This window comes from Neolamprologus brichardi, chromosome 16 (assembly GCF_056152115.1).
Source record: "Neolamprologus brichardi isolate AB-2024 chromosome 16, ASM5615211v1, whole genome shotgun sequence".
Lineage (NCBI taxonomy): Eukaryota > Metazoa > Chordata > Actinopteri > Cichliformes > Cichlidae > Neolamprologus > Neolamprologus brichardi.
The window spans coordinates 1,355,406-1,474,642 of record NC_142119.1 but is presented as its reverse complement, the minus strand read 5'-3'; the positions used below and the strand labels follow the sequence as shown (position 1 = coordinate 1,474,642).

At 41.1% G+C, this 119,237-nt stretch overlaps 6 protein-coding genes and 2 non-coding genes across 12 annotated transcripts; 6 read left to right on the top strand and 2 right to left on the bottom strand.

Moving 5' to 3' along the window:
* The first annotated feature begins 4,657 nt into the window (after nt 1-4,657).
* Nucleotides 4,658-11,544, top strand: LOC102795030 (uncharacterized). Its single transcript, XM_087853007.1, has 4 exons — nt 4,658-5,354; nt 5,495-5,719; nt 8,590-8,915; nt 10,488-11,544. The coding sequence occupies exons 1-4, from the start codon at nt 5,225-5,227 to the stop codon at nt 11,211-11,213; spliced, it is 1,407 nt and encodes a 468-aa protein (XP_087709133.1). The 5' UTR covers nt 4,658-5,224; the 3' UTR covers nt 11,214-11,544.
* Nucleotides 11,545-13,182: 1,638 nt separating this feature from the next.
* Nucleotides 13,183-19,087, top strand: ddx18 (DEAD (Asp-Glu-Ala-Asp) box polypeptide 18). Its single transcript, XM_087852921.1, has 14 exons — nt 13,183-13,381; nt 13,674-13,856; nt 13,940-14,095; nt 15,214-15,349; nt 15,431-15,531; nt 15,624-15,823; nt 15,913-16,027; nt 16,849-16,988; nt 17,186-17,347; nt 17,581-17,733; nt 17,864-17,977; nt 18,258-18,314; nt 18,398-18,575; nt 18,730-19,087. The coding sequence occupies exons 1-14, from the start codon at nt 13,249-13,251 to the stop codon at nt 18,873-18,875; spliced, it is 1,974 nt and encodes a 657-aa protein (XP_087709047.1). The 5' UTR covers nt 13,183-13,248; the 3' UTR covers nt 18,876-19,087.
* A 208-nt stretch (nt 19,088-19,295) lies between these two features.
* LOC102797987 (glycerol kinase-like) lies at nt 19,296-39,076 on the bottom strand. Of its 4 annotated transcripts, none has more exons than XM_087852923.1 (20): nt 38,891-39,076; nt 36,321-36,394; nt 34,437-34,543; nt 34,271-34,348; nt 32,290-32,369; nt 31,961-32,098; nt 31,770-31,879; nt 30,249-30,315; nt 28,708-28,743; nt 27,909-27,976; nt 26,123-26,165; nt 25,946-26,026; nt 25,769-25,847; nt 25,574-25,670; nt 24,774-24,858; nt 24,370-24,490; nt 22,178-22,321; nt 21,439-21,525; nt 21,277-21,351; nt 19,908-20,033 (listed from the first exon to the last, which is right to left on the bottom strand). In XM_087852923.1, exons 1-19 carry the CDS (start codon nt 38,942-38,944, stop codon nt 21,278-21,280), a joined length of 1,623 nt encoding a protein of 540 aa, XP_087709049.1. In that variant the 5' UTR covers nt 38,945-39,076; the 3' UTR covers nt 19,908-20,033; nt 21,277. The 4 variants fall into 4 exon arrangements, with proteins under 4 accessions (XP_087709051.1, XP_087709049.1, XP_087709050.1 ...); XM_087852924.1 differs by having other exon boundaries at nt 19,997-20,033; nt 21,262-21,351; XM_087852925.1 differs by lacking the exon at nt 21,277-21,351 and having other exon boundaries at nt 19,296-20,033.
* A 2,661-nt stretch (nt 39,077-41,737) lies between these two features.
* On the bottom strand, nt 41,738-50,274 carry LOC102795313 (high affinity cGMP-specific 3',5'-cyclic phosphodiesterase 9A). 2 transcript variants are annotated; one of them, XM_087829791.1, is made up of 14 exons: nt 50,187-50,274; nt 48,725-48,886; nt 48,586-48,637; nt 48,315-48,417; nt 47,901-48,043; nt 47,769-47,828; nt 46,085-46,262; nt 44,490-44,612; nt 43,863-43,955; nt 43,716-43,783; nt 43,099-43,201; nt 42,925-43,029; nt 42,299-42,460; nt 41,738-41,929 (listed from the first exon to the last, which is right to left on the bottom strand). In XM_087829791.1, exons 1-14 carry the CDS (start codon nt 50,272-50,274, stop codon nt 41,738-41,740), a joined length of 1,632 nt encoding a protein of 543 aa, XP_087685917.1. The 2 variants fall into 2 exon arrangements, with proteins under 2 accessions (XP_087685917.1, XP_006803821.2); XM_006803758.2 differs by having other exon boundaries at nt 42,314-42,460.
* Nucleotides 50,275-52,105: 1,831 nt separating this feature from the next.
* Nucleotides 52,106-58,124, top strand: nifk (nucleolar protein interacting with the FHA domain of MKI67). The gene is made up of 6 exons (XM_006803759.2): nt 52,106-52,322; nt 52,924-53,052; nt 53,791-53,899; nt 54,017-54,228; nt 54,990-55,052; nt 55,403-58,124. Exons 1-6 carry the CDS (start codon nt 52,200-52,202, stop codon nt 55,616-55,618), a joined length of 852 nt encoding a protein of 283 aa, XP_006803822.1. The 5' UTR covers nt 52,106-52,199; the 3' UTR covers nt 55,619-58,124.
* Nucleotides 53,585-53,715, top strand: LOC118455204 (small nucleolar RNA ACA64). The gene has a single exon (XR_004844062.1). It is a non-coding gene; the product is annotated as a small nucleolar RNA ACA64 (small nucleolar RNA).
* LOC118455205 (small nucleolar RNA ACA64) lies at nt 55,089-55,219 on the top strand. Its single transcript, XR_004844063.1, has one exon. It is a non-coding gene; the product is annotated as a small nucleolar RNA ACA64 (small nucleolar RNA).
* A 2,430-nt stretch (nt 58,125-60,554) lies between the features above and the next one.
* LOC148098088 (CD276 antigen homolog) lies at nt 60,555-62,967 on the top strand. Its single transcript, XM_087829937.1, has 5 exons — nt 60,555-60,648; nt 60,836-61,198; nt 62,151-62,444; nt 62,548-62,645; nt 62,851-62,967. The coding sequence occupies exons 1-4, from the start codon at nt 60,555-60,557 to the stop codon at nt 62,631-62,633; spliced, it is 837 nt and encodes a 278-aa protein (XP_087686063.1). The 3' UTR covers nt 62,634-62,645; nt 62,851-62,967.
* Nucleotides 62,968-119,237: the final 56,270 nt, after the last annotated feature.

The following is a 119,237-nucleotide window of genomic DNA, read 5'->3' as shown; positions in this document are numbered from 1 at the left end:
CCGTGACAAGTTCCTCCCATCCTCTCTCTCACCCCGAGTCAGGCTCTGGCTGACGAGAAGTTTAAAGTGTTGCATGAGAATCTTCCTCCAGGATATCCGCTAACCGCCCGCTCCCTCCATCACTCCAAGGACAAGGAGGCCGGGAGGCTTACGGACACTACGTCAGCGAGCTGTGGTGTCAGGTGGGCTTCTCTGTTCCTTTTTCACTTATAAAAACAAGAAAAATGAAGGAAACCAATGAACAGATGCCCAAGAAGCTGTTTAAAGTTATACATTCAGGCACAGTCGGTATAATCAAAGTCATGACTGTTTGCATAATCAGCAGGAAACACTTTGAGTCCATTCCAGCTCCTTTGGTGCAACTCAAAGTGACGACAGGTGACCTGGATACCTGCAGCTCATTCAGGTCGTCCAGCTGAAGGTTTCCTGTGTCTGACATAGTGCAGCAGATCTACTCCAGCCTGATTCTTTTTTCTACGTTATCTTTAAATTCCATCAAATACTTAGATGTTATTGTTTAAGTAAAACCAGTGAGCGTACTTGGAAAAAGCGTTTTACTTCTAATGTGTTTGTTACACACGTTCTGTTCCCGAACTCTTTCAATTTCTATTTCAAATGTAATAAAGCAAATAAAATGGCATAAATTGGCTTGTTTCCCCTCTCTCGGCTCCTCTGGCTTCCGGCTCTTTTTAGAGAGCCGGCTCTTTTGGCTCGGCTCACTAAAAAGAGCCGGATCTTTCGGCTCCTAACCGGCTCTTCAGGTTGTTTTGTTGCTTTAATTAATTTATTATCAATAAAAATATGAAATTATGCACAAAAGGAATTACTAATGTAAAAAACATTGTGGTTTTATTTATCTATGTTTACATATAAATATATACGGTGGCCCCTAGTAAAAAAAATGTGCGTCGATGCGTCATCACTTTCAAAACAGACATGGCGGCAGTGAGTAGCGGCAAAATGAGTGAGGCAGCCGCAGTCGACTTAAATCACTCCACCCGAACACCCAGTTCTACAGTATGGGGATATTTCAACAGAAAAGGAAGTGATTCAGTCGTTTGCCAGCTTTGTAAGGCGGAAATGGCCTATCGTAAAAGCACGACGGCTATGCACCAGCACCTCAAACGCATCCAGGAGCAGCTTCTGCAAAGGATTAAATGTTTTAAATGTTTTGTTAACTTTTCCTTAATTGTATATATGTTTGCACATTTCATTTCTTGTTAAATGCTATCTCTAATATAAGATTGTACTACTACTACAACTATATTTTGCAATTTTTTTATTAAAAGGTGTTCAAATGAAGAAATCTGTGTTTTTCATTGAGATATATAAATTAGTAAATGTGAAATTGCTATACAAGTCAAATAATGGGGAATTAATCGAATCAAATCAAAATAGAATTGGATTGAAAAATTAATCGTTAGATTCATCAATTAGGAAAATAATCGTTTTGCCCAGCCCTAACCCCTAGAGACAAATCACGTACAAAGCTCAACACTGCCCCTAGCATCCTGGAGTACTTCTGTTGTGTTTTGTACGTGTTTTGGAGTTTGTAGGTGTTTTGTCTCTAGGGGTCACCGTAAATATACTTTTATTTATTCACTCCACATAAAATGTAATAAATAAATCATATAATACAACTATTCACATTTTAACTTTTAACTATTTAAATTGTCAGCTTTTTCCTTTAAATAAATGTAAAGGGAAACAACACAAAATACTGCAAACCACAACAAACAAAAAGAAGATGCACATTCTCTGTCATATGGACCTGCATGAATAAACTTTCTGAATCCTTTATCATCTGCAACTGAAAATAGTTGTGGATTAACCTACTATACCTTTCTAATGTGACGTTGTTGTCCCTCGCTCTCTTTCTCTCTGGCTCTGTTCCTGTGCTACTGCGAGTGTAACTACCGCCCCTCCCCCCTGTGCAAGTGCAAGAGAGAGAGAGAGAGGGTGAGAGAAAGAAAAAAAAACCCACAAGGAGCCGGCTCGCATCATTCACTTCAAAGTTTCGTTTGCGACTGACACATCACTATTTGAAAAGACCAAAAATCAATATTTCCATACTGGGACAATATTAGGACATGGAGGGATTTCCATAAATTCTGGACAGTCACACACCCATAAAACATGTGCTCTGTTGTTTCCAAAGTTGTTTTACAAATATAACAGTTGTCTGACACAAATTTAAATCTTTCTCTTAAAAATTCATTGGAGGGGTAAATATTTTTTGTATTTTTTTGAGAAATCCTGACTGTGTTGGGCTAATTATTTCAGAAATACCCGTTTTTAGTCTGGTTGCTAAAACTTTTGTAAAACTTTTGTAGTCCCTATTTAAGAGTGTTATAGGTCTTAGATTACTTAGTTTTTTCTTATCTTTTCCCGGTTTTGGAATTAATGTTATAACTCCTTCTTTCATTGTTGGCATAAGCTCCTTTTGATTAATACGCACTGAATAATAGTAATTTTAGATCTTCCCAAAAGTGCTTATAGAAATTAGTTGTTATTCCATCTGGTCCCGGTGAGCGATCAGATGCCATGCTCTTGATAGCAAAATCAAATTCTTCTATAGTTAGGTCTTCATCACAAATTTCATCAATTACTGGAATCCAAATACTGATTTTGTCAAAAAGGAGGTGATAATTTGTTCTGAGTATGAAGACTTATAAAGGTTACTGTAAAAAGTAAATACTTCATTTGAAATGCGTTTAGGGTCTGCACATTCCTCTCCATTGATTATTAGGTTACATACTGAATTATATTCTTGTCTACGTTTTTCTAGATTGCAAAAATAGGCAGTGTTCTTTTCACCCTCTTCTATCCACTTGGCTTTGGATCGCAAATAATTGCCGTTGGCTCTATGAAGGTACATTTTGTCCAATTTAGATTGTAAGTTGTTAATTTTTCCTTTTTTTTCTCCTCAGTCCAGCTCAATTTGCCATAAAGATTCATAAGTTCTTTTATTACGTTTGATTCCCCTTCTTTCCTTTGTCTGTTTAACTTTTTACTGAATGTGACTGAAGTTTTTCTGATTCTAAATTTAAGATATTCCCATTTGAGTATCGTGTATTGATGGCTTCGTCATTCTGGATATATAAAATTATTATTTTTAATAGAATGACAATACTCCTCATTTCTCAGCATCTGAGAGTTAAATTTCCAATAATCCTTAAATGTGTTGCTTTGGTCTTTGCTTTGTAGTCTTAGAATAATGGTCCAATGGTCACTTAAGGGACCATTAGAGATGACTGTTTCCTTAACCTATTGTAAAATTGAGTTGGATACCAACCAATAATCAATACGTGACCTGCTTTGACCATTAGGTTTGTGCCAGGTGAATTGTTTGACATCTTTGTTTAAGAATCTCCATACATCTATTAATTTAGTATCATTAGCGAAAATTTTAAATATTGGGTTTTCATGTTCTTTTGAAAATTTTGAAGGCCAACCATTCATTCAGGAGTCACATTGAAATCACCTCCAACTACTATATAATCAGTGGGGAATTTGGTATTAAGTTCCTTTATAACTGTAGAAATTTGATACAAAAGGTTCTTATTCTCTTGATCATTGTTGAATCCATAAACATTGATCAAAATAATCAGAGTATTATCAGTATTTAACACACAGGCAACCCAATGTCCATCTTTGTCTGCCATATTGCACAAAAACCTACCAGGACATCTGTTGAAACAACCCCAGCTGACCTGTTTGTAACCATGATTAAAAAATTTTTATCTCCCCATTGTTGTGACCAAAACTTCACATCAGATTCCTCAGAATGAGTTTCCTGGAGGAAAAAAAAAACAATTTGCCCCTTGCAGAACAGAAAACAGCTTTATGCTTAATTGAGTCTTTAAGTCCCCTTGTGTTAAAGGGAAAAAAAGAAATGTTAGTTTTCAATTGGAACACATGAACAGCTTTAAAGAACAGGTTTAGGAGGTGGAGTAGGAAAGTCTTGAGGTAAAAGTCCCATCATCCGAAATGTTCCACTGTGTATTCCTTTTTTAGTCAGATGTCAGCCCGTACCTGGGTTTCTACAGTGATTGGTTCAGACAGATGCGACTGCTCAGTCCGCCATCTCACGAGCCTCCGTCAAGAAGACGAAGAAGAGCTGGTTTACATGTAAAGTCAACTGAGGACACTCCACACCAGATGGTGGCGGTAATGCACCGTTTTGCTGTTTGGCAACCGCCAATAAACCCTATACAGAAAAAGAAGAAGTCAATGGAGGAGCGCGAGTGGGGGTCCGGCTAAACTTCAGAAGCAGATTTGCGTCGCGAAAACGCTTTCTGCCTGATTCGCGCGACCAAGTATCGCGACTGACACGAAATAAAATACACGCTGCATTTTATGCATTCGCGCTTATCGCATCTGCCGCTCAAGTTGGAAAAATCTGAACTCCAGCTTCAAGTCGAGCCAGGACAACCAATCAGGAGCCTGGTGACGTGACGCTCTGGCCTAGTTCAAAGGGGCAGGTCCAGCCAAAGGCTATATCAAAATTTAGGGTCTGCAGCCTTAAAGTACGCAGCCTCAACGATCCTCAAGGGCCGCGTACTTAAAGACCGCTAAGGCCGGAAGTGCGAGGCTTGTGAAATGGGACGGTCTAGCCTCCGTTGCGCTGCCCAGGTTGCCTAGCAACCATGATACTAACAGCTGGAAACGTTTCGTACAGCATTGTTTGACAGAAATGAAGGAGAAAATCTTTTGTTCATTTGTTTGTTTGTTTCTACATGAGCTTTGATCATTTTCTGATTAAGATCAGCTATTGAATGGCGTATATTTTAAAGTAAAGGCTTTAAAACCAAGTTAGTACAAACGTCACTAATGTCACATAACTTTGCCGACATGTGGCCAACAGTAATATTTTAATGTTCTTCGTTATTAAACATTTGCACATAAATAAGTGACATAATATTCAGTACTTAGTTTACTAAGTTACTCTTCCAGCGCCCCTCATCCACCGTTTTTTCAGCAAAATTATCCACACCCACTGCTGCGCTATGCATTCTGGGATATGTTGGGCCACGAAGTCAACACCGCCACATCCTTAAAATTTAGGGAAATGAAGGACGCATTTGAGGGCCGCATTTCGAGCAGCCTTCGAATTGGGACAGCCTTCGTCGCGTCGCTGTGACGTAATCGGCCTTAAAATGCAGCTTTAAGGCTGCAGACCCTGAATTGGAATACAGCCAAAGTCATTTGTTCTTCATTCAATATGGGGGAAAGGCTCATCAAGGCAGTAGCCAGCCGCCCAGAGCTGTATGACATCAACTGCTCTTTCTACCGAGACAGGAATAAAAAGGACCTAGCTTGGAGAAAGATATGCAAAGATATAGGGCAACCTGGTAAGTTCATTAATTTATCTTTTGAAATGTTTGACTGACCCGGGGAAGCCGCGCCAAAGCTAGCAAGCCCGCCTACTGTCCCACTATTTCCCACTGATGTACAAATACCTTTCCGCTAACAAGAGAATGTGTTTATTCAGAGGACATCTGCAGGAGAAAGTGGAAGAGCCTCAGGGACACATACTCCAAGGAGAAGAGGATGGATAAGGAGAAGAGGAAATGGAAGTTCTACGCGGCCATGGGGTTTCTGGACCCCTTCCTCACCCCGCGGGAGACTAGCTGCAATATGGTGCGGACCCTGGAGAACATCCTTCCCGAGGACCAGGGACAGCCCGAAGAGGCAGCAGCGAAGTCCCAGTCAGAAGGTATGTTTACAATGAATTAATGTAGGCAGTTAATGTATGCATGTTCTCATATAGGTATATATGCTTCTGTCGCGTTCGGTGTGTGTGCTCTAGTGATGTGCGAATCATGAACGAATCGTTCAATACTCGAGAATCACTTTACTGACTCGCGAATCATGATTCACAAACCCAACTGGCTCACTGACTCATCCCTGTTGCGGTTAGCAAACTAATTTCATTAGTACAAATATATGTAGCTTACAATTAAAATTGCGGGGGGGGGGGGGGGGGGCAACTGCCAGTTTCTTAACAGAAACATTTCTGCTCTGAACTGGAAGAACAAACTCTGAGTTGAAGCTCACATCAAGACAATAGCTCCTCAGTTCACAGTAGCATCGCTCTGCTAACATGCTAACAGCACATTTGAGTCACTCAACCCCTCCCCCCCACCTACCTCCCCCCCCCCCCACCTACCTTTCCTGTGCTGAATCTTAGCATGAACAAATTGATGGCTGTGTCCCAATTACGGGTCTGCATGCTTGAAGTATGCACTGCATACTACCTGTGTGTACTTTAAGTGTGAAAGTGAGAGGCTTGTGAAATGGGACGGTCTAGCCGTTGTCGCGCTGCTCAGGTTGCCTAGCAACCATGATACTAACCGAGAGAAACGTTACATACAGCTTTGTTTGACATAAATGAAGGAGAAAAAATGTTTTGTTGGTCATTCATTTTTGTCATGACATCACTTTGATTAGTTGAATATCTGAGGCTGAGACCACAGGACTGTAAAACATGATTGTTGGGCTTCATTTCTGTACTGAACAGTCATTTAGAGATTAGTTAGGAAATAACAATTAGCTAATGTTGGTCATGAGACTAAAATCATCTCACTGTGGTAATGTAAATATAATATACAGGATATATTACAGCAGTGAGCTTGAACTCTGGGTCAAAGATTAAAGTTGCAGTTATTTATATTTCCTATCACCTTAAATCTTCACTCAAAAACAAGTATCTTTGACAGTGTATATATAGATGTGTTATACATAAGAGACAAATATTGTTCATTTAATATGTTGGCATTATTACATTTGGCTCAATGCTTATATATGTGTAAAAAGGAAAATGTACGAGCTGTGATAACTGTGTCTGATAGAATGAAGAGTAGACTGATATATGAAATATTCCTTTATTGGGTGAGAAAATCAGACCATGTCATAACTGCTTTAAGTCATACAGAATAGATATCAGAGCCTTAAACAGGCTGACTTCTGCTAAATGGGTCAAACTGGGCAGAAAGTCTACAAACACATAACATCCTTATAGAATATGATGTAACACTATAGATCAACTTACCTCAGAATATATAAAGCATATAAACAATTACAGCGATATGATGCAACAAACACAGCAGTGCTACTAATCCAAAAATACTCAAAGCTTCATAGAACTGAAACAAACATTTATTTTTAGCTCCATTCTGCTGCTGATACATACTTTAGGTTTCTGAACATTAAACTTGTTTCAGTCTGTCTATTCTCTATATCTGTCAGCTGCTGCTGGCTCTTCCTCCTCCTCTTCCTCACACACTGCTGCGTTTGTCCTGGTGGATCATCAGGGGTGCAAAGCCTCACAGATGATGTGCTTAACGAGTGAACCGTCAGCTCGTTCAAACACACGTTAAAGTCCGTTTGGCTCGACACCACCGAGCAGAGGCAGCAATATAACATAGCTAACATTAACAGTGCAGTGAATCCTGCTTGTGCTGTGATATTCAGGACTGCAAACCGAGCAGCATCACTGACTTTCAGCTTGTTGTGTTTGTGGATATATGACTGACTTTAATTATCCACAAAATCATCACATTCTCTGTAAGATTAAGGTCAACTATATATATGTGTAAAGGCTTTAAAACCAAGTTAACGCTGAAAGTACAAACATCACTAATGTCACATAACTTTGCCGACATGTGGCCAACAGCAATGTTTTAATGTTCTTCATTATTAAACATTTGCACATATATAAGTGACATGATATTCAGTACTTACTTTTGACAGTTCACTCTTGGCCGCTCCCTTCTGCCGTATTTTGCGGCAAAATTATCCACACCCACCACCGCGCTATGAATTGTGGGATATATGGGACCACGAAGTGTGCACCGGACCACGCTTGATATTTGGGGAAATTGACGACGCATTTGGAGTATGCATTTGGAGTACACTTCGAATTGGGACAGCCGTCGTCGCGTGGCGGTGACGTAATCGCACTCAAAATGCGTGCTTCAAGCGTGCGGTCTCTTAATTGGGACACAGCCATTCACTCACCCTCTCCCTCCTGGCTCACGTCTTCTTCCTCTTGGTTGGCCACCGATGTTAAAGCGCATTACCGCTCACAGCTCTGTGGACATTTAGATGAGAAAATATATATTTGACACATTTGAGTAAAATACTAATAAAATAAAAATACATGTTCCCTTTAGAAATCTTATTTTTTTTTGCTCTATAAACATAGTTGCTTAGGATAGGATATATATATGAAAAGAGAAACAAATTAAGTTTGAGTGTAAATGGAAAAATATTTTGCACTCTCTGGGCAACTGACTCAATGACTCAAATGACTCAAAAAACCAGATTCATCTTGGTGACTCATTTAAACTTGATTCAGTAAGAAGAATCGCATTTATTGCATTTGCACTATCCTACTACTGTATATTACTGTCTACTATTCTTATTGTATATCTTATTTATCTGTTCCTCTGTCTCTCCTGCTGCTTTGAGCATGTACATGACAAAAGAATTTCCCTCGGGATAAATAAAGTTATTCTTATTTACCATAACAAGTATGCACCGTTAGGCACTCTCACGACTGCATGTGTCTCGTGTTTTCTCCAGTGTCTGATGTGAAGAGGAGAACCAGGTCTCTGCTGACACAGTACAGGAGGGTGCTGTACCACCCGGAGAAGCTGAGCCCTGGACAGCAGGAGACGCCGAGCCCTGGACAGCAGGAGACGCCGAGCCCTGGACAGCAGGAGACGCCGAGCCCTGGACAGCAGGAGACGCCGAGCCCTGGACAGCAGGAGACGCCGAGCCCTGGACAGCAGGAGACGCCGAGCCCTGGACAGCAGGAGACGCCGAGCCCTGGACAGCAGGAGAAGCTGAGGGTGAAACTCTGTTTCTTGAAGCCTTACAAACTTCGCAGGAAAGGATATTCATCTCTGGTAAGTCTGCAAAGAGAAAAATCCATTTCCTAAATATTAAAGAAGGTCCTTATCACAGTTTAAAGAAATAACAACATCAATCGGTGAGAAAATTGGGGGGGACGTTAAAGTTGCAGCAGCAAGTCCTTTATATTTAGAATAACTCGGAGGGCTGTGTCTAATGTGTAATTTTTCGAAGACTTCATGAGAATGATCAAGCATTTTTTTTAGCATTTTACATTTTTGGCTTTAAATTTTTTAATATAGTTTAATGACTAACTCAAACACAGTCAACAGCAAAACTGATAAATCCAGCAGACGACCTCCCGCTACATTGAACAGCAAATTAACAGCAAAACCGGATAGTTTCTCAAATGGTGGAGCGCAAATATTCAATTCAAAATAAGTACTTAAGTTGTTCTGGGTCTGATGTGTTTGCAAAGCCATTTTATTTCTTTTAATATTAGAAAGAAACAACAAGATTCAGACTACCCTCTATGAGCAAGCACTTGGTGACAGTGGGGAGGAAAATGTCATTTTTAACTGGAAGAACTAGGCTGAGGGAGGGGGAGAGGGAGCTGGCTGAGGAGAAGGAGACAGAACAAAAGACGCACTGTGAAAGAGCGCCAGATATTAATAATAATTAATGATTAAATTCAAGGAGTTTTGAGGACATCGTGATAATAATGAGTCAAAATAGTCATGCCTGTAAGAATTAAATAATTGAACTAGTTTTTCAGGGTCAGATATAAAGATTTTTGCAGCTTGTTGTTCTTCTTCTCTCAAATGACTCGTGTTCTAAAAGGCTGCTTACCGGTAGGAAGAGGAAATTCTTTTCAACAAATCTGGCAGAAGGACCCTACCCAGGAGAGTTTGTTCCCAGTAGGCAGATGCTAGCAAGTATACACGGCTTTGAATCATGAAACTTTGTGCAGAGGTTTTCACACAAGTCTCAGTTAGAGGTAATCAATCGGGCTGGGTATCGTCACTGATTTCTAGAATCGATCCGATTCACAAGGTCTCGAATCGAGGAATCGGGGAAAATTTTGCCTCAGTCAGAAATATTATAATTTAGATAGATAGATCATGCATCTGTACATTTCCATATTTTTATATCTATAAAAAGAAAGATGACACTTGCGAGACTTTATCAAAGGTGTGAGCATCACAGAAGACGCCTTTGTGTCAAAGTAACTGAGGATAAAACACAGAAAAACATGAAGGCGACTTTCCTGGCCTGGGATTTTATAAAAATATTCTGTGTGCAGTAGATCAAAAATGAAAGAAAACCATTAATCAACATATGAACATTGCCTGATGCTGCTGAAGTGAAACAGAGCAAAGTTACAGAGGTTTTATTAGAGACACGGCTAAGAGTTTTGCAATTTTGCATAATTTTAAAAAGTTTAAACTTGTTCAGTAGCCTATTGAACAGCAAGAAAGGAGGATACAGCTGGACAGCTCAGACTGATAGCCTGCTCCATAGCGACTGACGCTGTCATCATCACAGGGTAGCTTTATCTATATAAAGGATTTATATCTATAAATCCTCTAAACTGCATGTTTTTTTTTTGTTTGTTTGTTTGTTTGCAGGCGGACAACTTTGTGGATCATAATGAGAAGGATGAAGAGGAATTGAAGACTGAGGGGAGCATTGATCAGGAGATGGGCAGCTCAGTAAGCAGCCAGCTGGATGCAGATGGAGGTGGCCAAGACTTGGATGAGCCCCAGTCTGTGGACTCTGCCCCGAGCGTCACCCCACTTCAGTGTCCACAGCCTCGGGTCACAGAGGTCGTGTCTCTGAGTTGTCCGCATCATCGCGATGAAGACAATCAACCTGATAAAACGGCACCCAAACACGACGTCCTCAACCAGTTTGCTGAGGTCATGCTGGCTGACATGCGGCAGGTTGAAGACCCTGTGCTGCTTATGAGGCTCCGCAGAGACATCACAGACCTGGTGCTCAAAGCGGTGGAGGAGGACATGCGGAGGCGGTGTGTTCGAGCGGCATCCTCAGTGACGGGGAATGGCACGCAAAGCTGCTGCAATCCTCTGCAGCTGTATTCAAACATCTCCTGGAGCCAGAGGCTTCTGAGGAGGAGGAGGAACAAAGGGCATAGGACTGGAAGCAGGTCGCAGAGGCGCGAGGAGAATAGGAGGGTGTCCAGGAGTCAGTTAGCACCACCTGTCGATCCAGGGCAGGCAGCAGAGGGGTTGAGCGGGAACGAGCCTCAGGTTATTCTTCAGGTGTTTGAGATTAAAAAAGATGGGGAGCCAGATTTAGTAAAGATTGAAGATGAGCCTTTAGCCCTGGACTGACTTGAGAGTCTGTCAGGGCAAGGTGAGCAGGGTTTGGAGGCATGGAAGAGAAGGCTGTCATTTTTTTTCTAGTTTTTCTTTTATTTTTGGATCTTTCACCTCAGGGCCACCATAGCTAGAATTTAAACTAAAGACACATCTCTGCCTTTGCAAAGTAAATGTTTATAAGCCTGTAGTTGAACTTTTGGATGGTCTTCATTCAGAAAACTGAATAAGATGAGGAAATTAGCTTTAAGCTCAAGGCAGCTCTCTGTTACCCAGCTAAAAGAAGAAAAAAAAACTTGTTTGGATTTTCTGTTGTGAATAAAGAAACTGTTTTCAGCCTTGTTGGCCCTTTTCTTTATGGATTAGTAACCTGTCCCACTCTAAACACAGCTGTGATGGATTTATGAGGAGATATTTGCAGTTTCCCCCACTGTCCTGCAGATGGAAGCATGGAGACCCACCACAGACCCTTTCCCAAAAATTAGAATATCATGGAAAAGTTTATTTCCATAATTCCATTCAAAAGATTAAACTTTCAAAGATTATAGCTTCAGAGCCCACAACTTAAATGATTTCAGGTAGTAGTGTTTATTTGTACATAATTTGGGCTTCCAGCTCATAAAACCCACGAAAACAGGATTTCAAAAAATTTGAATGCTGTGAAGACATCACCATTAACGTCTCCTTTTTTTGCAGAAAAAAAATTAGGATCACATCGAATTAATCAAAACGTAGTATTTTCAAATGAAATGTCAATCTTCAGTCCCTTCGCCTTAATCACTGCCTCGATGCACCGTGGCATTGAGGCAATCAGTCTGTGGCCTTGCCTGGTAGTTATGGAAGCCCAGATTTCCTTGGTGCTTGCTGTCAGCTCTTCTTTGTTTTTGGGTCTGATGGACCTCATGTTTCTCTTCAAACCCCAAAGATTCTCAATGGGGTTCAGGTCCTGCGAGTTTGCTGGCGAGGCACTGTGATGGCATTGCAATCAAACCAGGTTTTAGTGCTTACCCATCCTATGGCGGGTGATGATGCTTGTCTGGCCAGTTGTCAAGTCTGCAGTCTTCCCTATATTGAACCTAACTGAGACAATTGGGTCAAAGTGAAGCAATTTAATGACACCTGGGAAAACCTGTGCAGGTGCTTTCAGGTTAGTAGACGAGTTATGTGTGAAACTCTGTTTAAAACATTCATGCCCTGTAAAATTTGGGCTGATGTCTTCACAGTATTCTAATTTTTTGAAATCCTGTTTTTGTGGGTTTTATGAGCTGGAAGCCCAAATTATGTACAAATAAACAAATAAGCACTTGAAATTGTTTAAGTTGTGGACCCTATAATCTATGAAAGTTTATTGTTTTGAATGGAATTATGGAAATAACTAAACTCTTCCATGATATCCTATTTTTTTGGAAAGGGTGTGTAAGTCACAGCTCCTCCTGAACTAACAGGACTGCAAATTAAACCCCAAACTTATGCTTATGCTTTTTAAAAAGGCAAATTTCTACCTTAATCCTAAAACAGTATTTCAAGACTAATTTATTATTCCAGCATTTTCACCCTGCAAAATTAACATTAAAGAAATTTAATTTTTAAAATTTATTTATTTTTTCTTAATAGGGTCTTCAGTCATTTGTGCATACATTCATTTCCATCAATGTATGCAAACTTCCTGCCACAAAATAATATATCTTATTTGTTTATTTAAAAAAATAATAAAATCAATTAAAAATTGTAAAAAACTGAGAAAACGGGGGAAAAGTCATAGGGTGATTTATAAGTAAAGCTTCCTGATAATGTGTTTTAGCTAACTGTAGTGCCTTAAATGTTTCATATTATATAATTATTTCACACTTCAGTGTTGATTATCTTTATTTCATTATTTTTCCCGTGTTCAGGTGTCTTTTCTTTTAGGCATTATCTCGGTTGTTTTCACAGCACGCGGGGTCCTTTTTGATTTTCAGTCAGGCGCTGCGGGCCGCTGTCTGTCTCTGCTCCACTGAGGGGTCCTGAGCGTCACTCACATACACACGTGTGCGCCGTGTTCTCGGTAACCATGGCGGACCTCCAGATGAAGCTTCTCCGAAAGAAGATCCAGAAGCGAAACGAGAAGGACAGAGAGCGCAAATTGCAGAAGAAGAAGCGGAAAGACGAAGTAACAAGAGAAGAAGAAGAAGAAGGAGAAGATGGTGAGTGTTTGATGGCTAGGTAAACTCTGATGTCGCAGGCTAAGCTAACAGGCAGCTCTCTTCCCTGTTCCGTTTCTAACCTTTTTTACTCTTCTAAGGTTTAAATCTGAGTTTGGGTTCACTGTAGCTGCGCATGCAGGTATATTTTTCTGCTACACAACTGCATGCGCATTTCGCCGCATATTAGCTCAAAAGATTAGCATACAAAACAATTTAGCTAGCACTGTGCTAACCAGGCTTCCAGAGTTTTCCTTTGGGGTTTATTAGCAACAAACTTTGATCATATTTCCAGTGAGTCTGACGGTGAGCTCAAACGGCCTCGAGGAGGAGGTACCCAGAGAGCCAAAGAAGAAACAGAAGAAGAAGAAGAATCAGGAGGAGGAAGAGGGACCAGTGGAAGGGACCAGCACAGAGGAAACTCAGATGAAGAAGAAAGCGAAAAGGAAGCAGCTGGCTGAGGGTGCTGAACCTCCAGGTAAAAACAGAGCCCTTTATACGCGTAACACACTCAAGTTTACTTTGTTGGTGTTTCAGTTAATGTCCGTGTTCTGATTGAAGCCGTGAAAAAGAGCAAAACTGCAAAAGAAGAAGAAGAAAAGGGGGAGGAGGACACGGAGGAGGCAGAAGTAGCAGATGACAATGGAGATGCAGCTGCTGACAAACCACAAGAGGAGGAAGAGGAAGATGAGCCTGAGCTGCCATGTGGACTCACAGGTACTGAGTGAATCAGGTTAATTGCATGTGAGGCGGCCTCCGCCATGCTGCCTTCATGTGTTGCCCGGTTGCTGCTTCCATAGCGAGCCGGGTGTCAGCTAAGGCAGACAGAAACTCTTACGGTGGTCTTTGTGGGCGGTGTCTTCAGTGAGGCCTCTGACAGGAACGACTGTAAGGACACACTGAATCAAACCATATCTCTGCTCTGTTTATAATACACACTGGACACTTAATTACACCTGTTCAGCTTGGGCTTGCTTATATGGAAGAAAAATTGTCTCACAATTTTTACATCTTAGTCAATAACTATATCACAATATTATAATATAATAACAATATAATAATTCAAATCACTAAACCACTGTCAAGGTTAAAGATTCCTTTTTGCTCCTAAGTGAAGTTATGAGGTTACTCTTGACTTAAATATTATTTATTTTCTACTGGAAAATGATAAATGTACTGTAAATGTATTTTCAAATAAAATAAACAGTATTTATAAGAAACTAAAATCTTAATTCTGACCAGTCAAAAGCTTCAAGATTTATAGAAGAACACAAACAGAAGAGAAAATTGATTTTTGTTTGGTCAGTTTCAAGTGAATAATAGAGATATTAATTATTAAATGATAATAAAAAATAAAATCTGCAAGGTCTTTCATTCGTACAGGGTAAAACAGCTTTAACTTGTTGGGAAAAAATTTAAATCATTAGACGGCAAACATTGTGTATTTGTAAATAAACAGATCAGCTCCTGGTGGAGATCCACTCCTGCCTTGTTCTGCATGTCCATTTGTTTTTTAAGGACTGAGCGTAGATTCTGGATCAGACTATGTTAATCTAATGACCGCTGAGTCACTTTGCCTTGGGACATGGGGCACCGTAATGCTGGAAATTGTGCAGAATGTCACCAAATTGCTCCTGGATCACTGGAAGAAGTTGATCTTTGAGGGTTTTTTTAGTCTGGTCAGTCAGCAAAACCTCACAACTGCTTTTATCTTCTATCTTTTTGTGATGACATTCAAGTATTGTACTAAATACATTAGTGGCAGAAGCACTATAAACCTGTGCATAATCAAACCACGATGTAATGTGAAAAATCCACAATTCTGTCTGTTTCAGGGGCGTTCGAGGACACATCCTTTGCCTCTCTCGCCAGTATAGTTAGTGAGAACACGCTGAAGGGAGTGAAGGGCATGGGCTTCGAGCACATGACCGAGATCCAGCACAAAAGCATCCGCCCTCTGCTGGAGGGAAGGTGGGTTGGTTGTCCATTTAGACTCTGAGCTGCTCAGCCGAGGCGGCGGAATAACATGAAATCGTTTGCTCCACTCTGCAGGGATGTCCTGGCTGCGGCAAAGACAGGCAGCGGTAAAACTCTGGCCTTCCTCATTCCGTGCATCGAGCTCATCTACAAACTCAAGTTCATGCCCAGGAATGGTGAGCTGCCGTCTGAGTCTCCTCGTCTCCTGCTTATCTTCATCCTCCTCTTTCTTACTCACTAACTCTGTAACTGCGCTCTTTCATCTCAGGCACCGGCGTCATCATCCTGTCTCCTACACGCGAGTTGGCCATGCAGACCTACGGCGTGCTGAAGGAGCTGATGACGCACCATGTGCACACTTACGGTCTGATCATGGGAGGGAGCAACCGCTCAGCTGAGGCCCAGAAGCTTGCCAACGGCGTCAACATCGTGGTGGCCACACCCGGACGCCTTCTGGACCACCTGCAGGTGAGCAGAAACAAAATCCTCTGTTCTTCCTTCTCATTTTTAATACTTTAAGAAGAACACCGTCTGAGTGGTTTGTTCCACGTCTACAGAACACGTCCGGCTTCATGTACAAGAACCTGCAGTGTCTGATTATTGACGAGGCCGACCGGATCCTGGAGGTGGGCTTCGAGGAGGAGCTAAAGCAGATCATCAAACTGCTGCCGAGTATGTATCAGTGGACGTATCAATAAACCCAATAGTGACAAATTTATGAACATTGATTTAGTTGATGATTTGGCACAAAAAACTTTTCCAAAGCAGCAAAGTCAAACCAACTCATGAGCATTTTTGTTCAGTATAAACACATTTAAATCATGGACCTTAGTGACATCGAACACTCTGGAATCAGTCCAGTTAAAAAAAAAAATGTTTCAGGTAGAGCCAATAATGTGTCATTGTGACCCTTTGGTGTAACACCAGTCGTGGTTTTGAGAGAGAGGTGCTGCTTCTTTTTACTCTAAAAGAGGAAGTGAATCACATGTAAATAAAGAGAAATGTGGGGTTTCCTGCTTTTCTATTTAAAAAACTGACCACTAACCTGTGACATGAAGCAGCTTCCTGTTTTATAAAGACAGAGATGATTAGTTCCTGTTCATTAATCAGTCAGCAAAAAAAAAATCCAAAATACCCGTTTTCAAAACTGTCTTTTCTTTCTGCACATCTGTTTGTATTGTAAATGTTTTATTCTCATTTCTTTGATGTGCCTTGGCTTTCTCTGAAACAGTAAATGAGCTCTCCACTGCCCTAAACTCGTGCTTTTAGTTTAATTCGTTTTCAGCAAAAAAATTCCGAACATCGTCACAACCGTCAAACATCTGTCGTTGGCTTTGAAGAGCTGAAAAAAACCCGACCAGTGTTACCAGGATTAGCTGATCTTGGATCAAATCCTAACTCTGAGTGTAAAATATCCCGAGAGAGTTCTTAAAACTCCAGATGTTGTTAAACCCTCTCACCTGTTCTGTTTATCTCTCGTTGATGTTTCTCAGAGCGGAGGCAGACGATGCTGTTTTCAGCCACTCAGACAAGGAAGGTGGAGGACTTGGCTCGCATCTCCCTGAAAAAGGAGCCCCTGTATGTCGGGGTGGACGACAACAAAGACAAGGCCACAGTCGACGGCCTCGAGCAGGTACTCAGTCATAAACTGTTGCATACAGGCCGAATCCAAAGAAGCCAGTTTCCCTTTCATCCTTTCTACTGAAATCCTTTCAGTATTTCATGAAATCACATCAGTTTTATTAGATGGTCTCAAATCACAGAAACAGCTAGAACTCCGTCTTCTTTCTCGTTGCTGATGCAGTGATCGATCTCTCTCTCGTGTTTCAGGGCTATGTGGTGTGTCCATCAGAGAAGCGCTTCCTGCTGCTATTCACCTTCCTGAAGAAGAACCGCAAGAAGAAGCTGATGGTCTTCTTCTCTTCCTGCATGTCTGTGAAATTCCACTATGAACTGCTCAACTACATTGACCTGCCCGTCATGGCCATCCACGTAAGTTCTCCAGGCGCAGCTCACATGAATCTTATCTAAATATACAAGTGGTCAAAAAAGCCTCTAAAAGTTCAAGTTCTTTGGTTGTACCTGTGAAAAATAAGTTGGCTGATGTTGGAAGCAAATGTTTTTTCTTTTGTTTTATTTTATCCTTTGATATTTGAAGGGTGCCGGTGAGCAGATGTTGACCTGCAGCTGTTCTGAGCGTTCCTTTGCTTTGTTTCATTTCGCAGGGCAAACAAAAGCAGACCAAACGTACCACCACCTTCTTCCAGTTCTGCAACGCTGACTCCGGCATCCTGCTGTGCACAGACGTGGCAGCTCGAGGGCTGGACATCCCCGAGGTGGACTGGATCGTGCAGTACGACCCTCCAGATGACCCCAAGGTGAATAAGTTGTTTTTTTGGGGGGGGGGGGGGGTTAATTGCATATGCAGTATTTGTCATGTTAAATTATTGAGTTGGATCAAAAATTTCCAGAACAGGACTAATTTTAAGGTTGTTTTTTCTCCCACAGGAGTACATCCACAGGGTGGGTCGAACTGCCAGAGGCATCGATGGCCGAGGCCACGCCCTCCTCATCCTGCGGCCAGAAGAACTCGGCTTCCTGCGGTTCCTCAAACAGGCCAAGGTGAGCAGACCACCTGCCTGGTCATTTCAGTTGTACAAACACATACAGATGTATAAAACTATATGTGATGTTTTATAGTCACTGTTGAAGGCTTTGTATCTAAATCCTCCCACTGTGCTGTGGTGTCCCACAGGGCTCTGATTTGGGGACCTCCTGTTTTAATGTTTTTAATGAAAAAATAGGACATGGCAATGAAAAGATATTCATAGACACTGATTGTCCCTTTTTTGTGTTGATTAGTTTTCTTTAAAGTCTGCATTATCTGCTTTATCTCATCTAGGTCCCACTGAGTGAGTTTGAATTTTCCTGGAGTAAAATCTCCGACATCCAGTCTCAGGTGAGAATTAACATGTGGTTTACACTCAGCAATGCCTCAGACATCAAACGCAGTTTTGTGACTTGAACTCTGTCCTCCCTCAGCTGGAGAAACTGATCGAAAAGAATTACTACCTCCACAAGTCCGCCCAGGAGGCCTACAAGTCCTACGTGAGGGCTTACGATTCCCACTCGCTCAAACAGATCTACAACATCAACACCCTGAACCTCCCCATGGTGGCGCTCTCATTTGGATTCAAAGTTCCTCCATATGTTGATCTCAGTATCCTTTGCTGCTTGTTTTTAATAATTATGCTTGAAAACATCTGAATGTTACAGAATTGCACGTTCACGTAAAAGGTTGTAGCTCTCCAATAGAGAGGATCATTTTTAAAAAGAAAAAAAGATGTTCTCCTTAATTAAATGTTTCTCTTCAGACGTGCACAGCAGTAAAGGAGCCAAGCTGCAGAAGCGCGGTGGCGGCGGTGGTTTTGGATATCAGAAGTCCAAAAACGTGCAGAAATCGAAAATTTTCAAACACGTGAACAAAGGAAAGAGCGACCGGAGGCAGTTCTCCCGCTGAGCCTTGGATCCTCCCCCTCCTACTTTAATCCCATGAACTTCCTGCTTCAGAGCAGTCGGACTAACCCTTCTCCCTCAGACGTCGTTTATCAGTTTTCATGCTGAAACATTGTTTAAAGATATTTTTGTAAATGTTCACATTTAATCCCTGTATCGGCTATCAATTGTCCTTTCTTTCTTGTATTTGCAGCAAATTAAACCTCTAACAGATTAGTGTGCTTTGCTCATATCATTCTTTTTGTTAGTGCATAAAAGCACCCAGCTGCAGGTTGATTAACCCAAACATCCCAGAAAGACACATGAACTGAAACTTCTGCAGGATAAATGCTGTAAACCTGTCACTCCTGCTGTTCCTAAAGATCTACAAGAGTTTAGTCTTTAAGAGTTCTTCCTGCTGTGTGTTCAGAAAATACATGAAAAGTACATTTTATTGTGTTTATTCTGACTTGGACAACTTTTTGAGGCATCCTGGTGATTCTGGAGGGTTCAAACAGTAATAAATCAGCAGGATTTAACAGTCGCCACATTTCCCCCTTTCACAGACAAGCTTTAGTCTCATGGAAAATGATCCTCCAGGTATTTATGGCTCGTGCCACAGCTCAGATCTTCAAAGGTCATCAAGTGTAATAATTAATTAGAATTAATTATAAATGAGTCAAAGTCCTGTTTCTTCAAAACATCAAAAAATGATAAAAAGTTTTCCACAAACAGGATAAATTATAAAGTGCTGTTAAGAATTAGCTGGCTTTCAGATTGCAGTTATTGAAGTGCAGTAAATTACAATGAATTTTCTTTTTTTAAAGGACTGTTTTATGACTTAAAAGTACTCGTCCCCTCCATGAGTGACTTTGTTTGGGGGTTAAACATCAACATCATGTACAGAACACATTCAAAATAAAGTCCAGGGTTCCCTTTGGGTGCAGTGAGGAGTTACAGCAGTCTCTGTGTTGAAGGCATGTTTGTTTTAACTGGACGGTGTAGAAACTATCCCTGGCTGCATGTGGCGTCGTTCTTCGTGAAAAGCTCGCTGGATGTTCAGAGCATTTGAGAGGCTGCAGGCTGGATCGAGCAGTCGCCAGTCCCGTCTTCACCGTACTCCACAATCTTCATGTTCCCACCAAAATGTGGCTCCACACAGTTTAAAGTTACTGCGAGTGACCTGTGAGGCGAACAGAAACGAGTCTCAGAGAGCAAACAAACACTGACAGACTTTTGTTTTCTGGAAGCAAAGCAGTTAGTTTAAAGAAAAGGATTAAAACTAAAGATGTGGACTCAAAGGAGCTCGTCTTAGCTGCAGATTTAGAAGTTAAAGCACAAACCTCTTAGCGATCTGCAATCTCCTGATTTCCACACGTTTTAAAAAGTCATAGAAACACTTGCGGTTTACCAGCAGGAAAAACAGAGCATTGTGAGAATGTATACCTCCATCAAGGCTAAAACTGGGACAGGAAGTGAGTTCCTGTATACCACCTGAAAGTATATGTAGATCTATCTGTAAACAAATGAAGCCAGCTTTTTAACTTTGACTTATCTTGTTTTAGAAAAGAATCCTAAAAGACTTCCTTGGTAGAGGCATACAGGAATAACTGCAGTCGCATGCCCACACACAACCAGGCTGGTCTGACTCAGATTTAATTTATCTGAAATGCAGGTTTTGCAAAAAAAAAAAAACCTTGTCAAAGACTCTAAAACCTTCTAACACAAATAAAGAAACAACAGAATGTGAAGAATTAACCGCTAAGACATTACGTACGAGACGACTGTGGTGTTGTATTGCAAGAATATCAGGTGAAATTGAAATGTACTGTCATGCAATACCACTAAGAACCACAAGGTGGTGCAGTGAGCCAGTGTAGCACGTACTTCCTGTTAACGTGACAGAAAAAGATTTATGGAAATTCAGTTGTAGCGTTGTTTCCTCACATTCTGTTTACAACTTTAGGAAGGATTAAAAGTATCATTAATTTGACCTATTTTGCTTTAACTTATTTCATGTTTCAGGCTGTTTTAAACACTCAGTGTCACAGTTTTTTCTATTGTTTGATCTCTGTGATGTCAGAGAGATGGTAAAATCAGAAGCTCTGCTCACTTGTTGTTCAAGCATTCTGCTTATAAGGACAGCCAGTAGGAAGGCAGTTGGCTTAAAGGGGGAGGGGCTAAAACAGCTTGTTGTCCAAGCATGAGCTAGAGAAGGATTACTTTGAACCAAGAATCATGCAAAGCTGCTGTAGCAGAATAAATATGAACAGAACAGTTCCGCTTTATGTTAGTTTCTAACGAGTGAGGACACCTGCGTCGGTTAAAGCCGTGAACACACCGTGTTAGTAAAGCCTTTAATATGTAAACATGCCCCAAGTGGAAACTCAAGCGTCACGCACGGGATGCACCGGCAAATGTCGGACCTTAGTGGTCCACTCTGCTGGGGGGAGGGCTGGGATGGACCCCCCAGGGTGCGCCGTTCATATTCTTTCCTAAACCTGTTGTCAGTAAGTGAGGAGATTGTGAGTGAGTGAGGGGGAAATTCTCCAACAATGAAACAGTTAACAGCTAAAGTCACTTCCTACCGCTGCCGTTGTAGCAGGGCTCTGTGGTCTCCCAGTTCATGGCTTTCTGGACGGCCTTCTTCCAGCGAGCGAAGCGGTACTCGCTCTCTGTTTGTGACGAGGAAACAAGTGTAAGTCATGTCGTCATAGTAACATCCACCAAAAGTCACTGAGTGGAAAACACTGAGATTACAGATTCAGTCAAAACTGATTTAAAGCTGAAGTTGTGTAAAAATAATAAGCTACACAAATATTTCTAAGCTCTTCACATTTGATGCCATTGCAAAGCAAAGACCACAAAACTGCCCAGCAAATAACAAAAGAACATTTACATTACTTGAAAAATAAACACATCTGAATAGATCTGCTAATTTTAAAGCTGATGGTAAAATAAGGAACATTTTCTCTGCACAAAGAAAAACACCATCATGCGCCTGAAGGGGGAGGAGCCAGCCAATCAACCATCAGTTATGTTGACTCTTGCAGCATGTTGCTGTCACGGGATAAAAACCAACTTTAAGTTCACTTTAATCTATTAAATGGAAAATTAATGTTTTACACAGTGTTTTATTTCACTGTAAATGTTTAACAGCATCTGGACAGAAACAACGGCTGACACTGTAAATTCTAAATAACATAGTGCTGCATAACATTAACCAAAACTCGAGGCCATCCTGCTCTGTGTTCTATTATCTGCTGTATGTCCTGTGTCATGTATGTCATATGATCCATTACAAGCTTTTCACTCTCGCAGTCTTACCCTCAGGGTTTATCTGAGGCTCGTATCTCTCCGATGTGACATGTGGGAGCTGACCGGGATTCAGGCTCCATACGCCTATGCCCTCTGCTGCCCCCGCCGCCATGGCTACACCCAGAGCTGTGGTCTCGGACATGGTGGGTCGAACTGGGGCAACGTAAGACGGATGGTTAGAGAGTGACAGAGAGACATGTTTGCCCTGAGAGCGATCAGGCTCATCACTTCCTGTATTCTGGTTGCTATTTAAATGCAAAAATTCTTCATTTTCATAATATTTTTGGTGAAATCTTCAAGTCAGTGATTTGTTTTTTAAATTTCTTTAAAAGTTAGTTGTAGGAAGTCATCAGGTTGACATCAGCCATGTTGTATTTTCAAAATAAAAGCTTCCATGTAGTTTTAGACTTTTTAAAGACCAGGACCAGAATATGTCCTTCAACGCACATATTAAACAAATATGTAAGACTGCGTTCTTCCATTTGCGCAACATCTCTAAAATTAGAAATATCCTGTCTCAGAGTGACGCTGAAAAACTAGTTCATGCATTTATTACTTCCAGGCTGGACGACTGTAATTCATTATTATCAGGATGTCCAAAAAACTCACTGAAAAGCCTTCAGTTAATCCAAAATGCTGCAGCAAGAGTCCTGACAGGGACTAGAAAGAGAGAGCATATTTCTCCTGTTTTGGCTTCCTGTTAAATCCAGAATTGAATTCAAAATCCTGCTCCTCACATACAAGGTCTTAAATAATCAGGCCCCATCTTATCTTAATGACCTTGTAGTACCATATCACCCTATTAGAGCACTTCGCTCTCGCTCTGCAGGCCTACTTGTTGTTCCTAGAGTATTTAAAAGTAGAATGGGAGGGAGAGCCTTCAGTTTTCAGGCCCCTCTTCTGTGGAACCAGCTTCCAGTTTGGATTCAGGAGACAGACACTATCTCTACTTTTAAGATTAGGCTTCAAACTTTCCTTTTTGCTAAAGCATATAGTTAGGGCTGGACCAGGTGACCCTGAATCCTCCCTTAGTTATGCTGCAATAGACGTAGGCTGCCGGGGGATTCCCATGATGCATTGAGTTTTTCCTTTCCAGTCACCTTTCTCACTCACTATGTATTAATAGACCTCTCTGCATTGAATCATATCTGTTATTAACCTCTGTCTCTCTTCCACAGCATGTCTTTATCCTGTCTTCCTTCTCTCACCCCAACCGGTCGCAGCAGATGGCCCCGCCCCTCCCTGAGCCTGGTTCTGCTGGAGGTTTCTTCCTGTTAAAAGGGAGTTTTTCCTTCCCACTGTCGCCAAAGTGCTGCTCATAGGGGTCATATGATTGTTGGGTTTTTCTCTGTATCTATGAAGCGCCTTGAGGCGACTTTTGTTGTGATTTGGCGCTATATAAATAAAATTGAATTGAATTGAATTAAAGAGTCATTTTCTTTCAAATAAAATCTTCTAGTCAGCTCTTACAAATTAACTACGTACTTTGACACCTAAGTTACAGAAATTAAAGGAGAACATAGGCAAATTCTGTGCAGCTACTGCGAGGAACAAAAAAACCCTTTAGTGCTACACTGGTTTTTACAAAAACTACCTTTAATATATCTTCAGTTCATGAGGTCATGTTGTGGTTTTGTAAAATGTCCAAACTTCTCAGGGGAGTAGTGCTGCTGTTTTTGTTTTTGTGTGTGTTACTAGTCAGATCTATCATCCAGATAGTGACTGATTGTTTTTTCAAAAGTGCAGACTGTGAGTAAAGAACAATCTTTACCATCAGACAGTGAGGACATTTTGTCATTTCTACATGTGACTAAACTCGTCACAGTGAACCAGGCGGTCATTAGAGTCTCTAGTAAAGTCTCTAACAATCAAAAGGAGCAGCTGTTCAGCTTTGATGGGAAACATCTTACAGGTGATAAAATCATCCACTTACACAATGTTGGCAAAGTATTCCAATGAACAGGAAGATATGTGCGTGTAAAGTCAATTCATGTTTAACTGGTGGCACGTCATGTGTGCACAGCAAAGTTAGCACAGGTACATTTCTGCCTTTACCTTCGACCTGTATATCGAAGTGTTTGTTTTAAATGGGTTAAATATCAGAATGGACAGTTTAAGGTTAAGGTTCAGCCTCGTGTCACCAGCTCCTCGATTTTAAAACACAGAGTTACTCTGAGTGTGTGTGCGTTTAGTAGTCGTACCTACAGGGATGCAGAGGATGTCGGCCTGCAGCTGCATCAGTAATCTGTTTGACGTCATCCCTCCGTCCACCTTAAGCTGCGTCAGAGGGACCCCGCTGTCCTGATTCATTGCATCAAGAATCTAACACACACACACACACACACACACACACACACACACACACACACACACACACTTCAATTCAACTACTGCTTTTAAACCCGTCTCTAAGCCCTCTTTATTAACTCTTGTTGCATCTGAAATTCAGCCTAGCTGAAATGCTACCATGCTCTGATATAGTGTTCAGTAAGCAAACCTGTATGCATCATAAACTCACGTTACACCTATGTGATCAATGCTTAGTGGTAGCCCCGTTACACTCTTGTGTATCTTCCCATTCTAGGGATGAGAAGAGGAGGCTCACCTCTCTGGTCTGGAAGCAGACGGCCTCCAGAGCAGCGAATGCCAAGTGGTTCCTGTTGGTGAACTGTGTGAGCCCACAGATGATGCTGCAAAACAGAGAAAGCAAAACTTTAATACTTTAATACAGAGACCAAACATTAAACTGTTCCACATTTACTACAGTGTTATTGGGCAGCACAGCTGAGCTCTGTCATGTTTTTGTGGCCTTGTGTTTTGTGTTTTTTTGTCATTGGATAGATATAGAATCACATGGTCTTAAAACAACCTCTCCCCACATGTTCATACTTTGACACAGATAAAAAAAATAAGAAGCAGACTGCTAATCTGATTGCTAAACACCGGATTTACATCAGAAGGAGCAGAAGCTTCATTTAAGGTTTTAAAAAGAGTCCAAATGTGCATCCTCCAAACTCTGTTATCGTGTCTTTTGAGGAACTGAAATTTAATGTGAATATACTAAATGTCTTTAAATATCGAGCAGCTGAGATGTTTTGTAGAAGCTCATCTGCATAAGTCACTTAACAGATCCCGACAAAAAAGCCCACCTGTTCGATTACCAGTGAGGGTGTCATCTCAGAGTTTATAATCAGCTTCCATCCTGTTTATTATTAATGCCGAGTGCACAAAATGTGGGTGTGGATTTTCCTACATTAGCTTTGGGGTTCCTCAGGGCTCAGCACCAGGCTCATAGCTGATCTTTTAACACATGCACTGTTATACATAGAAATATAACCATTTCAACCAGCGTTCAAGCATAAAGGATTTCCTCAGTTTAGAATGAGCCTGGGCCGACTCGCTCACCCTCTTGCGCTGGGCTCCCAGTAGGGGGCGTAGAGCCCCGAAAAAGCTGGCACGAAGTAACAGCCGTACGACGTTCCCGCTGCCGCTGCCAGTTTCTCTGAAAGAGAGGACAACAGGAGACAGAAGCAGACGTGATATTCAAGCACAAACCCCAGCACCGAGTCCTGAATGTAATCAATGATGAAGTGCACGTACCGATCTCTGAGGACGACTGCACCATCCCCATGTTGTCCTTCAACCACCGTACCACTGCCCCTGCTATGGCCACAGACCCCTGCAGGAAACAAGAAAATAACAGCAGACTCCAAAAATCAGACCAGAGCACAGACGGTCGTCACCGATCAGAGTTATTTAATAGAGGCCACCACACACCTCGAGAGCATAGCAGGCCGGCTCGTCTTTTCCCAGTTTGTAGGCAACTGTGGTGAGCAGGCCGTGGTCTGAGATCACAGGCTGACAGATCACATGACAATTATTACTGAGAGGGTGAAATATTTCTCACTAAAATTGTTATAGCAATAAATATATATTTTAAATACAACATCTTACCTTGGTGCCCGTGTTTCTGAGCAGGAAGCAGCCAGTCCCATACCTTTACATGAGAATAGAACAGAAGAGTTAGACACGCGATTGGTTTATTGGGGACATTAACTCATCTACAGTGTGGGTGCGCTGGTGTTTTGATCTTTGATATTCGCCACACTTAACAGATTTGCATAGTCCTCATGAGGAGGACAGAGAGGCTGTAGTGTCACATTTTAGCAGGTTTACAGCCAACCCGGGTATATTTGTTTTACGTTTCATGTCCACTTCCACTCGCTGGTTAGATTTAGAGAAAGCAGGTGGTTTGGGTTAAAACACAACTTAGCAACAGGAACAGAAATCGGGGGACAAAAATAAAGAAATGAGTACTCTTTCTGACTCCAATCAAGCACCTTTCTTGGGTTAGTTACTGCGACTTCTATCTCACAGAGTTGATGAGTCAGGAGGTGGGGAGATTACTCAGTTGATTGAGCAGGCACTGAGCGATGATTAAATCCACTGACTTAGCGTTTTGTTATAAACTGATAGATTTGTATGTTAACTGATACAGTTTGCTAAGTACTACCTTTCTTTAGAGTGAAAATAGCGACTTATTTACTGAAACACAGTAGAGACCAGAGATGGGCTCCCCGATTACTTTTTTCAAGTAACGAGTAAAGTAAGGGATTACTATTGCAAAAACGGTAATTAGATTACCGTTACTTTCCCGTAGGAACGCTGCGTTACTGCGTTACTAAAACCGTGATTTTTTGCGAGAATGTCTCATGACAGTGACGTAAGCGAGTGCGACGTTCGTGACAACAGCTGTGTGCAGATCAACAATGGATCATATATCGAGTGCAGAGAGAGTATGAGCGTGCAGCGTTTAAAGCGTGGAAGTACTGACCTTACTTTGAGTTTGATTCCATAAAAAGTGACAAAAACATTAGTGTCCGTTGTGCGTGGGAAGAAAACTTCTTTTTACAGCGAAAAAACCCCTAAACTTCCAAACAAGCACCGAGTAGCTACGACGTAATGGGAAACTCACAGAGAAACTCGCGGATTCTTCCACTGACCGCTGCACACCTGCACCAGGGTAACCCTCCGCCTACCCCACTCCTGCTTTACAGGTGAAAATAGAGCAACAGGACCGCTAGTCTTTGACTTTATTTATTTTCTGCTGTGTTTGACTTGCATCTATTTGAAAGACTGAGTGTAAACACACAAAATATTTTATTTTATGTGCAGGAATGTGCAGAAAATAAGTTTAAATATTAAACTAATTTCTTCCAGTCAGAGAATGTTGCAGATAATTAAATTTTTGCTTGATGCATAAAGTTAAAAGATTAAAACTAATAAAACAAGTTTTAAAAAGGGACTTTTCCATTTGATTACATTTTGTATGATGGATTATGCAGAAAAAGTAGAATTGGGCTGAAAGATCTATCACTTTATCACCTATTCAGGTTGTAAATCCTGTTTTAAAAAGTAACTAAGTAATTAATTACTTTTGAAAATAAGTAATCAGTAAAGTAATGGGATTACTTTTTTGGGGAAGTAATCAGTAATTAGTTACTGATTACTTTTTTCAAGTAACTTGACCAACACTGGTAGAGACACATTTGAAGAGAACTCAATCGTATCAGTGTAGTGCAATTTAACCCAGTCCACATATCCCTATGATGATATTTATTAACAGCCTCAAATGTCATGTAATGTATTTTGTCAAGTTGAAAAAACACAATCTCTGTATTGAACATCGAAAAACAATGAATTGACGTCACTGTGATAAAGAAGGGAGCAGAGTGCTTACGTGTTTTTGGCCTGGCCTTCGTTGAAGCACATCTGACCAACCAGAGCAGCCGACTGGTCACCGAGACACTGACAGATCAAGTAGGACGTGTAAACAGTCAGAGATGAGTGGATACAACCGCAAACATATCTGCTTCATCCTGGAAGCTCCAACCCAGCAGTTAACATAATTTTAAACCCACAGCCAGAAAACGACCTTGTGAAAAGGAGACCTTCCATATGCTACAGTGTGTTTCTGATCTACCCCACTAAACCTACATAGTGATATGACCATTAAAAGAATGCACTTTTTAGGTTTCAAGGGAATTATGAGAAAACAGATCAAACAACCAGGATACCAATGCTTGTTTCTGTTCCTCTACTCTACAGAGATGAAACTGCTGCAGCTCATTCAAACTACGACAGACCTCACGATGCTGATGCTCAGAGACGGTTATTTTCCTTTTAAATTGATTTGGTTGCAGCTTAAATGTGTTTTGCAGCCCTGAGCTGGTCTTGCTGATATCACCCGTACTTATGGAGCTAGTTCAGACCCGCCCACGTGTACTTGGCGGGCCTGAACTGTGAAAGAGAGTGTGAAGATACCGCTTTTGCTTGGCTTCATTACATACAAAACAAATCAGCTGATTCTGAGGTGTCACAGGGCAGATTTTTCATTGGTCGAGCGAAATGGTCTCTACTCAGAAAAAAAAAAAGTGGGAGGGAGCCATGCGTTGCTCCAGCACAGCGACAGCCTCGCAGCTGAACACAGACAAATGTGACTCATTAAACAAAGTTGCATAAGAGGGAAAAGCTCTTACCCCTGAAATTGGAACTCCTGCAAGTGAGCCGGATTTCTGGTTAGGAGACAGGAATGTGGACATGTTTAGATTCTGGATAAATGACCGCTGAGCTCAGTGCGACACAAAAAATGATATGAAAACCTTTAGGATGAAGCAGGAGGCCGTCACCTGTGCAGGGAATCGGGCTTGTGGCCCTGTAGCCAAGTATGCATCACACTGAGTTATCAGTGGTAATTACAGTTTAATAAAGCTCCACAAGCGTCAAAGTGAGCATAGGATACTTTTATTATTCCTAGTTTTATCAGAACTGATTATTTATTCATTAATTCTATTCATTAAAGAGGTCCGTCCTGCATGGAAAGATACGTGAAGAGGCAAAAAAGAAAAAAACCAAAAACAGATCAACGAGCCAGAGAGAGAAACAAACAGCTGCTTCAGCTGATCTCTGGACCTCAGTCCACAGAGCACGTTGCATAAAAAAGACATTAAAGTCAATGATGTTGTCGGGAGATGAGATACGAGCCACAGGGCTTCTTATCAAGATGTTTATCAGGGAGAGGCCACAGAATGGGATTTTAAACAACTCAATGAACTCTTACCTACACTCCACAAATATACTATATGCACACACACGCAGAAAATATTTCTGTGTTGTGATTCACAACAAATATGTAACACGTGCATTTGCACAGAAAAAAAACTATTACTGATGAGGAGTCCATGGGCCATGGACGAGGTGCCTGCACCCCTGAAGGGCCATGGACAGGGTTTAAAATGGACCTCTGCAAGTGTGTAATTACACAAGCGGTCCAAATATATTTAAGGCAAAAATACTGCGTTACCTTATCTAAACAGTTTGTGCTTTGGGAGCTTTTTGGAGTATTTTAAATACAATTATCTGAACAACAATAATACGACTGCTGTGCATTGATTCGTACTTCCAGACTGTCCAAGGAGGTTAAGCTCCAGTTTTGGTGAAATTCTAGGCATACACTGTACCCACACAGTTTGTGGCTGTAGGTTGCTAACCAAGCCATATAGGTTTAGTTGGAAATGTAGGAATCCACCTTCAGAAGTCCAGCATGGTGACATTTATCCTTTATATGGAAAGAGGTTAAAAACACTAATTAGTATGATTTATGTAGGAAAAATATCTACTGAATTAATTTAAATGTAATTAATTAAAAAAAATGTAGGATGGGATGAACTCATGCATGCATCTGGATGTATGGAAAAAACTGTGCAGCATAAATCCATCAGAATAATAAACGTTCAGTTGGAAATCTTCAGCAGACCTTCACTATCCACACTGTCTGTACATTATCTGCTCTCCTGATGCTTCTTATCAAGTTTTATAGCCATTACAGTAATAACAACATTTAACGAGACCATTCACCAGAAATATTTATGGTTCGTGTCGGTATCAGGTTGCACAGATTTCACATATCTCTTGTTTGAGTTGTAGAGGGGAAAAAAAAGGTTGTTTCAGGTCTGTGACCTCAAAACACAAATGGTGTCACCGAAACAAACACACAGCTGTGAGGCGTATCTGAGCTCACCATCCAGCCGTATATCTCAGACGAGCTTCTGACGCTGGGCAGGATTTCCATCGGGATGTCAAAGTACCTGAAAGGAGCATAGCAGGAGTCTGTCATGAGGTTTTAGGTTTATGATAAAAACAAACACAAAGGCACTTATAGTTTCTCTTTTTTTTTTTTTGATGAGGTCTTTGTTCTATTTTCTGTCCTGTTGTTCTGTGTTTTAATCCCCAGATTGCTGCAGATGAGGAAGAACAGACAACAAAGGAGAAAGTGGCAACAATGTGACTTTAAGAATGTAGCTTTTCACACGAGGTTTCTTTAAACTTTAAATATAAATCAAATCAATTAAAAACGAGGCAGACATTGATCGGATGCCAAGTTAAGCCCGTCCAGCCCGTCTCCAAGGGCAACCTGCAGCCTCAACGTAGGGGGCAACGAGGATTGGCCTGGGCAAACCACAAGCAATCAAAAGCAAACTACATGAGAGCGCCTCAGCAGTACAGGAAGGATGTCCGGTGTAAAATCTTTTACAATCGAATATATGACTCAGATTATTTCCTTACTGGGATGGTTAAGTCTGCATGAAGGCACGTGAGCCACTTTAGTAACCTCTAAGCAGAGCAGCAAGATGAAGAAGAAGAAGAAGAAGAGAAAGAATCATGACTGAAATTAAATCTGGAGGACGAGTTCGACAAAACGGAGCTAAAACAGAGTGTTTGTTTCTCTCTCACTAAAGCTGGAGAGCCGACTCTGAGTAATCAGGTGAAGACCAGTCCATTCTTTCTGTGCTTTTATGACTCAAAAGAAATAAAATGTATTGGTGCAGCGTTTTTTCCACTGCTTCAACGCTCAGCCAACTGCATAAAACAAGAGATGGCTCATTAACTCCCTCAATGGGAAGCGAATGAGCTTTTACTGGAGTGTGCAAACAGATACGCAGACGATAACCTTAAATGCTTTATTCTGTGTGTGACAATTAAGCAGCAACCTCCGGGGCTAAAACATGAAACCAAAAACTGCAGTTCCTTTAGCCGCCACTTGAGACTGCATTAAAAACTTAGTCCATCCCCAAAACATCCAATTTTACAGCAGAAATAAAGACATAACATATGCATCACTCATCTGTTTAAGTTGCAATAAAGTTTGCATTATTAGGGGTGTGGCGTCTCTGACAGATGGATGGCGACACAGGTAGCTGTAGCTGCTAGCTCTTTGCTAGGCTTCACCCGGCCTGAACTAGACCTCTGTTCTGTGTTTGTGCTGTTGGAGCCTTTTATTATCTAATATTTAATTCAGATGAATTCAGTTGTTATTTAATGTTATTAACACTAACTCGTTGGCCCTCTGATGCTCTTATATAGTTTGTTTGCTAACCTAGCTAGCTAGCATTAGCCAATAACACAGCTTTTCAGGCCCTTCGTGCAAATATGGTCACTCTGGCTCCACAATCCAACATGGCAGTGGCCAAAACATTTGGATAGGCTGTGGCACCCATCCTTTATATACAGTCTATAGTGTGCAGGGTATAGTGTGAATCACCTGCAGAGTTCAGGATCCCAGTCCATGGTGTGAATGTTGAAGAGCATGGTGCGACTGGCGTTTGAAACGTCTGTACAGTGGACCCCGCCGTTCTTTCCCCCTGTCAGACACTGGGGGGTGGAGGGGTGGGGGTGTTAAAAGAACAAATCACACACTCCTGACAGAAGTAGAGGTACAGGTTCAGGTCTTACCCAGATGATCCAGGAGTCCACTGTGCCAAACATGGCACGCTGGCTCAGGAAAGCCTCATGCACCTCGTCCACATTGTCCAGCAGCCATCGCAGCTTCACTGCACTGAAGTAAGTGCTGATGGGAAGGCCTGTTTTATGCTGTGGAGATTAAGACAATAGAAACAGAAATCAGAAAGATATTTCAACAAAGAAAGCAAGAGTCCCGCATTCTTTCAGATTTCTGATTCAAAGTAGATAACAAAGTCACTACTACACCCCCAACTGTTCCTCTGACCCACACAACTTGCCCTGATTAAGCTGTTACCAATTTCTTGTCAATCATCTCTCACCCTGAGGTGGTTCTTGTTTCTTCCCGGAGCTTTGTTAATGAGCCTCTCTACCGTCGACTGAGTACGAAGGTCCAGCCAAACTAAACACAAAGCAGGAGAGGAGAAAGATTCAAACACGGGAACCCAAAACATTGGCATTAGTTTTGTGAGAAAACAGCAACCTTAATATGTAGTTGTAGATCTAAGCTTCATAAAGACTAACTCTTTAACCAGAGGCCAGGCTGTCTCATCGTAATGAATAAAAATTGAGTGATCAGGAAACATTTTCCTCAGTTTCTAAAGAAATGGCAGGAATGAGGAGGACCAGCTGAAGTTTGAGACAACACAAGAACTTTGTTTAACTAATCACGCTCCTTACAGCCCTCTGACCTGATCTTCATTTAAATTCTGTGGTTAAACCTCAAAGAGGATCCAAGGCAACAGAGCTCCAGGTCTTTTTCAGGATGGATGAGAAATGAGACTCTCAGCTCAGCGTTCCCAGGGTTTGTTTGAATGGGCATGGGCATAATCCCAACTCTAATTTTAGCTTCTTTATTTTTCATCTTTCTGGAAGAACAAGGCCCTCCACAATGTATTAGTGAACAATGTCCTTGCTTTTATTTTGAAAGATTGGTCACTATTAACCAGCTAAACTTGAGCCCTTCCTGTCTAAGTTTTCAATGTGTGATATTTTATTATATATACACACTTCTACTAGCCAGGCTGGTGCAGCTGTGTGGTCGTTTTCACACATGAACTCTGGAGCACGCTGTAGAACCAGGTCGGGATTTTTCCCCAGTTGAGCTTCATCACACAAAGCACAGCAGGAAAGTAAAACGCCGCTTTGAAAATACAACTTTTGCTAGAGTGAATCCCGCAGGAGGCAAAACAGGAGACCGTGTTGACTTTGTATGAGCAAACCAGCACGCTAAATTCTGTTTAGTTCTGCACCTCTGATGATGCTGTGGTGCATTTTTTGAAAATGGCTAACATTAATCTGAGAGCCCGACTTAAACTTCAAGTTATTGCAAACTGCAAATACATAGTAAATTATCCCAAACAGAGCATATCAATAAGATAGCTGCTAAAAACAGGTTGAAATCAGGTTATATCATCAGACCCACTAATAACACCAAAAACCAGGAAAACTGGATTTAACAACATCTGTCTGTCAGCTTCTGATCACAGCGACAAACTGACACAATGAATCTGGACTTATTGTTACTACCATTCTACACATTGTCATTGTTGTCATGGCAAAAAGTGATTGCCAGTATTTAGATTGAAGAGATTTCTTCCTGTTAAAAGGGAGTTTTCCCTCCCCACTGTTACCATGTGCGTGCTCACAGTGGGTGGTGTGATTGTAAGGTCTTCACCTCACAATATAGAGAGATTGAGGCAACTGCTGTGGTGATTTGGTGTCATATGAAGAAAAGTGAACTGAATTTATTTTATATATGACTCCATTGTAAATCCTGTTAACTGCAGGTTATTTTCCAGCATGAACGGGGATATTAGACATAAAAAAGCCACATAAAAACATCTGCGTTCACTTTTTGGCCCAAAACCTGGTTAAATAATATGAAGGTGACACACCTTTTGAAGAAAATTGCTTTTCACGTGCCTTTTCTCCTGCTGTGAGAACATTTTTGTTAAAAAAAAAACAAACTTTGCTAGCTTTTGTTGGCTGTTCGTAGCTCAAGCAGTGCTCCGATCAGTGAACAGCTGACACAACACCCCCCAGTCGAATCAGGGGACTGAAGAGCTCGCTGATAGACTGGCTTTTTAAACTGAAAGCCTGTGTGAGTGGGAGTGACTGCTGCTGGATCACAGCTCTGATGGTTTTTGGCGGGGCAGGAACAGACACGACACAGGATGCTTCAACCTGATGTAATCAAGTCATGGCCCGAGTCGTTCCCACATTACACAATCCACTTTTTCACAGCTCGGTGAGTCTGACACCGATGTAGAAATCCTAAAATACTGCTGCTGACGCTCTCACCGATGGCGTTGTAGAGCGGCTCGCCGGTGTCTTTGTCCCAAACCAGGGTTGTCTCTCTCTGATTGGTCACTCCCACCGCTGGAAACAAAAAAAAAGATAAATATCAATGAATTTGCCCCGATGCCCTCATTTTCTACCCCCTGTCTTCCACCCGTCAGCGTCCTACCTTTGATGTTGGAGACGTCGATGTTGAGCTTGCAGAGCTTCTCGCAGGTCCTCTCGATGCACTCGTGAACAGACTGCATGATCTCCCGCGGGTCCTCCTCCACCCATCTGACCAACACGCAAACACACAGAAAACACACACGTGCATGTTTAAAGCCCGTTTGAAATCTGCGACAGATGAAGTTTTGAGACTTTTCAGGATGTGAAAATCCAGAGTGCTTCAAATTTTTATGAAAAACATGATAATCAAGATCAAATTAAAACGTGAACTGCTTCAGTTTGCTATGTTCTAAATCTGGGAACACACAGCACGATGTTAGAGTCTTATAAACCTGGTGTTTTGCAGGGGATGAGTAAATTTTTACATAAAAACCGGCTGAAGCCTATTTACTGCTTTTATAGACCTATAGAAGCATTTTAAAAACTATGATCTGGCACACCAGCCAGACCCAAGCCAATGCAGTGATTTAACAAGCGGGAGTTATCCACTTCACTCTGGATGAGCTTTTTTACTCAGACCTGTAAAGACATTGTTACAACTGTCTAACCTGTAGACGAGCATGTTAGAACTTCTTCTGACAGAAATCCTTAATTTTTTCTACATTTTAAGGTTGTAAAAAGCCGACTTCATTAACAGAGAAGAAGTCTCGCTTGTAGATGTTTCCATGGTTCCACGGCCTGAATGATCACCTGCAGCTTTGTGAGATTTGCATTCAGGAAGAAAACACCTTAAGTTTACAGCCTGCTGTCATTTCTGTCTGGGTGTTCTGGATCTGCAGTACAGCCGGTCAGTCTGTCTCTTGTACCGGGTCACACATGCCAGCTTGTTAGGAACAAAAATTTAAAAAAACCTGGACCTTAGACTCAGTTTGTTACATATCAAATAAAGTTATGTGATTAAAAGGTGGTTAAACTGTAACTTAGTAGCCTGTTAAAAAGACACCAGAGGAGGTGCTGCTGTTACAAGCTTTACAGTTCTCTCAATACATATCTGTGCAACTTCAAAAGGCTCCTATATAACTTATAATCATAACTTAACTGCTATCACATCAAAAACATCAGCCAGTGCATTACTGAAAACCAGTATGTGGATGAGACAGAGGTGTTTCAGAGAAGTGGGCAGGAAGTGATGTGGACAGACTTTTATTTTTCAACTGTTAGGCATGCAGGTGGAAATATCTGCTGGTAACAAACATGTCCTGCTGTCAGACATGCAGGTGAAATAAAATGGACAACAGCTCAAAGGATAATCTGTGAACTACTCCCAGGGAAAGACAAGCTGAAGCTTTTACAGTGGCGCTCGCAGTCCCCTGACCGCAGCATTGCCAAAAATGAATGGAAGTGCGTTTACTTTGTGCCACGGTGCCTTTCAAGAACGGCTTGCAGCTTTCTCAAGAACGGCTCATTCAAACTGCACATCCCCAAAGAAACCAACATTTAAAAAAATAAAACATAAAAACTAAACTCCTGTATTTCTGCTCTTTATCTTCAGCGTGTGCACGTATTTGATTGAAGGCCCAGCGTGATGACTCTCTGTGATTAGTTTCTCTCCTCTGCTCTCTGCTTCACAGCTGAATGAGCAACATTTGATCAAAGGACAGCGTTTTTATCATCAGCTCGCCGATGGCATCGTGTTTTTGTTTTACCAGCTTCGGCCTCAGTAGACAACTGAGCCGTCACCTGAAAACTGGACTCCTGTGAGTGCACAAAGACTTGAAGTGCAAAGCATCCTGTTATTCCACCAACTATTCAAGCAACACGGATCTCAGGCTGGGTGTGCAGAGATAATAAATACTGCACATAGGTGTGCAATCTGTTGCACCAGGACAATATGGTGGATACACACAGCGTCTAATTGTGTTAATGTGCAGTTCGAGTCACTCACCCCTCTTTGGGGAAACTCTGGTTGATCTCTACTTGGTGGTGACTGATCAGTTCAGCTGTTTTTGCATTGAACACCTGCAGAGAAACACAGCTCATTAGAAGCAGGAACAGAAATATTAAAAGCTTCATTTAATTAGGGAGCAAATTAAAGCTGCGACAGGTTAATTTTTCCAGTTATGTTTTTCCTTCCACCCACTGAGGAGTGGAAAGATATTAATCACTGGCTCGATCGCCTCTGGGTGCTGCCAGAGTATTGTAGAGAAGAAGGGAATTAACACGAGGCAGCACTTTCCCTGTCACCTGCAGTCAGACAGAAGTCAGCGTTTCTTCTGATTAAGTAATAGGATAAAGCTCCGTGCAGCACCACCCTCCTCTCACCGTGCGTTCACTCAGCTACAGGAAATCCTTGTTACGCTTTTAGGACATGTGATCCAAGAGTAGTTTCAACCCTAAAGTCTAAACTTTAGACTTCCTGACTCACTTTACACTGGAAATCTAACAGGAACAAACTCAGCCTGTAAAAAGAGAGAGCGTTGATGCAAGGAGGACGTGTGATGTCATCTTAGGTCAGTGTTGCACCATCAGTGTTAAAAGTCTGAATCATCACGCTTACTGAAAACTGATGAGAACTGAACTCAGTCTGAACTTGTTTTGTTTTTTTTACCTGCTCCCAAAAAACGTGACCTCACAAATACTGATCGTTGCAAATTTCAATCAGTGCTGCGGTCCCACACGCTCACTGATTCAAGAACTAAATAAAGCAATAAAGCTGCTTCTCTTCTGAGTTCCTCATCTTGATTTCAGCTCCACTGTCAGCTGCTGACTCTAGGGCTGATTCTCAATCATCCACCCACAGCTTGGACATGTATTCTGCCCTTCTGACTGTTAATGACACCTCAAAAAAGGGAAGGGAACGCTGGATCATCAGAGCATAACTCAAAGACAGGTAAACGCTGCGCTCCTCTGGGGTCACCAAAGCAGATAACCTCCCTCCATCTCACCCATCCCTCACCCAACCCTCTGCATCTGTGAACCTCCTCTTCCTCTTTTCCCTCTTCCGCACACATCCAAACCATCTCAGCCTTCCCTCTCTAACTTTGCCTCCAAACTGCCCACCCTGAGCGCTCCATCTCACGTACTCATTTCTAAACTCGCGTCCAGTTGGGAAGCTGATTGTTTGCCGTGTCTCCAGGCACAGTGTCAGGAGCGTGGAGTAGACCCAGCAGCAGGGATGGTATCTGCTTATTAATGCGAGGCGGATCAGGAGGAGTACTGCCAGAGTCAGAGGCATGTCTCTGACTGAGATATCAGATACTCTGTGAGGGTCGCATGAGGGCATTTTAGTGGGACTTGTGCTCACAGCCTGGCTGGCATTTTCCAGAGAACACCAGAACTGGCAGGTCCACCACCGATGCTCTCGTCTCTTCACAGACGAGAGCAGGTTCACAGAGTCTGGAGACACCGTGGCGAACGTTAGGCTGCCTGTAACATCATCCAGCATGACCAGCCTGGCAGTGAGTCAGTGATGGTCTGGGGAGGCGTATCCTTGGAGGGTCACGCAGGCCTCCACGTGCTAGCCAACAGCACCCGGACTTCTGTTACATGCCAGGTTCTCACACCTCCTGTTTGTGCAGGGCAATGCCCGGCTTCATGTACCCGGAGTGTGCAAGCAGTTCCTGGATGATGGAGGCGCTGATGCCTTTGTCTCACATTCTCCAGACCTGATTCAAACTGAGACCCTCTAGGATGTTATGAATCGATGTTTTGGACTAACACAATGAGACAGGACCGCAAAGTAGCACATGCAACACTGTAAAGATGCAGTAAAGTTTGTTTTTATGAGATCATTACACATATACACACAAACGAAGGCTCTGTGACAATTTTGCAGTCGATCCGCAGCCAAATAATCAAGAGTCAAAATCAGGCGTTAGGTTAAAGTTTTACTGCTGCTCAGAACGACCGTGATGTCAGCTGATGATGACACAGGAAAGGCCTTTATTTTCAGAGAGTTCAGCACCTGTGGACGTTTAAATCTCAAGCACCAAAAAAAAATTAATTTATGATTCATTTATGAGTAGAAGCTCTTACGTGTCAGAAAAACCCACAAATCTGAATTTCTCTCTGTGCACTCCAACAGCACTTTTGCCTCCTCTGAGCCCCTCACTGCTCATGCTCTGTGCCAAAGCTCAATTTTCCAGCTGACCTGGTTGAGGAAGTCCAAATTTGTTCAAAGTGATCATTCAGCCTGACTGATTTTAGCTCTTTGTACATGCACCTGAACACCACCCAAAGCAGGTGGAAGCTACAGGTCAGTGTGCTGCTCCAGTCCACTGGTTGCTTTTTCTATTTAAATCTCTGTTTAAATAGAAACATCATGATGTTCAAGTTTGTTTCTGAGCCGAGCACAACACAGACATAAGTCACGTGTTGATTTGCACTTCATCCACGATTACAGCTGTTTGGCCAAAGCCTCTGAGCACAGGACGGAGTCTCTGTAGTCTGCTGTCCCAGCTGCTCTCCCGGTCCCTGAACACAACATGAAAACAGCGAAACTTCACTAAAACTCACCAGAAACCTCGTGGAGCTCGTGCCCTGATCAATAGCAGCAACCAGCGGGTCCATTTTTATTTTCTTCTTCTTTAAAACGAGTGTTAAACACAGCCGGTGAATCTCCGCTTTAATCTAACACGACTCCTCGGTGAGGTGGAGAAGGACAGACGCCCGGTGCGCACGGTGCACGCTGACACACAGACCTCCTCCTCTGCAATCACCGGAACCGGCCCGCAGCGAGCGCAGTCTCCGATTGGCTGCTCGCTCAGAAGGCGTTGGCCACACTCCGACCAATCAGCTGCGAGGGTCAAGTCCACGCAAAACAAACAACAACAAAAACAAAAAAAAACGAGGACACATAAAAACAAAAGTAACTAAAAATAATTGATAACGGAATTTTAAAACATCTGGATATTATTCAAAAATGCAAAAAAAACACATTAAAAAACAAAAAATTTATATCAAATATCATTAAAAAAAGTTCTACATAACAGAAACATCTTTAAACATCTCCAAATAATAATAATTAAAACAAAAAAGTAAATTTAAAAAAAAAAAAAAATCATTTGGGGCAGATAACCTTCACAGTTGACCCCTCAGACATGGCCTTCATGTGGGCCATCAGACTCTTTCAGAGCCCGGTCACCTTTAGTTTTTCGGGGATCACCTGCAGGTCAAGGATGGGGTTTGATTTGATGTGTAATCTGCTGTGGAGCATATTCACAGAGACCCTCAAAGACTGTGTAAAAATAACCTCAGCTCGTGCAGCTGGGCTGGAACACTTGTTGTCCTTCCGTCAGATCACTGGGAAGTCGAGCAGCTGCAGTTTGAAACACCAAAAAGATGGAACTGGATGACCCGAGATTATACGGGGAAGTCCATAGAGTCAACGGATAACTGTCTTTATATTTCTGATTAGCATTTATTGCTCATTCATTCTGAGGTTGGGTTTCATGAACTTTATAATCATGCAGTCAGGGTCATGTCTATTTGCCACTGTGGGGCCCACTACCTCTGTACAACCCCACAGTGGATTTTAAACCAGACAGTGTGGACTGAAGTGCACACACAAGCGCTAATTCTCAGATGTGTAGAAGTCACTGGATAACTGGCTGAAGTAGCTCCACAGCCATGCTTTAAACTTTATGCAGATCAAAGATTCAAAGCTGATTCCAAGTTTTTAAAGCGTTAATCTTTCCTGATTTTATTTGTGTGCACAAATACAAGTCCTCTAAATACTAAATATTTGATTTTTAGGGTTCTTAGGGGTTTTAATCTTATTCAAGTGGGTTTTGTAAATGGACCATCTCTCAAGCTGAGTCCTTCGCTGTCAGCAGCTGTTGCAGCAGCTCTGGGTGACGACGTTTGCCTGCCCTTCTCTTCTTTCACTCAGAGTTTTCCTCTGATTATGAGAAGCCTATAAAAAGAACAGATCTGTATTTGGATCTGAGCTGTGATGGGATTACTACCAGCAAACTTTAATAGCTGATTCTGTCATTGAAAAAAAGATAAAGAGCTCACAAAGGAACACTATTCTGGGACTTCTTCCCCGCTGCCAAACTTGCTCCGGGTCACATTGCTTGCTGGCGTTTGTAGAAGAATGAATGGTGACCCCCTGCAAGTACAGAGCACATACCAGCGTTCATTCAGGCGAGGGTAGCCAGAGGCCCCACACACCACAGCGTCTTTTGTCTTCCCGAGGGGGAAGAACAGTCTTAAAGTGATGTCAATACCTCTAAAACAAGTAAACAATCAACATTTTAGAGAAGGTTTATTGTCTAAAGGTAAAAATATATCACACTGCTGGGTAATTCATTCTGAAAGTGCACCAAACTGAATATACGTTAAAAGCAGATGAGAAGGAAGCCTCTAACAAAGATACCGGTGGCAAAGAGTTGAACTTCCTGTTGGAGACAAAGCTGTGATTCCCTCTGACTGAACTTCTGGTCCCAGCTGATCTTTCTGAGCTCTGCAGTATGGTGCCACCTAGTGTCCAGTAATGCATCCTGCACCTGCTGATAATCAGGCATTTGTTTCACTCAAAGTCTCTGTTAAACAACAGCAAAACAAGAGAACCAAACTAAAACTTTGATGTTTTATGGTGTTCTTATTCCAACATGATGACATCAGCCTGTTATAGTAACACTGTATGCTCTTTCATGTGAAATATTACTTGATATGGTTTCTTTACCAGCCCCTCAGTGTGCCTGATAAGGATAAGCAGATAAGAGAACGTATGGTTGGATCGTTTGTTGACATTTTTTTTCAAGGTCAACTTTGATCTTGAGCGCTAGCAATGATGGTCAAGGTCAAATGTTTAGCTAACCTGGATATTAACATTTCTGATTGGCTAACACAGTTCTGTGATTAGGGTCATGTCACTTGCTTGATTGGTTGGTTTGGCATTAAATTATCGTCTTTCAGTTTTCAAGTCGTTAGCACTTTTTAACCCATTTGTTTTTACAGATAGAACAATGACAGGAACACACAGTACAGCAAACTCCCTGTGTGTGTTTTATTAACTGCAAACTAGACCAACTCAGAGCACACGCACACACACACACACACACACACACGCACACACACAGACACGCACACACACAAGCAACAGCAGCAGTCATTTCAACATAGTGTTTTCATGGCTACTTCAGCACCAGAGTAACAACGCAGTGTTATGATCCTTTACAAATAATGTTTCTTTCATAAAATATATTCTGTGAGAAACAGTTTTATTTTAAAATAGACTTCTGTTGAATGTGATGTTTTTCTATTCTAGTTACATCAACACTGCATGCAGAGAAACTACATCACAGGACGTTTAGTCCACCAAATAATCAATATGACAGTGAACTGATATGAAATCCTTCATGTTGACTGTGACTCTGGTTCCGAGGTGTCTGGCCCGGCGTCCGTCTGGCTGTCTTGTCGGCCTCCCACTGCCTCCTTGCTCTTGGCTGCGTTCTCGCTCTGAGCCCGGTTCTGCTGCTCCGTCTCCAGAGCTTTCTCCATCTCTGTGTAGTAGTCGAGAGCTTTCCGGACGGGATCGATAATGTGTTGCTGCAGAATTATTGCAAAAAAAGTTTTAACTGATTACAATTTACTAAAAAACATGGGTTGAATTTAACCATTTATGAGTTCCTTACAGTAGAAAAAGGGCGGCTGTACTTTAACACTTGCTGAGGATGGGTTTCTGTAAAGTAATTTCTTGTTTTATTTTGTAAATCTTACCCTGTTTACACTGTTCACCGTTCACTGTTTACCTGTGCTGTCTTTCACACCAATTATGTTTTTTTTGTGTTTATTTTAGTCTTTTCTTTTCATCTGAGCCACTTATTTAAGATGTTTTGGACACCTTCCAGTGAAAGTCTTCATTAAATTTTGCAAAGATACTTTTAAAGAAGTACATACAGTACATTTTCTCCATACTTTTGATTTTAATACCTCCAGGCAGGGGAAGAGGTTGGCCAGCTCGATGAAGAGAGGCAGAAGAACAAATCTGATGAAGCCTGTTTGAGACGAAGGTTTGGTAACTTTGTCCCGGTCCATAAAGGGGGTAACGGGAAGGCCCTCCAACTTCTCCACATCACTCTGACAGAACGACAGGAGACAGATTTGACCCACTTAACTTAGTTTACTTCTATTGCTTTATAAGGGATGTTCAGCTGTGTGGCACACCCTCATCACTGTAAGGCCACGGTGGATTTAACATTTGAATTTAAAAGGTAATATATTTTAGTTTCTGTAGCTTTAAAAAGTGAAGTTAATCTGCATTTGTTATAATGAACTGCACCAACAAGGTCAGATCATCTGAAAAAGAAATTCTCACACAACTTGATAACAGACTGTGTCTATAGAGAAACTCACAGTTTGTCTCTGCCCTTCAAAAATCAGCTGGACCGTCCCTGAATCTCATCGTAGAGCCAAAACATTTAGAGTTCAGGTCACTGTGCTCCAAAACATCCCTCTTTAAGTTACAGATATCTCATCAAAAACAGCATCAAATCATATTGTCACTTTGAAATGTCTTGACAAAGTTCAGCAGGAGTCGGTACCTGGTTGAAGAATTCCTGTAAAAGACAGTCCAGCCAGGGCTCAGCCACCTCCATGGGCCGGGCCTCGTTGGATATGTCGCTCACTTTGATCAGGATCGTCATTAGCTGCACAAACAACAACAGTAAATAGATGTATAGATGCTTCCAAATTTCCACGATGCTCTGTAGTCTTACCACGTCTCTGTGGTCCTTGTTGGTGAAGTCAAACACTGGAAGGATGGACTTGAACTTGTTGAGAACCTCATTGTGTCTCGACATGTCGGTGGCCAGAATGCATCTGAAACAATCAGTGCTCATTATAAATTCTGTGCTAAGATATCATGATGAACAAGAGCACTCAAACATCACAACTTCCCCACAGAAGGCAAAGGCTACACTAACACATTGATGTTTTTTAGTGTTTTTATTAAAAAATATCATTGTGACATTGTAGGGTGTTGTATTGAAAAAATAAAAAGTGTTTTGTACTGCTCTCTGCGTGCCCTTTCTTATGATATATTACTCAATATGGTTTCTACAATTTTTTTTCAAGGTCAACTTTGACCTTGGACGTAACAATGAAGGTTAAGGTTAAATGTTTAGCCAAACTAGGTACACATGTCCCTCAAGGTCTAGCATTTTTACACAAAATGAAATCACCTTTAGCTGATTATTGGTTTCTACCGGCACACAGAATTTGAACATGATATCTTCAAAATTGTGGATGCTAGACTGCTAACAAACAGACAGACATATTCCCTCCTTTTGGGGGGAGAAAAATTAAAAACATGACTATTGGAAGATGATCTCACTTGATGATCCCCTCTCGTATCCGTTTGTACTGATCCGTGGACAGATTCCTGAAGATGTTGCTCTCTGTCTATGAAACAAAGACTCTCGGGTCACTGTGGATTCGTCCATGCGTGTACGCAGGTTAATGGAGGGTTTTCTATTCTTACCCTCTCCAGTATCTCGAAAGCTACAGCACAGTGGTGGTTCTCCAGAGGAGAGATGTCATTGTAGCGCAGAGCGAGTTCAGTCCGAGCGTTTATCTGAAGAACAGTCAGACATGAGATTTTTACCAAAGTTCAAGCCTCAACCTTATTTTGGAAAACTGGAAAATTCAGATGAATAAAACATCACAGAGTGTTGTAACATCATCTGCACTGAAGTCCCAGTAAAGCCTGTGTTGGCTGTTCTTCTACAGTGCAAAAGGTGGTAGTTTCGGTATAAATAACTGGTATAAAAGATTTTAAGCGATGAAACTACACAGAATTACATGGACTGGTTCTCAAAGAGTCTCAAAGCGACTTTTCCCTAATCTTAAAGGAGTTTCATTAGTATATGAAAGCAGTAAGTGCCATCCATTACATGCAGAAAATTGTTGCCATACCACAGTTTTACATCATCTAGTGAGAAAATGTGAACAAAAATCGCACCGAGCCAAATTTTCAGGTTGAATCAAAATTCTGTTCTCATATTCTGATATGTAGGCCGGGAGTGCTCTAACTCCAGCTGGTACAACAAACCACAATGCAGGTCTGAATTTCAGTACTAGGGAAGCCTAAAGAGTGTGCTTTGTGTACCTGATAGGCATTGTTGTATCCCATGTGGTCGAGGTCGTGGCAGACTGCAGAGGTCAGCATAATCAGCAGGTCAATGCTGTCCATCTTACTCCTCAGGTCAGTCAGCCAGATCAAACCATACATCTGCTCAGAGAGAAGACAAACAAAGGCAACAACACAAATGGAGAGAATGAAGAAGAAGGATTTACCTGCATTTATTGGTAACACTTTATAATGTCCGGTTTTTATTTCAAGTTAAAATCTAATTGTATTTACCTACAAATACTTAAAGATGGGCACACTAGAATAAGGGGGAACAAGTCCCGTTCTTAGAGGAAACAAGCAAATAATTATACCGTAAGTAAATTTGAAAACTGTGTAATTTCATGATAATTTTGCAGAAATGCCAGGGTGCAGAGTTCATCCGTTAGTCGAACTTCAGACAAAGGAGGAACAATGTGATTTTCGTCCTGGTCGTGGAAGACTGGACCAGCTCTTTATCCTCTTGGGGATACTTGAGGGTGCATGGGAGTTTGCCCAACCAGTCTACATGTGTTTTGTGGACTTGGAGAAGGCATTTGACCGTGTCCTTCAGAGTGTCCTGTAGGAGGTGCTTTGTGAGTATGGGGTGTCTGGCGTATTGCTTCGGGCCATTCGATCCTTATACAACCATTGCAAGAGCTTGGTGCACATAGCTGGCAATAAGTCGGACTCATTCCCAGTGGGTGATGGGCTCCGCCAGGGCTGCCCTTTGTCACCAATTCTGTTCATAATTTTTACGGACAGAATTTCTAGGTTTAGCCAAGTGGGGGAAGTCTTTCACTTGGGTGGTCTCAGAATCCCATCTCTGCTTTTCGCGGATGATGTGGTTCTGTTGGCTTCATCGGGTGATGGTTCGCACTGGAAAAATTCACAACTGAGTGTGAAGCAGGGGGAATGAGAATCAGCACCTCCAAATCTCAGCCGGAAAATGGTGGAGTGCCAACTCCGAGTTCCTTCCCCAAGTGGAGGAGTTTAAGTATCTCAGGGTCTTGTTCACGAGTGATGGCAGAAGGTAGCGGGAGATCGACCTTCGGATTGGTGCTACGGCTGAAGTGATGCGGACGCTGTACCGGTCCGTTGTGGTAAAGAGAGAGCTGAGTGTAAAAGCGATGCTCTCGATTTATCAGTCAATCTAAGTCCCTATCCTCATCTATGGTCACAAGCTGTCCGTAGTGACTGACAGATTGAGATAGCAGATACAAGTGTTGGGAATGGGTTTACTCCGAAGGTTCACTGGCCTCTCCCTTAGAGATAGGGTGGGAAGTTCAGCCATCCGGCAGGGGCTCAGAGTAGAGCCGCTGCTCCTCCACATTGAAAGGAGCCAGTTGAGGTGGTTCGGGCATCTGATAAGGATGCCTCCTGGGCGCCTCCTAGGTGAGGTGTTCCAGGTATGTCTCACCGGGACACACTGGAGAGATTAAGAAACTACACAGTACTTAAAATTACTTTCTTTGTTTCCTAACTAACTTTTTACCCTCTTATTCTAGTGTAACTGCCTTTAAGTATTTGTAGGTAAATTTAACCACAGCGTAATTGGGAATTACGCCCTTATTGCGGGCGTTAAACATACTCACCATCTGGGTCACACAGAAGCAGTGTTTAAAGTTGTGGAAAGGGATGTTGTTGTATCTGCGATAGATTTCGAACAGAAACTGCTGCAAGACTTCGGGCTCGATGTTGAAGGTTGGTATAAAGTCTAAATCTGTGTACATGACTTGCAGGAGCACCATAATCTCTGCATCCTCCCACTGCCTGCACATCACCAGAAAAAAACAATCAATAGCCAACCAGTCAACATTTGTCCTTCCACTCGGATTTCCAGGCTAAATGTGTCCTGCCAATTTTTAGCTTTAAAAAAAAAACCTTGAAGGGTGAAAGGTTTTCTAATGGACACACAGATAATGTAAAAGACACAAATTTCCCATTGCTACAAAGTCCAAGAATGGATCTTTCAGCACATCTTTCAAGACAAGATTTTGAGGAAAGACAAGCAGACAATAATTATTCAACACAGAAATGCAGAAGCTGTGGAGTCAGCTGAAGTGTTGAGGAAGGAAAGAGGACAATTATTGAACCACATTTAGACATATTTAACCCTCTGATGCCAAAGCTGGAATAGTGCGGACCATAACCATCTGTCATGAAATTCTTTTGTTTGAAAAAAAGGTGAAAGTCTTGGAAATCCAGAAAGAAGAAAAAATGTTATTTTGACTGACACAAACAAAAAAAATATTCTAGTGCTGTCAGCGTTAATCTCGCTAAAATGAAATTAACGCCATAACCACATTAACGCGGCAGATCTCCGTTAGCGAGTTCACCCCGTGCGTGTGGCTGCACAGCTCATTAATGCTCGCTAACGCGTTAGCGCCGTCCAGCCACACTCATCAGGGTGATCTGCGACAACTCGCTAACAGAGATTTGCCGCGATTAACGCTGATAGCACTAAAATATTCATAAAAAGATCAGTTTTCACTATATTTCTCCAAAATTTAGTGCAGGTATAGCGTTACCACCTTTCTGTTTGCTGGGACCCTGTTCCCACATTTGTTTACTGAACATCTACTTTTGCATTTTTGCTTAAAACCCATGTGTTTTTTCTTTTCAAACACATGTTTGACTGTACTCTGTGTTCACAAGGAGTGGTTGCACTCCTGTGTTGAGGAACATACGAACACACTGATGGTTTTAGTCTTTTCAGTAAATTTGTTTACAGCAGCAAGAGTGCAGGATCACGTCAGAATTATTCCTGATAATACCGCACTGGCCAACTTGCAAAAAGCACATTTTATCAGGTGTTTAGAGGAATCCTGTAATTTAGCTCCAAGCTTTAGGTGTGTAGGTTGAAGATAACCGCATCGATGCTCCTCTATTGCTGCAGGTTTGCTTTAAAAGCTTTTGGACAAATGAAAAGATAACCGAACCTTAGTGAATGCATGGCGCTCACTTCAAACGCCGTGTGCATATTAAGGCTTTTATAAAGACCTTCTTTTAATTAGCGAGCCCTCATCCAGGCCTATTCATATTGAGATGAGTGTGCGGATCAGAAGGAAAGGCTGAGGGCTTCCATCCTCTTCAGAAACACATGAGATGTGTTTGCTGGGCACGACTGTCATTAGCTGACCGCCTGCCTCACTGTCCACGGAGGAAACAGGTGCGCTCGTTTATTTAGGATCACAAAGACGCATCAGGGTGATGAACACAGATTCAGCAGGTGACATTAAAAGCAATTGGATTCATGCATTTTAAAGCAAAACTTACCAGTTATCAAAGGTTGGCGTCTTCAGGTACTGCCTCACTTCCTCAGATACCTCCAAAGAGCTGCAAAGACGGTGGCATGAGGAGTAAGAATAGCAAATTATTCCAAACATTTTAGTGTGAATTTTTACAAACCTCATTTGCAGGAACTTTTCCCGCACATGTTCACACTCTTCCCTGGTTTTACGCAGCGTCCTTTTGTGGTAGAACGGTGAGGGCTTGTGGGTTCCCTCCGAGAGATCTTTGAACAGCCCCAGCCAGCTTAGATGCTCCACACTCTGAAGACAAATGGCAAGCAGCACTGAACACAAACCTACTGGAGCTCACACTACAAATTATTACTGACTTCTTCCTAAGTGATTATTTCCCCAGCCCTGCTGCACTGTGACATCTAATCATAGGGTTCCCCCACCTGCCAAACCCACTTTATCCCCATGTTTGTCTCTAAGTTTTGAATTTAAAAAAACTTCTGGTATTTTTGTTCAGTTATTTGAGGTGGAACAAGCTTAAACAACACAACACTGGATGTGGGAAACTTTGCTGGGATACCTCCAGTTTCTCTCTGAATGAATCCACCTGCTTCTTCATCTCATACACAACTGCAGGCGTCTCACCAGCCTCGATGAGGATTTTCTTCTCCAGGCCCCGCAGTCTGGGATCAGTGAAGCAACCATTCATGAACTTTTCAGCTGTATGTGTCATGGCTCAGATTCTGGTCTTTAATGCCTGATATGAGACTTTAAAAAGCACACTGATGGTAAAATACCTAAGAGATCTTTATGCATGTTCTCTCCTTTGTTACCCGGCCTGCCCCACCTACCTTTTTTCCATGGATGACAGGTCAAATCCTAGTGCACCAGCTAGCTCGGCACCTGAAATGACGTAAAAAGATGGAGACCGTCAACAGTTTCCATGTGAACTAGATCACTGCCATTCCCACGATGCCTAATTAAAGATACCTAACAGCTCACTGTTACAGTCGGCAGCCACCACCTCCAGCTTGTAGCACAGGTTGGGGTTGTTGGGTTCAAGGCTCGGGGAAATGTTGATGATGTTGCCTTTAGGGTTATACAGTTTCAGGATGTCATGGGGTCCGGCCTCGGCGGCAGAGCGGAACAGATCTAGAAAGACCAGCTTGAGGTTTATTTTATAGAATCACTTGAGGAAGTCCAGGAATTGTTATTCAAATGAACAGACATATATAACCACGTCCACATTACTAACCAACTTTGATATGAATCATTTAATTTAAACTTCAATTTTTTGTCTATTCTGAGCTATTTTGAAAATTTTCTTGCATTTTGTTTTCTTTAGGTTATTGATATAATTTCCGTGCTAACACTTATATAATATTTGTAAAGTGCTCAGTATCTAAACAACCCATTATCGTCAAACAACTATAACAACCAGCAACACCAACAGTCACCAACAACAATCCACAACCAGCAACAATCAGCAACCACCAATAACAACAATCAGCAACAACAACCAACTATAACAACCAGCAACAACAAAAACCAACATCAACAAACAATAACAAGTTTATCAGAAAAAAGTAAAATGTACTTAAGAGGGGTGATTTACACAAATTTGGTTAGTGTGGTTGTGCTATACTCATACTTGGATATTCAATATGAACTTCTATAATCATACAATGTATATTAAACTAAAAGAGCTCTATTATTTATATTTATAGCACTTCATCTAATATTAGTTTAGAAATGTTTTAATATACCCAGTTCTCAGAGAATTACAGTACTTAGAAAGCTGAGGGGGTTTTGCCTTAATGTGCCCCATACACCGTAGTGTCTCAGAAACACGAGCAGGCATTAGGCACTGCAGGAGTCTCTATTATAATTATCAGTCACAAACGCTGAAAAACACACATCACGCATGTAAAGTTTTCTATAAATGACTGCACTGAAATATTAACCAAAAAAAGATGTAAAGGTAAACATTTTTGCCAATGCCTCGATTCTGAGCTTCCCACTGCAGAACACAAATTAAGTGGAACGAGTTTCTACAAATATGCAGGTACAACGTTCAGGTAATTCAATACAGGAAAGTAAACTTCAAAAACTAGTACAATAGAAGTTAAATGCAGTCATCTAAATTAAGTAAGAACACTGCTTGCAGTTACAGCACTGTTCTAATGAGTAAAATCTGCGGTATGTAATGTGCGTGGAGACCATGATGCCAAAGGCTGAAGCTGCTGTGGGAGGTGAGGAGCTGTCAGTGGCAGCTGTATTTGCAGCAAAGACTGCTTTGTCTTATGTTGATCCATTTATCAAATTTGCTTTATTGATTTTAGTCACAAAAGAGTATTTCCTGAACTCTAAGCATAAGAATATTCCACTTTAATTCATTTGTCCAAAACAACACGTTAGAATGCATTTGATCATATGAAACATAAACTCTTACCTTTGACGTCCTGAGCCGGACAGTCGACCGGGAACTCCGCCTGCTCCGGTCTCCCGTTCACCGTGAAGTAGATTATTTTTGTTTCCATGTCATGAATCTAAACCCGCTGATGCTGTTGTGTGCACTGCTGATCTGGCTCTGATGTCTATCTCCTCTTATTATCCTAATGATAATCACTCCACCCCCTCTCCACCTCCTCCTAAGCTCCTCCCCTGCCTTTGGACTGCAACATTTCTCAGAGCAATTTAGATTTTTATAACAATTACAAAGGTTATGAGGGTGTTTTTAAAAAAACAATTACAGTAGTGGTTCTCAAATTGTGGGTGACAAATTAATGGCACAGAGGTGAACATGGTGTTGATTTTTAATCCAAATATAATTACAGTTCAACAAAAAAGAGAGAATGGTCTTTATAGAGTCAAACTGAGAATGAGATAACCAATCAGAGTGTTTTTGGCTGATTTTTAAGTGCTGTAGTGAACCTGCTGTTTAGTGTACATTGTTGTTTTTTAACTAAAAGGGTCAAATTGAACTCGACCTCAGAGTGAGTTACAGTTTCTCTGGAGACAACACTTTTAAATCTGACTGAAGTAATATAAAGCTTACATGTGATCAAATATCAGCTTTTTGCGGCTCATTTGTTTGGGCACATGTTCAGCCTTTACAGGGTTCCCCTGTGTTGTGATGCTGTGTACATACAGTAGTAGGCACATTACTATGAAAGAGGATTAGGACCATGTTAAGAATTTTATAGGATGTACAGAAGCCATTGCAGTTGTTTGGTTGAAACAACAACCACAATCTCCACATTTAGACTTTTTTTCCTCAAAATACTAATTAAATTTAATGTCGAAATTTCAACTTTCATCCTAAAATGGCCATTTTTTTTCTAAATGTGAAAACTTTTATATGTGTTTTTTTTTGTTTGTTGTTTAAAATTTGACTTTTATATATTTTTAGTTCATATTTTTGTATTTTTGCTTTTATTTTCCACAGTTTAAAGTTTTCTTTCATTTTAATTTTTTATATATTTCATTTTTCTGTATTTATTTATTGCATTTGTTTTCAAATGTATTCATTTTTTACCCCAGTTTTTGCACAAATGTGTTTTTCTTTCCTTGAAATATTTATCTTTTTTGTAATTTAAACATTAAGACTTTGTACCAAAATGTATGAAATCTTATAAAATAAAATATGATGCCTGCACAATGACTTTTTTCAGTTTTACACATTTTTATATTTCAATTCTTAGGATTGGTGTTTGAAGCAGGAATTTTTATCATAATTAAAATGTTATGAGATGTTTCTTATGAACAGAAATGTACAGGTTCTCAAACTTAAGTAAAGATGCGCACAGCCAGGTGAGACATATGAAGTGATAATCACATAAGAAAATGAGATGTTGATTTCCCTTAAATATAGCTGATACTACTACTAATACTACTAATAATAATAATAACAACAACAACAATAATAAAAAAAGAAGAAGAATTGACTAAAAATAAGATTTAGCCCAAGATTCTGACTTTAACTTAATTTAATTTTAATTCAATTACTTGTAAATTTTCCATTTTTTGTTAAATAAACACGATGTAAAATGTTAAATTTAAAGGAATATGTTCAAAATTAAATGTACTTGATTGGTATACAAATATACCAATAACATTTTCTAAAATATTCTTAAAGAGGAAGAATTTTACCTTTGTTTTGTTTTATTTTACTTTCACTTTCCTTTAATTAAAACATTTTTTACTGAGGTTTTTTTTTCTCTTTCTTTTTTGAGCGTGAAAATAATGTAGAAGAAACCGACTAACAAGTACACCTCCGCACCTGTAGGTGTCGCTGCACAGAGCGCGGAGCTGCAGACGTGACGCGTTTCTCCGGCACTCGTTGGTGTTCAGCGCATGTGCAGCCGGATGTGGGTCATTATCAGCAGTAGCATCGTGGTTTATGGACGGCTAAGTGAGTGTTTGTCTCAGTTTGTGTGGCGTTTGTAGCTTCCAACAGCGAAAAATGAGTGAAAGTGGCGCCGAAGCGGCTCCTGCTGCGGCCAAAGAGCTGCTGGCGCTGAATCCTGCACAGGAGTCCGACTTCAGAAAGAAGGTTCAGGAGGTGAAGAAGAAGAAATCAGGCAAGGTGGGTGAGACATGTGGCCTTGAAGGAGACCCGATAGTCTGCAGTTATTTTCCTTTTGTTTACTGTCGCTGAGTTTACTCTCAGACTGCGTATGTCTTTCTCTGTAGTCTGTGTTTAACTCGGGTTCAGGTGCCGTGACATCTTTACAGGCTCGTGGTCTTTACTTTGTCAGTCGGCCCACGTGCAGCGTATTTACTCAGGTTTACAGATGTAAGGCAGGCCCATTTAAAAAAAGAAGAAGAAATGACACCATGTCTCAAATTATTAAGTTTACGGACTGAGAGGAAGATTAATTATTACAGTAAAGAAATAAAGAGAACTGCCCCCAAAGAAATGTGACCAAACTGAATGTAAACTGATTTAAACAAGAAAATCTGTAAATGAGGCGAACATCTGTATGTTTAATTTATATAAATTGTATTTATTTTGTACTTTTATTTTGTAGACTTTTTAAAAGCCGGTCTGGGAAAAATAAATCTTTAAAGTACCGCATTTTCTTTTCTCAAAATTTAGTCTGTGCATTATATTGTATTATAATCTGATCACAGGTGAAGGCCCAGCTATCTGTGTAATGTGGTGATCTGTCTTTTCCCCATCACAGGCAAACCGTCTGACCCCTGGAGTGATTTACGTCAGCCACCTGCCCCGAAACCTGGTGGAGCCTCAGCTCAAATCTTACTTCGGTCAGTTTGGGAAGATCTTGCGGCTGCGGCTGTCCCGCAGTAAGAAGGTAACCCTGAACATGTGGAAACAAACGTGTGAATGTGTGAGGGGCGATCAGAATCTTCAACTGCATCTGTAAAACTTTCACAGCTATTGCAGCGATGTATCACTTCCTTCAAACTTCACTTGGAGTCTTTTTTTTTTTTTTTTTTGGATAAATCTTTAGAGGGAAATGGTCACTGAGAGGCTGATTATAGATTGTGAGGTTTGAGGCCTCATAGCCAGAACAGAAACTTCCAGATAAAAATTTCGGGTATAACTCACCAGAAAAGGAGCCCACATGTTTCATCTAAGCAAAAAATGACCTTTGAACTATAACTTGGTAAAAAGTTGCAGGGATTTGTCTCCTGAAAGCAGTAACAAAGTAATAAAACTGACTCCCAACACCTCCGTGTTCAGCAGGAGCAGTTGAGGAACTTCTTGATTGCCATTCTTGAATCCAGCACGCTCTGCAAACATTCAGATTTCTTTATTTTGGTTCAAGTAGTCCAGACAGGAGCCTGTTTGAAGCTCCACTTCTTAAAATCTGGAGTTTTGGCTGAGACTGAAAATGATCTCAGATGTAAAAGTGGTCTGAGGTCAGATAACTGAGCCTAGAGTACTCTGGTGCATTAAGCTTATCACCTGCTCTGCCTGTTATCAGAGTGATAAAACCCATGTGCCAACAAACATCTGGAGGGAATGAAAACATCTGGAGGGCAGAATCTGTGACTGTCACGTTATTCCTCTCTCTGTTTGTTTGCAGACTGGTAACAGCAAAGGTTACGCTTTCATCGAGTTTGACTGCGATGAAGTGGCGAAGATCGTCGCAGAGACTATGAATAATTACCTGATGGGAGAGAGACTCATCAAATGTGAGTCAAAGCTCATCTTTTACTTCCTGATTAACAGGAAGTTTTCCTCTAAGGGTCTTATTTCCTACCTGATGTTTATTTAAATTTATACTTTCTTTTTTTTTTTTTTCCTCCCAGGTCAGGTGTTTCCTCCTGAGAAGGTGCACGAGAAGCTGTTTGTCGGCTCGGAGCGAGGGTTCAAAAAGCCGACGCATCCCGCGGTAACGCGTTACAACAAGCAGCACACGGAGGAGGAAATTGCAAAAATGACCGGCAAGCTGCTGCGCAAAGAGTCAAGGCTCCGAAAGAGGATCGCAGCATACGGCATCGAGTACGAATTCCCCGGATTCGTAAGTGTTTACACGCTGGAGTGGAAACATTAAACGGATTTAGGTTTTAAAAACTGGAAATGTGCCGTGACATGGCGGCATATTTAAAGGCGTCTGATCTAAGTAATGGATTTCTTCCAACTAAATTCCAAACAGCGTGCAGCTGTGATCTGTTCAGAAGCTTCAGTTTTTACAAAAAAGAAAAAGGATTTTCAGAGAATTACAGGCTGATAACAGCGATTTGGAATACTGCTGATTCCATATAAATTCAACTGAATCTGGAAAAACGTTCCCACCTGCCCCCCTCAGAATCATCTGGTTATTTACAGAAACTTTAGATTATTTAATGAAGCCATGCACACTTTTACCCTCACTCTTTCTTTCGAGTCATTCCCTGCAGGAATCTCCCCACTTCAGATATAAATGCCACAAACTGAACTGTGGGCTGTTTGTAGCTTAATAAAAAGGTTTTCAAAGTATGAAATCCCGTGATGTGCTGCGATTTAAGCCTGCGGGCTGCTGGGACTTGCAGTAGACACCCTGCACAGTAAACAGTGAAAACTACAATCAGTGTCTTCATACTCTTTATTCTGTCTGAGCAACAGTCCAGAAAGTCAAAGCAGATTCTCTTTAACGTCAGGCCTCAGTTACTGTGTGCAGTCAGGATGTTACACTGTCAGCTCGGCTTGGTAAAAAAAGTCAATATTTTTTTTGTTTTGAGACTGTTTATTTTTTCCGAGGTCTTATAAACTTCACCTTCACTGCTCTCTGCGCTCTTCCAGGCGGCTCAGGTTCCTAAGAAGAAGTCATCCTCCGATGCCGGGAACGTATCTTCGTGCACTGACGTAAGTCTTGTTGTCATGTTTGGTTTTATGTCGGGCGCAGACTGAAAATGGCCCCGGGTCTCTCAGTGGTCTGGGGCCAGATAACTGCGCCTAAAGAACTGCGGTGCGTTAAGCTTATTGCGCGAGTCTGATAGTGCCAGCGTGATAAAACCCATGTACCAACATTTAAGCCTTTTACTTAAAATGGATGCATTTAACAACAAAATCTGCAAAAAAGGATTGATATCATCCAGAGAGACTGAAGAAAGGTGTTGAATTTGATGCCTTAGCATCTTGCTGTACTTTCATGCAGTACTGGTTTTTACCACAAGGTGGAGCAGTGAGTCAGCATCATCTTTGCTCTTCTTTAGGACAGCACACCTGTCTGCACACCCTCTTTCCTCGAGAGAAGGAAGTCCACGGCGGCGGAAAATGATGCTGATGATGAGATCATCATCAAGATGCCAGCTGTAGACAAAGAGGAAGACTCTGAGGAGGAAGAAGAGGAGGAGGAAGAGGAAGAAGAAGGGAGTGACGACGAGGAGGAAGAGGGAAGCGAGGAGGACTCTGAGGAGGAGGCTGAGTGAAAGTCCTGAGTTTTGTTGTGGACTCTGAGAGCAGAGAAACGAACGTCAGGATCCTGAACTGAATTGTTCTGTGTTCAGAAATCGAGGGGACATGTTTGTGTGACGGACACCGCTGAAGACGAGCTGCGACCGCGCGTGTACGACACACGAGGCTGCGTTTAGATTTTTTGCTTCGTCTAAAAATGTGTAAACTATAATTCTTCAACAATAAATGTAAATATGGAAGGAAAGCAGGTGGGAAGGTAGCTCGCCTGTTATCGCTTCACATTTCAGCCACAGACTGTATTTAAAAGATGGTCGTAACCAAAGGGGCGTCACCTTTGTTGAGGATACCTGCCACCATTTACTTCTCAATTTCTGGTGTGTGTGTGTGTGTGTGTGTGTGTGTGTGGAATACACTTTAACTGCCGTGTATTCATCAGACCTCTGATAACTGAGGTAATTTTGATCGCAGCACATCTGTGAATTTATTAAATATTTTCCCAAATAAAATTAAAAGTTTATATTAAAACCAACCAGAGATTTCCGATTTGTTTTATAGCCTCAGATTTTCCAGTGTTGCACTTTTAGACGTCGTCTAAACGCCCGTTCACCCTTACTGGAGATTCAACTAAGTGGAATTCTACATCATGACCACAAACGCCTCTGAAACCCGACCCTGACTAAATGGCATGTCGACAAAGCTCACGCCTCTTGTGATTGGCCTGTTGAGTACCATCAGCCCTCCTGTTTCCAGCTACGTTTTTGGGGCAGTTCTTGAATTTAGCCGTCAGAATAAAATCATTGTGTCAGTATAAGGAAAAATAATCATACGGTCAATATAAGGACACAAATGTCTGCAAATTCATGGTGGGAGATGGCTGAGACCTTCAGAATGAGCAAAGAAGTGAAAAAACTAGAGGGACAAATTTAAGAGTGAGAACCTAGAGAGGGGAAAAAATACCTGGCTTTTTGATTGTATCAGCTGTCAAGTAAAAAAGGGGCATAACCTCACCATAAATGCCGCTGCTAACATAGGCTACATTATTGACTCTGCAAAGACTCATTGCAGAAGTCTAAATCAGGTCTCTGATGAACACTTTTTGGGTGAAAGTTGGTGCGTCTGTGTTTCCTGAAGTCAACGCACGTGGGGTGAACTTGTGCGTGGACTGATTTATGGACAAAAAGATGTGACAGCATGTACAGGCCAGTGTAGAAACATAAAAATGGAGAATCGGGGTGAATCTGCAGTCCCTCCTGTGTAGCTTCATCTCATTTTAGTCCATTTAAAATTCAAACTTCTGACTGATAGTCTGGCTCTTTAGGAATTAAACAAGCATCTGCCGCAGCAGAATCATTGTATTTAAAAACTAAGTCGACTAATGAGGAAGAGCATGCTTGTTAGTGTGCAGAGTGCTCCAGCATTGACAGATTTCTGCTTTTAAAAATGAATGATGTAAGCGTCTGAATAAACTACTGTACTGTAGTGAACTTTTAAAAGAGCTTTGGAAAAACACACAAAAAACTAATTTCTCTGTTGAGTAAAATCTGAAGCTCGCACACTTTGCGGTAGTTTCCCGGGAGAAACCAAAGCTGGAGGCAGTGCAGAGAAACTCAGCAGGGGAAACAGGAGTGCTGAGCTGGTGACGTTTTGAAGACTCGAGCTGAAAGTTTTTCTCTGAATCGAGGGGACGCTGTGACTGCTCGCTCGTTCACTAACAACTAATGACAATAAACATACGTGTGTTTATCTTTGAACTTTATTTAATTCAGCTTAATAAAGTGTGACTTAATAATGCATACGTCTCTTTGAAATGAAGCTGTTGAACTGATTTGTTTTTTAAAGGTGTTAAATGTGTTTAGTCTTTCAATTTAAACTTTAAGTAGAAAATTTGCTTTCTTTTTTTATTTTTAAACTGAAAAAAGGGTGTCCCGATAAAACCCTGCAAAACCCCCGCATTATAAATAGAACTTCCCACTTCCTGTTTGACAGGCTGGACCTTCAGTGTGGAGCACTTCTCTGTAACAATATGAAAGTTTTGAGTGTGTGGTTAGTTTTTACAGCGAGAAAAAGCTGGCGAGCGGGGAAAATCCTTGCAGGAGAGATCAGAAACTCCACACAGTTTGTTTTATTACCAGTAAAAGGGCTGAAAAAAATTCCGTACTTCAGCATAAGTAATGTGACGCTCCTGAACTGGCCTCTGTTTACTATTCATTTACAGGAAATCTGAGAAATGCAACTGACTCAGTCTTTGTTTTATGTGTAAAACATTTCTCTAAACTTTCTATGAGTAACAGCTGTGACACAGTTGTGTGATTTGGTTCCTGAAAAAAATTGCAGCAATCGTTAAGTCCTGTTGGGTAAAACTGATTGATACTGATGCTCACCTGTAGAGATTGGTATCGGATCAATAATCAGGCTCTATCCTCCAAGTTCAGCATGTAGCCCACTGAATTGTTGTTGTTGTTTTTTTTAGAAATTAAAAAATGTACTTCAATCATGCACAATAAAAAATCTCTGAATCTGTTTGTGTTGAATGTCACATCTTTGAATAATAGCCGACAGCACATTTAAACAGAAGTTGACCCAAAGACAGGCACGTATACCTTCCTCTTCTCAAAACAAAACCGAAAGGTGTGTTAACTTATTATTGTGGAAAATGAAAGTGATGTGGTGGTAATTGAAATGTGTTCAGAATTTGGTGAACTGAGATTGATCTCACAAGTTATGAAACACTGCTCTGCCTTACATAAGCTGCTTTTATAGGTTAAAAGTATCAGTATCGGTATTGATATCAGCAATACCTCCCCTGTATTACCGGGTGTTTTTGACCTTTCAGAAGGGGAATGTAGACCATTTTAAAGATTCCTCTTTCCGAAGAGTTTACTATAGAAGAAGCTCTTGTATAGAGGTTATTCTGCCTGTAAACACAAGAGCTCAAAAAGTTTTGAATCAATTCCGACAAAACTTTGCAGGGGTGTAAACCAGCGGTCCCCCACCAGATCGGTTTAATGTCAGACAATATTTTCACAGACCGGCCTTTAAGGTGTCGCGGATAAATACAACAAAATAAAATGATACGATCAAGACAAAAACTGGTGTTTTGTAAATATAATAATAAACGTGAATTCACTGTAATTGTGTAACTTTATTAGCAGAGTCCTCCGGAAATGCGCCAACAACATTAAGAGTAACATCCCCCTCTCTGCCCCTTAATGCTCTCTGGTTGCTATGGTAACGTGTAAATATTTCTTTCAAAATCAGACGCACAGCTACAACACGGGAAAAGATCCAGGGAAACCGAGTTAACGATAAAAACCATGAATTTCACACCTAAACTTCAACTCTCACGTCTCCCTGGTACCAGTTCGTGACCCGGGGGTTGGGGACCGCTGGTGTAGAGTGCGGTGATGTTAACGGTCCAATAAAATTTGGCCTACATCTACTGAGGTCTTGAAGGTCAGCAGATTGATCTTAATGTCAAAGTGCTCTGTAGACTTAAACCTATGATTCTTCCTGCCTTTGTCTGTATTAACAACATATAGGCATGTAGGAGATGATATACGGGGATTCTAAGTATCTTCCTCTGAAGGTCAACCAGGGTCAAACTTTCATAAAATGTCTATTATCTTTAAAATTCTACTGCCTTTGTTTGTATTGGAAATATTTATAAATGATGCTGTTATGCCTGGACTGAGGTAATCAGGTAATAGGCTTCGTCTGGCCACGAAACTGCTTGTCAGTCAACTGTCCCAACAAAAACTATACAGAACGAAGATCAGTGATCACAGGGTGGGTGGAAGACGCGATGAAGCACCTCATGATAACACCAAAATGTGCAAAGGATGAAAGAAATGACAGGAAATCGTGCAAAGTTGTGCAGTTTATGAAGACGTGCCAAATGTTTTTGTCTAACCTCACACCTTCATTTAATCGTCTTTGTGACCATTTGACCTTTGACCTTACAGATGTCACATGAACGGCAACATCACCTCAAATTTTTACAGGTGTGCAATTGAGAGCTTGCTGACGAGCTGCATCACAGTTTGGTACGAAGCTGCTCTGCCAGCAGCCGTAAATCACTACAGAGGGTGGTGAAGGCAGCAGAGCACATCACTGGCACGAGGCTTCCTGCCATTCAGGACATTTACCTCCAGCGATGCCTCCGTAAAGCACACAGCATCATCAAGGACCACCCAGCACATCAGCTGTTCTCCTTGTTACCATCTGGCAGACGTTACAGGAGTCTGTCTGCTCGGACTACAAGACTTAAAAACTGTTTTTACCACCAAGCCGTACGACACGTCAACCACAACACTTAAACACACAACACAGCACTCAGAAGCTGCAGCTTCACAGGTACTCTGTTTAATCTGCACTGGTCACTTCACTTTATTGTTATTGATATTTATATTTAAAGTGCAATACTGTAATTTTCTGCTGCTCATTCCTGTGCAATATCCCATCTGCCCTCCCGTCATATTTCTTTTCAAGATTTTCTTATTTAATCACTAGTGTACATATATTTATATTTATAGATACATATATATTTTGTCATTTTTTCTCTTTCACCATGTCTCTCTAATATTTAGCTCCTTACTATTTTTATATTTTATCATATTTTATTATATTTTCTCCTACTGTACCATGCTGCTGAGTGACTGCTGCTCGTCAAACACATTTCATTGCAATGTTGACCCTGTGCTAACTTGCATATGACAAATAAAACTTGAAACTTGAAACTTGAAACATACTCCATTACACATAATACGCATTGCAAAGCCTGCGTAACTATTAATAAGTCAGCCATGTTCCTGTGAATCAGAAATAGCAAAGAACTGTTGGAGACATGCGTCATTACTTTAAAATGGTCATCAAAGCAAATTTAGGGGAAGTCCCGATGACGTCTACCGCATCTCATAAGAGGAAGCGGAAGATGCACCATGCCTGGGCACCATGCGTCTAAAATCAGTGTTGTCATCTCGGTTTATAGGAAACATCCTCACAAAAATGGCTGTTCTGCTTGGACTTTTTTCAGCTCTCCTATTCGGTAAGCTTTATATATTTTTATGCAAAGCCTGTGTGTTTACATTAAAGAAACAAAGTCAGCTGGTTTCTGTGGGATTAGGTTTGAAACTCATATTAAACATGGCTGTTTGTTGCATCATCGAAAAGTCCAATACCAGTGTTTGAGACTCATTAACTGCTGTACTTTTTTTTTTTTTTTTACATTTTAGTGTCCGAAGCCATATTTGTGTACAATGTCAACTCAACCATCATGGACTCAGCACTCCTGGGATGTAGCGTGCCAGTTAAAACAGACTTGAAAAATCTTCGCTTTTACTGGCAGGATGAAAGGAAGGCTGTTTTGTACTCTTTCAATAAAGGAGAGACAATGTTCACGCATGTAAAAGAGCCTTATCTGAACAGGACCGCGGCCTTCACCCAGGACATGACGAAAGGAAATATTTCAGTCCTAGTCAAGAATTTGACTCTTGGAGATAACGGGAGGATATTTGAAGCTTACGCTGCAGTTTTTAATGGTTCGGAGACAGTGATGCAGACCTCAAAAGTTTGCCATGTAAATTTGTATGTAACAGGTAAGAGAGGAAGTTGGCTTTGCTGGTGTTTATGTTTTATGAAGAAGTTAGTATACCAGCGAAATTTCTGAAAAAGGCTTTTTTGAGTTAACACTCAAAGTTCACACTAAATATGCAGAAGTGGTTTGGGATTAAAGAGAAAAGAGAAGATATGTGAACGCTTTTCTTTTTGTGAATTTCACTTTAGTTAGAGTACGTGATTTTAAATCATAATGGATTGCATAACTAAAGACACAACTTCCCATGTAATTTATTTTAACTCACTACATGTAAGAGTTATCTGACCCAGCCCTGGTCATGAAGTAAAAGCGACCTTACAGTTGGGATTCTCTAAAGTTAATTTAAAACATAAACCTTCGAACTTTTTTTTTTTTTTTTTACATTTGGCTAACTACCTGCTAGCTAAAGATATAAGACATAAAATAAAGAAAAACTATTAGAGATTTAGCTGATTTTGAAATGTGTTATTAGCTGTGAAATACAACAGGCTAGCTGTTAGCTTTGGATAAAACTGGGTTTATAGTTAGCTTTAACGATCAGAAGAAATTACTTCTACTGATTTAAAGGTATTAGTGGATGGATATTATTAGCCATGACCATGCAAACTGTAGTCGATCACAGAGGGTTTTGGGAGCCGGTTGGGGAATAAACCTTTTCTCTAGCAACAGATGGGTTGCTAGGGAAAAATTCAGGTCACTGATTGGTCAGTAGGCCTGTGTGACTTTAGCAGTCATTTTCCCAGCAACTACCAGCAACCAGTCAGGAATTATTCATTTCCCCTCATGACCAGTCTTGATGTCAGACAAGTTAACATCATCACGTGTCTGCAAAACCTCAGTAGGTAGAAGGATGGTATCAGTTTGATTAGTGTTACTCGAAACCGAACAAGCATTCTTAAAGATGAAAGGGACTTTTTAAAATGGACTTTAACATTCTTCTCCTCTCTCCTCAGTGCCTTACAAGCACCTCAAGCTGGCTGTAAACACTAAAACAATGACTTCAGTGTGCACGCTGCATGGTGTATTTCCAGCTCCTGAGATACGCTGGACCATCCACTACAACCACTCTGAATCCTTAGTTGACTCGAAGCATGTCCACACTAAGACAGAGCAGGATCCTGAAAACTATCTGTACACCTCCAGCAGCACTCTCCACATCCCTGCAGGTCATTACCGAGCCATTACCTGTCTGTGCCACAACCCCACTTCAAATATGACTCTGAATGCCACCTATACTTTAAGCAAAGGTAGGTTAAAAGTTCATAATGCCCTGTTTTCAACATGTTGAGTCAGAAAACAGGAAACAGGAAGAGCTTTGTGGATAGAGACTGTGTCTTTCTGCTTCTCCAGGTGCAGCAGTGTGGAGTTTACCTGGCCGGACTGCAGGTCTCATAGTGGCTGCTGCAGTTCTTCTAACAGCTCTGCAGCAGCTGTAGTTCACACATGATGTGAGTTGATCGACAGAAGAAGCTTTTTTCAGGTTTATATATGATTAAAGGACGTGTATGTGTTTCTGTCTCTTGTGTATGTGACACAGCAACATCTTAGTGCCTTTACATTTTGAATACAGGTATTAAAAATAGATTAATCTGTGTATTTTGTCCAGCTGAAGATAGAAAAATCTGTTAATTTATTTTCTGTTCCTTTCTCAAGGCCTGGTTTTGGTGGTGGACGACTTCAGCTGATCTAGGATATTCAAAGAACACCAAAGTTTGCGTGACTTTTGATGTATTTATAAGTGTATTTATGCCACACTACTCCAGTCTTATTGCAAGCCTAAATCAGAGACTTTTGAAAATGCTGCTTATCCAGTTTCAGTCTGGCCTGGACGGGAAAACTCAGACTGAGTTTCATGAATCAGAAAAATGAAACCAAAAGATCACACCTAGGATCAGGTTCCCTGTGTGGTTTCATCCATTTCGTGTCTGTAGTTACTTCAGGATTTCAGAAAAGGAACAATTGCGCACACATGTGGGTTAAAAACCTCGAGGTGGATAATAATAGTCCTGCTAGTTTTGTGTTCAGTGAAGGGAGTGCGGGTAGAAGATGAAAGGAGTAGAGATTGTGAAGGTGGATGAGTTTAAATGTTTGGGCTCGACCTTCCAAATAGACAGAGCAGACGAGACGTGAAGAAAAGAAACAGAGGAAGACCTCAGAGATTCATGGATGTAGTGAAGGACTGGTGATGGAGGAGGGTGCTGGGAGGGATCTGTTTTGAAAAGCAGCTGAAAACTCCTTTTCAACATGTTTGTTTTTTTAGCAATATGATTGTGAAGCACTTTGTGATATTTATCTATATGATTAAAATTTTATTTTACCTATGCTTCTGTTTCTTATTTTACAGTTTTGCCATTAAAGTTCAAAGGTTATATTAGTTCTTCCAGATATTCCCCGGTGGTTCCTGTAAAGTTTTGGAAATCCATTCAGATTATGCTGATGGCATAATGAACTACACTCACCAGCCTTATTGTGATTGGCTCATAACTGCGTGACAAGATGTAAACATAATGGTCTCCCCCTGCAACCCATAACAATGGCAGAGGAGAGCGCTGGACTGCAAACCACAAAGCACCTTTACATCCTTACTTTTTATGCTGCTGCGTGGCTTCATTTACAATAATAAATGTTTTTTAGTATATTTATGTTTTATATTATAAGTTTTATTCAGACTTCAAGAGAAATATGGTGAAGGACCCCCCCCTTTAGACTCCACCCTGCAGGCTGTACAGAAAGCATCCCTCAGTCATCAGTTTTGTGACCAAAATACAAAACACTTTATTTTTTTTCAGTGTGAACCAAAATATGCAACTGAGTCCATGAAATCAGAAGGAAAGAGATTACAGAGGTCAAGATGCCCAAAGCTTATCGCCATCTGGTGGAGAGAAAGCAGCTTTAAGTCACGTCCACACTGGCTTCAGTTTACTGATCTTGAAGATATGTCCATGTTTTTTGCTGTTTGTGGATGTTATCATTCATGAACATGATTAATAACCCACCATGAATTTATCAACCAACGTCTGCATCTTTTCATAGATTTTACAGGACCTGATTAAACTGATTGAGGCTAATGGTGCGAATAATGCAGAGCTGTGTGAAATAGGCGTCTCTCTCTCTCTCTCTTTAATATTGTAGTTTCTCTGTAGTTATTATTACATAAATAAACTTCTCTTTTAGCACAATTTTCAGATATTTCATGAATCTAAATATTTTTTTCATCTTTTTGCACAAAAATCTTGAAGACCTCCACATCTGTAAACCAGATGTTTGTTCACATTTAGCTTGAAACTGAAGCATGGAAGTAATTTGTTGTTGATCAAAGTATTATGGAGTTACTGGTTCATCAGTGTTTTGATGATAAAATAATACAAGCGTACTGGATTACAGAAAGCACAATTTTACATGATTGAAAACTGTGATTAAATTTGAATGTTTTAGAGTAAGCATCACAAATAAAGGACAAGGTACAGGTGTGAGAAACCCAAACAGCCATTAAAATAAAGTAGCTCGGTCACTTGTGAGTTAAAGAAACTGGTTTTTTTGGATTATTTCTTCAGTAATTGTAGGTTATTATTCTCCTCGGCTTAACTTTTTATTGGTTTTCATGAGCCTGTTTGAGCTGGGCATATTGATTTAGTCATGACACGACAGGAAAATCTAATTATTCAATCATATTTTCAGCTCATTTTGGTTGATCTACTGAAGATGACACCACTTAGGACACAAATGTGGGACCCAAACCCTGCAAGAGACACCGAATCTCCTCACTGTAGGGTTAAAAGTTCAAGTTTTTCCTTTAATTTGTCCCTCGTCTGCAGCTGCGAGGTAAATTGGGAAAAATGAAGAGTGTTTTAAAGTGCCGCCTTTGTGGCTGCTTTAATGAAGTGTGTGTCTCTAAGGGTCCTGCAGGGTTAAGCCCATGTTTGTCAAACAATGTGAGAGAAAAGGTGCTGCTGCACAAGTGGCATTAGTGGTATTTGGTGTGTTTTTGCATACGTGTGTGTGTGTGATGGGTTTAGACGCCCGACCTTCTGGGTGGGGGGTGGAGGGTGAAGCCAGCCAGGACTTTAAGCTGTTGGACAGACGGGCTCACAGGGAGCAGAGCGGGAAACAGTCGAACAAGCTAAGCAAACAAGGAGAGGATTTTCCGCTCGGCCTGATCGTGTGTGGACACATGACGCCGCTGGAATCACGCTCAAAGGTCAGAGGTCAGACTTTAGCAAATACCAAACTAGTAAAGACCTCATGTGTTCAGTCAATAACATTTCCATTCATCTAGATCATTATTTCGTCTCCACAGTGAGTGGAGGGCGACATGCTGAAGAATCACGCCACCAGAGCTGAAATATGTTCAATGCAGTTCATTTTAGACACGAATGATTGTTTTAAAGTAGGTCTGAGTGTTTTCTGTGTCATTCTTTAAAATTAAAACGCATCCGTGCATCACTGAATTAATTCAAGCTGGCTTATATTTACTTTTCATGGACATTTGTTACATATATGTAGCGTTTCTTTGGCATTCTTTCAGTTTTATTTTGTTTTTTTCATCTGTCTGGATCAACAACATGAATACTTCAGTAGCGAACAATCCCCTGGCATTTATTTTGAAACTTCAGTTGCTGTTAACCAACTAGCATGCACTAGTTTGCTCTTGTTTCTCCTCCTTTCCCCTCTAATATGATCAGAATTTATAAAATAAAAATTGTATGGCATTCTTTAAGACTTAAAATTAATGACTGAGCAGGAAATAACTGAGGTTATAAGCTGGGTGAGAAGGAGGTCCATTTTTTCACATTCCCATAGAATCAGACAGAAACGCCCCCTTCTGGTCACTGGAAACACTGCAAGTCCAAAGCATTGGTTTCACTTTTCAGACCCAAAGACGCTGCAGACCTCTGGTTTCAAAAAGCTGAGAGCCAAAACGCTCAGCCTTCAAACGCACAACCTCACAAACCATTCAGTGATGTCACACAGGTTACATCTTTTAAATACAGGCTATGACAAACACTTTATTCCGTTTCAGACTTGCATGTTTCTGCAGCTTCCCTGAAAATGTTCTTTAGGAGTTATATCCAAACTCATTTAGAACAATCAACTGATCATTAAATGAAAAAGTCAATTTATGGGGCCAAACTCCCAGCATGCACTCAGGTAGTGCAGCCATTCTCGGGAGCCTCTTGTTCCTGGTTCCCATGTCTCTGCTGGGATTAATCCCTGAACCACAGGTGTGATAATCCCAAACAGAATGGCCCTGCTGAACACAGGGACTGACGGTGCTCAGGCCCCAGTCTGCTTTGATCAGAGCCAGCAGCAGCTGTTCCCGTCGGTCCACAAACGGAGCCGGGAACGCCAAAGATACAAGAGGGCTAAACGACCCAACAGGGATCCTCTGTGACAGACACTGAGGGATGGAGGTGTTGGACAAACTCAGGACAAACGTCACCCTGAACAGATTTAGCAGCAGGCAACACAGTAGAAGAAGCTTTGCACAGCGACCAGGACACTGATGATGAGTTTAAATCAGAGAGAAGAGTCTTTGATAGTTTTTACCTGTCACGGTGCTGAGGAGACCCGTCTGAAGGTCTGCTACTCGGTGTGGGCTTAAATGGGCAGAGGTTCATCAAGTCTGAAATGCTCTAAACGTGGACAACACGTCCTCTGGACCCTGCCTCTCTGATAGTAATGGGTTGCATCAGTGCCTGTGGAGTTGGTAGGTTGCACATCTGGAAAAAGACCATCAGTGCTGAAAGACACGTCCCATCGAGAAGACATGTTTTCAGGGAAGGTCTTGCATATTTCAGCAAGACAATGCTAAACCACATACCGCATCTATTCTAGCAGCAAGGCTTCACAATAAGAGTCCAGGAGCTGAAATGGCCTGACTGCAGTACAGACTGTTCACCAACTGAAAACATTTTGAAGCTTCATAAAATGAGTCAGTGGGCCCAGCAGCTCGAATCCTCAATCACCCAAAATGTCAGCAGCCACAGCAGCTGTGATGTCATGCACGGGTTTCTGGACTCCGCATTCAGAAGCCTCAATGTTAGCATTTTGTCGCTATTGATTGCTAAATACAGATAATTAACAAACAGATAATTATTATTGACCAGAAACAACAATGATAACATGGCAGCAGCCATAAAGCTAAATTCAGTGAAATTAAGTGTTTTTATGCTCAGCTCTAACCTGCTGCTAAGAAACTGATTTTCTACTCTATGTTGTGTTAGTGTAATCAGACTGTCAGTAATTTATCACAGAAGTTGTTTTTTTTAACAGAAAATTACATTTTTGCATTTTTTTCCACCCGATAGCCACAAATGGCACAAACTAACATTTCACATATTTCCAGATTTTCTTTTACGGTTTTGCTCCTGTTGAAATGTGTCCTCATCCTCATAGTTCCCAGTTTCCACAGACTGTCTGATAATCAGGGTTTTCTTTCCATTCTGCTTGAGTTTTTTTTACCTTTACCTTTCCTTAGAAACCACAATGAGATGCCTGTAGTTGTGAACTCCGGCTGTGAAAATGTATCGATTAGCTTCACCTTAGCGAACTACAGCAGCCGATAACAAGTGCTCAAATTATCCTGAGGCATAAAGAAATCTTATATTTTATGCACTCGGTTCTCAGAGCTGCTCCAACATAAAATACTTCTCCAAAGAAAGTCAGGAAAACGTCTTGCAGCAATTTAGAGAAATCATGATGTCATTACGGCTACGATTTTGGGTGGTTTTACCAAAATATCTCCAGCGTTACCTCCATGTGTTGCAGTGCTGGTGAAACATGTGCATTAGTCAGTAAGATCAGAAAACATCCACATAAAAGCCATCCTGTTCTCTTCCACATATCATGACTCTGAACATTTTTATTCATAAAATGTGTTTATTCTCTTTCGTTTGTGCTTCAAGATGATTGGGATCCAATCAGACGAGGACCAGGAGTGTTTCTGATTTACAGCAAAGACACTGATTGCACTTTGGAGCTCCTACACAGCATTGAACCAAGTCCAGGTCGTGATGGCAGATGGAAACCCCTCAGGGAGAGGAAGACAAGATCACGGAGCGACAAAAAAGCCCAAGAAAGATAATAAAAAATTTTAGATAAAGGGTAGAAAACATTCAAATTTCATTCCAGAGGAAATGTACAAATCAGAAAGAAAAAATAAAGAAGATGAAGATCATCTCCTTCTAAGGACGAGAAAAACTCATTTACTGCTCGAATGTTGTTGCAAAGAGTGACCAGCTGAATCTTACGTAAATTATCAAATAATCAACAAGGCTGCGGGTGGAAGTTATCCATCGATTTCTTTTATGTCTGTGTTTTGTTGCTGTGGATAGATATAGTTACAGTTTTATTCATAATCTGATTTGTTTTGTTTCATGAATGGACCCAAAAAGTCAATAAAAACAAAAGCATCACAGAAGCTGATCTAAAGTTTAGTAAAATAAGTAAAAGAGACAAAAGAAAATCATCCCAAGTTGAACAGACGGATCCTGAAACCGTCCGACATCAACGTCCTTCGAGGATTTAAAAAAAAGTAAAAAAGTAAAAAAAAAACATTAATGAAACCAAACTGTACCTTCATACTGAGTGCGTGATTATATTTGAAGTACATATCAGTGGGCTGAAATGCAATTTTTCTGGCATTTCTGATCCCTCGTAACCTCGTAATAGGAGCTAGCCAGATTTTCAGGGTTGAAAAACACATTTAAGCCGTGTGGGATGGATGGCTACTCCGAACAAGTCAGTTCATATGAGACGGCTCCTTCACGGGAGCAAACTTTTAATACCGGCTTCATCTTCTGGCTGTGGCTTCCTCTGGGTTAAAATAATTTTCTGATTAGTCCTGAAGTAGTTTTTTTAAAGCTCTTCTCAGATTTGTCTCATTTTATGTAGAACGGCTCAATTTGTTTGATCCACCGTCCATCCTATGTTAACCAAGGATGTGCATGTTTCTTATGAGTGTTTATAAAAGTTAAATGAATAATTTTTGAAAGAGAATCTTCCATAAAAATATTTAGAAATAAAGATTTAGTTTGCAGGACTTTAAAAACTGAATAGTTGGCAAGATAGTGCACCTGTTTGTCCACTGGAGGGCAGCCTTTACCAGTGAATTCCCAGTTGTGTGTGTGTGTGTGTGTGTGTGTGTGTGTGTGTTTGTGTGTGTTGATGAGAAGTCCTCTGCTCTAACTTTCCCACTCTGAAGTCCCGTTATGAGATTTTTGATTTGCAGATGTGTTGTTACCTGCTAACATTGTTTGTGTTGCCACTCAGATGTGGGCGAGCTATGTCCTGCAGTGGCCAGACACGCACACACACACACACAGAGTGAAACAAAAATACACAGTGAAACACACATGCTGTGGAGACTTTGTGGTAATATACCCTCCCTGTTGTCCTGTCAGGTTGCGTTTCACACTGTCAGGGTCACCCACCGTGTCCCGGGCTAAGCCTCGTCTCCCTTTGATTCACTCACACACACACACACACACACACACACACACACACACACACACACACACACACAGTGACACTGCAATCAGATTAAATGTAAAACGCATGTGCTCCACATCAAAGCGCAGCCGGCTGTGCGTGTCCTTTGCCATGTGTTCGACAACAATCGCACAACATTCAGAGAAACTCAGACTCAGCAATGATTCATTTTCTTCTTTCTTTTTCGACGTGTCAACACCTTCTCAGATCTCGGGAGGAGGAGGAGGGCCCGGCTCCATCGAGTTACGGCCCAGGTTATAATAAATCAGAAAGAAATGATTAAAAAGGACTTAAAGCCCCTCTCGGTGGACTCTATCTGAGAGCAGTGGGGTTACCACACAAACAGAGCGCGGGCCTCAGCGCCGGCCGGCCCCGCTGCCCCGGGATCTGCCCGCTGACCTTTGTATGAATAGAGGAAGATATTGACTGACAGTGCGGCCTGAATAGGAAGCCTGGTTAGCTCCCAGTTGAGCAGAGGGGTAAGGTGATACCCTCATGTTCCCCCACTGCTTGAGTAAACACCTCAGCCTCAGAGCAAAAACTGCAACAGTGACGAAGAGGTCAGGCCTGCAGACCCTCCTCCTCCTCCTCCCCGCTCGGTCACAAGGCCAAATCGATGCATCTGACCCCGCTTTTCTTCAGCAAATGAACTCTCACCCTGAGTCTAACAAAGAGACAGAGCGAGATAGGACTTTGTTTTTGGTGTGCACAAACAGAGCTGTCCACTCGAGGGTCCGTGTTAGCGGTGTGTGCCGAGGCCGAGAGAGTGAGATGGATGTGCCCACTGGAGCACTAAGTGGCCTGAAAGTGAGGTCTGTGTGCGAGTGTGTGTGTGTGTTACTCCAGCTCTGTGGGTCTCAAACGTTTTCTAGCCGGCCACGCACTAATTTAGTTCAATTTTATACCTACAATAGAGAGAAAATTCCAACAATCAGACGGGCCCTTTGAGCAAATACTTGGTAACAGTGGGAAGGAAAAACTCCCTTTTAACAAGAAGAAACCTTGAGCATAACCAGGCTCAGGGAGGGCCAGTTTTACTTCCTGTTTTTCCCTTCTCTTGTTCCCTACCTGTGTCTTTGTTAAAGTGTTTTGATGAGCTCCCTTTAGCTTGTTTTTCAGTTTATCTGTTTGAACTTTGCTGTCAGCTGAATTAAAAGGCTTGATTTTTAATATTTTGCCTGTCTGAGCTCTTCATTTAAATCCTCTACACCTTCTCCTGGACCTTTAGTCTAGAGGTGCAACTGTACATCTACAAAATAAGTCATTATCTGCTCCCTGAATCACTGAGAACTCAGACTCTTTACTGGGACTTTTAGGATCTTGCAGGAGTGCACGAGCACAGCACTTCTATCGCATATGCAGGTACACGACCATTTAAAGACAAACAGTGCAACTTTACACTGGACTCTAATGCACAGGGATCCTGCAAGAGTGTGGATAGATATAGTTACAGTTTTATTCATAATCTGATTTGTTTTGTTTCATGAATGGACCCAAAAAGTCAATAAAAACAAAAGCATCACAGAAGCTGATCTAAAGTTTAGTAAAATAAGTAAAAGAGACAAAAGAAAATCATCCCAAGTTGAACAGACGGATCCTGAAACCGTCCGAGATCAACGTCCTTCGAGGATTTAAAAAAACTACTTCAGGACTAATCAGAAAATTATTTTAACCCAGAGGAAGCCACAGCCAGAAGATGAAGCCGGTATTAAAAGTTTGCTCCTGTGAAGGAGCCGTCTCATATGAACTGACTTGTTCGGAGTAGCCATCCATCCCACACGGCTTAAATGTGTTTTTCAACCCTGAAAATGTGGCTAGCTCCTATTACGAGGTTACGAAATTGCATTTCAGCCCACTGATATGTACTTCAAATATATTCACGCACTCAGTATGAAGGTACAGTTTTGCCAAACAGTGCAACTTTACACTGGACTGTAATGCACAGGGATCCTGCAAGAGTGCAAACCTTGGAGTAATGTGATCTTTCCTTTTTTGTCTGCAGCGTGACCGCAGCGTTATGGACCAAAAGAGCAAAAGATGATTTGCTAAGTCCAGCGTGCAGTGTGTTACACTCGTCCAGTAACAAAGCTGCAAAGGCAAGCACGACTTTCTCGAGATCTGATGGAAAAAAAAGGATTTTAATCTGTTTTGCACAAACAAAGCTGTCCTCCAACATCCACTCGAGGGTGAGAGTGTGTCCTGAGCTGGGTAAAAACACGGTAACTGCAATATTTATTTGCTTATCAAGTGTCCCTGTATGAAGTTAAACAGGAAAAAGTGAAAGAATAATAATAACCAGTTTGGTAGCTCAAACTTTACTAACAGCTGTGACGGATCTTCAAAACACGAGGACAACGGCTCTCTGACAAATGACAGATCGTTAAAGCTGTGACTGTGTGTGAGACGGGACACCTTTCTCAGGTGTAGGCGGTTAGGTCCTGACGATCCTCTCTCTGTGAAGTCACAAAGCACGGCTGTGCCTCCCACTTCAGAGATGCACATGTGGATCGCGTGAAGCTGCAGGTATTTAATAAACTCACCAAGCACACCTTCAGACCCAGGAGTCACGTTTTTAATTCCTATGGATATTTACGGAGCAGTGTTGATGCCAAACAAGCTCTACCTTCATGTTTTGCCTCTCCACCAGCCCACTCTGTCACTGCTGCTGACCATTACTGTAGCTATTATTATCATCTGTTCTTGCAAAAATTTGTTCCCTTCCTGTTGAAAATGAAATTTATTCTCTGATCCTCAACTGTTTTCTTCCTCCCACCACAAAAAAATATCAGACCCAGATTCTGAAGTAAATTAAGCGTCTTCATTGTATTATGTTGTGGAATAACATATTTTAGTGTTGGCCAAGCATTTTATCTCAGTGTTTCACACTCGCCTGCACCTTCCTGCCTCTGTGACCTTGACTCAAAAAATACAGGAAAAGTGTATCAAGATTGGGGATGGGTATCGAAACCCGGTTCTTGTTGAGAACCGGTTCCCAGTGTTTCAATTCCTTGGAATCGTTTGCCATTTTTGCAAACGATTCCCTTATCGATTCCAGTCGCCCCGAATGACGTCACCACGTTGCGGAGCGTCATTTACCTGGCAAGAAACACGGCGCCGAGGCTCAAACGCTCAAAAGTTTGGTTCTACTTTACGAGAACGGATGACAACAGGGCAACCTGCAATACTTGCAAAGTAGATATTTCATTTAAGGGAGGAAACACTACGAATATACAAAAGCATTTGCTCACAAAACACACGATGACCTTAAATAAATGTCGTGTTTTTAATTCCGCTCCGGACTCGTGAATCTCAACCCAGCAGCAGCGGTAACGTTTGCACGTCCTCTCCCGTTAATGCGGCAGGTAAATAATCAGCTAACAGTGCAGATTATGTTAGCGCGATCTGCCTTATTACAAAACCTGCCATTACTGTGCATTTAGGTGACCATGATGAGAGAGACAGACAGAGTCTGGCTCAGATGCTGGCAGTTCTCGCTGCAGTCTACCGTAGCGTCTCCTTTCAGGCAGGATAGACGAATGTCACCGAGCAGTGACTCAGTTTGTGGTCAAAGGCTTGCAGCCGTTTGCCACAGCAGATGATTTTCAGTAAGTGAATGTGTTTAATTGTAGGCAGGGACATTACTGGATATTCTTGTGTAATTGCTACAGAAGAATATTTATTTTATTATTTTACATTCACAATTTTTTTCCTGGGGACCCTGTGACACCCCATTGAAGAGCCGTAGGCTGTGGATCTCTTAAGATCTCACTGTTGGGTTTGTAAGGCCACATTACTCCTTAATTTCTATCTTGTTCAAAGAGAAGATATAAAACAAAGATCTAAGCTAATCGACCTTAGTGTTCTCCTTTTTAAAAAGAATCGATAAAGAATCGAATCGTTAAACAGAATCGAAAATGGAATTGGAATCATGAAAATTTTATCAATACTCATCCCTAATCAAGATTATACTTTTCTTCCTCCCTTCTCAGCACCTCATAGTCTCTGCTTTGCTTCTATTTATGTGTGTCTGCTTCTACCTCTGCAGGCCTGTGTGAGAGCTTGCAGCACCGAAACCTCACAGCCATGAGAAAGTAGCCATACGTCGCCTGTTCCCATCACTCAGCGGCAGCGTTAAGGAGCTGGGAGCAGGGAGGGGCATCATTCCCATCTGATCCCTGCAGGGAGGGAAGAGGAAACTGGGCTGAAAACTCATGTTAACAGGTGGGAACTGAGGCAATTTCACAGCAGGGGGGGGTGTTTGTGAAACCGGCAACTGACAACAGTGAACCAAGTGAAAAGTCTGTAATGGCTTTAATGTAGTAAAAGCCTATTGATCTGTGAAACAGAGTAAAATCTGGGCCTTTCATAGCTCTAATTTTAGGGCAGTCCTGAATGCCTCAAAGCTTCAGTGCTTCGGCTGTTTATATGGTAATCAGCATTTTAAGGCCACAGACATCCCAAACAGCCCATAAAATAAGCAAGTAGAAATAGTACTCCAACAGTATTTAGCATGAAAATTAATTAACTGTGCCAGAATCGCAACACTGAACCAAAGTACGGCCACTGTGCTAACACCGAGCCAGCAATCAGCCAACGTTTAGCCACAACACAGCAAACTACACCAACGTTCAACCAGCTTAGCCAACCTTGTAGACACAAGGGTTAAACGGTTAAGAAAATGAATGGATAGGCTTCCACCTACAGCCCACCTGGGACTTTGGCTCTTACTCTCCCAAAGGTTGATGACTTGAAATCGGACTTTCATGAACAAATCTACATCAGCTAAAACGAGAGGAGAAGGTCCACCTTCCCTGAGCTGGAAAACAGGCTCATGTCACTTCTATGTGTCACACTGCTCAAATGTTGGTCTGAAAAAAGAGCCAGACCGTCTCTGAGGGTCACAGGTGAAGGTTGTGGGGGTCAGCCGGTAGCCCAGGGTTTGTGTGTGTGTCTGCTGGAGGGACTGAAGCACATCTGTCCAAACAGTTCAGCCTTGGTTAGTGTTTGCTGCTCTGTCCGAGTCCATGAATAACAAAAACACGGCAGTATACCGGCCTCTGGCAGGGCCGGCTGGGCATCTGTGTGCGTGGGAAGTCAATGTGTGTGTGAGAGAAATTTACTGTGTCTAAGGAATGCTTTAAATGTTTATGTGTGTAAATGTGGTTTCATAATCAGTGTAGAGGTCAAAAGGTTGAAGAAAGGGGAGGGGGGGGGGACCTTGCTCGCTTCACAGCCGCCGGGTGAACAACAAGTGAAGAAGAGGGGAGCAGCCAGGTGGATTTTACCTGACCAGGTGTGACACCCACCCACACATCTCCCCTTGGACTTCTGTGTGTGTGTGTGTGTGTGTGTTTGAGCAGACATCTTTTTTGTGTATGTGAACAGCAGTAACTTTACAGCCTCGGTCATAAAACAGCAGTAGCAGTAATAGTGGTAGTCACAGTAGTAGCAGTACTAGCAGGAGTGGTAGTCGTGGACTTTTATGGCAGCTTCAGGCTCTTTCAGTCAATAAAGCTGAGCTTAAACACTCCTTTCACAGATAACTGTTGCTGCCACAAACAAGCTGGATGCATCCTATTCAACCTGCTCCTTCATGTCCAAGTGTACTAGTGGCATCATTTCAGCTTCAAAGTGGATCCATTCAGCTCAATTCCAGCTTAATATTTTTATTCTTGGACTCTACTAGAGTGGCTCTGCATGACTGACGGCTTAAAACCCATATTCTGATCCTTACATGGAGAACAGAGTCTGCATTTGTGACACCCCCTCTGATATCAGCGTGCAGATAGTCTTTATCTGTTGAGCATCAGTAAGAAATACAGATTCTTAGTCAAAACTTTATTCTTGCTTTTTTTCTTCTTCTGTTAACTGCAACTTTGAAACATTTTTATTGTTCTTTAAGAATTAATATATGCTCCTAAAACAGGAAAACTGTTTGTACCTGTGGACTTTATATCAAATCTGATCGCAGGCGAAGCCTTCAGGGCAGCAGCTGGAAGAATAAAACTGTCTTGCACACATCTACATATTATGTTAATGGTATAAAAATTGTAATCTGTCAGATTCTCCTGTGTCTTAATTATAGAGCTGTGACACTGAGAAGTGTTAATTTTCCTCCTGGCTTCAAATAAACTTTATTATTGCAGCTCCTTTCCAGTCGTAAAGCTGTTAAACCACACACACACACACACACACACACACACACACACACACACACACACACACACACACACTGCTGCTGTGAGGTATTCAGTCTGCATTATGTGTTTAATCCCTTATTTTTCTCTTACCAGCTGCTCTGCTGCCAATAGACCTGTACAGTTTTCTGATTGGTCAGGTGCTACAAACCCCGCCTCTTTAATATGGGCTGACTTTCTGGGTTGACCACAACTTCACAATAACTTCACAAACCTATAGGTGACATTACACTGGCTGCATTCATCTGTTATATACAGTCTGCTGAAGTTTGGTGAATTACCATCACATATGAACAGAATTGTCCCTGTTCAGGAAGTAAAGAGGATAAGGAATGATTAATGATTTAAGACATTATTTTAGTGTTATTGTGGGGCTTTGTGGCTTTCTTAAATTCACAGTGGCCCAATATGACTCCATCTGAAAGCTGGCACCTGATAAAACTGATGAATTATCTCAGTAGGAATTAATCATTTTCACATTTTCTGACATTTTAATGCAGATGCTTCACCTCTCACTGCCTTAGAGGACATCTTAATGATGGAGAAAGCCTCAAATGTGCACACAAAGAGATCAATAAAACAGTCTTTTAGCTCTGCTAGACCCAGGAAGCAGTAAATACCAGACATGAACTTTGTGTGGGGTGAACGTGTGTAACGGTGTGTATGTGAGTGTGTGTGTTTGCCCTGTTGACCATGAAATCCTCTGCTTTCTCCCATCTCTATCTCCTCCTCTCCTCTTCCTCCCACTCTCCCTCATATCTCTTCATTATTGAGCTCTTGTAGGAAACATAAATCAGGGAGTTGCAGAAGCAGTAATCTCCATGGGAAGGAAAGATTCCAGCACTGAGGAGGATTGGTCTGAGAAACAGGTGCTGGTTTTACTCTCTGCTTCGGGTCACTGAGGTGAAACAAGCTTGGCAACGTGAAAACCTCCAGTAATAGCTGCAGGATTGTAGGAGGTGATGTGTGCTCAGATTCTTTAAGATCTGTATTTGTGCTGGGGTTTTTGTAGAAAGTAAAGTAGAAAGCTGTGCCTGCTCTGACTCCAGGTCTGTTGCTGTTTGCACTGTAACCCCTGTGATTGATCACAGAAACATTAAAGAAACAGGAACACAATGCCGGTTCAACAATACCCACAATGCTCTGTTAGCATGAAGCACATACAAGACAGTGATAGCATTGTGAAGAGCAGCTCTGTTCATTGATCCCCCTCAAATATTTATTTAGTTCCTCAGTAAATCGAGGAAGGTTTGATACATGCAGTTTGCTTTGAAAACAGATTAGAAGACACTCTCAGTCAGGTGTGGTTCAGCCGGTAGAGTTCCCCTTTTGTTTTTAAGGAAAATACATTTTTAAGGAAAAATCCAAATTAAGCATGTGTTAGATAACATTTTTTGATGCATTGAACACGTTTTAATCCCAGTCATTTAGTGGTTGCTATATAAAGGACTCAGGAAAGATTATCCCTCATTTTTTCCCACTCCCAATAACAACAGTGAGGAACGTTAGCTAACATTAGCTTAGAAATCTTCATATAATTACTAGCATTAACAAACACTGACAACTGATGTGGTTTCAGATAGTATTTTGCTAATGTTAGGGTTAGCCAGTTAGCTTTTACATATGGTATCAAGCTATTTGTTTGTATTAGCTTGGAAGCTAATGATAGGTAAAATTAGATTGTAAGCTAATATTTAGCTTGAAAGGTAAATTAGCATTTACCAGATGAAATGAAGCCCTCCTAAACAAATGGCAAAACTGTTCATGTAGCAGCACTTGATAGTAAGAAGACAGTTATGCACTCAAACTAGTGGGTGTAAAATCAGACGTACACAGACATGAAAAATATGTTCATTTGATGACGTTAGCAAATTCACAGCATTAGCCAGTAAAAAAGCATGTTTTTTTCTAATAAAGGCTAGAGAGGGATTGTTTAGTGCTTCATAATCAAATCCAGCCCTGAGCTATCTTTTTTCTGTCTAATGTTAGCTAATGTTAGTGTGTCTGTGGACACAGATACCGCCATAATTAGCAAAATCCTATCATTGGATAGGTTAACAGCTAGCTATAGAGGCTAGTCCGGCTTTCTGACATTTAATGGACTGTCAGATGGACATAATGTTTTATTGATGAGTATCTGAGTGCATAAACTCATCAGGAAAGTCTTTATTGGGTTCATATCTATGGGAAGCATGGAAACATTGACTATGCAACAGGTGTCTGGCACTTACTTTTGTGTCCAAGTCATCATAACGTATATGATAAACAAGACTTTTTTTTTTTTAAAAAACAGATGCTGTTGAGCCATAAAATGCTAAAGACAGCTCAGTTAATAGCCGTGAATGTCATTCATAGCAATTTAAAGAATATTTACCTTTTCCTAGGTCTACAACTGATTTTAAAGTCTTCATGATCCAATCTAAAGTGTAATATAACATTAATGCACCTCTTTCTGTAAGAGTCCTGACATTTATAAGTAAAACTATAGGAAATATTATATTTACAGTCTGTAACATTACACTATCAGTACCTGAACAGGGTTTAATCAAAGGTGATTTACAGGAGTGTTTATTTTGACTATGAACCATCAGTGATTTCCGCTCACATGCCAGACATAAACCACTCAGACAAACAATGCCCAGGCTGCCCTCGCTGATGCCTGTGAACCCTCAGAGGTCGTCTCTCTCATGCCCGCCTGTTACTCCCTCAGCATTAAAGAGGCAGCGATCGGAAACAGGATATTGTGAGAAACCATCTGTGTGCTCGAGTTTGAGGGAGTGAAAAGGAAAAGATGTTTTTTCACCTACAGTGGGGCAAAAAAGTATTTAGTCAGCCACCGATTGTGCAAGTTCCCCCACTTAAAATGATGACAGAGGTCAGTAATTTGCACCAGAGGTACACTTCAACTGTGAGAGACAGAATGTGAAAAAAAAATCCATGAATTCACATGGTAGGATTTGTAAAGAATTTATTCGTAAATCAGGGTGGAAAATAAGTATTTGGTCACCTCAAACAAGGAAAATCCCTGGCTCTCACAGACCTGTAACGTCTTCTGTAAGAAGCTTTTCTGTCCCCCACTCGTTACCTGTATGAATGGCACCTGTTTGACCTCATCATCTGTATAAAAGACACCTGTCCACAGCCTCAACCAGTCAGACTCCAAACTCCGCCATGGCCAAGACCAAAGAGCTTTCGAAGGACACCAGGAAAAGAATTGTAGACCTGCACCAGACTGGGAAGAGTGAATCTACAATAGGCAAGCAGCTTGGTGTGAAAAAATCAACTGTGGGAGCAATCATCAGAAAATGGAAGACATACAAGACCACTGATAATCTCCCTCGATCTGGGGCTCCACGCAAGATCTCATCCCGTGGGGTCAAAATGATCATGAGAACGGTGAGCAAAGATCCCAGAACCACACGGGGGGACTTGGTGAAGGACCTGCAGAGAGCTGGGACCAAAGTAACAAAGGTCACCATCAGTAACACACTACAACGGCAGGGAATCAAATCCCGCAGTGCCAGACGTGTTCCGCTGCTGAAGCCAGTGCATGTCCAGGCCCGTCTGAAGTTTGCCAGAGAGCACATGGATGATACAGCAGAGGATTGGGAGAATGTCATGTGGTCAGATGAAACCAAAGTAGAACTTTTTGGTATAAACTCAACTCGTCGTGTTTGGAGGAAGAAGAATACTGAGTTGCATCCCAAGAACACCATACCTACTGTGAAGCATGGGGGTGGAAACATCATGCTATGGGGCTGTTTTTCTGCCAAGGGGACAGGACGACTGATCCGTGTTAAGGACAGAATGAATGGGGCCAAGTATCGTGAGATTTTGAGCCAAAACCTCCTTCCATCAGTGAGAACTTTGAAGATGAAACGAGGCTGGGTCTTCCAACATGACAATGATCCAAAACACACCGCCCGGGCAACAAAGGAGTGGCTCCGTAAGAAGCATTTGAAAGTCCTGGAGTGGCCTAGCCAGTCTCCAGACCTCAACCCCATAGAAAATCTGTGGCGGGAGTTGAAAGTCCGTGTTGCTCGGCGACAGCCCCAAAACATCACTGCTCTTGAGAAGATCTGCATGGAGGAATGGGCCAAAATACCAGCTACTGTGTGTGCAAACCTGGTAAAGACCTATAGTAAACGTTTGACCTCTGTTATTGCCAACAAAGGTTATGTTACAAAGTATTGAGTTGTATTTTTGTTATTGACCAAATACTTATTTTCCACCCTGATTTACGAATAAATTCTTTACAAATCCTACCATGTGAATTCATGGATTTTTTTTTTCACATTCTGTCTCTCACAGTTGAAGTGTACCTCTGCTGCAAATTACTGACCTCTGTCATCATTTTAAGTGGGGGAACTTGCACAATCGGTGGCTGACTAAATACTTTTTTGCCCCACTGTATTTACCGCCATGCCAGAGGGTGCAGTGATAAGAGGGCTATTTATGTGGCTGTTTTAAGGGTTAATTCACTGTGTTTATATATCTGACACAATGCGTACAGGTACTTCCTGCCACTTTCAATCAACAACTGGTTTCCAGTAATATTTTTGCTCCTTGCTTGGGTTGTGAAATACATCATGAAGGCATTAATCTTAGTCAAACTATAAGACACACTTCATTGCACAAAAGTAATGATGATCTCACATCAGTCTTCAGTTTGAACGGCTGGGTTATTCTTCAGTGAAACTGGTGAAAGGAGTGTTGCTGACAGAGGCCTGAAATGTGCTGTTGTTACAGTCGTATAAAGGATCATATACAAGGAGATATAAAGAGTTTACACCTGATTCACCCCGGTGTGCTTTTCTGGAAGTCTTCTATGAAGCAAACATGGAAGTTACAGAAAAGTCTGTTGCCCACTTAAACTGTTAATTACACCGATATCACCTCATACTTGAGCTGAACCAAACTCAGAGTGGGTCTGAGCATTGAAAGCACATATTCCAAAAGGAAAGGGGTGTGCTTGATTTAAAGCACAAGATAAAGCAAAATAATTGTTTTATCCCCTTTATCTTGTTTCCGTAATCTTTGTTAGCTGAAAAAAAAAAATCTAATAATCACCCAGCCCTGTCATTGTTTAGTCATGGTCTTAGACTAACTTTCCATTTGGCTAACATTTCCACTAAGAGAATGGACCACAGCCCCCTAAAAGGCCCCTAAAAACTGGATGCAGACATTCAATGAACAATGCAATCACGTGATTAGGAGCAATTAAAGCATCTCTGAGTGTATGACTCTCAAAGACTTCACAGACTTGTTCAACTTCATTAATCTGACCTGCCAGCTTCTTTGTCCTCTCACATCATCCATTTTCTATTGTCTGGCTCTCTTCCTTGATTTCTGTTCACTGTGAATTAACATTCTTCAGACATATAGGCACAAAACACACACCCGTCTGAGGAGTGCCAGCCTACTCAGCAGACCTAAGACAAAAGTGCAGGCTTCTATACACACTGGCTGTGATAAGAGCAGTCTGGTTCTCAGCTGCACATACACAACCAACAGATAAATAACTTCTAAACTTGCACAGCTGCAGAAAGAATGCTCATCATGTTTAAAATAATGATTTATTTGACCTGTGAGGTGGGTCAGTACTCACACAGAGACCTGAGCTTTGTTACAGCCATCCCCTAGCTCCAGTTCCCCACATTTGTGCCAGAGCTGGGCTACTTTCGGCACTTACGGCTCAGCTACAGCACTGGAAAACGTGGGACAGATGTGATCCAAGTGCCACAACACACCTGACATCTTGCGCTCCCCTAGTCAACTTGGCTAGTCAAGGCCAAAATGTAGCACAAAGAAAATTCCAGGTGTCAGCAAAACAATCATTGCTATCTAGATGGAATCCATTGGGGTTAAATCTGGGCTAAAGTGGACCAAATCTGGACCATATTTGCCACAAGGCTAAAATAAGTTAGCCCACCTGAATGGGGTAAAACCACTCTAGTTAGCAAACAGGCCTAATAAGGGCTACTTTTGGGGCTCTTTGTGACTGAATGTTGACCCTCTGTTCAGAGTTGGTCCCATATGGGCTAAAGTGTGCTTAAAGGGGTATTTGGTCATTACATTAGCGATTAGAGAAATGCGACACTACATTAGAGATTGGCTGTGATGTCATGATTTGGGGTCTTTATTTCCGCTTTGGGATTTGTGGCCACTCCATTCTGCTTCTTAAGCTGCTGAATGCACTGCTAGAGCCATCTCTGCTCTGTTGCTTGGTGGTGGCCAGAAGATTTATTTTGGCTTAGCTTTATTGCAATGATTTGGAGGAGAGAATGTGTCCTTTAAAAGTATTTATATACACTTTGCTATTTAAGTCCTTACATGAACACAGCTTGCTCAAGCTCACTGTGTCACTGCGTCATCACATTCACTGTAAGTGAAAATAAAAAGGCCATTATTACCTCCAGCATCTCCATCTTTGTAAATAAATTTAAAGCAGTCATAAAGAAACACCTCCCACCGTTACCGCTCCTCCTTCCATTTCTCCCCAGAAGAGCATCCTGAGCCTGACAAAAGTCCCAGGAATGTCTCCTCGTCACTCCCAGGCAATGCGCTGCCCTCAGGAATGCAGAGGAGGAGGAGGATTCAATGGGAAGAAGTGGAGAAGTGATGATCTCGGCTGGTCTCAGCGTGAGAAAGAACAAAGCGGTGGAGGAGGAGAGCACCTTGATTCTTTAAGGCCCCACGCTTCGCGTCACTAATTCCAGGAATGACAGGAATGGGACGATGGAGCGTTGGTGGGCTGGGGGACTTTATTTAGTCCTGCAAACAGAGAAGAGCTGCATACTTGAAGACAAAAAACAGTCAGAGGTGCAGACAGTAATGGGAACTATTTTATAACCTCAAGAACTGATCAACAAAAGGAAGTCCAAGTCTTAGGCAAACCCAAGACTTGGACTTGACTGCTGTGAGATCTGGGTCCTCAAAGCCGACTTGAAATCTGAAACATTTGTCTTAAGAAAAAAGTTATGAAGACCTAATAATCACCTAGAGATTAATCAACATCTGCGATTAGAGTGACCAGATCAAAATGAACTAAATGTGGGACATGTTAACGAAGCTGAGAAGATTATAACATGAAGGGTAGGGTGACCTTACGTCGCTCTTTATCTGTGATTGCACAGCATTTTTATTCCTGAGACAGTGTCATATCTTTTAAATGGTTCTGCCAGACATGCACTTTTCGAAAGTCTGGCTTTTATCCAGTTTATATGAAGGGAAGGCTTTTCATGGTAGAAGGAAGTCAGTCTCATCAGGGAATGTTACAATGTTACAATTCACCAAAAGGTTACAAGATTTGCAGATTTTGTTGAATGTGATGGAAACCACTCCAAATATAACGAAGCAGTTGAACATCTTTTTGTCCTATTTTTCACTTTTACACAAGGGGAAAACATGGTGTGACGTGACACAGCACGCATGTGTCATAAATGTATAAGATTATATAAAGAAAGGCTAAAAGTGTCAGTCTGAAAAAGCACATGCTAATCCATGGATCCATCCAAAGTGAAACACCAAACACTGTTACCAGGCAGAAGAGCAGCTGAAATCACAGTGCTTGTTGATGTGTCCTAAGTGAGTAAATACTTAAGTAAATACCAGGGTTTTAATAGTTTTACAATTTTCATTAGTTTTTATTTTTGTTTAGTTTTGACTTCAGATTTTCAATTTTATATCAGTTTTAATTAGTTTTTACCAATTGTTTGCTAGTTTAGTTTAGTTTTTATTTTTTTGAAAATCCTTAGTTTCAGTTTAGTTTTGATTAGTTTCAGTTATAGTTTTAGTTGTGTTTGCAATAATTAAGTGTAACAAAATCCCAGTTTCATCATATCAGTCATTCTGCTCATCCTTGGGTATGTTGCTATTCCAGCTACCATACTGCACCCTGGACAGGTCGCCTGTCTGTCGCAGGGCTAACACGCAGAGACAGACAACTCACATTCCCACCTATGGGTTCTTTAAATAAATAAATAAAGGCAGATGAACAACCATTGATACCAGGCAACTATAAAATGTATATCTTGGCCCCAATGAGACTGTTAACTCTCGCAGCACCGGGTGTTCGTAATTTTGGTTCAAGTGAATTGATAAACTTTTTGAAGGTAATTGACTCACAGTTGTGTAGATATCCCCGTCCTGTTGTCTCGGGATGCATCACGCTGCCTTGCCTGGGGTTAGCTTCTGTTTTCTGGGGATGAGGGTTGAGTGTGCTCCCTTACCTTCTCAAGGTAAGCTAGGTTAGCCTTCTTGTGTGAGCTTTTCAAGTGCACTTTAAGGTTTGTGGGATTTTTTCCCTTTAGAAATGTCCCTCATAATTTGTCTCTTTCCACTACAAGACACTTGCTTTATCCAAAACACAGTCATATTCAAAGTAATCCCAAATTGGACTCTGGCTCCCGACTTTTCCTGACATGATTCTGCGCGTGGACGGAGCAGCAACACAGACGACTCGACTAACGTGCTGCCACCTGCTGGCATAATGAGACACAGCAAGAAAAAAATCTGGAAACTAAACTTCATTTTCACCCTTGACTCTTGTATGACACGCACACATCAATGAAAACTAAACACATTTTTGCTATAAATTCAGTTAATTTTAGTTAGTTTTGTGAACACTCATTCCAGTTTTAGTTAGTTTTCCTTTTTTTGTTTTTATTTTTATTTCCGTTAACAAAAATGTTTTTTCACTTCTAGTTTTCGTTATTTCGTTAGTTTTCGTTAACGATAATAACCTTGGTAAATACTCAAGTTTTCTCTATTTTATCCCAGTAACCTTTTAAATAATAAACAGGTGTTAGCTGTTGCAGCAGTTGCTGTTTGTCTTTGGGTTTCAGTAGGAATGCTTTCATCAGCTGGTACATCTCTTTTTCAGCTACAGGTTTGAGTCTCACAAATATCTGAAAAAAACCCCACCATCGTGTTTTGTGCACATGTATGAAATTTGGTGCACACGTGTGCCTCCTGGAGCCATGCCCCACACCCAACATGAAGCCTGATCCCTGACTGGGAAAGAAAAGGGAGGATACTTGACATTCTTTAAAAAATACTCTGTATAAATTACATTTTATCACCAAGCTGGACAACAGAAACTAGAAATACTGACGTTTTTCCACAAAAAAAGCACATTTTCTCCAATAAAATGACACAGAATATGGTCAGGCCGACCCTGCCTTTCACCATCACCCTCTCGTGTGTCGCTTTTTTCCAAATCCTTCCATTCCTCTAATCTCTCCTTTTCGTCTCCCTCTCCATCTTCCCTTACAAATCGACTGATTTCTACCCTTAAAACCTGTCTCTCCCTGTCTCAACTGTAAATATTCCTTCAACATCCTTCAGAGGATTTCTCCACAGGGTCAAACTAAAAGGTTAGCAAAAAGCCTGAATTTAAACATGACCTGCCACAATGAAAATCTTACTGACTTAAATGGAGGCTATTACTAAAACCTGCAGTTCAGCTCAGGGACGGACCAAATGAATAAATCTAGAGGTACATAAACAAGGCAGGAAAACTCTGGAGAGGGTAACAGGTGAAACAGACAATCCAACAAAAACAATCAGCAACCTGGAACTTTTAATACAGTGAGAGCTGAAAGTAATGCAGACAATTACAAAGGTGGAAGAAAAACTAATGCAAGGCAAGATCAGCAACCTTCAAAGTAAACAGGAAATCACTGAAGACAAATGCTAAACGCAGAGAAGACTCACCTCAGACATAACAACAGAGGCAGGCACAGAGAGAAAGATGAGACCTGAGCCAAAACACACTTTTAGTTCAATTCAGTTTTATTTATATCACACCAAATTACAACAGTTGCTTCAAGGCACTTCATATTGTCAGGTAAAGACCCTACAATATTACAGAGAAAACCCCCCAAATCAGAAGACCCCTCGCATTTTGGCGACAGTGGGAAGGAAAAACTCCCTTTTCAGAGGAAAAAACCTCCGGCAGAAACAGAATCTGCTGCGAGTTGGGGGTGAGGTAAAAAAATAAGAGCTTGGATCTGGCTTGTATCAACAGGTCAGGCTGCCGGTGGTGTAAATGGTGTAGAGGATTGTGTTCTTGCCACACTTTGGGTGCCCTTAGTGCCAGCTGTATTGTTGCCGACCGTGTCCATCGTTTTATGACCACAGTGTACCTGTCTTCTGGTGGCTGCTTCTAGCAGGATATCACATCATGTCACAAAGCTCAAATAATCTCAAACTGGTTACTTGAACCAGATCCAAACCTAGCAGAGCACCTTTGGGATGGGAACATGGACCAACATCTCCGAGAAATGTTTCCAGCACCTTGTTGAATCTATGGCATGAAGAATTAAAGCAGCTCTGAACAGGAAAAGTGGTTCAAACCAGGGACTAAAACCCAAAATGCTGCAAAACTCAAGGACTGTGTCAGAAAGGATATTTGTACTTACACAAGTAACTCAGATCATCTAAAAAAGTACATAAGAGTTTATTTCCATTTGTCTGACATGCCAAGCATAAAGATGGTTTGAAAAGCTTGTTCATTGATTTATCTTCATGGCTGCCTTCACAGTGTATTTCTGTTTTAATACCTGCCCCGAACCCAAATTGAGTATTAAAAAAACACTAAAAAGTAGCACTGAAAATAACCACAACTAAACCAAACCAAGTAGACAATGTATCAAAAACAAGAAATTTCATTTCTTGTTTAATTAAATTTAATTAAATTTAAAAACTACTAATAACAAATACAACAGTATAATAACTCTGCATAAAACAGCCATCCTTAACATTGGTTTCTTGCTCCCGTTCAGGCACCATGATGCAGAGCTGCTAATGCTCATTATAGGCTAAGTGAACTGGAAATCCATCACAATAATAATTTTGTTCAAGGTCATGTGATCCAGACTGTGGTAAAAAGATTTTATGGCAGTTTTAAAAAACATCCCATCTAAAGAAAAGCTGACGTTTGTATCAAACCTGGTTTTCGAGGAACCACCATCACTGACTCCCAAGCAAACCCGCCACTTTGGAAAGGAAGGACTGATCCCGTTATTCCAGTTTAAGAGAAAGAACGCCTGTTTGGGTTGTAACACATCAGCCTCATCTGTTTCTTCCCGATTCATCTCGTTTTGTTCATTGGATTTCATTCCCAAAGGTTAATTTAAAACGATTAATCACACAGAATAAAGATTGTCAGCTGAAGGGTATTGGAAGCGTTTGCTGGGTCACTAACCACATTACAAACATGAGCACTTTAAAAAGTTAAATCTGTGCAGACACAATGCAGTCATTAATGCTGAGGTTCCTGTGTGTAAAGCTGCCTCTTCCCTTTTTGTGGGTCAGACGGAGGTGGCTCCATTTCGGCCGTGCGTGCTTTAGATAAAAAGAAGCTGTTGCTTTTTTCCTCCTGTCTGGCCGCTGTCAGGGATGAAGATGAGAAATATTTGGATCAGCGAGGGATCAGCTTCGCCACTTGGCCTTCCCCGTTCGCTGGAAATTCGGGAAGATGAAGAAGGTGCTCGTCGTTTAAAACCTTAAACCTGCCTCTTTTTTACAGGCCGACTCCAGGGAACAAAGGCGGGTGTCTTTTCTACTTGGAGGCCTAACAAACATTCGGATCCGTCAGGGGAGTTAGACGTGAAGCGGGGAGACGGTTTGATCTGCTCTACATGTGGACTGTGTTACAGGAGATCTGAGCTTCATTTCTGGCTGTATTTCACCTTCTAATGGTGGAAACTTCCCCTGAGAGTGGAGAAGGTGACTTTACTGTCGGCGCCTCCAGGGACCACTTTGCATAAGAAAAGCTAAGAGGCGGCTAACAGCCTCTTTATATATATATGTGTGTGTTGGTTTGTGAGGCCAAAGAGAACACATCTGATTCATCTGATCAGCACTCCCTTTCCTCATCTGCTCGCCTTCCGGAACACATTAACCATCAACACACACACATGTTCATGCTCTCGAAAATCACCTGAACTGCAGGAGTCAACTTATCTCTGTGTGTGCATGTGTGAGAGGTCAGAGGTCGTGATAACAGCCTCCAGGTTCAGGGGTTCAGCCGAGGTCCTGAGACAATCCGCTCAGCTGCCCTATCTCTGCCCGATAAGACTGCACAAACAGCACAAATACAGCGGATGTGTGTGTGTCTGTGTGTGTGTCTGTGTGTGTGTTACTGTTTAGCTGCTGTCCTTTCCTATTTGTGTATGCTTGGCTGAGAGACAGATGATGGTGAGGAGGAGGCGTCTTGTTTCCCACAGTGATGCTCTGTGAGGTGTGAGGACAAAGAAAACAACTCAAACAACATCACAGAAGGTAAAACATAAAGTTTTACTTTGTGAATCTAGTATCAGGACTGCTGATGGTCTGGCTGGGGAGAAGTTTGAAATTCAGAGGAAAAAAATTAAAGATATAAAATTGCAAATTTATGAGGAAAACTCTGGAAAATCCTGCAAATTTCTTTAAAAAAACAAAAAAAACAAAACACCTATTTTCAAACAAAACAAAACAAAAAAACAATGTCAAACCAGTGAGAAATTACGAGAAAATGGCAAAATTCTGTTTATTTTTATTTATTTATTTTTGGAAAATGGCAAATTTAGACAAAGTAAAACCTATGAGAAAAATATAATATTTTGTACGGAAGAGGATTAGGGCCACTGGGGAAAAAATCAAGTCAGAATTTTGACTTTTTTCTCAGAATTCTGGAAAAGAAGAAAAAAAAGATGTGCCCACTTTTTTTCCCGGTGGCCCAATCCTCTTCTGTACTTTTGAAATAAAAAAGTTGAATGAAGAAATACAGAATTCACAAATAGCAAATTTTGAAGTTTTTCCTTAGCAAGTTTTAGTTTTTGTGTTCTTTTCCTCACCATTGACATTCCTCTCTCACCCTTATTTCTTTTCTTAAATTTCAGACTCTGTGCCTTTAAAATATTGTTTGAAATCATTTAATGACTGAATCTCAATCTTTCAACAAATCCCAACATTAATTGTGTAATCAGATTACAATAAGGCTGCATTTAGAAGCTCACTTTAAATACATTTGGTTCCCTTTTCATGTCTTAAAGAGATTTCAGCCTGATCTTCAGTCAGATATTCAGATGATGTCCAAGATCCAACTGTGACAGACTTTTATCATCACTGTGAGCATTTACAACACAGCACATGATTGATCATCCACCAGTGTTTTTATATCTAAGCCTTTATGTATATCAGTTTATTATATTATCAGTAATATTCAGTTTATTCTGATGACATTTTACATTTACTGTAAGTCTCTTTTTTGGTGGGAACTTCAGTCTTTGTCTTATCCCGCTGTGCTGTCTGCATGTGACTCAAACCATCTGTGCTATTTCGTTATTGCTGCTGTTTAATTGTGTTTAATTTTACCATTGAATTTCCATCTTATCTCTGTGTTTGCTCACAGCTCGCCGTCAGCTGAGGATTGTTTCTGTTCCCCAAAACGTTTACATTCGCCCACTAAAACCAGGCGCAAACACTGTCGAGGTCTTTTGTGACCTTATCAACAAACACGAGCGTGCATCACAATCAGAGGCATGGTGCCACTGGAGAGAAGGACCTTTTCACTCTGCCATGTTTGGAAATTAAAATAACTCTCAAACTGGCACTGAGAGAGGCTGTTTCTTTCTCAGACAAAGCTCAAACAGGGACTTAGCACGGTGGATTACGTAGCAGACCGGGTCTGCCATTGTTGGACATGCTGCTTCATTTACATTTTCACCTTGTCCCATTTCCTTCCTGCTATGATTTAAAAGTATTAGACCCACAAAAATTATTCTATTGATGACACCTGTGGCTGTCGTGACTAACACCATGTTCCAGATACCTCAGAAGATACCTCAAAAATTTCAAACTAGGAATTCAGAATTTCTGACTTATTCTACAACACAACTCCTATTTTTCAGGGATTTTGTGGTTTAAGAAAAAACACACATTAGGGTGATTATGGTGATGTTTATATGTATGATGAAGAATTTAGTATGATGTTTGCTCAGGACCACAAGAAATTAAAAATTCATAAAAAGCTCAAAAAGTAAAACAGCTACATTAGCAGACAAGCTAGTGTTAGCTCACATTAGCCAGAATAAAGAGTTTGAGCTTCTTTAGGTAAAATCAAATGTGTATAAACGTAGCTTCTGTATCTGAAAAATTATTGATTGATTAAAATGTTAACTCAGCTTTTTTAAATTTTGGTTATTCTGAAAGTCAAAAGGGAGGATTATGTACAGTAAGCTAACAGGCTAATTGCTTGTCAGTTGTTAGCTTGTAGTCCCATAATTTCGTCCATCCCTTGTTCATCACATCTGGTTTCAAAACACCAACATGTCGACAGTGAAAACACTCAAATTTCAAACGAACAGCTGATGTCACTGCTACATTACTGATTAGTGGAGTCCATTTCCAAACTAACTTTAGCTATTACTGCTAACTGCTTGCACCCTAGGGGAGCAGAAAAGAGGAACCAGCTGTGAAGTTGGTATAATTCTTAAAGTCCCAATCTGTTCAGGCAATGGCACTTAAAAAACATTTAAAACATGAACAATGCTCCTCAGTGCACTCGCAGACCCATGAGAATTTTTTAAGAAAGCGCTCCCACACAGCGAAACTGATGTGCATCAACAAAATGTAAGCGCAATAACCAGCAGTCTTTATTTTTCTTGGCACCTCCCCTCCTGTGCCTTCATTATCAAAGCTACAGCCAAACAGGCTGAAAACAAGGTTTATACAGGAGGGGAGGGATGCAGTCATGTGTGATGCAGAGCTGTGAAGCTAACAGAGGGAATGAGGGGAGGAAAGGGGGGGGGGGGGGGCAATCACAGATGAAGATAGCAATCAGTTATATGAAGAAAACAAAGGCATAAAACAGATGTACAAGGAGAGAAATTGAGGCATCAAAGGTCCTCAAACAGGTCCTCTATGGACACATGATTATGTTTTGGGTTGTTTAAATGATATTTCAGGTTGAGATTCAGGCAAAGACAAGTTGCACTGTTGTCTCACATTACATCTATCCACATAGCTAGATACAACACAAAGATTGTTGTTTTTAAAGAAATGCTCTTTATGTCTCTTTCTGTATTTTGAACAAAGTATCTTTTTTCTTTTTTGCTTGTCACAATTTAGAAAAGGCCAACGACCCGAGAAATGGTGAAGTTATTTTGGAGACCATGGAGCTCAAAGTCATAACATCACTAATGCAATCCATGATGAGACTGTTGTTCAAACTGAGTTGTATACCTCGAATATGTGGAGATAGATTCTACTTTTGGGTTTTAAAGTTAAATCCAGGACATTAGAAACTAATCAGACCGGTGAGCTGCTGTCTCCTAAAGTCTCACAGCTGTACGTATGACGGATGGAGTTTTTGGAAAATATAAGTATGTTATAACACGTCTAACTGTTGTAGTTACGTGCAGTTACACCCATTAGTTATGGAATTTATCTTGGCTGTACATGACGGCATAGCCAGAATGAAAAAAACAGCTTCTGAAATGTGGCACTGTCCTATCGTTACACCTTGAACATACAGAAGTCATAGCTCCTCAGACCAGTATTAATAGAGAACAGTCTAGAAACTCCTACAGCTGCTGATGCAGCACCACAACAAAAAGTCTTGTAAAGAGGCATTGTACCATCATAAAAAATATAAAACTACTTCACACCTGAATGACTTTTAAGACTCCCAGTATAGCTGCAACTACAAGTCAGAACAGGTGAGATAGTATTACAGTGAAATGTTGAACACCAAGTAAGACGTTATGCTTTATAAGTGTGTATGCAGAGTCGTGAGATGTAAAAATATAACCTGCAATACAAAATTAAAAAAAACTAAAAATATTTAAGTACAGTATTAAATATTAAGTCAAATTAACTGTATACATAGTCTTCAGTTATACACAATGTGCTGCGTTTTTGGGAAAAATTCAACATCAAGCAATGATGAGCTGGACCTGATATTTCTAAAAGGATCAAAGTGGAGATTCTGGAAGCTGGAAAAGTTTTGTTGTTTGATCCAGGAGTTAAAGTTGTATCCAAGACCATTCTTTGTGTTTATATGGATCTGTCCCTCATTAAACCATTACTTTGTCATAATCAGATACGTTAACATAACCTTTGTTAGTGCTATTGTCAGGTAATTAAGATCATTACAGCAGTATAACCTGTAAAAATGATGCAATCCAACAACAGGAAAAATGTACACCTGTTTAGCTTGTCTGTGTTTTATATCAGGCTGCTGTATCACTCACAGGTTATTTTTGGTGTTTTTTCAGTGTCTATTGGTGTGGTAGTGCGACTACCCAGAATACACTGCGATTCCTGAGCTGTATTTGGAGACTCTGGAGGATTTTTCCGAAAGTAAGTAATTGTGTTTTTCTTTCTGATTATATAATCACTATTGCATGAGTAGTCCAGGCTAGCTGACCAAGCTGAAACAGGACCTAGAAACTGCAGTTCTTCTAATGTCCACTAGAGGCTGAAGCCAACAGCGAGTAAGTCTCCATAGGCTCTCATAATAAAATGTCCAGCATAAGTAAACACATTTACAGCCTGTTGCCATAGCTAGGTTCTGTAAACAGCAGCACTGCACACCATCATGATATTGTGGGGGTTTCTTTATTAATTACTGTCTGTAATCTATATTTAAATTGGAAGGAAGGCTCAGATCAACCACCACTTTACACTATAGATGATGGAAAAGTCATATTTAGTGAGGAATCCCAGTTAGAGACCAGTGACACCCACAGTGAAATAAATTCACAGTAAAACACCATGAAGGAAACCGACTCATGAAGGCCGAGGATTGGCGATCAGCTCGGACTCTCCCCTTTTTTATGTGCCATTAGATCAGATAAGTGGGCAAGACTCCAGCTTCTTGTTCTTTCCACTAATCTTTTTCCATCTCGTGCTTTGCTGGTGAAATATTGAAGAATTAGACCTCTTTGTTTTCTTGTTTAAGTCATTTCTTTTCTTGACAGTTTACATTTAAATTGAACCCAGAGTTTAGAGGGGAAATGTCTGTTTGGAGGAAATGTCAACATCTCATAGACATCAGAAACACGATCAGGAGCCCCAGCTAAACATGGCTTGTTTTTCTGAGAGGGGTCACAACTGGTTTACTGTTTAATAGTCAGATAAACCACACAGAGTAATAAGCTTCTCAGAAATATGATGCAATGGTAGAATATTTGTGAAAAAGCTGTAAAACTGTATGTTTTTGGACCAGTTGATCACTGCACTGTTGAAAAACTGTACATGCTCTATATAACCTACCTACTATATTCATACACTGTATTACCAAAAGTATTCACTCACCCATCCAAATCATCAGACTGCTTCAAACATTTGTGAAACGATGGGTCTCAGGAGCTCAGTGAATTCCAGTGTGGTACTGTGGCCCATGCAACAAGTCCAGTTGTGAAATTTCCCTGCTACAAAATATTCAGTCAGATGTTAGTGGTATTATAGCAAAGTGGAAATGATTGGGAACAACAGCAATTCAACATGAAGTTGTAAAATCAAAGAGCTGGTCGCCAACTGCCTGAAGAGTCAGTTGCTACAGACCTCCAAAGCATGTCGCCACTGTGCTCTAGAGAAGGAGACGTGTTCTCAAATCCCGCTTCTTCGTCTGGCAATCTGATCAATGAGTCTGCGTTTGGTGGTTGTCAGGAGAAACATACTTGTCTGACTGCACTGTGCTAGTGTAAAGTTTGGTGGAGGGGGGATTATGGTGTGGGGATCTTTTTCTTGTTCTTCTGGGAGAATGATCAAAAATTTCTGGAAACACACTCATAAAAAATTTGGAAACCCTTCCTGGAAGAGCTGAAACTGTCAAAGCTGACATCATGGGGGTGATTGTGGCTCAAGAGTTGGGAGTTCGCCTTGTAATCAGAAGGTTGCTGGAAGGTGACAGAGACTGTGCGAGCCAGGGCTCGAACCGGCTTGGACAGTCTCGGTCACCTTCCAGCAACCTTCACCTGTTGCCTACTGGTGGTGGTCAGAGGGCCCGGTGGTGCTAGTGTCTGGCAGCCTTGCCTCTGTCAGTGCACCCCAGGGTGGCTGTGGCTAGCTGCCATCACCAGTGTGTGAACGTGTGTGAATGACTGAATGTAGTGTAAAGCGCTTTACAAATACAGACCATTTGCCATCATACTGAAAAGGATCAAGATAAGATAACCTTTATTAGTCCCACACGTGGGAAATTTGTTTTGTCACAGCAGGAAGTGGACAGTGCAAAAGTTATATAGTAAAAATTAGAATACAATACGAATAATATACTGTACACAACTGTACAGAATAGAATAGAATAAAATAAAATACTATATACAGTAGAATAAAATAGAATAAAATATACAATAGGATAAAAATAGAATGCAAATTCTATTTACAACTAAGTAAAAATACAACTTTGTCAGAAAAGAGTATCAAGAATGGGATTTAACTCAAGTTCATATACACATGAAGGCTGGAAAGCGAATACTCTTATGACTCTGTACATATGCATATGAGTTAATGTGAGGACATGGAGAAATACTTACACACAGATTTTAAAAAGTCTCTAGTAATCTACAAAGCCAGAGCAGAAGTAAAAAACTTGCATCTTAAATTCACAACTTCCTGTTATTCCGGGACACCACACGCATGCCCGGATTTTCATATGCATATGTGATAAAAAGCAGTGGTACTGCTTCCTCAGCCCTGTGCGTATGAAGACGCCAAAACTGGACTGAACTTCAGCTTCACGTCCACCAGGGTTTACAGTCGCACGTCTGACATTTGCTGCTCGCTGCGGCTCCACCATGAACACCAGCATCATTTTCACTGCTGCTGTGTTATCAGTCACTTTGTTAAGAAAAGCACTAGTCTGTACCAGTAATCAGAAAGAGTTTCATTATTATTATTTTGCTTACTGGTTTATGTGGCCTAATCTGCATGTCAACAGGCTCAACAAGAGCTACATTTCCAATTAATTAAACCATGGCAGTAAATGACAGACGCCTGGCCCTCAATGAGATTCTCGTTTCCCAGTGAGGCCCTCAGAGAAAATGAATCTGACACCCTGAGATACAAAGATAGATATTTACTCATACAGACAGGAAGCCATCAGCGGCTCCAAGAGGCCTGAGAAAAAAAAAAAAGAAGTTAGTAACTCTATGTGTGTGTTCGTAGGCCTTTTGTCCCTTCACTGATCCCACACTGATAACGTAGGCCTGGTCAGGAAGCAGCACAATGCCAGGCAGACCCTGAGGAAAGGCTGGCCAGAACCACACACACAAACACAAACACACACACACACAGACATGTTTACACTCAGGTAGATGAACACTTATCCACTTCTGGCTTGTGTGGTCCACTTTGCTCACACACCACTCACATGTTTCCGCTCCAGTCTGCAGCACAGTTACAGGATGTGTTGATAGACATTTTGACCTGCAGCTACCTGCTAAACTCACAGACTGTATATGTAAGATGGACCTGAAGATGTAATGTCGCCTACTCATTCTCTACTCAACACTTTGAAGCCTTGGTGTTAGCGCACTAGCCATGTTGGTTTTTTCGAGCCAGAAGTGGCCATATCCAAACACATGACATCAAAATAAAATCCTAGAGTTGGACATCAGAGGCACTGTAGTTTGTTTTTTAGCCACCTGGACAAACAATGCAAGCGTATTTGCACAGATATGGCTTCTCCCGACTATATTTGGGATATAAATGATGGTTCTGCATAGCATGATGGTTTGCCTGAAGTTTAAAAACTAATCAGGAAATTAGTTTCCAACCTGGAAACTTCACATTGATGCCTTCAGGAGACACATAAATATGGCTGATTACAGGAAACACTTGATTGTTGGTAAGAAAATTAGCATTAAGGTGCACATTAATGCAAAAAGAAGCTGCGGGTTTCATGGTTCCTGCCAGGTGACCTTACCATCCTCATGCTCCTCTCTGCAGGATTACATCATCTCAGGAGGCTTTTCGTGGATTGAAATACATAATCAACAAGTTCTTTTAAAGTTATTCAGCCAACAGAGGCAATTAGCTGATGTGTGCATGTGTCTGGTTAGGAAGCTCTAATCTTCACTCTTATAAGAAAAACAGAAGCAGCCACTTTCCATGGAAAAGGTCAAGAGAGGACACAAAAAAACGAATGGATTTAACACGAGGAGGAAGAGGCGGTGAGCACGGCGTTGATCCCAGATGATCTTATGTCATCCAGAAAGACAAAGCACAGCCCCGCAGGGAAGAGAGGAAGAAAGGGTTAATCCATCTGTTAAAGCCTACAGAAGCCCTGCAGAGAGAAGAAGAAGAAGTCAGACCAACGAGTTTGTTTCTGCACAGCAGTGAAGGCTAGGGTGCAAACGAGCTGACAAGGAATTTAAACATCCACAGGAAAAGTTTTCGATGCTAAAGACTTATGCTTTACTTTCTTTTTCCTCACTTGATTCATGCCAGCATGTTCTCATCTCAATTTTTTCTAATTCTGTGTTTTAAAAAATCCTGTGTGTGTGGAAAATAGTTTTGTATAAGGTCATCCAATTTTTGTTCAATTCAAGTTCCTAGCTTACACTTTCAAAATTGTCTAATAACTCTAGTACAATATTTTGCTAATTGATATATTGCCAAATACTGTACATTATGCTGTACATAAGTTCATAGTATGCAGAGAAACCAGGGGCCTGTCCTCTGCTGGTTTTTCTCATTCACACATTGCCCAACTCTGATTTTACATGTCTGGTGCTGCAAAGCTCAATGTCAGTGACTAAAATAAGGAGAAAGTAATTTTAAAAAGCTAATTATGAACACACATAAATGCATAATAATGAAACCGTAACTCACAGTTGTCTCCAACATATAGGTAAGACTTGATGATTGGATTGGATTAGGCAAGTTAGTTGATTCAAAGACTTCACAAACTCCAACTTGCAGACTGGAGGAGCCAGGGATTGAACCTTCCGATTTTAGGTGACCTCCTCTACCTCCTGAGGTACAGCCACGCGTTTGTTTGCATTATGGGCTATCATAGGTCATTTTCAATTTCTAATGTTTTTAGTTCAGTTTGTGATGTTTTTCAGTTCAGCCTGGAGGCAGATGCAGCTCAAACATTTGTGCTGTTGCATAAAAACAACTGAAAACCAAAATGAATATTTTAGAGCATCCATCATGGGAAAACTGTTCAGGGATGGTAAACGCGAATAAAACCTTTTTAAAAATGTGCAAAATTAATGACCCCAGTCAAACATTTTACTTGATAAAATGATATTGTCACTTGATGATTTACAATATCTTAAAACATCCCAAAATTAACTAACGCGACACAGAATATGAAGAAAGACCTGCTATGATTTTAACACAAAACATCTGTGGAAACATCTGTGACTGAAGTTAAACTACGAGCAGGTTGTACTTTAATGTAAAACTAGTTTGGAACACAAAATGCAAATGGGCTCGATATGAACTTTATTTAACCAGGTAAGCCATTACGAATGTGCTTATAATGCAAAAAGAAGCAGAGAATAGGACTAAAAGAAATAGCAGAAGTTAAACAAAGACCACCCACTGGTAAAACAATGCCACCTGACCTGGTGAGGGTCATTACAAAAAGTACCTTTAAGCAAGTATCTTTCACAAACTCTCACCCAGAATGAATGAATAATTATACTCAGCGAATATACAGATTTTATCGCTTATCTTTCACAGTTTATGCACATTTAGAAGTGTCCACATTACATAAAATCAATAATAATAATCTTTCTATCTGTCACAGGCTACTTGAAACCTTGATTTGAGCTCACCTGGTGAAGCAGCTTCTGGGAACAGGTCATGAACAGTTCATGATGTCTGAATCCCCTTTAAAATTCAGCAGCAGAAATTTCATTTAAAGACATGAAATGAGCTTCTCAGACGCTTCATAGTGGCAAAAACCTTCCTCTTATTAATTCTACTCCATTTGGACTTTTACTGGATTAAATATCTCACAGCAAATAGAAGACCAGCTTTAACAGTCCGCATTAAGCCGTTAAATTAAAAAAATGTATGTTCTTGCCCCCAGTTTAAGCCCTTCGTCCAGACTGAAACTGTAGTTTCCTTTCCACAAAGTACAGCAGTTGGCAAAGTGTTTACATTTAAAACTTTTATAACACCATTACATTAGCCAGGCCAGCAGTTCTGAAGTGTTGTGTGCCCTTTGTCCTGTTTTACACCGACTCAACCGTCTGATAACAGAAACTATCGAAGAAGTACATCAGTAGGAGCAGGTCTCGCGGTGTGGCGCTGATGCTTGCTTCTTAATTAGAAATGGAATTCACTAATCACCAACATCACCAAACAGTCGTCTCCAACACTAGACGTATTCCACACAAGGACAGAGATAATATAATTATAAAAACAAAGCAGACAGCAGGCAGAAACACAGGAAAATGCTGTTTTATGGATTTATATATGCTTTCTGTGCATTTCTGAAAATATATTATTAATTTTACGGGGAGATTTGATGTCATTCTTTTAATCAAGCATTTCAAATTTTGTGGGATCCCCCCCCCCCCCCCCCCAATTTTTTTTGTATACAAACATTTGCTTATATGTATTATATATTTGTTATATGTACATTAGGCTGGTTTTGCTAGTCTTGCTTTACTTGTTTGCTTCCCTCATGAATGAAAACACAGACATGTTTGTTAATTTATCATATTGTTCTTTTCATCCACATTATATCACAGTATTGCATGATGGCTGTTCATAAACACCAAAACAATGAATGCAAATATCATATCACATGAAAACACATATTTATCGTTCTTCTTCTTTGCAAGCTAGACATTCATTATATAAGACAAAGTAATCAATTACAGGCACTATAAGTCTGTTTGATGAACACTTATTTTACAATATGTATAACACACTCTCTGGTCATCCCAACGCCCAACGTTACACTGGACTAAAAATTGCTCGGCAAAAAGTATTTACAAAGGAAAATGTACACTTAACATACATGCCAATAATGTGCATACATGTAGACCTATGAAGCGCCTTGAGGCGACTTTTGTTGTGATTTGGCACTATATAAATAAAACTGAATTGAATTGAATGTAGACAACGTTCACGAACACGTGTCGTACATGTAATGTCAACATTTAACGTAGATGTAATGTCACGAATTTGCTCGTAATGTAACACAGACATAATGTCAGCAATGTAATTTTTTGACCTGTACTCAAAAGTACTTTTCCGGCCACTGTGCATTTAGTACAGTGGTTTGAACGGCGGCTTTTTATTACATTCATTTAACTTTGCAAGAGTTCCAGATGTTCCCGTTAACCAGCCACAGTGTGTTAGTCTGACACATGCAGTCACCACGAGTTACAGCAGCTCATTTCCAATCCTCTGCTGTTATTTCACGTTTAAATCTTCGTTCCTTATGAAGTGAACACTCTGACAGGAAACGGATTCTAAAACTCTGAAATGTAACAATGCATAAAGACAAGCAACGGAATTAGACTGTAGTTCACGTAACCAACAAGGGTGTCATTATTAACAATAGTTTACTGTAAGCTTTGCCGAACTCTGTTAACTCTAAAAAAAAAAAAATCATCTGGCTCCAGTTCTTCTTCCTCTCTGTTAATTCGCTGGCCTTTGGGGCTCAGGACCATTGACTAGCACAGAGTTAATGGCACATTAGAAACAGACAAAGACGCCCTGTGGATGCAGAGGCCGAAGAAGTGCAGGATGATTCCCAACTGTATTGAAGAGAGCTGGAAACAGTGTGGAGAGATACAGCGTGTTGAATCGAGAGAGAGAGAATAAATTAGGAAAAGAAGAGAAGCGGAAATTAGGCGAGACGGTCGATGAAGAGAGGAAAACAGAAAAGAGTCCTTTATCCCGGACGCCAGTGTCCTTTTATCGATCGCTAAAAGAGAAAAACTGAAACACTATGCATCCCGTGAAAGTTACAATCCAATAAGAGCTAATGAGATATCATTTGAATCCCAAAGGAGCTGGGAGATAGTGGTGCGTAGAGCGGGGGACAGGCCTGAAAGAGTCAGAGTGGATTCCCAGGGAGAGAGCTGCTGAATGGGGGTCAACCCCCCATGGGTCAGCCCTATTTACTCTCCCTCTTTCCCCTCTGTTTGCTCCCTTTTCACCCCTCTGCTGGTTTCCTCTCTCAATCAGATCCATTCTGCTCATCTAAGAGCTAATCCAGCAACCGCAGGCTGAGAAACACTCTCATTAGCACACTGTGTGTCTGTCAGTAAGACCAGAGAGAGGTACACTTTCTCATGTTGGGCACAAACTGAACAAAAGCCTCAAACTTGAAGCTCCTTTGACTTTACTGCTGTTCATTTCCAGTATGTGCATCACAGTATTTGCTGCAGTACAGTATCCTGAATAAATAAATGTCATGAATGTTTATGAAATATTTCCCCAAAACTTTTGTGTTTTTGCAAAAGCAAATCATTATCTGACAGCTGTAGTTCCCTAATGTCCACTTGAGGCAGCAGGTCAGTCCCTATAAACAAGTTTACAGCCTGAGAACTGTTTTAGTCGCTACACCCAATTTTCTGCTACATAATACCTGTGCAGCAGGTCAATCTATTTAAAACTCAAATGTATGATTTTTATGGATGCTGAAAATTTGCATTATTAGGTACGTTGCTCCTTTGACTGATTGAACTGTTTTTGCCTTTTGGAACATTTTGCAATGCAATTATTTGCAATTATACATCATTCCTTAACAATCAGATAGTTTAAGTTTTAAAACATGTTGTGTCCGTGACATCGTGAGTCCATGGGCATTTGTTTAAAAACTTAAAAACATACTGCACATCATCACTGCTGGCAAAAATCTGTACGGACGAATGCAGAACTGAAGCAAAAAAACAAATAAACTTCGTACAACAAAGAGGAGCAGTTGTTACTTCGCTAGCTAGCTAGCTGCTAGCATTTTCGGCTGGTAAACAGATGCTTTTTATTCAGGTTGAACTCGGGTGGATGAAGAGATGCTGACCTCACACTGAAAGTTTTTACACAGCAGCACCATTTGGACGACTTTCCTCACTTAAGCAAAGTGCTTTTGGGCTGATTAGCAAGCAGTCGCAGCGATCCATTAATCACCATCAGCTGAGAGGCGGGAGAGAGAACGGATCGGTGGGAGGATCACTTAAAAGAAAAACAGCCTAATAACAATGTGCATTGAAGGGCTGTGCGGCTGCTTCCCCTGGGAAAGCTTAACAGTCCTTTCCTGCTATACAACGATCTGCAACAATGTGTGTGTGAGAGAGTGTGCGTGTTTTACTTATTGTTTCTGGGAGGGTTTAAACGGCTGTGTGTTTTTATACCTGCAAAACGCGTTAAAAGGGACAGAAAGAGCAGTGTGATCAAATTTCAGCTGCAGCTCCAAGTCTTCATCAGTCACTTTGAACAAACTCTCTCTCACGCACGCACACACACACCCAGAGCCATCCAAAACACATTTATTCCAGTGACTTCAAGGGCATCAAAAAGTGTCAGAACTTAAAAACCTGCCGGAGGTAAACTGCTCTCCGTTTGAAGCCGACACAGCCGGAAACCACACACACACACTCGTAAAAAAAAGCTTTTAACCAGAAGGAAACCCAAGTCCTGAGATGTGCCCCTTCTTCACCCCGGCTGGCTGTAAGAAATGTTATGACATGTGAGGACAAAAGGCCTCGGCGCTGCTTCACGCTCACACACCGAGATACAGAATAGGTGCAGATTGCTTGTGACAGTCATGAATAACATACCAGAGCGATTGCTGCTTCTTCTTGTTCTTCTTCTCCTTCTGTGGGTTATCTTGTTTTCATATTTCGCCACAGTGAATGCATCACACTGACATTTCAGTTTGACTGACAGTAAAACTCACGCGGGTGAAATGAAGGTAGGAATTCCTGCGATGTTCAGACAGGAATGTGTTTAAAGCATCAGACAGTTAATTTTAATTTAGTTTGTTTGTTGACTGACTAATCTCTGGCATTGTTAACAGTTTCCAAACGCTCCTTTAGTTCCATAAATCAGTCAAAAACTGAGGCACTGATAAAGTATCCAGGAGTTAGCATGAAGTTATCCCTCTTAAAATGATGTTCCACGCTCTGGCTGAAGTATTTCTAAAAATCTAAAATTTACAGCTCTCCTATAACTTTGGATGTAATATAAAAACAAACAAACACCCAGCTCGCCCCTGCGGGCGGTTTATCCTTCAAGCTCGGGTCCTCTACCAGAGGCCTGGGAGCTTGAGGGTCCTGCAGTATCTCAGCTGTTCCCAGGACTGCGCTCTTCTGGAAAGAGATCTCCGATGTTATTCCCGGGATCTGCTGGAGCCACTCGCCTAGCTTGGGAGTCACCACACCTAGTGCTCCGATTACCACGGGGACCACCGTTACCTTCACCCTCCACATCCTCTCGAGCTCTTCTCTGAGCCCTTGGTATTTCTCCAGCTTCTCGTGTTCCTTCTTCCTGATGTTGCTGTCATTGGGAACCGCTACATCGATCACTACGGCCGTCTTCTTCTGTTTGTCTACCACCACTATGTCCGGTTGGTTAGCCACCACCATTTTGTCCGTCTGTATCTGGAAGTCCCACAGGATCTTAGCTCGGTCATTCTCCACCACCCTTGGGGGCATTTCCCATTTTGACCTCGGGACTTCCAGGTTATACTCGGCACAGATGTTCCTGTACGCTATGCCGGCCACTTGGTTATGGCGTTCCATGTATGCCTTGCCTGCTAGCATCTTGCACCCTGCTGTTATGTGCTGGATTGTCTCATCTTTACACAGCCTGCACCTGGGGTCTTGCCTGGTGTGATAGACCCCAGCCTCTATGGATCTTGTGCTCAGAGCTTGTTCTTGTGCTGCCATGATTAGTGCCTCTGTGCTATCTTTCAGTCCAGCTTTGTCCAGCAACTGGTAGGATTTCTGGATATCAGCCACCTCCTCTATCTGCCGGTGGTACATACCGTGCAGGGGCCTGTCCTTCCATGATGGTTCCTCGTCTCCCTCCTCTTTCTTGGGTTTCTGCTGCCTGAGGTATTCACTGAGCACGCTGTCAGTTGGGGCCATCTTCGTGATGTATTCTTGGATGTTTGTTGTCTCATCCTGGACTGTGGTGCTGACACTCACCAGTCCCCGGCCCCCTTCCTTCCGCTTAGCGTACAGCCTCAGGGTGCTGGACTTGGGGTGAAACCCTCCATGCATGGTAAGGAGCTTCCTTGTCTTTATGTCAGTGGCTTCTATCTCCTCCTTTGGCCAGCCTATTACCCCAGCAGGGTACCTGATCACGGGCAGGGCGTACGTGTTGATGGCCCGGATCTTGTTCTTACCGTTCAACTGACTCCTCAGGACTTGCCTGACCCTCTGCAGGTACTTGGTGGTTGCAGCTTTCCTAGCGGCCTCTTCATGGTTCCCATTCGCCTGCGGGATCCCCAGGTACTTGTAACTGTCCTCTATGTCTGCAATGTTGCCTTCTGGTAGTTCAATCCCCTCAGTTCTGACTACCTTCCCTCTCTTTGTTACCATCCGACTACACTTCTCCAGCCCGAACGACATTCCAATGTCATTGCTGTATAGCCTGGTAGTGTGGATCAGTGAATCGATCTCTCGTTCACTCTTGGCATACAGCTTGATGTCATCCATGTACAGGAGGTGGCTGACAACTGCTCCGTTCCGTAGTCGGTATCCGTAGCCAGTCTTGTTAATGATCTCACTGAGGGGGTTCAGGCCTATGCAGAACAGCAGTGGGGGCAGAGCATCTCCTTGGTAGATCCCGCACTTGATGGTGACTTGTGCTATGGGCTTGGAGTTGGCCTCTAGTGTTGTACGCCACATCCCCATTGAGTTCCTGATGAAGGCTCTCGGGGTCCCATTGATCTTGTACAATTCTAGGCATTCCAGTATCCAGCTATGGGGCATTGAGTCATAGGCCTTCTTGTAATCAATCCAGGCAGTGCACAGGTTGGTCATTCTGGTCTTGCAGTCTCGGCTGACTGTTCTGTTTACCAGTAGCTGGTGTTTTGCACCTCTGGTATTCTTGCCAATTCCTTTCTGTGTCCCGCTCATGTATTGACCCATGTGCCTGTTCATCTTAGCCGATATGATGCCTGACAGGAGCTTCCATGTAGTACTGAGGCAGGTTATTGGTCGGTAGTTGGAGGGGACTGGTCCCTTCTTGGGGTCCTTGGGGATCAGGACCGCCCGACCTTCGGTTAGCCATTCCGGGTGTCCCTCGTTAACTAGCTGCTATATGTATATAATATATATATATATATATATATATATATATATATATATATATATATATATATATATATATATGTGTGTGTGTGTGTGTGTGTGTGTATATATATATATATATATATATATATATATATATATATATATTATATACTGACCTCCTCCTGAAATACGGACAAAAGCGTTGTGATTCAGCTTCAACTCTCAGATCAAACTATTCAGTTCTCCCTGCTGCTGTCTTCTCCTGAGAATTGGATGAAACCAGAATCTCCAGTTTCTTCCTTTTCTTGTTTAGAAACATCAGGACCCTCTCATCATTGCATCACGACAAATTTGTATATGAATATTTTTGAATTCCAAGCTATTTTTGCACCGCACCTGATGTGTGAATGCCTTTAGACTTACAGTTGGAAACCCTTTAAGTACTCAAATTCGAGTAAAAAGGTGCTCTGTACTATAAGTACCATTTCAAGGGACGTAGTTAGTAAGATCAGAGCATACTGAGAACAGACTTATAAATAAATGGTAAATGGTCTGTATTTGTATAGCGCTTTACTATAAGAATATTAATTCTTATAGTAAAGCGTTTAATAAGAATATTAAACCAATAGAGCCCTGGGAAGGCCAAAGCAGACGATACAATCCAATTATATAACTTACAATGGTGTGTAAGGGCTTTAAGGGTTGTGATGAATTTCGCATAATGGGCATTTTCCAACTATGTTTAACCCTCTCAAGGCAGGCGTTGCAGATTTGCAACAGTTAAAAGCTAACCACCTGATTACCCCACATACATATTTTATGAGTTTTTTTTACTCAGAAGTACCACTGCAGGTATTCTTTTGTGCATTAGCAACAAAAACTTAATTTGAGCCTGAGAGGATTAAGCACCATTAAGCTATATGTATATAAATTACAACACCATGGAGTGGCTGTATCTCAGGTGTGTATCAGGCATGTTGTACCAGATTCCAGCATTTTAAATGGAATTCCTTATTTTTTAGTGCGTTGGTGCACCTTTGAATGTTTGGAGATAATGGTCTTCTTGTAACCCTAGTTTTGTAACACTTTCACTTATGCTGGGTATATTATACCCACTATAATATACTCAAATTAAATATATTGCATCAAAAACGATAAAGTATTGGGCTCTAAAAGTTTTGAATGGTTAATGAAACTAATTTAAAAAATGGAACAAAGAAAGAAATGGTTGTCCAGTCCAAACAATTCCTGGGAAATGTGAGCCTTGTCCAGTGAGGTCGCAGTCTTCCTGCATCACTCTGACAATTTTAGGATAGATTTTTTGAAAGTGCATTATGTGAGAGGAAAAAAAGACCAACTGACTACAAAATTATTTTGACCATAGGAAATTACTGCTAAGTGACACTAAATCATGCAGTGGGTGAAAACCTCGGGTTAAGGAGCGTGCTTCTTTATATTCTCTATTTTCATGTCCTCCTGGATATAAATTAAATTACAAAAAGGGCGATAAAGCAGGGTATGACTGAAAAGTCAGAGCGAGTATTTAAGACTTCACTAACCAAACTGTGATTACGGCGTCTTCTTTTTTAAACATCCAGGCAGAAAGTGGGACAGCGTGAGGAATGAACCCCTTCAGGCTTCTGAAGCAGAGACAGTCAGTAATAGCAACATTCAATTTATTAAGACGTGTATTTTAAATGTACATCAGTAGAAAGAACAGGACCCTTGAACGCGTGTAGAATCCAGATGGCAGCAGCGAAGCACCGTCTGAAGCTGCAGATGTTGGTCTTTGAGTGACTGGAGTGTTTTTTTGCCACAGGGGGGAATCTGAGTGGAAAAAAAGCCCTTTAAAGAGAGAGCGCCTCTGCAGCCACAGAGATTAGTTTCATCTCTGAAGCCCTGAGTTTTCACCTCCCTGTAGCTGCTCTCTCACACACGTTTTACGCGGCCGAAGCCGAATCATTCCCAGCTTCTTTAATAATTTTATTATCTGTTCAGACTTTCCCATAACCTCTGCATGAGTAGGGAGTTTGTTTTTTAGTTTGCTGTGTTTTGTGCTGTGAGGAGTTTCTTATTTCACAGCTTGTTAAAGATGCTCAAAATCTACAGAGTGAGTGTTTTTAATGCCACGCTGCAGCTTTTCTGACATATTTACTGCTTCTTAAAGATCAATTATGGCCTTTCTCATTATGTGGCTGAGTGATTATAAGATATTGATAATAAAAACTGAGCTTTAATTCATTCCAAGTGAAGCAAGTCAAATGAAATACGTCACACTTATTAACCTCTTAAGAAAATGAACTCGTTCACTAAGGAATTCGTCAGCGTGACCGCCTGTAAACACTTCATTTATACTTTATCCAGTTAAATATTACACACTAATTCATGATGATTGTTGCTGTGCTGGTCTGTAAAGTGCAGAATTAACAGATAATTAGGAGACGTTTTAATTCAGCAGTCTCCTTTCTGTAACACACGCAGGATTAGATGAATTTAGATTCTCCACAGAGTTCATTTGTTATATAAATTCTTAAATAATGACTCGTTATTATCGTCTTATTTCTTCACAGATTCTTTTTCTGTTGTCTTCACAGGAATTCTCTAAAACACTTTAGATTAGGCCACCTTAGATTCAGGAGTGTAAAGCTGTTTGTCACCAAGAAAAAAGGAGAGTGAGAATTTTCAAGTGTATTTTATTTTGTCAGAATTTCCAATAAAGTTAGAAATGTAGGATTTTTTGCTCCGAATATGACCCCCTCATGTGTTTCACATTATTTAAATTTTCTTATCAACACTGGTCCTAATATATCACTGAACATGGACAATGGCATTGGATTGCTCATAATTCTCTTTTTTTCTGAAGTCTTTTTTCTATTAATTAATTATTAACATAATAAGAACAATATGTACATATATTTTATATATATATATACAATTTTAAATAGGCTAAAAGTGTCTTTTAAATGACAGTTAACAGTTTGGTAAAACATAAATATTACTTGTCTACTATGGAGCCATGCTGGTGGATTAGATGAAGTGCACAGTTTAGCATCGTCTTGCTGAAATATGGAAGACCTTCCCTTCCTCATCTTGATGGGCGCATGTGATAATCTAAAACCTATATATATACTTTTTCCCGTGATAGAAGATTAACCTTATTTGTGGACGTCACGGTTCACAGACAGTGATTTCCATAACAGAATCATATCTGTTTCTTTTGATTTGGTGTCTGAGGACCTGAATATCAGAAGCATTGCTGATTTTCAGCCTTGTCCCTTGCACACAGAGATTTCTCCAGATTCTCCGAAGCTTTTGATGATATTTTGCACTGTAGATGACAAAGCATTCAAAGTCAGCACAATTTTAAGTTAAAGAACTTTATTCTGAAATTATTTTACAGTTTGTAGACGTAGCTCTTTTTCCAGATTGATGAATCTCTCCCCAGCCCAACTATTTTTGAGTCATATGACATTGATTTCAAAATGAGCTAATATTATTCATAACGTTCATACATTTTCTCTATGTTAACTTTTAAATCATTACATTCTGTTGTTACCCTTTACACACTGTACGAACTTCTGGAAATTAATACGATGACATTATATCTTTGTATGTCATAACAACTTGTTCCAAGGAGATAACTTTTTTTGCAGATGACTTACTTACATGAGATAACTTGTTGGCATGAGATTATAATTTTTTGCAAGCGTGCATGAGATATTAACATGTTTCCATTTTTTTACAAATTATTTGCAAGACATGTTGCCACATAACTAGTTTCACAGGAGTTATAACTTGTCTGCAGATAATTTGCACAAGATAACTGCTTGTTGCCGAGAGATAGATTGGTAGGTACTTCTTATTGTTGTTGATGTTTCTGGCATGAAAATGGGTGGAATAAATGTCTTAAAACTCACTGTCATAAATACACTTTAAGCCTGATTCAGCGAGCTGTGCATCCATGCACTTTTCATCTAGCACACATACCTGAGGTGCAGTGAGGGGTAATCTGTGACAGATGCAGCGGGGAAAATGAAAACACTGGTGCATTAGCGGGGGTTGTGGGACCTGTCAGAGCTGCACTCATTGTGCACAGCCGCGAGGACAGTTGTTCCTACAGGTTAATTGTCTGCCCCCTCCCCCAAAACGTCCCGTGTAGGAGTGCTCGGTGCCGTGAAGACATCTTGTGACATCCAGTGTTCCACGCTGCTGACTTTCTCTTCCACCCCCACCTCCTCACAGTGATCCGACGCGCACTGCCGACAGGGTCCACTCTATCTGGCCCCCAGCTGTTTGGCCACAGATGGGTGGCTTCCTGTCAGAGTCTTTTCCAGATGTAAAAGGTCTCCCCCTCTATTCTTTCACCGTCTTTCTTCTCTTTCCCTCTCCTTGAGTTTTTGTGTCTGTCCCAGATCATCAAAGCTTACGTTGAGAGTCCAGCAAAGGCTTTTCTGACTTTTACTCACTGTTTTACCTTCTCCACACAGTTTTTTAAATTCATCATTTCATATTTTTTTCCATTAAAAAACTTGAAACACGCCAAACAAAAGCATTAAAAAACTAGATCATGAATACTACATTAATAGTTCAAGTAGTAATTATAAGGCTTTATTACATTATAATTAATGTTTTTCGAAATCTGGTAGTAATTTTGGTAACTCCATAAAATCAGTTCCATCAATCCGCTACAGAACCTCTGAACACCAATAAAGTCAGATTATATTACTGTTTACAGTTTTTTCTGATTGCTTAAGCACATTTTTTGTAACTATTGGCTATTTTTGCAAAACTCTACACACAAATAAGAAAACCTGTCACCCAATTATCAAAACATTGTAGTTCTCTTGCAAAAGCGAACACAGCTAGATTAACTCTTCACACCTTCGTAAAAATGGTGTTTTCGTATCAAACAGTACACACAAGCCATCATCTACTAAGCACACAATGCGCTAACTGCACACTGATGGTATGAATAAAAAACACATCTGGCTTTTGCTTTCTCTGTGCACAAGGTAGGCTATGTCAGTTAACTTCAAGTACTATTATTCACACACATCAAAACAAACATAAGTGTTTATTTCCAAGTATAGGATTATTTGCAATCGCCATATTGACTATATGGGTTTCTTGTTCTGCAGTGAACATGCTTCCTCTGCCCCCAGCATCTGGTCGTCTAGCAATTCTGTAAAGTAACAATTTCAGTATTTTTACATCTATGGTATTGTTGTGCTACAAATCTTAGTGCAAAGTGACTGTACTAACTGATTCTCATTTCAAAATGTCCTTATGATGCTTGCTACAGAGTAGTGGCTCGAGTTAGGCTGAACCCGTTGGCCAGCTTCCCTCAGGGTCATTCCACGGTTGATTACATGGTCCACTATTGTAGCTCTGATGTCATCAGCAATTCTATTTCTTACTCTTCTTACCCTTCCTCTCCCCCCTCCTCGTCCTCCTCTCCCCCCTTCTCATCCTCCTCTTGCTCCTCCTTGTCCTTGTCGTCCTCTTCATCCTACTTCTTCACCTCCACGTCCTCTTCCTCGGCCTCCTCTACTTCTCACTCTTCCTGCTCCCTCCATTGTACTCCACACACAGAGCTTACCTGTATTATAGTGCTTAGGCTGATTGCAAAGTGAACTAATTATCTAAAAAAGTTTTCACAAGTGAAAGTGTGCCAGACAGTTGGCAAAATAGTGTTAATGATAGCCATACATGTGTATAATTTTGCTAGGAGTGTGTTGGAAATTTGGTAATTGAGTGTAAGCAGTGAGTTGTGCCTACAGTTTTGCAAAGTGTGTGTTACAAAATTGCAAACTGAGTGCAAAGCAGTGTTTGTGCTTTTAGATTTGCAAACTCAGTGAGTGGTTTTGCTATAAGTATTAATAGTTTTAGGAATTGTGCTATAAGAATCACAGTTAGGGTTTAAGCATTCAGAAAAAACTGTAATATTCTTCAGACATGATAACTTACCCCCACAAACATTTTTCCCCAATGCCTATTCCCATTTTAGCTGGAGAACTTGTTCTAACAAATATTAACCTGTTCCCACAATAACTTGTTTTGTAACACATTGACTTGTTCCCACAAAATATGAATCTGTTCCCACAACAATTTATTCCTACTAAATATTAACGTGTTCCCTCAATATATTAACCTGTTCACACATTAACTTGTTCCCATAAAATATTAACTTGTTCCCACTAAATATTAACCTATTAGTCAAACAATCATTTATTCCTGTATTTATATATGAAGGCTGGACACCCGACTATCAGTTTTACTTCACCATTGAAAGATTAAAAATGTTGCCACCCCTGTTTCTCTCTACGTTACTGTTTTTAATCTACCTCCCTCTTCAGAATAAGGTGTCACAGACAGGACGTCTCTGGCATATGGCTTAACAATAGCCACACGTGTTAAAATATTAACTTGCTCCACCTCATTAAGGCTCTCTCAGTAGTAAAACCCTTCTGTGAGGTGGCAGTATAAACCGCAGTCCAACCCCTGGCCTCCCAGCCGCGATGCTCGACGGGCTAAAGCACCAGCAGGATGCGGCCCCCTCCCCGAGCCTTCACAAAGGCCAGTATGGCATCGTTAATGGTGCATGTTGGCTTAAGATCGACCTGCAGCATAGCAGGGGATGCTCTACGAAATGGCGTCTATAGAGTCGACGGGGGGTTCTAGTGCTTTGTGTGTCAGCATGGCGAACTGTGTGCACGTGTATGTTCTGGATGGGGACGTTTGGAGTAAAGTGGGCCTATTGTGCTCCTGTTTATTTTCTGCTATACATATTTAAAGTTAACATGGTGCATATTAATTATGGCCAAAGTTTCAAACAGTAAAGTCCGAGTATTACAAGTGAGCCAAAAGCTCAGCTTCTAGTCCTTAATGGTGGATGGGTTTTTTGGAGCCCCACCTACCTACCTTCTTTTTATGAGGGGCAGCCAATCAGAATGAAGTTACAGCAAAAGAAGCTAAAAATAATAATAATAATAATAATGGATTGGATTTATAAAGCGCTTTTCAAGGCACCCAAAGCGCTTTACAATTCCACTATTCATTCACTCTCACAGTCACACACTGGTGGAGGCAGCTACAGTTGTAGCCACAGCTGCCCTGGGGCAGACTGACAGAGGCGAGGCTGCCATATCGCGCCATCGGCCCCTCTGGCCAACACCAGTAGGCAGTAGGGTAAAGTGTATTGCCCAAGGACACAACTACCAGGATAGAGAGCCCAGGGATCGAACCGGCGACCTTCCGGTTACAGATACGCTTCCCAACCCCCTGAGCCACGGTCGCCCAAAAAGGCTTGTTTAGCTTAAAAGCTCCTCAAAGTCAGCGCTTTATCCTAAGATAAAGGCAACATTAAACCTTCTATACCCATCTGGTCACTGGTGACCTGCTTAGAGTTAAGGTTCGGTTCACATCCACCCGTTTAAATGGAAGCTGATTTCTTCTGTTTTCTGAAAACAGGCCTGTTTAGCCTGTGGATCAAATGCAACCTAACTGTAAGTGGAAACATCAACCTAAGCAAGCAGCTGGAATTACAGTATGTTAACAACAGGAAATCGGTCCACAAGGAGGAGTTAAACATGACAAGAACATCCACCTTCCTCCTTTGGAAAATTCTCCTGACTTCCCACTACAGTGTCTCCTGGAACAATAAGTTGGAAAGAAAATTCCCATCATAAACATTTTTAGTCTGACCTATCAATGACAGACGTCCTCAGAAAGTGAAATATATTCTGCTAATCCTCACAGTATGGGTTTGGGCTGTGTCTCTAACACAACAGCTGTTCTCCCAAAGAAAAGCTCCTCCACCTCCTCCTCCTCTGTCTCTGCATCTTCTCCACCCTCACTCCTCCTCTCTCCTGTCACTGATCTCTGCCTTTTGTGAGGCTCCTTCCACTCTTTCTCAGACGTTTCTAGGGGATTAACTCCCCAAGTGTCAATCAATACTGTTTTTCTTTCTCCTTTAACTCTCCTCCACCACCACCACCACCACCACCTCTTTCCAGTCTTTTAATTGAACGTCTTGCACGGAAGGGGAAGATGGAAGATCCCCTCTTCCATTCCAACACTTGATGCCGTTCTCTTGCTCCTATTCCATCACGTTGCCGAATTTGGAAATGGAAGGAGAGAATAAATAGAATTAAGATGGAGAGGAAGGTGTAAAAGTTTCATAAACATTAGATATCTGACGTTTCAGAGAGGGAGATGGAGGCTCTCTGCCTTGTGTATTTTAGTCCCTCTGTCTGTCTGTGTTGCCCAGCGCCTTCACCTCTCCGCTCGCCTCCATAAACATCTTTTCTGGCACTCAGACTTGTTTTCAATTATTCTCAGAGACTGTCTCTGTTAATACGCCTCTGATTTGTTCGCACATATTTTCTCATATGCGGATGACAAGGTGCAAATCCTGCCCATGTGATAGTTTAGTATACACAAGGTGAGCAGAGCCTGGGAGACTCAGAGACCTGAACCTTTATCTCCGGCATAAAGCAAAAGAGACAAGGTCTAATGCCGAAAAACACCGCCTGTTGAGCCAGTCAGAAAAATGCTTGAATGCCCCGTGACCCTTTTATGTTGCTTTCAAATATTTACTTTCTGCTTTCCAAAAGCGATTTCATTTTTCATTTTCCCACTCCCCGACATCTTGTGTTTGCGTTGGCCTCTTTCTCCTTTCTATAGGAGCAGGAGGGAAAGTGTGTCGTTGTGTTTTGGATTGAAATAAATACTCATTTGAAACTAAACAGAGGTTTACAAAGGCCTTTCAAACAAGCGACGTCTCATGCCAGCATAAAATCATGTTTATCTTAGTCATTGCGGACAAAGACGGGGTGCTTGGTCACGTGGTGAATTTAATATAAATCGAACTAATCTGCTGCCACTCTTCCACAGAAATCCGTTTAATTTTATTTATATAGGGCCCGTTCAGAACAACAGTGGGATAAACTGTTGAAAACTCCCTTCGCCTAGAAGCAAGCGGCAGAACTGATCTAAAAATATTTGAGTAGCCTGTTTTTTTCTACTTCTCCTCCATTGTTTCATATTTTTGTTTCTTTTTACTGGGACTGGTCGATTTGCGTGGCAAGAATAACGTCGTGTTTTGTGAAAAAAAATATTGTTTATTAGATCATCTGTAACAAAAACAAGAAAACAAAAATTCTAACTGAAAATGATTGAATTCAAGTGTTCATAACATTTTTATTGAGTCAACAGAGAAGTTGGAAATAAATCAAACATAATATTTAATCATTAAAACTCCTTTTTATGTTCAGGAAAGCAAAAAACATATAAATAAAATAAATTAGTAATGTTTTATTATGTTTAACTGGTTTTTTTTTTTTGTGTGTGTGAAACACATATTTAAAAATCATTAAAGAGCTGGTGCATACAGTCCAGAAACATAAAATGTTATTTTGGCAATTATCAAGTTAGGACTGGTCTAATAAATTGGGTTTTGTGAACATTATAAGCTTCATTTTGAATGTAATTTTTCACTTCTCATCAATATATTGCGATCCTTTACAGTAAAACACGGCTAACAGGGCAAGAGTGCAGAAACCAACAATTATCAATGTTGGTCGTGGTGTTAAAGAACTACAAAAAACCCATTTTGTTTATAGTTTTGATGAAATGATTTGAAATGATTGAAAATCGCAAAATCTTAGAATATGTGTCATAAATGAAACATCAGGTATGAAAAACAGCGGAATTAAAAAAATATATACCTTTATAAAAATTTTAGTCTCTAAAGTACTAAAGTCTGTCTCGTGGGGCGCTGAGGTAATCGGTTTTATGTTTTTCGGGCATTTCACCTTTTCTGGATAAAGTGACAGCAGAATGTAGAAGAGGAAACACGGGGTTAACCCTGCATACAACATGACGAACATATCAAGCTGCTCTTGTATATCTGAGTACACTGATATCTGCTTTTTGCCTCAAACCTCTTATCAGTCATCTGACCTCCTGAGGGAATCGGTTTTTATCCCCCTTTCTGTATTTCTATCCACTTCCAGCTAAACACAACTGACGGCCATCACGTAATCTCAGTATCGTGTTCTCCGTCTGAGGAATCTGAGGTCAGCAGCAGCTACACTAACAACACTCCGAATCAGCTTTATCACAGCACATCTAACCTCGCCTTTGATTCTGGACATTCGCCCGCTCGGTCTCGTGTTACGCCGAGCAGAAACACGCTTCCAGCCTCGGCTCCCCTGCAGCGGTGTCAGCCGGCAGCATTAGCGCTAACGGGAGCTTAGAGAGACACAGGATTCAGGCTTGGCTGAGCTAAAACACTGCCTGGTTAGGGTCCAGCCTGTTAGGAGCAACTGATAACAATCAATGGAGGATCAATAAAAATCAATGGAAGCTAATGGCGAAGGGCTTTTTTCCTCTTTAAGGTCAGTTCAGGTTGCGTTTTAGCTATCAGACCATCAGCAGCGTCACTGGACCATTAACCCCTGCAGGGTGTCCCAGGAGACCCCAAATCAGAAAACAGATGTGTGAGCTCATCACCTGCTGGAGGGAAGGAGCAGATATACACAGCACAACGTGGAAAGTGGAATCTAAGTAGGGAAGAATAATGGGAAGAGTTCATTTTAACACCAGTAGTCTCAAGTATGAAGAGGAGTTTGTCCTACAATTATAGGAACAACCAGGAATCATATGGGCATCAACTTCAGGATCTTAATTAAGCCAAGTGCTAAAAACTGCACTAGGGAAGGAAAAACTTCCTTTTAACAGGAAGAAACCTTTGCAGAATCAGGCTAAAATGAATGGAGTAGTTTTATTCAAATGCCTAAACCAACATTGTTAAATGCTTTTGAAAAGATGAAAATATGTAGGAGGAAAAAAGGGACAACAATAAGGGAAATTACCTTTTGCAATGCCGTACATCCTTAGCTGCATCAACTACTGTGATGGGAAAAGAGATGAATGCACAAACACACAAACTGCTGCAGCAGCAAAATACAAAAAAAGCCAAGAACACAAGAAAGAGAAACCACTCAATAAGTGGCAGAAAGAGGGAAAAACAACACCATCCTCTTCTGAAAGGCCTGCATCAAGTTTCCAACAGCGAGGAGACATGAGAGGACTTCAGGTCAGGCTGTGAGGATGTATCTGCCAGTAACAATGTGCTACTTCAAAGTTCAAAACAAAGTTGGGAAAAGAAGGAACCCCTCTGAGTGATTTCCTAATTCAAAGAGCAAACTCCTCTCCAGGTCACCTCCGAAGCCAAAAGGCCAGATTAAAGGTGGACTTCATTAGTGAAATGGTGATCTGACAGCCTCTGTTTGTGTTATCGCTCATTCTGTGTGTTCATGTGCTCAGCCTGCAGTCCGTATGTTTGCTTTCCTTTTAGCTCGTAGCTGGCTGTGTGTGGTGAAGGTGTGAAGGTCCTTAATCCTGCTCTTCAGACGCTTTGTGAGCTTCATCTCTGAACAAACACTATGAAGAGGAAGGTGTGTGGAGAGGCGTTCAAATAAAGGTGTGCAGATCTAGCATGCGTGTAGCTGTGTGCACGTTACCTTAATGTTTGCTGCTGGTGTGTCCGCAGAAATGCACAGAAACCCCGACATACAGATATGCACGCAATTCTGGTACTTCATTATATACTTAAGTAGGGCCGTTCGATGTAACAATATATATCGGATGACGATATAAAAATGTCTATCGTTTGTTTTGTGGTGTCGCAAAATAAACTGTTTATGGCAATATTTTTTCAGCATTTTGATGGTCACTGTAGATTTAATTTCTTAAAGTTGTCTCTTTCTTTTATATTTAATATAACCACACTACAGACAGACAAGCAACTGCTTTTATGCGCTGTCGTTAGCAGCAACGATCGTGTGGCTCTGCCTTCCACTTACTTTCCACATAAACCTTTCACAATAAAGCTGAAGATCCTGTTGAGATTTTTGAAAATAAAATGAATCACGTGAAACAGTATGCAGAGTGTTTACCAATGGGAAGCAAAACAAAGTCGTCAGGTGCTAAAAAATAAAACCGATAAAAACCCTGAAAACCATAAATTTCACACCCCAGCTTCAACTCTTGCAGCACGGTACCAAACGCCTCGCGGACCAGTACATGTCCGTGGCCCGGGGGTTGGGCATCGCTGGGTTAGTGCATAAACCGGTGATGTCACACTCATTTTAAAACTGTGGGCCATGTACAAGCCACTTTGATCTTAAGTAGGAAGGACCAGTGAGACAACTGTTTCTGTCACTGTAAAAAGGTTTAACTACACATTTAAAAGATATTTTAATATAAAAAAAAGACGAGCAATTTAAAACATATCAGTTTTTCCACATGACGAAGAAGTGCTGCTTTGGGCTAAAATGTAAGAGATAAATGCTTAAAAGTAAAGGAAAAAGTGTTTTAGCTCATTCTGCACTCTCATGGAAAATGTTCATTAATTAATAGAATGTCTTTTTGTTTTTACTGTGAATCTTCTGTAAAAATCACAACTTTTTTAGATAAAATTAGATAAAAACAGGCACATTTTATTATATAATTGTTTATATATTACTAGTTTAGTTTATTTTACTATGGATGGTGAGGAAGAAGGTTTCTTCAGCAGGAAAAGTTGTCAAACTTGTAAAAATACAGTTAAAGTTCCCTCGGGGCCTTATGTTTGCCACTCCTGGCCTGAACCTAACATATCATTCTTTAGTTGTTGTTGTTAGCTGTTCATGCATAAATGCTACCAAACTCCGGTTTTCGATTTCAGGGCGCTGGCGCTGCTTTGGTATGTGACTGTTATATTTCAGTCTGTTTTTCTTCTTTTCTCCGCAAAATTAACCATTAGTTCTTCCTGTTTATAATGTGTCAGTGGCGCAGCAACTGCCATCACTATAAAGCTTAAAATGTGATTATTCTCTTTCTGTCAGTTGCACACCAAACTGCTTGATCTCAAGAAAGCTGATGAATAAAATCTGATTGAGTCTGCTACACTCTGCTAACGATAAGTGGGCATAGATGATGGATGAATGGAAATAATGCACTGCTGGCTGACCTCATTTTAAACAACCCTATGGAAAGCATAAAACACAATCATGGAGTAAACCACACGGTGCGTGGACACACACGCAGTATACACAAGTTCCTTTGTACACACAAACATGCAAAAAGAGTGTTGAAGCACACTTCCATCACCTCCTTTAAACACTATATACCCTCCTTTAGACAGATTAGTGCCAGCTGCAGGTTACAGACGTAGATTTATGAGCATGTATCCCCTTGAAATGCTCCACTGAGTAAAAAAAAAAAGCAGGTCCAAATATGTGAGGGGACATTAAGGCTGTGTGTGTTGGGTGTGTGTACAAACAAAGCAAACATGCTGATTTATTCAGTCTGTGCTGTTTAGTAGATATTTATCAGTGTGCACATATGTAAAAGGTTTGCAGGGACTCTGCAAATGCTAAATCTGAGATCCTCTATCAAATAATAATCCTTATTTTTTTATTACAAACAGAAACACATGCAGTTATGTTTCCCTCACTAAAGAGAACATAATATTCACGTATTACTAGTGAATACCCAGAAATGTAAATATTTAAGTTTAATGTGCATAACGAGGAGCGCTGCGCGCCTGGATGTCTTAACACAGAGGCTGCATATTTGAGAATGTGTAGATTGCGCCCCAGAGCTATTTTGCCACACATGCAAGATACAATATGAAAGTTATTACCGGGACTAAGACGAAGGGTTTATAGCTTTTCCAGCATCTAAGAACCTTAAAAAAACATCTTGTTTCATGCTATCAGGGCAATCAAAAATTCTCAGTGGTCTCCATACAGAAGTTTAATGATTTAAATAAAGGAGCTTGTTTTCAGTCAGAGCCTTTATGCTGCTGCAACGTGAGCAGAAGCAAACACTTTCACTAGCGTTTTAATTCCTCCTCTGCCTCCAAACCAGCAGAACATGTTTATATTCCACCGTGGTGAACTTACATTTGGGGGTAGCTCTGTTTTAACTTTGTCTTTATTAAAGGGGAGTGTGTGTTGTTAGTTATTGGTGGGGTTGGATTGGTTTGATTGGATCCAGGCTCACTGAGCTGATTATGGTGATAAAATGGATCAATCTGCCACGATTCACTGAGTTTTAATAAAGAATCCCTGATGAGGCGCATGGTTACGACATTTTAGTGAAAAGGAGAAAATAACAAATGGAAGTTGCTTCAAAACAACATGAGCTCATTAAATACTAATTAGCCGTACATTTAGAGTGATGTGGACTGTGGACGCTTATGGTCAGCTTGGTAGAGTCACCCTGTATTTAAAGAGAACAATCGTCAGTCATTTGTTGATGCCGGGGGTATGTTTCCATGCCGACAGTGCCTCGTGCCTCATAAACCACATAAACATATTCACCTTATCATTGTTTAGCACATCCAAGCCTTTTAAAATATAATGCAAAGCAGAAGAGTACAGACTTTCTATATTTACGCTTTGTAGGTAGAGATAAAGAAAGCATTTTATTTTAGTTTCACAACAGCAAATTATTCCAATACATGCTGATTTGGCTGGTTAAGGATGTAGGAGAGGACATCTTCCCTCGACCAGAGCTGTAGCTCCACAGGGACCAACTCGTTCTGGACCACAAAGTGCAAGTTCTTTGGGGGCACTTTGGTGGATCAGGCCGTACACCCATCGCTCTGATGGGATGTCACAGTCTAGTAACATTTGTGCTTTAACCTGTTTATGATTCTGAAATGCATCTGAATACAGCTGCTGGTATTACTTCATCACTGTGGTCACTTTGTTGTTGTCCAAGGTGTATGATAAAAATGTGATTATGAACATTTTTTATTATTTTACCTACTTAAAAAACTGTGTAAACAACAAATAACAATGAAATAGCTAAAATATAAATCAATTTTAAAAATAACCTAGGAAAAATTGCTGATTGGCTGGCAATTGCACTGAATGTTTTCACATTTGTTGCTGAATTGCAAGTAGTTGCAGAAACCAGTTGGTTGCTCTCAACACCTGGGCAACTATATTCGATTGCAAGATGATTACACAGGTCACCTGGCGGGAGGCAACCTGTCTCCAAACAATTGCAGACCAACTCAGATTAACTGCAATCACTCTCAGACAGATTAGCAAACATTCGCAAATAACTAATATTCTGT

Bases quoted from the DNA above. Each gene is read 5' to 3' on its own strand.
- LOC102795030 (XM_087853007.1), top strand. From the start codon at position 5,225: ATGGGGGAAAGGCTCATCAAGGCAGTAGCCAGCCGCCCAGAGCTGTAT. The intron at 5,355-5,494 runs GTAAGTTCATTA...GTGTTTATTCAG, and splicing joins CAAAGATATAGGGCAACCTG to AGGACATCTGCAGGAGAAAG. The intron at 5,720-8,589 runs GTATGTTTACAA...TGTTTTCTCCAG, and splicing joins AGCGAAGTCCCAGTCAGAAG to TGTCTGATGTGAAGAGGAGA.
- ddx18 (XM_087852921.1), top strand. From the start codon at position 13,249: ATGGCGGACCTCCAGATGAAGCTTCTCCGAAAGAAGATCCAGAAGCGA. The intron at 16,028-16,848 runs GTATGTATCAGT...GATGTTTCTCAG, and splicing joins GATCATCAAACTGCTGCCGA to AGCGGAGGCAGACGATGCTG. The intron at 17,978-18,257 runs GTGAGCAGACCA...TATCTCATCTAG, and splicing joins GGTTCCTCAAACAGGCCAAG to GTCCCACTGAGTGAGTTTGA.
- LOC102797987 (XM_087852922.1), bottom strand. From the start codon at position 38,944: ATGGACCCGCTGGTTGCTGCTATTGATCAGGGCACGAGCTCCACGAGG. The intron at 31,880-31,960 runs GTAAGACCTGAA...TCCACCCCCCAG, and splicing joins TGGACTCCTGGATCATCTGG to TGTCTGACAGGGGGAAAGAA. The intron at 25,848-25,945 runs GTGTGTGGTGGC...TGTTTCCTGCAG, and splicing joins CGGCCTGCTATGCTCTCGAG to GGGTCTGTGGCCATAGCAGG.
- LOC102795313 (XM_087829791.1), bottom strand. From the start codon at position 50,274: ATGGAAACAAAAATAATCTACTTCACGGTGAACGGGAGACCGGAGCAG. The intron at 46,263-47,768 runs GTAAGTTTTGCT...GGTGATGTGCAG, and splicing joins ACGCCAACCTTTGATAACTG to GCAGTGGGAGGATGCAGAGA. The intron at 41,930-42,298 runs GTATGGAGAAAA...ATAATTCTGCAG, and splicing joins TGGAGGTATTAAAATCAAAA to CAACACATTATCGATCCCGT.
- nifk (XM_006803759.2), top strand. From the start codon at position 52,200: ATGAGTGAAAGTGGCGCCGAAGCGGCTCCTGCTGCGGCCAAAGAGCTG. The intron at 53,053-53,790 runs GTAACCCTGAAC...GTTTGTTTGCAG, and splicing joins GGCTGTCCCGCAGTAAGAAG to ACTGGTAACAGCAAAGGTTA. The intron at 53,900-54,016 runs GTGAGTCAAAGC...TTTTCCTCCCAG, and splicing joins GGGAGAGAGACTCATCAAAT to GTCAGGTGTTTCCTCCTGAG.
- LOC148098088 (XM_087829937.1), top strand. From the start codon at position 60,555: ATGCGTCTAAAATCAGTGTTGTCATCTCGGTTTATAGGAAACATCCTC. The intron at 61,199-62,150 runs GTAAGAGAGGAA...CTCTCTCCTCAG, and splicing joins TGTAAATTTGTATGTAACAG to TGCCTTACAAGCACCTCAAG. The intron at 62,445-62,547 runs GTAGGTTAAAAG...CTGCTTCTCCAG, and splicing joins CACCTATACTTTAAGCAAAG to GTGCAGCAGTGTGGAGTTTA.